The sequence below is a fragment of the Pan troglodytes genome, chromosome 3 (genome assembly GCF_028858775.2).
Source record: "Pan troglodytes isolate AG18354 chromosome 3, NHGRI_mPanTro3-v2.0_pri, whole genome shotgun sequence".
Taxonomy (NCBI): domain Eukaryota; kingdom Metazoa; phylum Chordata; class Mammalia; order Primates; family Hominidae; genus Pan; species Pan troglodytes.
This window is the reverse complement of record NC_072401.2, coordinates 28,367,962-28,512,140: the sequence shown is the minus strand read 5'-3', so window position 1 is coordinate 28,512,140 and position 144,179 is coordinate 28,367,962. Positions and strand designations below refer to the sequence as shown.

Below are 144,179 nucleotides of genomic sequence, written 5' to 3'. Positions count from 1 at the left end.
GTGGGGACATATGATGATAAAATATGAACCAATCAATTATTTTAGATGATATTCTGTGCACAAAACATTATCACAGATTCAGTGGGAATACAAAATTACTATAAAAATGGACCTGCCCTTGGTAAGCATAAAATCTGACTGAGGAGAGAGAGGCTCGCAGGTGAAATATTGTGAAAATAATACCTGACAGAATTTAATTGTTAAGTTGTATGGTTTGTATCTATAAATAGTGAAGGAACTGAATACCATCTTCATGTGAAAAGCTCTGCAACTAAACTTAACTAATTTGCATAAGAAAAATAATAATAATGAATTTTTAGTGCAGTAATGTCAATGCTACTCTTCACATTCATGTCTATATTTTCTATTATAAAAAGACTTTCCTAAGTATAAATATCAGAAGAACATGAAGCAAATTTATATTTGATTTGAGGCATAAAAAAACTATAAGATCAATTTTTACCCTATATAACCAATGTACCAGACATGTTATGGTAGAATTTTAAAAATCTGTAATTTGCTAATTGTTTAATAGACTTTGTGAGTGTGAGTGAATTACTTAATAAATTCTTTTAGCCAAAAAATAGAAATGAAAAATTATTGTCAATGACAATGTTCATAATACTCTAAGCTTTGTTTTATATACAGCAAGCTTGAACTTACAGAAAATTTACATAAATCTGTATTTGGCAGGGTTCTCTAGAGGGACAGAACTAATAGGACAGAACTAATAGGATCATGACTCACATGATCACAAGGTGATGTCCCACAATAGGCCATCTGTAAGCTTAGGAGCAAGAAAGCCAGTCCAAGTCCCAAAACTGAAGAACTTGGAGTCAGATGTTCGAGGGCAGGAAGCATTCACCACGGGAGAAAGATGTAGGCCAGAAGACTAAACCAGTCTAGTCTTTCCATGTTCTTCTGCCTGCTTTTATTCTGGTCATGCTGGAAGCTGATTAGATGATGATACACAGATTGAGAGTGGGTCTGCCTTTCACAGTCCACCGACTCAAATGTTAAGTCATTTGACAACACCCTCACAGACACACCCAGGAACAATACTTTGCACCCTTCAATCCAATCAGGTTGACACTCAGTATTAACCATCACACATTTTATGCACCCATGACTGTTTATTCCAAGCTCTACTAACTCCTTTTGTTTTGTAGAAAATTTATAAGTTTATACATACAAAGATAACCCGCTCCCCAAATTGTGAATACTGATTTGGAAGTTAATAAAGTTATGACGTATATACCTCCATCAGGAGGGCACAAAAAGGAGAGAAGAAGAAGAAATGAGGGAAATATAAATAAATGAAATATAAACATATACAAATATATGTGAAATACAAATAAATGAAGGGACACATAACGCACCTATGAATTTGATTCCAAATATGTGGGTTGAGGTGATTCTGACCAAATTCTATTCCACACTCATGCTTCCAAAATATCAGGATGAAAAAAATCTTCAAATTTTTAAGTGATTCAGACTTTTTTCTATGACCTTTTTGATTTTTATCTGCACCACTGTGATCTATGTGATCTCATCAATCCACACAGATTTTAATACCAACTATATGGTGGGCACTTTCAATGATCTATTTCTTGTAAAAGTTACACATACCTCTACAAATGTTTTCATAGCCCCTCTTTAATAAGTGATGAGAGAGGAGAATAGATCTTATAAATCATCTACTATTCTTTTGATACATTAGTTTGATTTAATAATTCAATTCCATAAATATATGCAAGTTTGTTAATTACAAATAAAAACATTATATATCTATATCTACAGTTCTAACCAATAGCCAAGTCATCTAGACAATAAAACATATAAAATACTCAAAAGATATCTCACTTTGGAGCCCTATCAAGTCTGGGTAAAAGTGATAGTATATCCATAAGATGGATGTTTCTCTCACAATTTCAGGATTCATTCTGCCACCGACAGTTTTCTGTATTGAGTATCTATAATCAAAAAACATTTTTCATCTTACCAGGGTGACTCTAAGATTACTTCTTCCAGAGACATTGTATAAGCGGAAGCCAAAGGAATCCAGTCATCTTTTTAACACATTTTTCTTTCTGGAATATATTTTCCCTTCTTCACTTTGAAGAATTTTAAATCATCTTCAACTACCCTCTTGAAAATGACCAAATGCTTGATCTATTTCTGCCTTGAATTATCTATCAACTCTATCTCCTACCATTTTTTAAACTCTTCGATTGTACTTATGTTATTTTGTGTGCCTCAGTAATGAGTTCAAAATGTCAGATGAGTTTACCTTATCCTCTCATATTTAAACCTAATCCATTTAAATCATCCCGTTGAAACAATCATGCCTTTTCTACTTACAGCTACCCAAATTTTGATCTCATACATGTCTCTAATTCTGTAGATGGTCTTTTCTCTGTATTCAGTGCTGTTTCAAGAGTGATACATAGCTTATTTTGCTTGATCTCCCCACACTCAAAAATAAAATAAAAATATGCACGTAATTTTGAAATAAAACCAATGCATATAGTAGAATTTAAGAATGCTAGCCTGGGCAACATGGTGAAACCTCATCTCTACAAAAAAATATAAAAATTAGCCAGCAGTGGCGGTGCATGCCTGCGGTCCCAGCTACTTTGGGGGCTGGGCTTGAGCCCAGAAGGCAGACATTGCAGTAAGTCAAGATTACCACTGCACTCCAGCCTGGCTTACAGAGTGAGAGACTGTCTCGAAAAAAGAAACAAATGTTTTGCAGAAGTTGGAGGAAGGGCACATTAATATTACAGTAACACACTTTAAAATAAAACATTAAGAAATGTCCTGTTCATAAAAGTCTTTTGACCAAACTGCTAGTGGAAATTTCTTTCCTGATCATGTTCCCCAGGTCTCCAGACTTTAAATTCAAGCCATATTCATAGTTTAATTAATCTACTCCCATTCCCATTCCTCTTTCTCCAGGTTCTCCAACCTCAAATTTATGGTTCTTAGACTATCTTTCTATTTTTTAATTGATTTCCAAATAATATCTTTTGGATCTCAGTATGCCGATTCAAGGGAGGTTGGCAAGATACTTACTTTTTTTTTTTTAAAAGACAGCCTACTACCTAACAAAATTCTGATGCCAGGTAAAAATGTAATATATATTTTTTACCTTATTATAGTTATTTGAACTTCTCTCTTCACACCTTTATTAGAGATAACAAATGATTTTCTAACTGTAGAACTTTCCATTTATCTATATCCATCTATGTGTATATATATATATATATATCTTCTGTGAAATATATATATAATAATCATCTGATAAGTTTCTGATATTTTCATCCTTATAAAAACTGTCAAAATCAATCTGGCTTTTACTTCTTAGTAAAAAATAATTATTAAAACAGTGAACTAGGTTTTTTTGACAACATAAATTATGATTTACAGATTTTATCTGCCCCAATTCCAGGCAAATGCTTCAGCTGCATTGGAATCAACTGTGTTTAAAGTTATATAATAATAGAATAAATAAGCAAGAGAATTTAAAAATTATCAGTCTAAAATTACCATTATTAATAAAATAATCTGAGAAGCGAAAGAAGGCAAGCTGTAGGTTAAACAATGGAGTAGAAATTTAAAATGACTTGGGGTGTTTTGAGTTTTAATAACAGTGATGGTTAAATGCACTTGAAGCTGTATTTTGAGCCACAAACCTGGAGTTTAATACTAGTCCTAATTTATATAACCTTACAAAAATTTATTTCTATTACTTATTTGTGTTTCCGAACCATGACACAGGATTTGTAGCAATTTACAGTGACCTACATGATGAATGAAAAAGATATATTTAAAAAATTAAGACTAGAACCTACAGCAAACAGCAAATATGTTAACAATAAATGGTAATCTTTCATTTGACCCTAAGCTTGCTCGAAGCTAGGACCCAAACAGAAAACTTTCCTGTTATATACTTCCCAATTTTAGACAGCACCTCAAGTTCCTGTTGCTTTCAAAAGACAAATCTAACAAATTCCCTAATACCAGTCTCTAAACTTGTTTTATCACTTACATAGTGTATTTAGTAAATATTCACGAATAACTATCAAGATTCTTAGCAGCTGTTGATGATACCAATTAGGACAATTAAGATGTGGCCTGCTCATGATAATTCTTCTGTCCCACTGAACACACAGTGTTGTATCCTCAGTGGCTATGTGTCCTTTGAAATTTTTGTCCTGGAACATGGATCATGAGTAGGTGAACTGGATCCTCATTATTAGGCATGTGAAATTTGGACTTGGAGATATCAAAAACAGGGAACTGCTGGAACTGAGTTGTATTAATGGCTGCTGCTTGGAGAAGTCAACAGATTTTTCCAAAATTGTCCAGCTCTATTTCTTCAGCTCTCTTTTCACTTCCGTGAGTTACATCATCGCCTTCCTATGAATTCAATCTGCTACGGAACCCTAGCTAAATTCAGTACAATTTAAGATTTGGGCATATATACGCATACATATATGAGCTTTTAGGAGTGGTAGGCCAAGCAACGTTTTCAACATTGTCAACAGATTAGGTGATTTAATTTCCATATAATATTTTAGAGATATTTGTTTTTCTTTTCCTTGAGCCAAACAGGCTGTAAGTATTCTAAATAAATAGTTTCTTGAGAAACTGTAATTACCAGTGTGTACAGAGACAGAGCAGTTCCATGGACATAAGTTTGGTAGCTATAAGAGGAAACCGGCATTAATGAAGTGGGTTTATGAAAATCTTATCAGTTGGAGCATTTAAAACAAAGCAGTTAAGAGGCTTTTATATCATTAACCAACCACAATCACTCATAATATCACTCTGAGGCTTTAATAAAATAGTTTTCTATTTAACCTCAGTTTAAATGAAAGCAACAACTACTCTGAAAGTATTAACAGTTTTAAATTAGTACTTCACTTATGAGAAGCTCTGCTAAGATATTGATCTTAGCTGAGAAAAAAAGATTTATGCTCAATAATATTAATTACAACATTATATATTAATAGAGAAAATGAAATTTCCAAAGTCAAAGTTAGAATTATGTAAAAATGTAATATTTAAGTAAATCGTGGTGAATACATATAAGAAACCAACACAAAAACTTTAAAATTAAAGTGCAATGACATGGGAAAATGCTGACATAATGTTGGGTGAAAAGACAGTTTATACATATGCATATTCTTAATATTGTTTTAAAATTTACATAGCATAGAAAAATTAAAGAGTTTTCTACCTTAATCTCAGCTCCTGGAATGGTCAACAAACTTCTACTGTTGAAACAGTGGCCGTTAAACACTTTCTTCTCTTCTGTGAATGACCTACCCTAGTCTCCTTCAAGAAATTCTCCCAAATCAAAATTTCATTAAAAAATCAAATTATAGGAATAAAAAATCACGACTTAATCCAAATTTGGAAAAAAAAGTAAATATATACATATGCTGTACATGCAAGCAAATAAACAGAACAAAGAGTAGAAAATTTTACAGCAAATTACAACCTATTACCTTTGAAGAAGGAAGAGTATGGATGGGAGCTGAGATCTTCTATATTTTACTTTGTGATAATCTCTACAGCCTGAGTCTTTTGTGATAAAACTAATATAAACATACATGACAACAAAAAGTAAAGAAAACGTAGGAAATTAGCAAAATGGATTATACGTCTACTTAAAAATGTCAAAGTATTACCTTTTTCAAGATAATTTATATTTTTTATTTGTGTGTATGTGTGTGTGTGTGTGTTAAAGACATAATATCCCTTGTTTCCTATAGGAACTATGTTATTTGCAGTCTCAAAAGGCCAAATAGTGTTTGGAAATGCATTTGAATTGTTGAAATGTGCCCAGCATTACTGCAGAATATTAAGCTTAACTTAGTTCTTAATAATATTTGTTTGAGATACCTATGAAACATCAAAATGTCATTGAAAAACTCTTCAATACATTACTGCAGCAAGTGGCCTCCGAATGTTTGTATTGGCTTGCAATTCTCAGGAATTTCATCTGTGGCTTTTGCAAGCTATATATGAGCTGAGATTTGCCATAATCTGCTTTGTTTGTTCCATCCCTGGGAGGTAATCTCAATAGGAATTTTATCAAAAATAACCGTATGGCAATAACAATAATCCTTCTGCATCTAGATTAGTTCTCTGTTTTATTTCACTAATGAATGCCCTGGAGAAATATGGGTAATTTTACAGAACAAATTAACCTTAGAGCACAGCTACTTACAATGTTAATTTTACTGGACACCTACAAAGCAGTATAAATTTAAGTAGTTTAATCCACCCTTCCAGGCCTGGTAGAAATCAAATAGCTAGGACCTAAATATAACGATAATTAACCTAAAATGGTGTTAAGATATTCTTTAGATAAGTACTGATAAATGTCACATTTGGGATCCAAATTCCAAGCAAACAGAGAGAATATAGGAATCGGACTAAGACCCCATCCTATGTATCACTTGTGCAACAGTAGTTCAGAGGTTGCTTTTGCTGGCAAGGAAATCTGATTTTCAATTACTATGTTTCCAGCACATAATGGCCATGACTTGTTTATCACCAGCACCATAATATGAGTTGCATTTTGTTTCCCTCCTTCTTTCATTTCACTGCAGAATTAACAAAATATAAGTCTCTGTCCTACTAATAGGGCAACATGAAAACTAATTGGTATTCTCTGTTTTCAAATATTTGTATCCTCAAGCCTCTCTGCTTAAAAAAAACCTGACAGAGTCTCTTCATTATCTCATTATGCTATAATTATTGCATACTCAATTGCCAGGGCCTGAGAGTAATTCATTTATGTTGTGCATCAATATAAGCTTGTGCCTCTAGAACTAGATTTAACCAACTTTAAAACATTCTAATTTGTTATTTGTCTCCTGGTTATTCCACACATGAATAATCTTTTTCTTTTTATTAAAAGAGGAAAAATTTAAATTAATATACAAGCTATTCTAGCTTTTAAGGCTTTGTTGATATTTCTTTGCTATTTTCTTACATCTGACTCAGACAAGATCAAAAAGTATTTTCTGATACTTTTGTGCACACCTGTTCACATCTGCCATATTCAGGCTGGCATTCTGTTACTCTCATCCAGTAAACTCTTCTGAAATTCATACATCTTTCTTCCTATTGTTGACACGATGACTATCACATTAGTTACTCCTTATTGTGCAATTTTAGTCAATTTACTTCAATTCAATACAACCAAGTCAAATAAGCAAGCATGATTTTGTAATTCCAAGCAGACTGATTTCTAAATTGTACATACTAAATATATATTTATTGAATTGACTTTCTCAGTGAGGTAAAAATCTGTTTCCATTTTTATATGTCAGTATTTTTACATTCCATTTTTCTACTTCTTTAACTTATTTTCCAGTCAATGTATACAATCAATGGAACATAAATCATAAATCTCTTAAGTACACAAATATAACAATTTCCTCCAAAGATCTAGAAACCCGAGGGTCCCATTAGAGATTCAAGTTCTTTCCCTTGTACCACATAAACCATCCGCCTTTTCTGTCTTTATTTTGTTCTCCAACCTTTCAAATCTTCAAATGTATTGTGCCCATCATAGTTCTACCCAGTTTTCTACATATTCTACATCAGATATTTAAGGCAACTACTTCCCAATGCAATAGAGGTACTCAGAAAAATATTACAAACAATAAAAATGACAATAACCAGAAACTCAAACGACAACCACAACATGAAAACACACGTCACAAGGAAATAAGGCCACTCTCAGACTTCTCCTTCATGAAGTTTCTTTCTGTTTCTCTTTGCCACCTTTGTCAAACACTATCATTTCTTAATGGCTTCTCTGCTTCTAATGCACCCCTAATAATTCATTCTCTATAGAAAGATCTTTTAAAAATATACATTATATCATATTACTTTCTTTTTTTGTTAGTTTGTTTTGTTTTTTGGACAGAGTCTCACTGTGTAGCCCAGGCTGGAGTGCAGTGGTGCGATCTCGGCTCACTGCAGCCTCCGTCTCCTGGGTTCAAATGATTCTCCTGCCTCAGCCTCCAGAGTAGCTGGCCAACATGGTGAGAGCCCATCTCTACTAAAAATACAAAAATTAGCTGGGTGTGGTGGCAGACATCTGTAATCCCAGCTACTCTGGGATTACATATATATATATGTAAAAAATATATATATATGTAAAAAATATATATATATGTAAAAAAAAAATATATATATATATATTTTTTTTTGAGACAGAGTCTTGCTCTGTCGCCCAGGCTGGACTGCAGTGGCGCAATCTCGCATTTCAGTTATATATTAAGCCGAGTCTCTCAGACCTCAATATGACTTTGGAGAAGATTTGGATGTAACAACTATGCTGAATTTCTTTATTATTCTGAAAGGCTTCAATAAGTGTAAGGCAGATCACCAGCCATCACAATGCCTCTAATGTAATAACCTATCTGTTTTTTCACAAACTTCCAATGCCATCTTTATCACATACAAAAGTCCTATATAAATATTGATATGTTTCAGAACTTTCTGATCTGCTCTACTTATCTGTCTCTCTGTGTTTAAAGTAGTATTTCAATCATAGCAATTTTATTAATATTTTTTCAAAACTGGAAGAACAAATCACATTTTAATTACCTCCTTATTCAAAATATGTATTGTTCATTTTATCTATTTATTTTATAAAGTAAACATTTGTATTATTAAGCCAATTGCCAAGCCTGAATCTCATTGAAATTTTAACTTTCATTCTATTACTTTTTTGAGCTTTATGCAATTTATATACAGTCGAGTTTTCCCTTCCATGGATTTAGGACACATTATTTTAAGTAAGACTAATTTAGAATTCTTTCTCAACATATTTAGTCTTCTTACAAAATTTCTGTTTAAAAGCTTCGTGTAAAGTCTTATGTAGTTTATTTCCATCTTTTGTCTTCTGTTATTGTGAAAGAACTTTTTCTATCGTGTTGTTATATTTTCTATTTTATCGAATATATATGCCATTTCTATTTATATTCTTGTATGGAGTGACCAGCGCAAGGCTTAGTGCATCTCTCAGCCTGACTAAACTTCAGACAGTCTTCTTTCTGACTATATATCCTAAGCTCCTTTTTCTGAAAAGTTATTGTAAATTCTTTTTTCCTGCCCCACTGAGATGTGTGTGTGTGTGCGTGTGTGTGTGTATATATATATATATATATATTTTTTTTTTTTTTGAGATAGAATCTCACCCTGTCACCCAGGCTGGAGTGCAGTGGGTGATCTCGGCTCACTGCAACCTCTGCCTCCCAGGTTCAAGGGATTCTCTTACCTCAGCCTCCTGAGTAGCTGGGAATACAGGTGCGCACCACCACGCCTGGCTACTTTTTTGTATTTTTAGTAGAGACAAGGTTTCACCATGTTGGCCAGACTGGTCTCGAACTCCTGACCTCAAGTGATCCACAACGCCTCGGCCTCCCACAGTTCTGGGATTACAGGCATGAGCCACAGGAGATGTAAATACTTTTAAAACTTTTTGAGGGTGTTACTTTCCAAAAATATCTTTCTCAAAGACCTAGAAATCATCTCTTTGTAATGCAAGCATCAAAGAAAATAGTATCCCTCTCACCCCTCTCTCCCTGTTCCTGTATCAGGACAGGAGCCTAACTTTATTTTATTTCCCCGCTCTAATTTGTAAAACTACCACTGATGATGAAGATCTGAGAAAGTTTACTTTTCCTTTGGGTAAGGCTGGTTAGCAAACACAGGTAGCAAACACAGGCCTGGCTCTTAACTCCTCAGTCCTTTGTGCTCAGCTGAATTGAGCTGAGACTGCTTCTGGCTTCTCTCCTCTATTACAGTCTTCTTGAATAAAGTTTTCCTTGCCTGGTTAATGTGAAATTTTTGCTTTCAGAAGGGCCAATAATCTGTTTCTACATTCTTTTGTGTTTTTCCAGAATAATCAGATCCTCCAAAAAAAAATTGATATCCTGTATTATCTTATACCTAAAAGCTTATTGTTCCTAAATTGTCAAGAATCACATTCCTATATTATCAAAAACATACAAAAATTGTAACTAATAATGTATGTTATATACTATCGCTTTTTTCTGATTTGTGATTTACTCTACAGGAATATTAAGATATTTTTGTATTAGAATCATGTTGGCTTAATGAACTGGATTTAGAAGCTTTTCTTCTAACATACTTTATTGTAGGTATTCTCAGTTTTACAGACGTTATCCAAAATTATGCCCAGTACTTACTTATTTTTATGTCTAGAATTTTGATTATTGTTAAAATTCACTATATTTGGTTGTTTTAATCTAGTTAACCATCTCTTCTTTTGTCAGTTTTTACTGTTTAAATTTTCAAAAATATATTTATTTATAAAAGTATTCAATTTAATTAGTGTGAATTTATATATATTATTCTCTTACATTTTAAAATTATCTCATAATTGGAATGGTATTTATTTTGCTAATTATATAGTTGCATTTTTCCCTCTTAATTGGCTTTATCATATTTGTGTTCATTTTACTGAATTTATGTTTGGCATCCAATTCATAAATTAAATCGGTATTTTTGATTTCTAGTTATTGAATACAAACCTTGGTCTTTATTAATACTTCACTTCTACATTCCTCGGTTTAATTTCAATAATTTATTATTGGTCTCTTGAATTGGAATTCGTTTTATAATCTTTAAAAATATATCATTAATGACTGTATTTTTTCATAAAATACACTTGTCAATTACCCATTGCAAATTTAGCCACAAAATAAAACTGAATTAATCCCCTGATTTAAAAAAATGTAGACTATAATATCTGTGTTTAAAGTAACAAAAAATAAAGGTGGGATATTAAAAAAACTAAATTATTTGAAAATGAAACAAAATTTATCTCTCCCACCTCTTAATTCCTCTTAAGTCTAAGATAATATAACAATGAAAATAACATATACTGAAATTCTTTGGTGTAAGCAAAGAGTTATTTACAAGTTAATTCATAGCTCTAACGTATTTCATTACTAAACTTAAAAGAATAAAATTTAATTAAGTATACATTTTACATTATGCATTTGTCTACACAAATAAAGGGAAAATGCAATAAGGGCTTAATCAAGTACTAACTACTTAAATGTTACAAAGTCCTAAAGGGCCTTAGAGGTCTATACCTTTGCAAGAGAGAATGAATAAATAATATATCTTCAACACATGTAAACCTCTAATGATACAGAGAGCTACTGTTGTGATTAATAAAATAAAATGTAGCCCAGTGTTTACAAACAATGAACTTTGGTGGCAGAATGATATGGGTAAAATCCCAGTTCTCCCTTTTGCCAGTGTTGACCGTATCAAGTTATGTGACTTCTAAAACATCAGTTTGAGCATCTGCTAGATAGAGGTACTTATTTTTTAGTAGAAATGCCCTGAGGATTAAATGAAATAATGTATATTTTATATTTTGTGCTGGCTACACAGTAAGCGTTTACTATATATATCCTGAGCAATATTATTATAGATATTTTAAGTAGTATTGCATCTTCTAAAAGGCCCAGTAAATCACATATGTAGGAATAAATTAAAGGACAAAGGCTGAATAACATTTATTCTAGGACTGAAAAATTTATTTGATGTGAGATGATGTAAGAAATAATACATAAAACTAGCAGATAAATTGGTGTTAAGAAATTCTATTTAATTAAACACTCATTCCTAATTGAAGTGATTAAACATGATCTTTAATATGATTAAAATTCACTTATTTAAAATTAATAGCAATCATTTTACCTAATGAAAAATATATCGGCATTCTCATACATATGGAAGGAAGATCAAAAGTTCATCTACATAATTATAACATTGTCCTAGAAAAATTAGCCAAAGTAATAATAGCCAAAATAATAATAATAAAAGATAAAAAAGCTATAAAATTTAAAGACAGAGGAGCAAGACATTAAATATGTAGAAAATATAAATATTTTAGAATCGGCAATTCATAAAGAAATATACAAGTCAATTGTCTTCCTATGTTTTCTACCTACAACCAATTAGAAGACATAATGAATATTCCTAATAATAGTGATAAAATGTAAAATACATTCAATAATATTATTCCTATTTTAAAAATCATATATCTAAAAATCTCCTGACTAGCAAAATAATAATATTTTGTTATAATTGCTAACATTTCATGGCTGTCTACAAAATGTTAAATGCATGACCAAGAAATATTTATAATAATTTGTAAAATTAATATTCTTTTTTACTTTTTTTTTTTTAAGAGACATGGTTTTGCTCTCACTATGTTGCCCAGCCAGGTCTCAAATTTTTTAGCTTAAGCAATCCTCCTGACTCAGCCTCCTGTCTTCAAAATCATGAGATATTGGTACTATTATTTGCCTTATTTGATGGATGAAGAAGCTGAGATTAAACAGATGAAAACAGAGCTGACAAATTTCAGAGCTGAGATGTGAATTCATTTTGTGCAGTCACTATCTAGCAGACACTTCCAGTTGCCTACTCAACACCCAGTCTTCCCTTTTCTTTACAAATAGACACAAAATTCTGTTGAAGATGAGAAGGAAAAAAAAAATGCATGCATTGTGGGAAGACTCAGCTAATAGATATGTTTCCCCTTCCCCTTTGTCTTTTGACTCACCTAAAATGTAAATGAGATTTTAAATAAAGCAACTAACTGCTCCGCAGCCATCAGGCATGAAGATCAAAGCCAGCTGCAATGACACTATTCAATACTAGAGGCAAGGATATAGTGAAAGAAGGATTCTCATAGACTTCATTTTGGAGAAGTTAACTGGAAGGCAATTTAGAATTGAAGATACAATATTCAAAATATTTTGCTTTCTACTAGCATATTTCCAAAATTCTCAGTAATAATATTATTAATTGATAGTGGTACATAGTTAAATATTACAACAATATTTTAAAATCATGTTTTATAAATCTAATAAATTATGTGTGGAAACATTTTTGATAACATTATTTGGACGGGTAAAAATGACAAAATTAAGATATCCTAAAGTATCTTTAAAATATGTGTGTGTGTGTGTGTGTGTGTGTGTGTGTGTGTATGTGTGTGTTGCAAGCATCCAAACATAACATTTTCTAATGCTGATGGGAAAAAATACATTTCTGAGTTTTTCAAATAATTTTTAATAATCATATATGACTTTCATAATAAGTAAAATAATTTTAAAAACCTGGCCTCAATATTCATTAGATATTTCAATCAAAATATCTTTTGAAAGTTGTGGGTGAAATTTAGTATTAAAGCAGCCAGTTTGCCACACAAAAGAAAAAAAAAGATGGCATCAAAATTATCAGTTGTGCAGGAGTGTTGGTACTTGGCAAAGTGTTCCGTGTCCTTAATACTTGTTTCCATTTGAGTGTGTGGCCTGAAATTCAGAGGGCGTTATGAGACAGACTTTTTGTATTCTGAAGCTGGGAAAAAGTGTGAACAGAGGTTACTTTTTATCTGGCTGCCTTAGAGAGGGTCATTAATGATATTTTCCTTGAAGTTTCAATTCATGACAATGTGAAGAGATTGTTCTATACATTTTCACTCACACAGATAATTTTATATTAAAAAAGAAGATAATGGTTAGCTCAACAAAATCAGATTAGCTTCAGTGGTTGCTAGCATAGTGTGTATGAAATTCCAGAAAGAAAAGCTTTCAAAGTATGGATCAAGAAATAAAATTAAGGTGATATCAGCAATATGGTACAATAGGAGCTTTCTACAATCACTTACCTTTAGAAGCATCAATTTTGACAATACCATGAATGAGAGTTACTTTGAGAGAGTCTAGAGGTCCAGCAAAGAAGTTACAGCACATCATTGGAACAACAACCAAAAAAGACTGAGACCAGATGTACTGAGAAGGATATGAATAACAACTTCATTTTACCTGGGTCATCCCTTCTCCAAGGTGGTACAGCTCAATTCCAAGGGAGACCCCCTCAACCTGAGATTTCTCCCACAGAGGAGAGTGAAAGTATAGTGAGTGCCCAATTCTTTCAGCCATGTGGGACACTGCCCCCAATACTCATTTCTTTCTATTCTCACCCAGATAAATTAGGTGATCAGTGCAGCTGAGTGGTTGGGAGAGGCTGGGATCAGGGAACAGAAGCCACAGATCTTACCAACTGCTCTGTCAGGAAGCCCACTTATGGAACCCTTGGGAGGTCTCACACAACTAACCCAAACATACCCTAAATGATTTATGTAGCTTATGCATCCCCCTACTCCTTGACCAGCTCCTCAAACACACCCCCTTGTTTGGGGGAGTGCAAGCTTCTTGCAGTCAGTGTTACCTTGTAGTATTGGGAAAAGGGACATAACTGAGAGTATTTCAGGGCACTAACCTAGGGAAAATGAATGTGAGTCTCTCTGCACTGAGCCTGGCTTTGTGGGGTTGGGAGAAAGAGAACAATATTAAGAATCCTTCCTCCTAAGAAGGAGCAAGAAGTGTATGAGTGAACATCATAGAGAACATCTGAGAGCCACAGATTCTCTAGCTGGGCTGATTGGTAAAGACGTTTCTCTGATGTTTCTTTCTGAAAGCCAGTCAGTAAAGCCTAGGAGATGAGACTCCTTCAAATGAGAAGACAGAAAGACAACTCTTCAAAGAACATGAAGTATCAAGGCAACATGACACCAACAAAAGATACAATTATATTTCAGTAACCATTGCCAAAGAAATGTAAATCTTCAAATTGCTTCATAAAAGACAAAATAATTGTCTGAAGCTCAGTGAATTACAACAGAACACAGACAAACAACTCAAGAAGAATCCGGAAAACTACACAAACAGAATTATAAGTTCAATGAAGATATAGAAATAAAAATACAAACAAAAATTGTAGAGCTGAAGAATACAATAGATGGTATAAAAAAGTAAGAGAGCATCAACAACAGACTTGACTGAGCAGAAGACAAAATCTGTGAAGTTAAAGACAAGTTATTTGAAAATACCCAGTTAGAAAAAAAAAAAAAAAAGAGCGAGAGAGAGAGAGAGAATAAAAAGGAATGAAGAAAGCCTAGGATATTTATGGTGCACCACTGGTAGGGGTAAACTGCACATAATAAGAATCCCAGAAGATAAAGAAAGAAGGAGAATGGGGCAAAAAGATTATTTAAAAAATGGCTAAAAACTTCTGAAACCTGGGAAAGATATGTACATCGTGGTACTTGAAGCTCACAATTCTCCAATCATGTTAAACTCCCCCCGCCCAACACACACACACACAAACGCACACACATAAACACAAATCACCAATATACAGTATAATCAAACTGTTGTAACAACAATAACAACAACAGTGAGAATTTTGAAAGCAACATTAGAAAAGAGTTTCCTCACATACAGGGAAACCTCCATAAAGCTACCAATCAGATCATTCAGAATTCTCAGCAAAAACCTTATAGGCCAGCAGAGAGTAAGATAATATAGGCAAAGTTTGAAAACTAAAAAAAATAAAAATAGAAGTAACAACAAACAATACTTAACCTGACAAACTTTTCTGTCCTTCAGAAAAAGAGAGAAAAATACTTTTCCCAGGTAAAAGCTGAGGAAGTTCATAATCACTAGACCTGATTTACAAGAAATGCTAAAGAGAGTTATTCAAGCTAAAATGAAAGGATGCTAATTAATAACATGGAAACAGGGCAAAGTATAAAACTTACTGGAAAAGATAGGTATACAGTTAAATTCAGATTACCCTAATACTATAATAGTGGCTGGCATGTAAATCACTTATAATGCCAGTAAATGTTAACTGCCAAAACTATTAAAATGATTATTACTAAAATAATTTACAATATGAAGAGATATAAACTGTGACATTGAAAACATAAAATTTCAGAGGGAAGGAATAAAAATGTGGTTTTCATATGTGATTGAAGTTAGGTTTTTATCAATTTCAAATAGGATATTTATATTATTATAATAATAGGATATTTTATGGAGTCTCTTGGTAACCATAAGCAAAAGCCTGTACAAGACATACAAAAGATAAACAGAAAAGAATAAAAGTATACCAGCAAAAAAATCATAGATTTACAAAGGAAAGGAGCAAAAAAGGAAGAAAAAATAAAAACCAAAGAATCTAAAAAATAGCCTTAAAACTATAACAAAAGGGCAATAGTAAATTTTTACTCATCAATATTTACTTTCAATGTAAATGTATTAAATTCTATAATAAAAAGACACAGCGTGACTGAATAAATTAAAAAATATAACCAAGCTGTATGCTTCCTAGAGCTTTAGCTTTAAGAACACACATATATTAAAAGTGAAGAAATAAAACATTTATATATTTAATGCAAGTGAAAATCAAAAGAAACCAAGGGTATCTATATTTCTATTAGACAAAATAGATTTTGAGTCAAATATTGTAATAAGACTAAAAGTCATTATATAATGATAAAGCGCTCCATTCATTAAGAAAATATAAAAATTATAAACTTACATGCATTCAACAGTTTAATACCTAATTAGGTAAAGCGGATATTAATAGATATTAAGGGGAAAGTAAATAACAGTAAAATAATTGTAGACTATAATGCCTCACTTTAAACAATGAATACATTTACAAACAGAAAATTAACAATGAAACATTAGACTTGAATTGCACTTTAGATCAAATAGACCTAACTGACATATATAAAACATACCCAGCAGAGTACACATTCTTCTCAAGTGGACATAAGACATTGTCCAGGATAGATCATATGATGGGCCACAAAACAGGTTTTACATTTAAGAAGATTGAAATTATATCAAGTATCTTTGCTGACCAAAATTGTATGACAGTAGAAATCAATAACAGAAAGTAAACTTGAAAATTTACAAATACGTGGAAATTAAACAACATACTTCAATACAACTAATGCATCAAAGAAGAACTCAGAAGGAGGTGGAAGTGGAGCAAGATGGCAGAAGAGAAGGCTCCACCAGTTGTCTGTCCCACAAGGACACCAAGTAAACAACTAACTACATAGAAAAAACACCTTCATAAGAACCAAAAATCAGGTGAGCCCTCATTTGAATAGTATCTGGTTTTCATGATATATTGCTAAAAGAGACACTGAAGATATAGAAAAAAACATTCTTGAATCCCTGACGCAACTCCTTCCCCCTCTTTCCACAGCAGCAGCATGGTGCAGAGAGCATCTCTGGGTGCTGGGGGGAGGGAGAACATAGCAATTGTGAGGCAGTGAACTCAGTACTATCCTGTTAGAAATGGAAAGAAAAAGTGGACAAAACTCAGCTGATGCCCGCCCACAGAAAGATCATTTAAACCAGCCCTAGCCAGTAGGGAATTGCTGACCCCAGCAGTCTGAGCTTGAGAGCCGCAAACTTAGTCATCGAGGCCTACAGTGCTCTGTATCTCCAAGTAAACTTGAAAAGCAGTCTAGGCCATAAGGGCTGCAAATCTTAGGTCAGTCCTAGTGCTGCTAGGCCCAGAGACGGTGGACAAGGGGGCACATGACCTACTGATAAACTAGCAAGGGTGGCTAAGGGAGTGCTGGCATCACCCCTCCCTTAAGCACAGGTTACACAGATCATGACTCCAGAAAAGACCCCTTCCTTCTGCTTGAAGAGGTGAGATGGAAGAGTGGGAAGGACTTTGTTTTGCATCTTGGGTACTAGCTCAACCATAGCAGGATAGGGCACTGCTCAGAGTCATAAGGACCAGTCCAGGCCCTAGCTCTCAGAAGACATTTCTAGACAAACCTTGGACCAGAATGGAATCTGTTACTTGAAGGGAAGTACTCAGTCCTGGCAGCATTCATCACCTACTAACTGAAGAGCCCTGGGGCCCTGAATAACCAACAGCAATACTCAGGTACTACATTGAGAGCCTTGAGTGAGCCTCTGAGACTTGCTGGCTTCAAGTGAAACTCAGCATTACCAGCTGTGGTGGCTATGGGGTAAAACTCATTCTACTTCAGAAAAGCAGAGGGAAAATATTTCTTGAACCAAATGGTAATGGAAAAACAATATACCAAAACAGCACAGGTAATACTAAAAGGGAAGTTTATAGCTGTAAGTGCCTAGATCAAAAAAGAAGAAAAATGCAAATAAACTATGTAATGATGCGTATTAAAGAATTAGAAAAGCAAGAGCAAACCAAACACAAAATTAGTAAAAGAAAAATAATAAAGATCACTGCTGAAATAAATTCACTTGAAATGAAGAAAACAAAAGATCAATGAAACAAAAAGTTGTTTTTTTGAAAAAGTTAAACAAAATTGACAACCCTTTAGCCAGGCTAAGAAAAAAAGAGAGAAGATTCAAATAAAGTCAGAGATTTTTAAAAAGACATTACCACTGATACTGCAAAAATTCAAAGGTTCATTAGTAGCTACAAAGAGCAAGTATATACAAACAAATTGGAAAATCTGGAAAAAATGGACAAATTTTTAGATGCATACAACTTACCAATATTAAACCAGGAAGAAATCCAAAACTTGGACAGACAAGTAGCAAGTAATGAGATTGAAGCCATAATAAAATGTCTCTCAGTAAAGCCTGGATAGCTTAATTATTATTAATTAATTATACCAAACTTTTTAAGAAGAAATAATATGAATCCCACTAAAACTATTCCAAAAAATAGAAGAAGGAATACTTTCAGATTCATTCTACAAGGTGAGTATTACCCTGATACCAAATCAAACAAAAACATATCCAAAAGAAAAAATCTCTCAGGTATATTGATGTCAAAATCCGCACCAAAATACTAGCAAACTGAATTCAACAATACATTAAACAGATCATTCATTATGACCAAGTGTGATTTATCCCTTGGATGCAAGGATGTTTCAACATATGCAAATCAATTAACGTAATACATCACATCAATAGAATGAAGGATATAAAACATATAATCCTTTCAATTGATGCTGAAAAATCACTTGATAAAATTCAACATCCATTCATGAATATAACCTCAAAATATTCGATGTAGAAGGAACATTATTCAACACAATAAAAAGTGTATACAACAGACCCACATCTAGTATCAGACTACATGGGAAAGAAAATGAAAGTCTTGGATGGGGGCAGTGGCTCATGGGTGTAATCCCAGCACTTTGGGAGGCCCAGGCGGGAGGATCACAAGGTCAAGAGATCAAGACCCTCCTGACCAACATGGTGAAACCCCATCTCTATTAAAAATACCAAAAAAAAAAAAATAGTTGGGCATAGTGGCATGCGCCTATAGTCCCAACTACTTGGGAGACTGAGGCAGGAGAATCGCTTGAACCCAGGAGGCGGAGGTTGCAGTGAGCTGAGATCGCGCCACTGCACTCCAGCCTGGGCGACAGAGTGAGACTCCATCTGAAAAAAAAAAAAGAAAGAAAGAAAAATGAAAGTCTCCTCTAAGATCTAGAACATGACAAGGATGGCTGCTTTCACTACTGTTATTCAACTATTCAACATAGTACTGAGAGTCCTCGCTAGAGCAATTGGAAAAGAGAAAGAAATAAAGCACATGCAAATTTAAACGGAATAATCCAAATTATCATTGTTTGTGGATGATCTAATCCTGTACTTGATAAAACCTAAAGACTCTAAAAAAAGTGAGAACTGATAAACAAATTCAGTAAAGTCACAGGATACAAATCAACATCCAAAAATCAGTAGCAAACAGTGAACAATATGAAAAAGAGATCAAATAAGTAATTTCATTTACAATAGTGAGAAATAAAATTAAATACCTAGGAATTAACCAAAAAAGTGAAAGATCTCTATTATGAAAACTATAAAACACTGATGAAATAAATTGAAGAGGACATCGAAAAGTGGAAAGATATTCCATGTTCATGAATTGAGATAATTGATGTTAAAATGTCCATACTACCCAAAGCAATCTATAAATTCAATACAATCCCTATCAAAATACCAATTACATTCTTCACAGAAATAGACATAACAATCCTAAAATGTATATGGAACCACAAAAGACCCAGAATAGTCAAAGATATCCTATGCACAAGGACAAAACTGGAGAAATAACATTACCTGCCTTCAAATTATACTACAGAGCTATAGTAACCAAAACAGCATAGTACAGGCATAAAAACATACACCTAGACCAACAGAACAGAATAGAGAACCCAGAAACAAGTCCACACACATAGAGTGAACTCATTTTTGACAACGTTGCCAAGAACATACCTTGAGGAAAAGATAGTCTTTTCAATAAACGGTACTGGGAAAACTGAATATCCATATGCAGAAGAGTGAAACTAGGTCCCTATCTCTTACTTTTTATGAAAATAAAATCAAAATGGATTAAAGCTTTAAATCTAAGACCTCAAACTATGGAAGTACTACAAGAAAACATTGAGGAAAATCTCCAGGACATTTATCTGGACAGAAATTTCTTGAGCAGTATCCTACAAGCACAGGCAACCATAGCAAAAATAGACAAATGGGATTATATATCAAGTTTAAAAGCTTCTGCACAGCAAAGGAAACTATCAACAAAGTAAAGAGACAACCCACACAATGGGAGAAAATATTTGCAAATGACCTGTCTGACAAGGAACTAATAACAAGAATATATGCAAACAACTCTATGGGGAAAATTTTAATAATTTAATCAAAAGATTGGCAAATTATTTGAACAGATATTTCTCAAAGGAAGATATACGAATGACAAACAGGCATATGAAAAGATACTCGACATCATTGATAATCAGAGAAAATCAAATCAAAGCTACAGTGAGATATCACCTCACCCCAGTTAAAATGACTTATATCCAAAAGACAGGTACTAACACATGCTGGCAAGGATATGGAGAAAAGGGAACCCTCACATACTTTTGGTGGAAATGTAAATTAGTAGCAACAGTATGGAGAAGAGTTTGGAGTTTCTTCAAAATATTAAATGTAGAGCTAACATAAGACCAGCTCTCCCAATGCTGGGTATACACCTCACAAAAGAGGAAATCAATATATTGAAGATATATCTGCACTTCCATGTTTGCTGTAGCATCATTCACGATTGCTAAGATTTGGAAGCAACGTGTGGCCACCAACAGATGAATGGATAAAGAAAATGTGGTACATATATACAATGGAGTACTACTCAGCCATAAAGAAGAATGAGATCCTGTCATTTGCAGCTGCATAAATGGAACTGGAGATCATTAGGTTAAGTGAAATAAGCCATCACAGAAACACAAAGAGCACATGTTCTCACTTATCTGTGGGATCTAAAAATCAAAACAACTAGATTCATGGAGATAGAAAGTAGAATGACGGTTACCAGAGGCTGGGAAGGGTAGTGGAGGGCTGCAGGGGATGTGGGGATATTAATAGGTACAAAATAAATAGAAAGAATGGATAAGACTACTACTTGATAGCACAACAGGGTGACTATAGTTAATAATAACTTAATTGTACATTTAAAGATAACTAAAAAAGTGTAATTGGATTGTTTGTAACACACAGGATACATGCTTGCAGTGATAAATGTCCCATTCTCCATAATGTATTTATTTCATATTGAATGCCTGTATTGAAACATTTAGTGTACCCCATAATTATATATACCCATTGACCCCCCAAAATTAAAAAGATAAAAAGTTATAAAATAACTCAAAACAAAAATAGAAAATACCTTGAAACAAACAAAATTTAAAACAAAACATACCAAATATTATGGGATGCAGCAAAAGCAGTTCTATGAGGGAAGTTTATAGTGATAAGCAGCTACAATAAGAAAAAATAAAGATCTAAAATGAACAACCTAATTTTGCACATCAAGGAACTAGAACAAGAGGAAAAAACTTAATTCAAAGTTAGCAGAAGGAAAAATATAACAAAGCTTAAAGCAGAAATAAGCAAATTATTGACTTTAAAATATCAATAGCAAAAGCAAAGAAACTAAGAGTAGGATTTTTGTAAAGATAAACAAAATTTAAAAACCTTTAGCTAGACTAAGTATAAAAAGAGTAAAGACTCAATAAATAAAATTAAATATGGAAGAGAATACGTTAGAACTGACACCATAAAAATGCAAAGGATCAGGAGAGACAACTATGACCTATTATAAATCAACAAACTGGAAAGTCTAGGAGAAACAGATAAATTCCTAGAAGCAAACATCCTACTGAGATTAAATCAAGAAGTAATTAAAACTCTAAACAGACCAATAATGGGTATGGAGGTTGAATCAGTAATGGAAAAAATCTTCCAACAAAGAGAATCTAGATTTGATAATTTTGCTGGTGAATTTTACCAAACATTTAAATAATTAATATCCATCCTTTTAGAACTTTTCTGAAAAATAAAGAGTGGGAAATGCTTCCAAACTCATTTTAAATGGCTGGCATAACCCTGATACAAAAGCCAGACAAGAACACTACAAATGAACGAAAATTACAGACCTATATATACATGAAAAAATCCTCAGCAAAATATTACAAGTCCTCACGTAATACCATTAATAGGTTCCTGAAAATTGTGACTTTAATTGAAGTGTAACAAAACCGATTTTACTATAGGTTAATTGATCTACCCAAGAGTTACTTCCTACGGCACATTTCTATTCACAAATACATTGTCGAAGTTCTAAATAAAGACCCTAAACACTTCTGATACTAAACATTGAAATAACTGTAAGGTATACATATATTTAAGATAGATTAATAAAAACAAAATAATTATGTCTCCAATTTTGGTGAATCAGTGAGAGATGGTAGTCATAGTGGTGGTAGGTTGAATTAAGAAATAAATGTTTGTAAAGTGTAAATTTAAGGAGCACCTCTAACCACCACACAGTTAAAAAACAATAGCAAAGATGGTGGGCGAGATGAGCAATTGTACCACTTCATTTATTACTATACATTTGTATGACTATCATATGCTTCACCACTTTTTATTTTACAATAATTTGTGTTCATTGATTGAATCATTTTTCAAGACATTCACTGCTGTTCAAGGTTGTAGGTGGCCAGATACTATCCCAGCAGCTCAAGGTGCAAAGTAGAGCCAACCATGGACAGAATACTATTTTATCACAGGACACATTCATACATACACGCACACTCTTATTTGGACAATTTAGGCACATCATTCAACCTAACATGCATATGTTTTGGAGTTGGAAGGAAGCCATAATATCCAAGGACATGGTGAGATCTTGCAAACTCTACACAGACAGTAGCCCTGGCCAGAGATCTCTATCTCAAAGACGCATCTGCACTCCCATGTTTATTGCAGCATGATTCATAAGCAACAAGATATGAAAACAATCTGTGTCCATGAATGGATAAATAAAGAAAATGTGTGTATATACATATATATATATATATATATATTTTTTTTTTTCTGTCCTAAAAAGAAGAAAACCCTGCCATAAAGAATCTGTCTTTATGGTTGTGAGGTATAGTGGAAATCTCTCTAGATTAGGATGGACCACAGTTGGCTCTGGGTCCCAGCTCTGTCACTATCTAATTTTTGATAAGTGTCATATGTTTCCTGAGCTTTATTTCCTCTCTGCAAAAAGGAGAACAAAGACATCTCCCTCATCTATGTATTTTATCATTTTACTGTGTATACCTAATGAGACAATGAAAGCATTACATGATAAGTAACTTATTTCAAATATAGTCTTAACGTTGTATATAGCACAGTGTGAAAGATAACTCTTTTCAAGCTCCCCAGAGCCCCACAACTCACTCCAATGATTTGCCATTTCACAGAAAAGGCTAAACTTCTAACAATAACCTACGAATCCCTATTCTACGTCTCCCATCACCTTTCTGCTATCTCACTCCTCTCTGCTCATCTCCATCATTAAATAAACCAGGGACATCCTGCCTGAGAATTCTGATTTACCATTTCTTCTAACTGAAACACTCTTACCTCAGAAATCCAAATGGCTTTGTTTTTGAACTTTTCCAAGTTTCTATCCAGATGCTATTTTATGAAGGTCAATGATCCTCACCGTCTTTGAAATGACATCCTACCTCTTGGCTATCTAGATTCCACTTTAAAGCTCAATTTATCCTCCATAGCAATTATTGTTAACCACCATTTTAACTGTTTGACTTGTTTAAAAGCCTGTCTCTCAAAGTTTAAATGATTTTTTTCCCCTTTAGAGCATTTATTTTAGGTTCAGGGGAACATGTGCAGGTTTGTTACATGAGTAAATTGTGTGTCACGGGGGATTGGTGTAGAAATGATTTCATCACCCAGGTAGTGAGCATAGTACTCAATAGGTAGGGTTTCTTTGTACCCCCATCCTCCTCCCACATCCCCAAATAGCTCCCATGTCTAATGTTCCCATCTTTGTGTCCATGCGTAATCAATGTTTAGCTCCCTCATAAGTGAGAACATGCAGCACTTGGATTTCTGCTCCTATACTAGTTTGCTTAGGATAGTGGTCTCAAGGTGCATTTATGTTTGCTGCAAAGGACAGGATTTTGTTTCTTTTTATGGCTGCATAATATTCCATGGCGTACAGATACCACATTTTCTTCATTTAGTACACCGTTGATGGGCAGTTAGGTTGACTCCATGTCTTTGCTATTGTGAATAGTGCTGTGATGAACATACAACTGTATGTGTCTTTTTGGTAAAATGATATACATTCCTTAGGTTATGTACCCATTAATGACATTGCTGGGTCAAATAGTCATTCTGTTTTAATTTCCTTGAGAGAGGTCTAAACTGCTTTCCACAGCAACTAAACTAATTTACATTCCCACCAACAGTGTATAAGCATTCCCTTTTTGCCACAGCGTCACCAATAGGTTGTTTTTTTGTTTGTTTTTTTTTTTTTTTTTGAGACTGAGTCTCGCTCGGTCGCGCAGGCTGGAGTGCAGTGGCGTGATCTCAGCTCACTGCGAGCTCCGCCTCCTGGGTTCACGTCACTCTCCCGCCTCAGCCTCCCGAGTAGCCGGGACTACAGGGGCCCACCACCACGCCCGGCTATTTTTTTGTTTTGTTTTTTTTTTCGGTGGAGACGGGGTTTCACCTTCTTAGCCAGGATGGTCTTGATCTCCTGACCTAGCGATGCCCCCGCCTCGACTTCTCAAAGTTCTGGGATTACAGGCGTGAGCCACCGTACCCGGCCCTATTTTTTGACTTTTTAATAATAGCCATTCTGACTGGTATGATATGGTATCTTATTGAGGGTTTGACTGCATTTTTCTAATGATTAGTAATATTGAATATGTTTTCATTCACTTGTTGGCCATGTGTATGTCTTCTTTTGAAAAATATCTACTTATGCCCTTTTCCCATTTTTTAAAGGAATTGTTTGTTTTTTGTTTGTTGATTTATTTAAGTTACATACAAATTCGTGTCATTAGATCTTTGTTGGATGCATACTTTGCAAATATTTCCTCTCATTCTGTAGGTTGTCTGTTTACTCTGTTGACAGTTTCTTTGGTTTTGCAGAAGCTTTTTAGTTTAATTAGTTCCCACTTGTCCATTTTTATTTTTGTTGAAATTGCTTTTGGAGACTGTCATAAAATCTTTTCCAAGGCTTATATCCAGAAGAGTATTTCCTGCTTTTCTTCTAGAGTTTTTATAGTTTTAGGTCTTACATTTAAGTCTTTAATTATCTTGAGTTGATTTTTATATATGATGATAGGAAGGGATCCAGTTTCAATCTTCCGCATATGGGTAGCCAGTTTTCCCAGCACCATTTATTGAATAGGGAGTCTTTTCCCCATTGCTGGTTTTTGTTAGGTTTATTGAAGATCAGATAGTTGTAAGTGTGTGGCCTTATTTCTGGGTTTTCTATTTTATTCTATTGGTCTGTGTGTTTGTTTTTGTAGCAGAATCATGCTGTTTTGGTTAATGTAGTTGTGTAGTATAGTTTGAAGTCAGGTAGTGTGATGCCTCTGGCTTTGTTCTGTTCTTTTACCTAGGATTGTTTAGCTATTCTGGCTTTTTTTGTTTCAATACAAATTTTAGCATAGTTTTTTTTTCTAATTCTGTGAAAAATGACATTGACTGTTTGATAGGAATAGCATTTAATCTGTAAATTGCTTTGGCCATTTTAACAATATTGATTCTTCCTATCCATGAGCATGGAATGCTTTTTTTTTTTTTTTTTACACAGTCTTGTTCGGTCACCCAGGCTGGACTGTAGTGGTGCCATCTTGGCTCACTGCAACCTCCGCCTTCCGGGTTCAAGTGATTCTCTTGCCTCAGCCTCCCAAGTAGCTGTGATTATGGGTGCCACCACATCCAGCTGATTTTTGCATTTTTCATAGAGATGGGGTTTCACCATGTTGGCCTGGTTGGTGTTGAATCCCTGACCTCAAGAGGTCCTCCTGCCTCAGCCTCCCAAAGTTCTGGGATTATAGGCATGAGTCATTGTGCCTGGAATGCTTTTTAAATTTTATTTGTGTTGTCTCTGATTTCCTTCAGCAGTGTTGTTTAATTCTGATTGTAGAAATTTTTAACTTCCCTGAGTAGCTCTATTCCCAGGTATGTGTTTTATAACTATTGTGAATAGGATTGTGTGCTTGATTTAGTTCTCAGCTTGGATGTTATTTTTGAATTGAAATGCTACTGATTTTTGCACATTTATTTTGTTCCCTGAAATGCTGAAATTGTTTATCAGTTCTAGCAGCCTTTGGTGCAGAGACTTGTGGTGTTCTAGGTATAAAATCATATTGCCAACGGGTGCGGTGACTCATGCCTGTGACTCATGCCTGTAATCACAGCTCTTTGGATAGCTGAGGTGGGTGGATCCCTGAGGTCAGGAGTTCGAGACCAGCCTGGCCAAAATGGTGAAACCCTGTCTGTACTAAAAATACAAAAATTAGTCGGGCACGGTGGTGGGTGCCTATAATCCCAGCTACTCAGGAGTCTAAGGCAGGAGAATCACTTGAAACTTGGGGGCGGAGGCTGCAGTGAGCTGAATCACACCACTACACTCCAGCCAGTGTGACAGAGTGAAACTCCGTTTAAAAAAAAGAAAATCGTATTGCCCGTGAAGAGAGATAGTTTGATTTCTGCCCTTTCTATTTGCACGATTTTTATTTCTTTCTCTTGCCTGATGACTTTGGCTAGGACTTTTATACGATTTGGATCTGTGTCCCTGTCCAAATCTCATGTCAAATTGCAATCTGCAACGTTGGAGGTGGGGCCTGGTGGGAGTGGCTCCTTCCTGAACTGTTTAGCCCCATCCCCTTGGTGCTGTTCTTGTGATAAAGAGTGAGTGAGTTACTGTGAGATCTGGTTGTTTAAAAGTGCATAGCACCTCCCCACTATCTCTCTCCCTTCCACTCTGGCCATGTGAAGTGTCTTGATCTCCTTTGCTTTCCATCACGACCGTAAGTTCCCTGAGGCCTCCCCCAAAGCTGATGCCACCATGCTTCCTATACATCCTGCAGAACCATGAGCCACTTAAACCTCTCCTTTACAAACTACCCAGTTTCAGGTATTTCTTTATAGCAGTGTGAGAACAACCTAATATAGAAAATTGGTACTGAGGAGTGGGGCATTGCTTTAAAGATACCTGAAACCGTGGAAGCAGCTTTGGAACTGGTTAATGGGCAGAGATTAGAACAATTTGATGAACATTTGGAACTTCCTAGAGACTTGTTGGATGATTGTGACCAAAATGCTGATAGTGATATGGAGGGTGAAATCCAGGCTGAGGAGGTCCCAGATGGAAATGAGAAACTTATTAAAAATTGGAGTGAAGGTCACTTATGTTATGCTCTAGCAAAGAGCTTGGCTGCATTGTGCCCGTGCTCTAGGGATCTGTGGAGCTTTGAACTTGAGAGATTATTTAGGATATCTAGTAGAAGAAAATTCTAAACAGCAGTGTTCAAGACTGACCTTGCAGCTTCTAACAACCTACACTCATTTACATGATCAAAGAAATTACTTAAAACTGGAACTTATATTTAAAAGAAAGAGAAGCAGAGCTTAAGAGTTTGGAAAATTTGCAGGATGGCCATATGGTAGAAAAGAAAATCCCATTTTCATGGGAGGAATTCGAATGGGCTGCAGAAATTTGCATAACTAAATGGAAGGCAAGTACTAATAGCTAAGACAATAGGGAAAAGATCTCAAAGGCATTTCAGAGACCTTCATGGTAGCACCTCCCATCACAGGTCTGGAGGCCTAGGAGAGAAGAACAGTATCCTGGACCAGGCCTAGAGCGCTGATGCCCTGAGCAGCCTCAAGACACTGCTCCCTGCAAACCAGCCACTCTAGCTTCAGCTGTGGCTGAAAGGAGCCCAGGTACAGCTCAGGCTGCTGCTCCAGAGGGTGCAAGCCATAAACCTTGATGGCTTCCTTGTGGTGTTCAGCCTGTGGGTACACAGAGTACAAGAGTAGAGGCTTGGAAGCCTCCACCTAAATTTCAGAGGATGTACTGAAAAGCCTGGATGTCCAGAAAGAAGCTTGCTGTAGGGGCAGAGCCCTCATGGAGAACCTCTAGTAGAAGAGTGTGGAGGGAAAATGTGGAGTTGGACCTCCCACACAGAGTCCCCACTGGGACACTGCCTACTGGAATTGTGAGAAGAGGGCCACTGTCCTTCAGCCCCCAGAATGGTAAATCCACCAGCAACTTACACACTTTGCCTGGAAAAGCCACAGGCACTCAACATTCACCCCTAAGAGAAGCTGTGGGAGCCAAACCATGCAAAGCCACAAGGGTGAAGCTGTCCAAGTCCTTTGGAGCCCACACCTTCCATCAGGGTGTCCTGGATGTGGCACAAGCAGTCAAAGGAGACTATTTTGGAACTTCAATATTTAATGACAGCCCTGATGGGTTTTAGACTTGTACAAGGCCTGTAGCCCTTTTGGTTTGGCCAATTTATCCCTTTTGAAATAAGAATGTTTACCCAATGCTTGTACCTTCATTCTGTCTTAAAAGTAACTAATTTGTTTTTTATTTTATAGGCTCATAGTTGGAAGGAAGTATCCTGTCTTAGATGAGACTTTGGACTTTGGACTTTTGAGTTAATGCTGAAATGAGTTAAAATTTTGCTGGGCGTGGTGGCTCATGCCTGTAATCCCAGCACTTTGGGAGGCTGAGTTGGTCAGATCACCTGAGGTCAGGAGTTCAAGACCAGCCTGACCAACATGGAGAAATCCCATCTCTACTAAAAAAAAAATTATATATATATATATATATATATATATATATATATATATACATATATATGTATATACAAAATTAGCCAGGCATGGTGGTGCATACCTATAATCCTAGCTACTCAGGAGGCTGAGGAAGGAGAATCACTTGAACCTGGGAGGCGGAGATTGTGGTGAGCTGAGATCATGCCATTGCACTCCAGCCTGGGCAACAAGAGTAAAACTCCATCTCGAATTTGAAAAAAAATGATTTTGGGGGACTGTTGAGAAGGCATGATTGTCTTTTGCAATGTGAGAAGGAGAGGAGATTTGAGAGGGGCCACAGGGTGGAATAATAGTTTGGATCTGTGTCCCTGCTCAAATCTCATGTTAAATTGTAATCCCCACTGTTGGAGATGGGGCCTTGTGTGAGGTGATTGAATCACAGGCATGGATCCTTCATGAGTGGTTTAGCACCGTCCCATTGGTTTTGTTCTTGTTATAGTGACTGAGTGAGTTATTGTGACATCTGTTTGTTTAAAAGTATATTGTACCTCCATCCTCTCTCTTCCTATTGTTCAAGCCATGTGAAGTGCCTCATTTCCATTTTCCTTCCACCATGATTGTAATTTCCCTGAGGCCTCCCTAGGGGCTGATGCTGCCTTGCTTCCTGTATAGCCTGCTGAACCATGAGCTAACTAAATCTCTTTTCTTTACAAATTACTCAGTCTCGGATATTTCTTTATAGTAGTTTGAGAATGGACTAATATAGACTTCCAATTCTATGTTGAATAGGGGTAGTGGGAGTAAGCATCCCTGTTTGTTTCAGTTCTCAAGAGAAATGCTTTCAGCTTTTGCCTGTTAAGTATGATGTTGGCTTGTCATAGAAGGCTTTAATTATTTTGAAGTATGTTAATTTCGTTCCAAGTTTGTTGAGGGTTTTTAACATGAAGAGATGTTGAATTTCAGCAGAAGTCTTTTCTGTGTCTATTGAGATAATCATGTGTTTTTTCCTTTTACTTCTGCTTATGTGATTTATTGATTTGCATATTCTGAACCAACCTTGCATCTCAAGAATAAAGTGTATTTCATCACGGTGTATTAGCTTTTTCAAAAAAAATTTGGTGGGTACATATAAGTGCATGTATTTAGAGGGTACATGATATTTTGGTACAGGTATGCAAAATGTAATAACCACAGCATGGAAAATTGGGTATCCATTCCCACAAGCATTTATCATTCCTGTTACAAACAATCCAATTATACTACTTTAGTTATATCAAAATGTACAATTAAATTATTATTGACTATTGCCTCCCTGTTGTGCTATCAAATAATATGTCTTATTCATTCTACTTTTTTGCACCCATTAACCATCCCTACCTACTCCCCACCCACCTACTACCCCTCCCAGGCTCCAGTAATCATCCTTATATTCTCTATTTCTATGAGTTCCATTATTTTGATTATTGGATCTCACAAACAAATGAGAATATGTGATGTTTGCTTTTCTGTGTCTGGCTCATTTCATTTAATATAATGACCTCCCATTTCATCTATGTTGTTGCAAATTACAGAAACTCATTTTATTTTTTATGGCTGAATAGCTCCATTTTGTTTAAGTGTCACATTTTCTGTATCCATTTGTCTGTTGATGGACACTTAGGTTGCTTACAAATCTTGGCTATTGTAAACAGTGCTTTGATATATTAATTTTCTTTCTTTTGAATATGTACTCAGTAGTGGGATTCCTGGATCATATTACAGCTCTATTTTTAGTTTTTTGAGGAACATACAAATTGTTTTCTATAGTGGTTCTACTAATTTACATTCCCACCAACAGTACACAAGGGTATCCCTTTGCTCCACATTCTTGCTAGCATTTGTTGTTGCTTCACTTGGATAAAAGCCATGTTAACTGAGTTGAAATGATAACTTATTGTAGTTTTGATTTGCATTTCTCTGATGATCAATGATGTTGACCACTTTTTCACATGCCTGTTTGCCATTTGTATGCCTTCTTTTGAGAAATGTCTATTCACCCTTTTCCCTGTTTTCTGATCAGATTATTAGATTTTTGCCCTACAGAGATATTGGTACTTCTTATATATTCTTTTTACTAATCTCTTGTCAGATGAGTCATTTGCAAATATTTTCTTGCATTCTGTAGTTTGTCTCTTCACTTTGTTGATTGTTTCCTTTGCTGTGTGAAAGCGTTTTAATTTGATGTATTCAAATTTGTCCATTTATGCTTTGGCTGTCTGTGCTTGTGGTGTATTGCCCCCAAAAATTTTTGCTCAGAGCTATATCCTGGAGAGGTTTCCTATTTTCTTGTAGTAGTTTCATAGTTTGACATCTTATATTTAAGTCTTTAATACATTTTGATTTGATTTTTGTATAAAATAAGGGATAAAGATCAAATTTTATTCTTCTTTACTAGAATATTGAGTTTTCCCAGCACCATTTACTGTGTTCTTGGCACCTTTGTCAAAAATGAGTTCAGTGTACGTGTTTGGCTTTGTTTCTGGGTTTTCTATTATGTTCCATTGACCTATGTGTCTATTTCTATGCCAGTACATGCCATTTTGATTACTATAGCCATGTAGTATAATTTGAGGTCAGGTAATGTCTCCTCACATGTACTGATTTGTAGATGTTGAACCATCCTTGCATTTCTGGGATAAATACCAGATGGTTATGACCAATGATCTTTTTAATGTATTGTTGAATTCAGTTTTTTAATGGTTTACTGAGGCTTTTCACATCAATATTCATCAGATAAATTTGACTATAGTTTTCTTATTGTATGTGTTTTTGATTTTGATGTCAGGGTAATACTGGCCTCATAGAATGAGTTTGGAAGTATTCCCTCTTTATTTTTCAAAATAGTTTGAGTAGAAATGCTATTAATTCTTTAAATGTTTGGTAGAATTCAGCAGTGAAGCCATTTGGTGCTGGACTTTTCTTTACAAGGTGACTTTTTATTATTACTTCAATCTTGTTACTTGTTATTGGTGTATTTAGGTTTTGGATTTTTTCAATGGTTCAATCTTGGTAGGTTGTATGTGTCTAACAATTTTTTTCATTTCTTCTAGATTTTCCAATTTATTGGCATATAGTTGCTCATAGCGGCCAGTAATTTTCCTTTAAATTGGTGAACCATCAGTTGTGATGTTTTATTTTTCATCTCTGATTTTATTTGGGTCTTTTCTCTTTTTTTCTTAGTTAGTCTTGCTAAAGGTTTGTCAATGTTGTTAAACTTTAAAAAAAATCAACGTTCTGTTTCATAGATCTTGTATCGTGTTCTTTATTTCAAATTCCTTTATTTCTGCATGATTATTATTATTATTTCCTTTTGCCTACTAATTTTGGGTTTAATTTGCTCTTGCTTATCTAATTATTTAAGATGCATCATTAGGTTATTTATTTGCAGCTTTTTTTAGGTAGGCACTTACAGCTATAAATTTTCCTCTTTCTATGGCTTTCCCTGTATCCCATAGACTTTGGGATTATAGATTAGCTTTCTGGTATGCTATTGGGTTCGGCTTGCTAGTATTTTTGTTGAGGATTTTTGTGTCTATGTGCATCAGGAGTATTGGCTGAAAGTTTTCTCTTTTCTGCCTTTGCCAGGTTTTGGTATTAAAAAAAGAAAAGTTCTCAGAGACCTATGAAGAGACTTAAATTACCAACAATAATAGCAGGAGACTTCAACATTCCATGGAGAGTAGTAGATCATTGAGGCACATAACTAACAGTTTTTTGGTACATAAACTCAACTCTTGTCCAAATGGACCTAACAGACATCTGCAGAACACTGTACCCAACAACAATAGAATATACATTCTTAGTATCTGCAAACAGCACATATTCTAAGATCAGCCACACACTTGGCCATAAGACAATTATCAGAAAAAATACAAAAAATGAAATCATACCAACTACATTCTTGGACAGGAGCACAAAAATAATATAAATCAATGCTAAGAAAATTGCTCAAAACCATACAATTACATGGAAATTAAACAACCTGCTCCTAAATGGCTTCTGGGTAAATAAAGACATTAAGGCAGAAATCAAGAAAATTATTTGAAACTAATGATAATAAAGACACAACATGCCAGAATATCTGGCACACAGCTTACAGAGTGTTAAGAGAAAGGTTTACAGCAGTATATGCCTATATCAAAAAGTTTGAAAGATCTCAAATTAAAACCTAACATCACAGCAAGAGGAACTTGAAAAACAAGAGCAAAACAACCAGAAAGCAAGCAGAAGAAAAGAAGTAACTGAAATCAGAGTTGAATGAAATTGAGATGCAAAAATCCATCCAAAAGATGAATGAAAACATAAGTTGGTTCTTTGAGAGAATAAACAAGATCGATAGACCTTTAGCTAAAGGAATAAAGAGAAAAAGGAGAAGATCAAGATAAACACAATCAGAAATGGCAAAGATGACATTACTACTAACCACAAAGAAATACAAAAAAACCTCAGAGACTATTAAAATTACCTCTATGAACACAAACTAGAAAACATAGAAGAAATGAATAAATTCCTGGAAATACACAAGCTCCCAAGATTGAAACAGGAAGAAATTGAAATCCCGGCCAGACAAATAATGAATTTCAAAACTGAATCAATAATAAAAAGCCTCCCAACTAAAAAGCCCTGGAAGAGACAGATTCACAGTTGTATTCTAGCAGACATACAAAGAAGAGCTGGTACCAATCCTACTGAAATTAATCCCCCCCCCAAAAAAATGAGGGACTTCTCTCTAACACATTTTACTAGGCCAGCAGCATTCTGATACTAAAATGTAAGTTCTAAAATGAGAATTTTTGTATTTTCTGGTATAATATACTGTACTATCTATGCCTAGAAAGCTTCCAGAAACACCATACACACTTAATAAACATGTGAAAATGAATGAATAAAAATGATGGTTCACCACCTTCTCCCTTGCCTTCCTCTTTCAGAAGAACTAAAAAATGAATATTCATTTTTCCTAGCTACACTTCAGTGTGGTATGAGCTTATTGTGTCTCTTGTCAGTGAGATATATATGGATGTTTTGTAGGAAGAGATTCCTTCCCAAATAAAAGGTAAATTTCTTACAGAAAAGGATATGGAATTTATGACTTTTTTCTTGCCTAGAATGAGAATGTGAAATATGGAGACTAAGCAATTATCTTTTGATTTTAAAGAGATAAAAAGACATGAAGGATAAGGGAAAAGCAAGAGAAAAAAGTCAAAATTGTTGATGGTATCTTTCAGCTGCTGTCATAGCCTTTGACTCTCTACCCCTGAACTTCCCACAGGTAAAATATAAAACCCCATGTGGGGTTTAAACTGTACTTAAATTACGGCTGACTGCTTTCATTATGCTTTGAACACATTTCTAATAGAAACAGAAAGTAAAGCCATAATAAGAGTCAAGACAAGATAGATCATATTATTAAATAAACCTTTCTTTCTTTCATGGGTTCCCACTGCCCATTCAAAGCTAGTACTTTTGTTGTGCTTCTTTCTAGGCATATGACATTTTATCCAGAGAAACCCAAATGTCTACATTTTATTCTGTACTCCTTAGCAGAAATACATATTGACTGCTATTTTTTCTAACTCCTCATCTACATAGCTATTTTTTTAAAATCTAATAATTGCATTCATGATAGTGAATTATGATCAATAATAACCCCTTCATAACCTCATGGGCATTTGTATCTTAGTGGGGAAATAGTCAATTGTCAGGAATGCATAGATAGTTATATCACCGAACATTTATGGGAAAAGTCACAAAGGAAGATATTTTGGGGAAGAGTGTCACTAAAATGAAACTAAGGACTTTGACCCATTCTCTTTATACTCAAAACTATGATTATTATTTTCATGCCCATGGAAAGAGGAGATACCCACTTTTTTAAGTTAAGAAAAGTACACACCTATATCAGTATATTTCAAGCTATACTATTAAGAAAATTCAGGATTTTGCAATAGTTAATCAGGTAGGAGGTCAGGGCTGTGAGTTGAGAGAGATAGTGACGATATTGCCTGTCAATACTGAAGGAGAAAAGCTTATTTTTAATTTCTGTATACGTATAACATATCAAATGAAATGCAGTACATATACAATAGTCCTCCCTTATCAGTGGGTGCCAGAAACCACAAATAGTACCAAACCCTGTATACGTTGTTTTTTTTTGATCTAATAACTGAGAGTGCTACTAAGTAATTAATGGGTTGATAGTGCATATAGTATGGATATGTTGGAAAAAGAAATGATTCATGCTCTGAGCCGGACAGAGTGCAATAACAGAAATTTTTATCAGCTACTCAGAATGGCACACAATTTAAAGCTTATGAATTGTTTATTTCTGTAATTTCCATTTAATATTTTTAACCACAGTTGACCTCAGGCAACTGAAACCATGGAAAGCAAAACTGCAGATTAGGGGTACTATTATATGTAAGAATTTCTTTAAAAAAAAATCTAAGGATAAAAATAGCTTTGTGCTCACCAAAGACAAACCTGTTATTACTCAGGTAGTGTAGTTTTAAGTATTCTTTTGAAGTAATATTTAAAAATTACAATGAACAATAATGATGATGAAACAAAATGCATATAGGCAATGCAACTCTTGTTATTATATAAGGAAAGTCATATATTAAAGTTAAAACATAACTGACAGGTGACACTGTCCCTTCTCAGGTAGTCCTAACCAAAAAAGCTGATAATATAAAAAAAATTCCCTTTAAATGATATAGTGAAAAGAGCTTGGGCTTTGGAATCAAATAGGCATGACTCAAATCCCTGATTATTTTCTTAGTAATTGTGGTTTCAGACATGTTACTCTGTATGCCTCCAGTTCATCACCTATCAATTGGGCATCATTGTACCCACCTTGTAGAGCTGTGTGATTATTAAATGATACAATAATCATAAATGCTTTATAACATTTTTGTTCTTTCTGAACCAGCAGGATGGGAGTAGGGAATCAGCCCATTACCAGTATCATTGTTCTCTATTGACTACTTCTATTGACAGGAATGGCCTAAAGCTCAGAGTGTGGTCCCAGGACACTTTGAAGGTCCTTAAAAGCCTTTATGTAGGTCCAAAAGGTTCTGCATTTTTCCATTGCATTATCTGAGTGAGGCCAGATTTTCTTTATACACTTCAACCAAAACAGTATATTGCAACAGAATGGAGAACTGCATGTCAAAATTCATGTTTGTTACTATCAAATTAGATAATAAAGATATTTGCAAAAATGTAAAACAATACCACTGTTATCCTCAATTTATTGTTTCTGTTTTGTGAAATATTATTTTAACATGAAATATTTTTAAAACACTAATATGTACATTTATTATCATTTTAAAATAAATATTTAACTGTTTTTCCATTTTAACTTCTAACACAAAAATATTAATATATTTAACCTACATAAGCAAAAACATTTTAGAGCATTCAATAATTTTTAAAAATATAAAGGAAACAAAAATGTTTGAGAACTGCACACATAAAGTGCTATGTTTTTACCATTCTCTACAACCATGAAAGTTTAGGCTGTGATCTCTACTTTAAGAAAAAAATCGAGGATGAATATATATATATATATATATATATATATATATCTGTAAAATATGGATATTTATTATCTGTCAATATTTTATTATGTCTATCTATAATATATGTGATGTGATAACAAATCTTGAGTTTATTTTGCAAGCCAATATTCAATTTATTTGAATTCTATGTTTTATTATCTGAAATGGCTTTGTTACAAAATCCCAAAGACAAATTATATGAACTTGATTATCTTACAGTACATTGGAATTAGGCAAGATCACCATGAAAATACATAGGTACTTACTATCTATGTCTTAGAACGTTCTGGAGTTAAACATTGATAGTCCTGAGCACCAATCAATTATGAATAGGTTTGCATATAAAATACAAAATGTATCCTGAAAAATTAAGGGTAATATTGTACACAATCGCAATATAAATGTTTGTAACAAATACTACTGTATTAATACCAAAAGCACAGAGAAGTAAACATGTATCAGCACAAGGGAAAAACAATATTCTAAAATAGTGTTCTCCTTGGGTAATATGGCAAGTATGTCTAAAATCTTAACCTGACCAGAAAAAAATTGAGTTTCATTAGCAAGTAGTTTCAGCTTACCAGGAGATAACATTATTCCTGTGTTATTTTTACTCAAAAACGATGTGTCATAAAAATTAATTAACTTAGATAGATGACAGATGTATACATTTTCTTTCTATTCATTTTGACTGATTGTACAAATCTAATTGTAAGCAAAACAAAATAACCAAACTCATTTAGACTAAGATGATGGTACCTTAAAATTACCAAATTTTCTCTAAGGCCACTGGGCTAACTAATCTCCATTTTCCCTCAGATGCTTCACTTACGCTTTCTTCACTACCTTGCTCTGGGCCACGGGAGATTGAATTATGGGTTTCATTACCCCGCACGTCCTAACTCCTCCATCCCCAGTTTGAACTTGGAGGCAGCAGTAGAAAATTGATGAGCTGCAAAGAAAGCGAGAATTTTTTCTTTCCTCTCTTTTTTGCCAAGGTGCAGTTTGGACAGGGATTGCTTTCCTCCATGTAGAGGAAACTTCTACCTCTGCTGCTCACTCCAGCTGCCAGATTTCATGTTTCTATGCTGCATTGCTCCTTTAGGTGAACAAGTAGTAAAAGGGGTGAAGTTATCCAGCAATTGCCAACATCACACTGCTTCTATTTAGGTCCTTAAGTCCAACCTTCATATCTAAGAACAGATCTTGTGTTATAAACCTTCATTAGACTCCTCTGAATGAACATTTTGGGTATATCCTGCCGAGTGGTACAACTGTTGTTTCCAAATGTTCCACACTCCAGTGTGATTTTTGGATACCAACAAGTTTTCCATCTATAGGGTTGCTGTTTGGAAAACTGAACTGTTCATGAAAGCTCATTACGTGCCTAATTTATTCCCACTGTAAAGAAGGAGGTAATATTTATTGAACTAACCAATCAACTCAATAAGAGTATTTGATATTTATTATCATTTCAATTTTATCTATAATACAGAGCAAAACTTCTGTTGAGTTTTAAGTTTACCTATGGTTCAAAAAATTAGATACAAGCAGTGTTGAAACCACCTTGAGCAAATTAGTTATTAAAAAGTGAATGCTAACTCATTTAATAGGTGTTTCTACTAAATAGAGAGGTAAAATGACAAGATAGTTGTCCTTTGATGATTCCAGTGGCATCTCTAAAAATTGAACAAGGCATAGCACCAAATACTGTTCAAGTTTTTTCAAAAAACCAACAATAATAATATTCTAAGTGATTTACATATATTGACTCATTTTAGCTTCTTAAAATCTCTGTGAGCTTAGTTCTAATTTTTCTCTAACTTTTAGGCAAGGATTTCATCACAGAGAGATTAAATAACATGCCCCAAATCACACAGTTTTCTTTCTATTCATTTGGATAGATTATACATATTTCCATAACACAGAGAAATTAAATAACATGTCCCAAATCACACAGCATATGGCTGAACTAAAAAGACAACAAGAGTTAAAAGTAGTTAAATTGGTCTTTGCAGATGTCATTTTCTTTATATCTTTTAATGAAATTAATAAATTTCCAGAGAGATTAAGAAATTGACCTTGAGAATAAAAACTAAAACTCTACGACTTACATAAGTAAATTTTATTTTTACTCAATTACATTTCAGTTGTAATTTTACTAGGATGTATTTTGAATGGCTTTTTAATTATTTTGTTTTGTTTTATGAGAACAAGAAAATAATTACCAGTGCAGCTATATCACAATTAAAGGAAAACAAAGTAACAAAAAGAATTACATAACACCTAAGAAATAGGTACATCACTGGCATTTCTAGCTCATCCTTTCTCCATTGCTGTCTTTGTTTATTCAGAAAATATTCATTAAATGATTGAGGTGTATCTGGTACTGTGCCTATGCTGGCATGATACACTGAACAACATAAATACTCATCCCAGCTCTCATGGACATTTCACCAGAGAGAAAGTCAACAAAATAATTACCTCCGTGATGATTATCCTGCAGGAGAGACTTCAGATAATATGAAGGTAAATTTTCTAAATCAAGACAAGGAAGAAGCATTTTTTCTGAGATGAACCTAGATCTGAAGGAAGAGAAGGTCTTTTCTGGATAAGGGTGGGGTGGGTACAGAGAAAGAATAGCCTAAACACAAGGTAGACCTGAGCAAGGGAAGGCCTGGAGAGGAGGAGCTCAGATCTTTCTGAGAAGTAAAAATATCACCATTGTTTCTGAAATGCAGAAACTCCTAAATACGGAGGCCTAGATATTATGGTTGTAGAAGGAAAGTAGCTTATATTGTCTCCATTTAGTTTAGAAGGCAGAAACTTTGAAATACCCCCTTCAAGTGTAGTGTCTAATGTCAAGGCCATAGACCCAGTCATTCATTTATCATAATCTCCCATTCTAGAGGGAGAATGAAAAAGGGAACAGAGTGAAGGTGAAAATCACATGACAAATTCATCTTGAAAATGTCTCTGAAGGAATTGTGTTAAAAAATTTTTCCTAAAGAATTTTATCGATGGAAAAAATGAGTAACAAATGGAGACTGGGGTACATTTGGCATAAAATTCTAGTAGAGAGTTATGAAAGCTTCAGTTTAATGAGTATCTATTAGGCATTTCACATACATGATATTTAATCCTTGTAAGAACCTTACAGTACTGGCACCATTATCTATCTCTGATAGATGAGGAAACTAAGAAGTCAAATAACTTGCCCAAGCCTCACACCTATAAGTAGCAATCAATGCAGGTATTAGAAACAGAGTCATCCTGGCTCCAAAGTTCTTACTTTTTCCACTTTATTTCTTTTCAATGAGAATTGTTTCTTTTAACACAAATGTAACATGTGGATGACCCAAAAAGGATGGGAGTTGTGTACTAAAGATCTAAAGATATATAGAAATGTAACAAATATAAATTACCTTAGACTCTTCCTTCACTGGATTTTAAAACATTCACCTAAGATGTATTGTTTAAGGGGATGTTTCTCATACAAATTTGATAAATTTACTTGTCTATAATGGTTTTATAGGGCAGGATTCTGTCAGACGTAGACAAAGGGGAGAACAGGGAGAACAAAAACATATATCCACCAACTTTTAGTCACAGAGAATGATTGCTTCTTAAAAGCTCAATGTACATAGCCTTGACCACCTGCTTTATGAGAATATTCTCGGATTGCTAAAGTTGAATTCAATATTTTAGCTTGCACTATATGTCAAGTTATTTATTAAGTGTTATACAAGCTATTTAAATTTGATGCCTATACTGTTGCAGACCTAGAAACAGGCACTATAATCCCCATTTTACAAGGGTAAATCTGAGACTTACCAAGATTATACAACTTTCTTACTATTTTGTTTTAAGTAACAACTGGAAGAGCCAAGATCTCAAAAATATATATTTTTACTTTGCTAAGTATATTTAGAATTTACTTAGAATATTTGTATATGATTGCTACCTGCCAGGGTATATGCTAAAGCCTTCACATCAAATGTCTCAATAAATCACACAGTATTAGACAGGAATGATAATGAAAATAGTGATGATGATGATGATAATGATGATGATGACAATGATGATGAGGATGATGATACAGAGGATGATGACTGTGATAATATTCTTTCTATAGGTGAGGAACTGGAGTAAACATCTCCATCTACCACATCCTGCATGTTGAACTTAACAAGCTAAAGGTTTGAGGGATCACTTTGAGATGCTGGAAGTCCCAGAATATTCCTTCCAGAAACTGTAAATTTAACACTCTTCAGCCTGGTCATATTTTTAAAATGTTATATTCATATTTGTGGTTTAAAAGGTAGCTCCAAGTAACAGGGCTACAGGACCTTATAATCATTCATCCGTGGCAATTAGATTAATGGCCTCCATTCTAAGAACTATTGCTTTGGCATCTCCTTTATTCCATTACTCAAGCTTATTTTTCCAGCTGTGATCATATGCTGACTGGGATATGCATAAATGAAAATCAAAGAGCTCCAAATACCATAATATATGTATTGGTTTGAAATGTAACACCTTGGAGACCTCATGGGAAATTACTTCTTGTTTAGAAATATTGTAATGACCTTGGCCCTGAAAGGCTCTTAGATGGCCAATTCAGGCAAGAGTTGATGACACTAAATGACAAAGTAATTACCTGGTTTTCAGCAGTGATAACGAGAAAATATAAATTTAAAAATGTAATTTAAAGTTTTTAGGGTATTATCACAACAGGTATTATAGGATGGCTCTGAAAACTCCTGTGTCAGTTCAACTTTTATGTTGTTTCGTTTGATTGAATCAGAGTGTATTTATCTCCTCCTCTTTTCCATTGTCTAGGAAGGATGCTTATAGCATAAGCTCACTCTTCCATACCTCTGTCTGTATCAGAAAGCACTATGGATAACACATTTGCTCCTCTTCAGTTAGCTCACTGCTTTCACTTTGCTGCTTATGATTTTTAAAAAGACATACTGCACCTGTAATCCCAGCACTTTGGGAGGCCAGGGCAGGCAGGTCACCAGGTTAAGGTCATCCTGGTCAACATGGTGAAACCCCGTCTCTATCAAAAATCCAAAAATTAGCTGGGCATGCTGACATATGCCTGTAGACCCAGCTACTCAGGAGGCTGAGGCAGGAGAATCACTTGAATCCAGGAGGCAGAGGTTGCAGTGAGCGGAGATCGCGTGTCACTGCACTCCAGCCTGAATGACAAAGTGAGTCTCCGTCTCAAAAAAAAAAAAAAAAAAAAAGACATACTGTGAAAAAAAGTGATACAATTAAATTGCTATGTGCATATAAAGTGATTAAATTTATATATAGAGAGAATGATACGGGTATGTATACAGTATATGTTAAATATAAATAGGTGCAGAAGAATTATCACCAGGAAAATATTTAAGCAAAAAAAACCCAGAAGAGTTGAGTTTTTCTTTGTTTGCCACTTCTAAAGATTCAAAAAGATATATTCGAATTTTGCAAATGATCTGAAGGAAACAAATCAGTTACTGTGTATACAGAAATCTAGCTCTACTCAGATGTGTAAGAATAATAACTTATAATTTATATAAAGCACATTTAATCCTAAATTTGAGGATGAATAAATTGGGACAATGTTAATTTTCCTTACTCAGTTAACATATTAGAACATTTATTCTTAATAAGAAATGTGTACCCTCAAGGGTTCATCAAAGAATGATGTCCCATAAAGAATTCAAATATGCTCTGCCCTAGCTTTCTCCCGCTATTGGAAACCCCTGCTCTTGCTGTTGAAATCATGCCACATTACTAGTCATGTTCAGAGGGCCATCGTTGGAGGATCAAGGGGATTAAGTTTGAAAACTAAATCACATTTTAAAGAAAGAAACACTATCAGCATCTTCCATAGGCCTTTTGGGATTTTGTTGAAAAAAGCATTTTGAAATGAAAATGTAATGATATTTATAAGGAGTAATAAAGATTCCTGCACTATTTCACTTCCCTAGAGGACCAGATGAACTTATCCAATTACCATCCTCAAGGATAGGTGTCTGTTTTGGAGTGAACAAAGATATCATGAAACTTAGTGGGGACAAGAAAAATTGATTTTTATATAGACTTATGTTTATTATTTATGGGGATTCTGTTGTTATAGTTGTTATCTGTCAATTTTTAAATTATTTAAATTAGAATGTAACAAATGCTGGTTGCAAAACATTCAAGAATAAGAGATTACCCTAAAACTTTCCTTTTTCAGTACTATATCCTACTTTTCATGATAATGTTTTATACATGTATATTAATAAATACAGGAGTGGACAAAGTATATGAGTATAAACATATATACATACACATACATTTTAAAATATGATATACTATAGAACTTGTTCTTCAATTTGGTTTTGATTTTTTCTTAAACTTAATACATGACAGGGCTGTCCCTTTATGTCTGCACATATAAAGTTATACTTGTTAATCTCAAAATAAATGCTATTCCACAATATTAACATACAATTGGAGGGAGAAAGTATAGTTCTTAAGAGTACTAACTTGAATGCTTAGTCAACTGTTGATTCTCAAACTAACACTAAAATTCTTTTTTTTTAAAAAGTCGAAATGGCTTTATTTTTTAATTATTATTATTATACTTTAAGTTTCAGGATACATGTGCACAATGTGCATGTTAGTTACATGTGTATACATGTGTCATGCTGGTGTGCTGCACTCATTAACTCGTCATTTAGCATTAGGAATATCTCCTAATGCTATCGCTCCCTGCTCCCCCCACCCCACAACAGTCCCCAGAGTGTGATGTTCCCCTTCCTGTGTCCATGTGTTCTCATTGTTCAATTCCCACCTATGAGTGAGAATATGCAGTGTTTGGTTTTTTGTCCTTGCGATAGTTTACTGAGAATGATGATTTCCAATTTCATCCATGTCCCTACAAAGGACATCCACTCATCCTTTTTTATGGCTGCATAGTATTCCATGGGGTATATGTGCCACATTTTCTTAATCCAGTCTATCCTTGTTGGACATTTGGATTGGTTCCAAGTCTTTGCTATTGTGAATAGTGCTGCAGTAAACATACGTGTGCGTGTGTCTTTATAGCAGCATGATTTATAGTCCTTTGGGTATATACCCAGTAATGGGATGGCTGGTTCAAATAGTATTTCTAGTTCTAGATCCCTGAGGAATCGCCACACTGACTTCCACAATGGTTGAACTAGTTTACAGTCCCACCAACAGTGTAAAAGTGTTCCTATTTCTCCATATCCTCTCCAGCACCTGTTGTTTCCTGACTTTTGAATGATTGCCATTCTAACTGGTGTGAGATGGTATCTCATTGTGGTTTTTATTTGCATTTCTCTGATGGCCAGTGATGGTGAGCATTTTTTCATGTGTTTTTTGGCTGCATAAATGTCTTCTTTTGAGAAGTGTCTGTTCATGTCCTTCGCCCACTTTTTGATGGGGTTGTTTGTTTTTTTCTTGTAAATTTGTTTGAGTTCATTGTAGATTCTGGATATTAGCCCTTTGTCAGATGAGTAGGTTGTGAAAATTTTCTCCCATTTTGTAGGTTGCCTGTTCACTCTGATGGTAGTTTCTTTTGCTGTGCAGAAGCTCTTTCGTTTAATTAGATCCCATTTGTCAATTTTGGCCTTTGTTGCCATTGTTTTTGGTGTTTTAGACATGAAGTCCTTGCCCATGCCTATGTCCTGAATGGTAATGCCTAAGTTTTTTTCTGGGGTTTTTATGGTTTTAGGTCTAACGTTTAAGTCTTTAATCCATCTTGAATTAATTTTTGTATAAGGTGTAAGGAAGGGATCCAGTTTCAGCTTTCTCCATATGGCTAGCCAGTTTTCCCAGCACCATTTATTCAATAGGGAATCCTTTCTCCATTTCTTGTTTTTCTCAGGTTTGTCAAAGATCAGATAGTTGTAGATATGCGGCGTTATTTCTGAGGGCTCTGTTCTGTTCCATTGATCTATATCTCTGTTTTGGTACCAATACCAACTAGCACTAAAATTCTTTTTACATTAAAATCCAATCACTTGCTAGCTATATTAATTCAGGCATTTTAAAGCTCTTTATCACTAGATTTTTTTATCTGTAAGATGGCAATAGCTGTTTATATATATATGTAGCTATATATATATATGATTGTTTTGAGATCAAATGGTTAATTTGTTCATCACTGTATTTAACAAATATTTACTAAGCTCCTACTATGGGCCATACAGATCCAGGTACTTTTGAACCTTCACTTAATAATGTTTTCCTCTCATAGAGCTTATATTCTAGCAAGGGGATATATAAATTATTTTTATACAGAAAATACAAATAAATATGTAAGTTATAGAGAACATTACTATACAAGTATAATGTACAATAGCAAAAAAAAAAAACCAGACTAGACTAGGAGGCATTAGGACTCTCTGTGGTGAATTTTATATCTGCACATATAGTTTAAATGGGTGCTTAGGATAGGCATGCTAGGGAAGGTAATATGCATAAGGACTTGAAGGTAGGGAGTTTTGAAGATCTTGGGGAGAAATGTTTACCAGATGGATGGTACAGTCAATGAAAAGTCTTAAGACAGTACAATTGTGCATAAACCCAAGGAAGAACAAGGAGGGCTGCTGGACAGAACCCAGTGAATGAGAGCGAAAGTAGTAGAAGTTAAGTTATACAAATGAGGATGGGAGGACCAATAATGTAAGTTTTTGTAGGACACTGAAATAACTTGAGAACTATTTTAGGACTCAGATTAGAGGAGGGACATCATTATATACATTCAAAAGACTTCTTTGGCTGCTCTCTGGACTATAGCATGTAGGTAGGGAATAAGTACAGAAAGGCAAAATGAAGAAAGAAACTACTGCAGCCGTCTAGATGAAAATTAATGGTGGCTTAGGCCAGGACATTAGCAGTGGAAGTGGGTTGGAAGTCAATGGATTTGGATATAATTTGAAGGTCAGGAAAACAGAATTTGTGGATGAATTGGAAATAGGGTGTAAGAGAAAGAAAGGATTTCAAAGTGACTGTAAATATTTTGGTGTTAGTACCTATAAGAATGGAGTTGTCACTAGCGGAAAACGGGGAAACTCCATGAGAAGCAGGTTTAACAGAGAAAACCGGGAGTTACTTTAGGTTCTGCTAAGTTTGCAAAGGCCACCTGACTTTCTGACTTTCAAGTAGAGGTGTAGAGAAGCCAACAGTAAAATAACATAGTTAAAATAACATAATTCACCCTTAAAAATGGCTCTATGAGACTTTGTCATGTAAACTAATTTTGTTAGATTACAGAACAAGTTCCTAAAGGAGATGATGATGATGTCTCATGTATATTGAATACTAGGTCAGTTGATATAAAATTTATTATCACATTTCCAACTTCCAATCTGTGTGTGCATGGCTTAAACAATGATGGACAGGTTACTGAGTGCCAGCAGATGTAATGAGTACTCACGCAAAACTGCTTTATTAAGTTTAATTCAAAGAAATCCATTATATACCTATTATGTCAAAGTGCTAACTAAGCCTAGTTCACCAGAAGAACAGAAAAAAAAAGTAATCATGCTTGCCAGTCACTAAGACTCCGGGAGAGCTTTTTGTACTCTAATGGAATCCACATGGTTCAAGAAAAAGAATCAGTATGAGCCTGTAACAGCAAAGACCTCTCTCAGTGGCCTTGATGTGACAAATTTTTCACACTGAAGTGTCTGTGAAAAGGTACTCAAGAAAAGAAAAGCAATTATTGCATTGTCCCCCACTCTGATGAGACTTTTATCAACACTAATTCATTTAAGGTGACCAGAGACTTTTATGCTAAACCAAACGGTCACACCTCATTCTTCACTTTTCTTGATGTAACAGCATCAGTTGGTACACTTGGTACTTTTCTGCTTGAAATATTTTCCACATTTGGTATTGAGAGGCTCATTCTCTCTTGGTTAGTGTTTCATCTCAGTGTCTTTTGCTGATTCCCTATTCTTACCTCCACGGTTGCCAAAATTGTTTGTCCTGCATTTTCCCCAAAGGCAGTTACATCCTTCTAAATTTCACCTCCCAAAGCCCCTGAGACTTATTTCTTCCTTCTATCATGTATTCAATTCATAACTATTTTTACCTCAGACTTCTAAATACATTTAGAATTAAGCCTCTTCCAATTATACAAGGTAAATAAATCCTAGGAGTCTACCATACGAGATAGTGCCTATAGTTAAAAATATATTGTATACTTAAAATTCTGCTAAGAGAATAGATCTTATGTGATCTTATCACAATAACATTACATTAAGAGAGTGAAAAAAACTTTTGGAGGTGATGGATATGTTTATGGTATAGACTGTGATGATAGTTTCAGCAGTATACACTTATCTCCAAACTCATCAAGTTGTGTAAATTGTACAGCTATTTGTATGCTGATCATACCTCAATACCTCAATAAGGTGTTTTTTAAAAAGAATCTAGCCATTTCCAATACTTCCACTGCTACTGTGATTTAAGAAAGTACCAGCATTTGGTTAGGCTTATGTGGCGGACTTCTAAAGGCGTTCCCTGCCAGTGTACTTACGTTCTTCCCCATAGTCTATTCCTCACACAGCACCAAAGCACTTCTTTAAAACTGCAAGTTAGATAAATTCATTCCTTTGCACAAAATCCTTCAGCGGTTTCTCATTTAATTCATGAAAGAGCCTACATAAATTTGTCTCTAGCTACCCATCCGCCATTATCTCCTATTGCTCCCAACCTTGTTCATTTATTTTCACCCACACTGGTTCCTCATTTCTGAAACACCCTAAACTATCTCCACATCTGAAGTGCCTCAGAGCATTGGTACTTGCTGTTGTATCTAACTGAAATGATCTTTTCAGACAATGCTATGTGGCTCATTTCCTTCTTCCATCAATTAACTGCTCATATGTTTTCTTCTCAGTGATTCCTTAGGACCCAACATAAGGTAACAACTATCTGCCTCCTAGACCAGCAGCACCTATTTTCTTAACACTGTTTTTCTCAGTATCTCTTATCTCTGTAAGTAATATCATGTATCTATAGATTTAGTAGCTTCTCATTGTCCTCCCACCAGAATGTAAGTTTCATGAATGCAAGAATCTTGTTCCCAGTAGATAATTGTTAAATGGATAAATTCTTCTTTGAAGTAGTACCTGTGTTTATTTTAATTACTCAACAGGGTATATATCTCTCCTAATTTTCTGCTTACAGAAAAGTTTCTAAGCCTAATATTAGATTAAATACCCAGGTGGCCAGGTAAGCTATGTTATTTTTGCCCCCTCTGCCTATCCCCATGAAACCCAATGCAGTATTATATCTAGTTGAGACTCTTTGAAATTTTCATATTATCCTGATTAGTGAAGATTTGAGAATTACATGTTAATGTAAAAAGTCTGGTAGTGTTTTTGAGTATTAAAAACCAGCAGAGACATAAGCATTTCAAGGTTTTGTTACATATGTAATTTTATCATCCACATCTTTTTCATCATCATCATTTTCGTGGTCATAGTTAAACTTTACTCAGAATTTACTGCAAACTACACACTCTGCTCTGTCCCGATAACTACATATGGTGTCATCTACCTATTTTATTAATTTTCATAATTTACAGATAATGAAACTGAGATGATTTGGCTCAGCCTTTTTGTAACATAAACATTCATCCTGGACGTGATTGGTGTTTAACAGGAATTCAAATAATAAACACTAGCCTACACCATAAACATACAGTTATTAAAAGGGAGCCTGCTGTGGAGGATAGTGAATGGCCAACTCCTAGCTTGGCACTTTCTCAGCAGCCTGGGCTAATCCAGTCCTAGCCAAAAGTCCCAAGTGTTAATAATATGATTGTAAATGTTGGCTTACCAAATATCCATTTAGCCATACCCATTGTGAAATAATCTCATCATTTCAGTCTTCTAAACACAGAACAGTCCCACCTGATCACCCACTTTATCATTCATTAGATATTGGCCTATAAATCAGAAGATTTGGGAACCAAGTGTCACCATCTAAAATATGCCTCCATTGCATTTGCCTTTCACCTGCTGCTTTTCACTTCCCAAAATACATAGGTGCTAGGTCAATAAGCCCTACCAGAATGCTTAACAGTCAGCAATTTCAAGAAAATAGCAAGAAACATCTGAGCTGTGATTGCAAGAGGTGTTCTCCATGAAAGATGAAATGAATCATCAGCATTCCACAGATCAACTAGGGCTGAGCCTTCTCCTGATGAAAGCAGCCCGTGTAATATACAAGGTTAAGTCTCTCTTGCAAAGGAAATAATAACTCGCCTTGCCCAATTTGTGGAAGAACAGAAGTGAGAGTCATCTATCTGATGATAAGGTCAGTGGCTGGCATCATTCTTATACAGCCTCTTTCAAGAAATTTGTAATTGCCAAAAGGGCAAAATCAAATGGACACAGGGAGAAAACCAACAGAAAAAAAAATTGTGTTCAAGATATTAGCAGAAACTATCCATAGAAGGCTGGCATTTTTATAACTGAATACATCATCTTTCTGATTTAAAAAAAACATGGGGTTTACACAGTGTAATGGTCAAAAGTAACTTTTAATTTTATTTGGCTTGAAGTCTGATACATTTTGGGGTCTGTGGCACTAAGCAATGATTGCGTAAAATATTTTAAATTTTTAAAAACTTTTTCTCCACTTGCAAATTTGAGCTTCTTCAAAAGGACAAACAAATGCCAAACATTTCAATTCCATTGACTCTTTCATGAAATTTACTCACTTTCTTATTTGTAGTTTTGGCTTCATAGAGACATATCTATGTGATGTGATGATTTTTGCATCTTGATGCATTGCATGCTATTAAAACTAGAAATGGCTTTTAAACCCATTACAATGCAAAGCTACATTTTGGTCACAATCAGCAAATAACTGCCTCTAAAGGAACGGTTTTTATAGCTTATTAATGCCACATTGATCACTGTGACATGTGGCCTCATATCACAGGTCAGGGCAAGAAGCCTGATGAGTGATATTGTATTTGCCTAATTCTCACCAAACTGGGCTTGTACCCTCAGCCCTGAATTTTAGGAACCTGGTTTTGTTATCTTTCAGCAATATGGCATCTTCACAAAACTAATAAGACTGAAAAACTAGACATTCCAATTTATGAAGTTAAAGAAGGAAATATTAATAAAATGTCGAACCAACTGGACATTTGCATCAGCCTGTTTGACATATTTTCTCTTTGCAAGAAAATTATGTTGGAATTCAAATTATCAAAAAGCTTACTGATAGACTTAATCCTGACCAGAGGAGTTACTCTTATGTTTCAAATGTCAGAGTTCTAGGCTCTAGTAGCCTGGTGCAGCCTTGAAGACAAATAGACCTGGTTCATGGGCAGGTGGAAAGTCATGCAGGCCAACAGTACAGTCAGTCAGCATAGCACCGTTGCCTTCAACATTTGGAGTTGCCCTTTCCTATTTTACCTGGACTGACTGTAAGGAAAATGGATGTGCTTCAGTCAAGAGTAGGCTGAGGTAAACTTCAGTCAAGAGTAGGCTGAGCAGTATGACACAGCAGGATTGGAGTGCAGGTGCACAAGCCCATGCATTATATAATCACAGTTATGTAACCACATTATGGGTGGGCTCATCACCTGGCTTTGAGCCACTATTTTCTGTGAGTAATATAACTGCACTGCTGACTCTGCAAGAGAGCTGCCAGCTGCCTTGCAGGCAGACAAGGGTGGGAAGCCAGAAAGCGGCAAGTGCCAGGGAGCCACCTGTCCACCAGCTCCCCTCAGACCCCAGCTTGGGCTGGAACCCGATACTTGGCATAGTCGGTAGGATTCTGAGGTGAGTGAGCCCTCAGCCTGATGATCCCGGGTAAGCTATGTGGCCATGCTGCTTCGATGGCCTCCAATGGAAACATGGGTGGCAGTGGACAGGTCCCCCATAAGTATGGAAAAGGTGCTGAAGTACCTGGAAGCACAGAACACTGGACAGAAGTGGGCCTTTCCCAGCAGAGTAGGATGGGCATTTCTAACTACACTATGGGACAGGCACACTTAGTCCTTGTTGGATGCAGCACAGGTAAGGGACCTCCACTCAGTCTGATACACAGGAGGAAGAACCTCCTTTTCAGGCTCGTCCAGTGTTCAACCAGAAAGTAGGGCATGAACAGCTCCGGGGGGGGAGCCCAGGGATCCTTACCATGGCAGAGCACACTTCATATAGTGCCTATATCCCAACTGAGTTGTGGGAATTAGGTAAACAATGTCAGCAGCCTCCTGGGGAGCTCCCACCTCCCCTGGATGCTTGGCCTCTGGAACTAAGGAGCTGACAGTATTTCCTGTTCTGCCCCACTGTGGAGGCAATTATCCTCGGAGCAGCAATTCTGAAAAATGTCCATAAGTGGGTAGGGTTAGCTGCTAGACCCAGTCCCACCTGGATGCTCCAGCTCACGGATTACTTGCAAATGAGCAGAGGAATAGAGCCTTTTGTGTTTAATTAGGGAACTTGCTGAAGTAATTGTAGCCTCGTCTGTGGGAACCTGGATAAGTTTCTGGGCAAAGCTGCATACATAGATGGCTATGGAGGCCAGTCAGTGAAAGTGAAACCTGTATCTCTGCACCTAGGCATCAGCCGTTTGGCTCCATAGTTATACACTGCATATGTCTGTCCCATACCAGAGTGCATTCTGGGGATGGATATTTCACATGGCTTGGCAGCTCTGCCACACCTATCATGGATTTCATGGACTTCTTGACGATGGAATTGGGACAGTACCATTATGCAGTGGACTTGGCTAATGCATTATTTTCCATTGACATCGCTCCAGAGAGTCAGAAACAGTTTGCCTTCACATGGAAGAGGCCACAGTGGACTTTCACAGTGTTGCCACAGGGCTGTGTGCATAGCCCCACTATATGTCATGGTCTTGCTGTCATAGATTGAGCTCCCTGGAAATGTCCAAAGGGAATCCACCTATTCCATTATATTGATGATATTATGTTAACCTCTGATTCTCTTGCAGATTTAAAAGCATCAGTAGCCTTCTTGCGACAACATTTGGCAGCATGTGGTTAGGCTATCAATGAATCCAAAGAATGAGGGCCTGGATTGACTGCCGAATTCTTGAGAGTTATCTTGTCGTGTAAGATGAAAAGCCATACCAGAGGCCATCACAGACAAAATTCAGGCATATCCCCAGACCACCATGGTGAGGCAGTTGCAAACCTTTGTGGGCCTCCTGGGGTATTGGCAGGCATGTGTGCCCCTTTTGGCTCAAATAATAAAACACTTGTATCTGTTGACAAAAAGGGGGGCTATCTGGGATTGGGATGATAAGGCTAAGACAGCCTTTCTGGCAGCCAAGTAGGCTATTCAGCAAGCACAGGCCCTACAAATGATTGATCAAGGGTGCCCATTTGAACTTGATGTGCACGTGACCACAGATGGGTTTGGCTGGGGCCTATGGCAGCACATGGAGAGCTTTAGAACACCAGTAGTCTTTTAGTCCCAACTTTGGAAGGGAGCTGAACTCCAGTATGCATCAATAAAGAAGCCCTTAGCAGCTGCATATGCCACCCATCAGACTCGTGAGAGCATGACAGGATGGGCTACAGTCAACATGCAGGTGACTTACCCATTAGTGGGGTGGATACATTTATGGGTAACAACCCCCTGGACTGGGATGGCACAAACATCCACTTTAGCAAAGTGGGTTGCCTACTTTGAACAGTGGAATACCCTGAGTACAAGCCCCTTAGCAGCAGAATTACAAGAAATCTTGGGATCTGTAATCCTAATGCAAGATAAGGCCATGGGTCAGCTGAGGCACCCTTAGACCCTCATCACTGTTTAAAGAGTGGCACCCCCAAGTCAGCCCCAATGGGGCATGGTATACAGATGGGTTCAGCCAGGGTGCTGGACTAACGTGGTCCAGGCTAATACTGACATCATATGGTTTAATATTGGGTGTGGACAACATAGTCAATGGGCTGAGCTCAGAGTGGTATGAATGGTGATCACCAAGGAGGAGACACCTATGGTAAATCTGCACCGACAGTTGGGCAGTGTATCAAGGTTTAACCTTGTGGTTAACTACCTAGAAGTTACAGAATTGGCTAGTTGGTCATCAGCCCATGTGCTGCCAGGCCAAAGTCAAGACCTATGGGAGGAAGGATGACCTCCTCTGACCAGTAATGGTGATAAACATTGTGATGGTTAATACTGAGTGTCAATTGGATTGGATTGAAGGATACAAAGTATTGATCCTGTGTGTGTCTGTGAGGGTGTTGCCAAAGGAGATTAACATTTGAGTCAGTGGGCTGGGAAAGGCAGACCTACCCTTAACGTGGGTAGGCACAGTCTAATCAGCTGCCAGCATGGCTAGAATATAAGCAGGCAGAAAAATGTGAAAAGAGAGACTAGTCTAGCCTCCCAGCCTACATCTTTCTCCCATGATGGATGCTTCCTGCCCTCGAACATTGGACTCCCAAGTTCTTCAGTTTTGGAACTCAGACTGGCTCTCCAGCATATTGTGGGACCTTGTAATCATGTGAGTTAATACTTAATAAACTCACCTTTATTCCATGATTTCTGTCCCTCTAGACAACCCTGACTAATATAAATGGTAACCTATTGTTGCCTGCCTCAACACCAACAAAGGCAGGGAAACAAAATACCTGGCTTTGGCCATGGACCCTCCAAGGCCCCACTGCAGGTCGTTGGCCATCATAGCCCCCTGGGGGGAAGGCCTACAGTATAGTTTACACGTCACTCCTTGGGTATTTAATATATGGCCTCCGTAATTGACCGTTTGTAAGGGAAGAGCCAGGGAAAGAACCCTCCTCCGGGGGACATATATGTTGTCTAGCCTATTATAAGCTCCCCAGTAACAAACACAGATACAGAACCCAAAGGAAACATTGGGGAGCTGAAAAGGTGTGGTATCATTGTTCAGCACAGAGGCCCCTGGCTGACCCATAGCATCTATAATGAATAGGGCTAGTTAGTAGCGAGTTGTTGCTCCCTGTATTAGTGCTGTAGCTTATGGGTCCAAGGTTCTGCCCTGTGGGCACATCTCCCCACTAGAACGACTCCCTCATCCTAGGGAGTGGAGTGTAAGGAAAATGGATGTGCTTCAGTCAAGAGTAGGCCCAGGTAAACATTCCAATGCAGCATGACACAGTGTGATTGGAGCACACGTGCACAGTCGTGTGCATTATATAATCACAGTTCTGTAACCATGTTATGGGTGGGCCCATCACCTGGCTTTGAGCCACTGTTGTCTGTGAGTAATATAACTTCACTGCTGACTCTGTAAGAGAACCACCAGCTGCCTTGCAGGCAGACAAGCAACGGGGAGTCAGAAAGCTGCAAGCATGCAAGGGAGAGCAGCTGCAGGCATGGGAGCAGCAGAAGAGGTGGAGCTGGTGCAGAGTGGGACTGCGGCCAGAGCGGGCAGCTGAGACAAAGGCTGATGAAGAGAGAGAAAATAAAACCATATCACAACTGCCTACGGTCTCTTGAGTGTACTTTCAGCTACCCGCCACCCGTCCACCAGCACCCTTTGGACCCCAGCTCAGGTTGGAGCCTGACACTGACTGTTGCCTTCTGTTTGCATTCTTTCTCCTACCATGATGAATATAACTGCGGATCAAATTAGCATGCTGATCAAATTTCAACAATTAGATTATTCCTGAGTCATCTTTGTTGGAGTTCTGGAATTCTGTATCTCTTTCATTCTGCAGCTATTTGGTTGTACAATTACTGGCCATTTTTTTCAGCATCCTTTTACTCAAGAATTGCTGAGTATTTATTATGTGAAAATAAATGTGTTAGTCCCTATGGATATAATGTTACCTCTAGGCAAGATAGAAGGAGTGCTTACCTTCATAAACTGCAAATTCTGAAAATAAAAATGGAAATTAAGTACATCATTTAAATAAATCGTACTGAATATATGATTAAAAAATACCCGGCACTATTGAAATTTTAGGAAATTTCATATTAAATAATGTGTTGCATTTATATTGATGGATGAGAATAAATTATTGTTTTTCTATTAATTACTGATGGTATTCTTACAATTTATGGACTGTTTTGGTTTAGTTCTCTAAAATACAAAAAATTCTGATTTCTCATATCTGTAAATAAATTTACAGCACCTTATGGTTGCCCAGGGTTGAACAAAATTAATAGTCCATGTTATAAAAATAGAAGATCATATATATAAAGGAGCGATACAGCCTCTAGTATAAATAGCCTCTCAAAAAGCCATTATTAATGATGTTCAATTGTTTGAAAATGGGAATTATTACACAAGAAAATATCTTGCGTTTTTGTACATTAGAATATTTTCTCAGCCCTTTCTCTCCATTCAAGCCCTCATCATTTCATTCCCTGAATGATATTTACTAGGGCTTCCCAATAAAGAGCGTCACTATCTAAACTACATTTCTACTTTCAAAGAGGGGAGGTTTGGAGAACTCCCAAAAGCTTCATCATGCAGATGCTATAAATTTAAGCCCGAGTCTTTAATATTTTAAAAATCAGAAGTTTTCCTTGAACTTTATTAACATTAAAGGCTTTCAAGTCATGAAAATTCAAAATGGTGATAATACTAGTTGTATTTCACCAAGCAGTCTTGAGAGGAAATAGGGTGTATCTAGGATCAGTTTATGATCTTGCTCAATTTCAGCAGCTGCCTCATGATCCAGGATTGCATTAGGAGTTCTTCTCCTTCCTAGCCATGCACACTGGGATTTTCTGACTACTGTGCAAGGTGAATGCACTTCCAGGAAACCTAAGGTCCACAGACAGAGGTTATTTTCTAATTTGACATTCATCACACTTGTCCGTTAATATTAAAATATGCATATGGTTGTCCCAATGAGAATGGGAGAGCAAGAATATGAGCTAACATTAAAAACCTTCCCAATACAATTCAATACCATTACTCATATAGTTTTTTGTTATATCAATCTAACCTACAAACTTTTAAACTATTACAGAATTCCAAATTCCTCCCACAATCTTCCTGGCTTTTAATACCCTTCATTGTCTGGCCACACTCTTCTTATTTCTCAGTCTTAGCGTGTCATAGCTTCTTGGTACATTTATATGACATATATTTATATTTATGAAGATATATTTGGAGGTCTTTTTATATTTACTTGAGCTCCAAATTTTCTTTCAAATCTTATTTCTGTCTAGTGGTATATAAACTGATCATATTACACCTTAAGCCTTTCCAAATTTCACTAACATTTTCTAATTTGATGAGAAAATTTTGACCCAGCTGAGGCTTTTCTGAAAACAATTAATCACTGTTTTTTAAATGTCATAGAGTATACATGAAGGTCTTGTTTCCTTCTACTATCTTAGCCCCCATGAAAATTGACTCTCTTCTGATTTTTTTTAATCTAAAATTTGGCTTTAAAAACATTACTCTTTTAGGCCTCTTCTTTTAATTTTTACTTCTATTAATTTTGTTTTTGTTGTTACTTGTGGGTGTATTTATTTGGTTGGTTTGGAACATCTTTCACAAACATACTAGTTTTTCCTTTTCTTTATTTTTAAAGAATGTTTATTTTGTGAGAATTGTGAGCAAAATACTTACACTAGATGGAGCAGGTAAATGTAGGGTAATAATGATGGGACCCTAAACATCGTGCACGAAAGATGGAAATAAGTTTGTGTCTCATGCCATAGAATATTGAAGTCATTCCCTGTATATAAATGTATATTATATACATATTGTTATATGTATATGTATATTGTGTGCATATATAGGAATGACTTTAATATTCATGTCTGTGTATAAATGCATACTGTACACTATATGTATCATAAGTTTCTAATTAAGTTATAAGCACCCTTACTGCAGAGTTTTGCTTCATGATATCATTTAATCCCAGTCAAAGCAAGAGTTTCTTCATTACTCCAGACAGTATCTTTCTCTCTGTGAGCTCTCACAGTCCCTCCTATGTCATATTCAGATTTGTCCAGGCATGTGTCTTACTTCTTTAATTTGCTAATATACTCCTTAAGGTCAGGAGCCTACTAATTTAGTTCTAAATTCCCTCATGGTATGCAGTATATTATAAGCACTTGATAAAAATATTGCTAGTTAGTACATTTTACCCCATAGATACAATAAGTAGATTTAACAAATGAAAAAAGAACAAATATGTAACAAAAAATAAAATTAGACACATTTCTTAATTATTTATATTAAGAACAAAAAGGATGTGTTTTTTTCTTAAAGGTTGAAACAGCTTTGCCATAATGGATTAGTGTTTTATTTACATTTTAATATTCTGTCTCCTACATTCCTGTAGATTCTGACCTGAGCTCAGCAAAATAAATGGAACGTAAACAAATGAATAAAACATTTGTTAAACTGGCTAAAGTGATATTAGCATTTCCTGCTGTCAGCCAGCAAAAGCTATAAGGAAGCTGTGGTAATCCAATAATGAGTTGCCACTAAGGCACAGCAGACAGAGGTCACGTGGGACTGGAAGATCTTCGCCAAAGAAAAAATGTTTGGGCAATCACAGAGCAATGGTGAAACTAGTAGAGGACAGTATCTGCTTTTAGTTTTTCTTGGCTCTACCATCACATCAAAGAAAGAAAGCCATTGTGTACGAGCTTGTTGGAAACTCAACTGGTGATTGAAACTCTTGTTGTTCACATGGCACAAATCTTTGTTAAAATTAGTAAGTTACAAAAATAGAACATGAGTACATGTTTTGGAAAAATGTTTAAAATACAATATCTAAGGTCTTATTTGTTGACAATTCTAAATACCATCGCCGTCTCCCCGTCTTCTCCAAAGTAACCATTTTCTTAATTGCTTTGTATCTTTTCCAAAACTTTATATTTTATATATGTCCTATATAAGTACATGTAAATATATATGTAGTATATATAAAACAGATATAAAGATGTAATATTTAATGCCATATACATATATATAGCATGTATGTACAGTATTATATTTATATATATTCTTACTCACATATACATATATATATATCATGTATATATGTATACCTATATAGGGAGATATATAAATATATATGAAATATGAAATATTAGCTTACATATTAGTATTCATTGGTTTTTTGATCATTTGACCCTTGTTCATTTTAATAACCTCCTTTTCTTTCTACCTGGTACATTCATTGGTGAGGACTGTGCAAATAATAAGTTCAATGAAAGTTTGGTTTAAAAATGTTGGCTTGTTTGAGGATCCTGCAGGCAGTTAAGCCAACTTCTCTTCTGTTCCTAAAAATCCTTTTAATATCCTCCACTCCAGATTTCACATACTGGATATGATCACAGTCTCTTGCCTCTCCTGAAGTTTCAGAGATGCACAAAGGAAGAGAGGAGGCAGCAGAAGCTATACCTCACCACACTCTCTGTGCTAGGGCTGGGTTCAAACTATTAGTAAGTTCAGAACTTTATTTTCAGAAGTTAAAACGTTTTATAATAAGGAGGAGATCTTTTTTTACTTTTACTGACCAATTTAAATTGAAACGTGATCTTAAAATTTCCTTGGTGAGTCCCTGCTCGTAGTATCTGACAAACTGTATTTTTCCATTTAAATTTAAAATGTCACAATAAGAAACTAATATATTAATGCAATAATTTGCATCTTATTAAATAAGAATATTTAAAAAGTAATTTTACAAAGATTTAATGATATATATTATTACATGTGGTATCTATAATATAGATAATATAAAATATAGTAATACAGAAAAATTATCTAATAATATAGTAATATAAAAAAATCTATATTCCAGCAATAATAGAAAAATCCTCAAACTTCTGTACCCCATTACCATCCTTTTTATCTGCTAATAACATGAGGTTTTAAATAATTAAAATGAAACAGCAACGTACAGTTGACCTTTGAACAACCAGGATTTGAACTGTACTGGTCCACTTTTTTTTTTTTTTTTTTTTTGAGACGGAGTCTCACTCTGTCGCCCAGGCTGGAGTGTGGTGGCACTATCTCCACTCACCGAAAGCTCTGCTTCTTGGGTTCACACCATTCTCCTGCCTCAGCCACCCAATTAGCTGGAACTACAGGTGCCTGCCACCACGCCCAGCTAATTTTTTATACTTTTTAGTAGAGACAGGGTTTCACCATGTTTTGCCAGGGTGCTCTCGATCTCCTGACCTCGTGATCGGCCCACCTTGGCCTCCCGAAGTGCTGGCATTACAGGCATGAGCCACCGCGCCCGGCCGCTGGTCCACTTTCATGTGAATTTTCTTCTGCCTCTGCCCACCCTGAGCCGGCAAGACCAACCCCTCCTCAGCCTATTCATATGGAGACAATGAGGATGAAGACATTTATAATGATCCACTTCCACTTAATAAATAGTAAATATATTCTTTCTTTCTTATGATTTTCTTAGTAACACTTTCTTCTCTCTAGCTTAATGTACTGTCAGAATACAGCATATAACACATGTAACATACAAAATATGTGTTAATTGATTGTTTATGTTATCGGTAAGGCTTCTGGTCAACAGTAGGCTGTTAGTGGTTACGTTTTTTGGAACTCAAAAGTTATATGCAGATTTTCAACTTCACAGAAGTTCAGCAGGCCTAAACCACACATTGTTCGAGGGTCAGCTCTATTAACTAAACTGTTTTATATTAAAAGATACAGAAAATAAAGCTTACCAAATGAAGCCTCAATGATTTCATTTTATCTTGTCAATCTTACTCTAACAGTACTGAGCAGACATTTTTGACATTTTTTCTCACTGTTTACTAACAATATTATGCACAGAATGAAGCATAATATTAAGTTTTATCTGGCTTCAAAGGGTTCCCCAATTTGACCCAACCACTTCACAACCCTCACTTATTTTTTTTCATTTATTTGACTTCACTGCAACCACTCTCTCTTAGTCATAGATAAGGCTCTATGCAGGTGGCCCCGATCTCTCCACTCCATGACAATGTTGTGTACTTAAAACATAATATTATAAATTCTATTTGTCAGGATATTTCTGTCAGCATTTGCAAACTTTGTAAAACAAAATCAAAGTTATTCAATTCAAACATTACATAATTCCATCAATCCCCTCCCCAAAATAAAACAACAATTAATTTTGTAGCTATTACAATTTGCTATTCTTTTCAAAATATGTTCCAGAACAAAATTTTTAAAAATAATGAAAATCACATACTTTAGTAAAGTGTAATCTATTAAGGACTTATTTTAAAATAAAACCTGCATTTTAGATGAATGTGTGGGGTCTGCATTTTAACCTTTTCAAGTATGATTAGTTTTCACTATCATCAGTGTAACATTTCAGCACTGGTGAAAAAAGAAGGGACTCATTATTCTAAAGACAGCATGCTATTTATTAATAAGTTCATTAGGCATTTGGAAATAGGTTAAGGCAATAAGTAGGATGTTCATTATTGCTTAATCATCCTAGTTATTTGAATATTTTTTGGTACAGCTCTATCAATACACTTATTAAAACCTTCATTTACGTCTCTCATCATTCCATTTCTGTATGCTCATGTAAAAGTTCTTATTAAAACCAATTTGTTTTGTGCACTGACAATCATGTTGAAAAGTCAGCAGGAAATATAAATCATCCAATTATTCCTATTGAGGAAACAGCATGAAAGTGTTGATAGATTTAGACTGATGATTTGTGCAGCTTTGCATCACTGTGCAGTCTAAGGGCCTTTGATGACTTGATTCAGATTTGAATCTGCTGTTCTTCCCTTTGTTCTGTAGGAGATTATTTATTCCTACACGCTCCAGAATGTACAGGATGATGGGTAAAAATTACAGCAGGAAAAATGAAGATAAATTATGGTGTGGAACTTCTAGTGGAAAGCATCTGTTGTTGAAACAGATGAGGTTTATCAATCTAGAGTAATTATCAATGTCTTTTAAAAATCAGTGTCAACTCAGCCACTTCTTGTGTCAGAATTTTCCCTAATCAGATTTATTAGTGATGTTAGAGTACACAAAATAACGATTATCTCCTAAATTGAAACAGCCAGAAATGAAAAACCATACCTCTCCACCCTCTGACACAGACATCAGGGGAGAAACTGCTCATTAAAAATCTGGTGAAGTGGATAAAAATTGGTGTTGTTCTCTGAAAGTTAAAAACTCAATGTGGTACACAACTCAGAGACTTTTAATAAAGCACTGTTGAAACCAGCACAGCTGTTGCTTTGAAATGCAACATTATTTTCTGTGTTGTCTTAATGTTAGTCTTTGATAATAAATAAAGAAAAGAGCCAATTTAAAACTCAGGGATGTCCTTCGAGAACAGAAAAAGTTGAGTGGCACACTGAGAGCAAATTAGAGGAAAGTAAATGCCATTGTAACACTCCAGATGGTTTAGAGAACTTTCTCAATAGATCTGTGTAATTCCCACTGGGAACAGGGGCTGAGCTGGCCCAAAATTTTGCCAAAGGAACTGGGCACACATTTACTTCTTAAAACCATTATATTCTATGTTCTAGTTGTATTCAAAACTTTTGAATGTAGAAGAAGAAAGATTTTATTCACTAACTAAATTCTGTATATAGGATAACAGAGTCAAACTGTGGTATAGATCTTACTTGTATATTGGCACATAGGCTGCCCATAGACTCAGACAAAATAACCCCACTGTGGCCCTATTTTAGCCATGCTCCTACTTACCACACAGTTAGCAGGCCATGGAACCAAGGGTCCTTGCTCAATCAGAGCCTTTATGCACCCCATCCCTAAACCTTTCTTGTTCTAAATGCCCAGGATCTTGCACGTCTGGTTTAAATAGCCTTAAGCCTCCTTCCAGTAATTCAGTGGGCATTATCTCAAGCTCCCTTCCCCCAAAGGCACACCATGAACGTGGTAACCTCATGGATAGCAAGAGTGGCCAGGGGATGGTTGTTTCTCTGAGGTTGTGACAGAAACTTGGAATGTGGGTCAAAGTGTGTAACTGCAGAAACTGGGAGTAGGAAGAGAAGATAGGTGGAATCAAGCCAGGAGGTGCAAACCAGCGGTCCTTGCATCACCATTTCTGAGTGGCGATCTGTCTACACTTGTGCTCAGTTTCAAGACTTCTACTGACATATTTGTCAGGGTAAAAAGATAAAACATATTTTTAATAACTAATCTTGGTTTATAATGTTAAAAAATTCTGACTTATGTTATATGGGCCCCAGGTATTCTCTGGACCTCACAGAGGTTAATACACTTCCATTTTAAAGACAATTTTCTTCATGATTAATAGGGTCGTTTAAGTTGAATCTTTATTTTTAAACATGGAGATTTTTATTTTTTTCTACTAAGTAACATTAACGTTTCTGGAGGTGAATTGTGTCAGGAAACTTTACCATGGAATCCATCAGTTTGTCCCCTCTCAGTGCTTAAAGTTTTTCTCTCTCTGATGTATCACTGTCTCATGCAGGTTCTTTATCAACTAAGGAATTAGTACGTCTTGATAACTTGTCTAGTTCTGGTCTTCATTATTTTAGTTCTCTCTCTAAAATAAAAGAAGAAGAAGGAAGAAAAGGAGTGGGAAAACAGAAGGAAAAGAAAAGGAGGAAAGGCAAGAGGAGAAAAAGTGAAAGAAGCAGTTATCTCTGTAATGACATGAACAACTACTTCTGTCTACTTCTAGCTCAAACTGCTAATATATTACATTAATAATAACCATATATTAAACCTTAACTAGATGTCTCGGCTTGGATGTATCAATGTTATTGTAACACATATATTTATTTGTTGAGTACTTAATACATTCAGGACTCTGGGCTACATCCTACAGAGATGAGTTAAAAATAATATGTATGGGGTGAGTGAGAAGACGGCAGATAGAAGGCAGGACTAGCTTGCAGCTCCGGCTCAGATGGACAGAGCAGCAAGTGGAGACTCACATCATGAACTTTTGCTCCAAGTACTACCTTAGGAACATACAAGGAAAGCCAAAAGAATCCACAGACCCTTTGAAGGAACTAGGCTCCCTGAGACACCAAAAAACTGTGAGTTGGTTTGCTTTCTCAATGGGGAGGTTTATAGTCTGGGGCAAGTACTCAGGCCTGGTCACTGGCTGACTGGAAATAGATTCAGTGCTGTTGAAATGAGGGGCACGGTGGGAGTGAGACCAGCCTGTAGGATGGTGGGCTGAGTGGGAGCAGGGTAAGTCCTGTGACTGTGGCTTTCTCCCACTTCTCTGGTGACCTGTGTGACTCAGCAGAGACAGCCATACTGCCCCTGGCAATGTAACTGCATTGGACTGGGAACCACACCCCGGTCTCCCACAGGAGCTGCAGAAAGCCCCACTCAAAAAGAGGCTGAGCTCAGGCATGCCCATCCCAGCACCCATTCGGTGGTCTTTCTCTACCCACCCTGGTAGCTGAAGACAAAGGTCGTAATCTCTTGAGGGTTCTATGGCCCTGTCCACCGCCTGAGAAACCTGAATACTTAACCAGGTTTCCCTAGGGCAAATTTGCATCTTCCCTGTAGGACCATAGCTGATGAGGTCTTAAAAGCGCCACCTCCTGGCTGAGGCCAACCAACACAAAACCAGCACATTAAACAAAAACACAATCAAGGACCCTCATGGAGTCCACTTCATTCCTCTGCTATCTCCATGGGAGCTGGTGCTGGTGGAAGACCTGAAGATGGATCATATCATAGGACTCTTTGCAGACACTCCCCAGTACCAGCTTGGAGCCTGGTAGCTCCACTGGGTGGCTAGACCCAGAAAGATGAAAACAATCACTACAGTTTGGCTTCCAGGGAGCCCCATTCCTAAAGAAAGGGGGAGAATATCACATCAAGGGAGCACAGCATGGGACAAAAGAATCTGAGCAGGAGCCCTTGAATCCCGTATCTTCCCTCTGACGTAGTCTACCCAAATAAGAAAGAATCAGAAAAACAATTCTGGTAATGTGACAAAACAAGGTTATTATACAAGCCTACCAGCAATGGATCCAAACAAAGAAGGAATCCCTGAGTTGTCAGAAAAAGAGCTCAGAAGGTCAATACTTAAGCTAATCAAGGAGGCACCTGAGAAAGGTGAAGTCCAACTTAAAGGAATCAAAAACTGACTTGAAAGAGAAATTCTTCAGTGAAATAGATAGCATAAACAAAAAACAATCACAACTCTGGAAATCAAGGACACACTAAGAGAATTGCAAAATGCACTGCAAGTCTCAGCAATAGAATCAAACAAACAGAGGAAAAAATTTCAGAGCTCAAAGACAAAGCTTTCACATTAACCCAATCAAGAAAAGACAAAAAATAAAAACAATGTGAACAAAGACTCCAAGAAGTTTGGGATTATGTTAAATGAACAAACCAAAGAAAAACTGGAGTTCCTGAGGAATAAGATTAATCTAAAAGTTTGGAAAACATATTTGAGGGAATAATTGAGGAAAACTTCCTTGGCCTTGTTAGAGATCTAGGCATTCAAATACAAGAAGCTCAAAGAACACCTGAGAAATTCATCACAAAAAGATCATTGCCTAGGCACATAATCATCAGGTTACCTAAATTCAAGATGAAGGAAAGAATCTTAAGAGCTGTGAGACAAAAGCATTAGGTAATCTATAAAGGAAAACCTGTCAGATTAACAGCAGATGTCTCAGCAGAAACCCTCCAAACCAGAAAAGATTGGGGTCCTATTTTTAGCCTCCTTAAACAAAACAATTATCAGCCAATAATTTTGTATCTAGCAGAACTAAGCTTCATAAATGAAGGAAAGATACAGTCTTTTCCAGACAAACAAATGTTAAGAGAATCTGCCACTACCAAGCCAGCACTGTGAGAGCTATTAAAAAGAGTTCTAATTCTTGAAACAAATTCTAAAGATACACCAAAATAGAACTTCCTTAAAGCATAAATCTCAATGGACCTATATAGCAAGAACACAATTATTTTTTTTAAAAAACAAGGTATTTAGGTAACAAATAGCATGATGAATAGATTAATACCTCACATCTCAATACTAACGTTGAATGTAAATGGCCTAAATATTTCACCTAAAAGATACAGAATGGCAAAATGGATAAGAATTCACCAACCAAGTTTCTGCTGTCTTCAGGAGATTCACCTAACACATAAGGACTCACATATACTTAAGGTAAATTGGTGGAAAAAGGTATTCCATGCAAATAGACACCAAAAGTGAGCAGGAGTAGCTATTCGTCTATAAGACATAACAAACTTTAAAGCAGCAGCTGTTAAAAAAGACAAAGAGGAATATTATATAATGATAAAATGACTAACAGTAAAATTCGACAATTCTAAATATATATGCACCTAATGCTGGAGCTCCAAAATTTATAAAACAATTATTACTGGACCTAGGAAATGAGATAGATGGCAACACAATAATAGTTGGGGACTTTAATACTGCAGTGACTGCACTAGACAGGCCATCGAGACAGAAAGTCAACAAAGAAACAATGGACTTAAACTATGCCGCTCAACAAGTAGACTTAGCCGATATTTACAGAACATTCTCCCCAACAACTGCAGAATATACATTCTATTCATCAGCACATAGGACATCCTCCAAGATAGACTTTTTGATAGGCTGCAAAACAAGTCTCAGTAAATTCAAGAAAATCGAAATTATGTCAAGTATTCTCTCAGACCACAGTGGAATAAAATTGGAAATCAGCTCCAAAAGGAACCCTGAAAACCAAGCAAATACATGGAAATTAAATAACCTGCTCTTGAATGATCAATGGATCAACAATGAAATCAAGACGAAAATTTAAAAATTCTTTGAACTGAATGACAATAGTGACACAACCTATCAAAACCTCTGGGATTCAGCAACAATGGAGCTAAGAGGAAAGTTCATAGCATAAAATGCCTACATCAAAAAGTCTGAAAGACCACAGACAGACAATCTAAGGTCACACCTCACGGAACTGCAGAAACAAGAACAGTCCAAATCCAAACTCTGTAGAAGAAAAGAAATAACAAAGACCTAGACACAACTAAATGGAATTGAAATAAACAAATAAAAAAGATAATTGAAGCAAAAAGTTGGTTCTTTGAAAAGATAAATAAAATCGATAGAACGATAGCAAGATTAACAAAGGGAAAAAGAAGAGAAGATCCAAATAAGCTCATTTACAAATGAAATGGGTGATATTACAGCTAAAACAACAGAAATACAAAAGAGTATTCAAGGCTACTATAAACAACCTTACATGTATAAACCAGAAGGCCTAGAGGAGATGGATAAATTCCTGGAAATATAAAACCCTCCTAGATTAAGCCAGGAAGATATAGAATATCTGAACAGATCAATAACAAACCTTGAGATTGAAATGGTAATAAAAAAATTGCCAATGAAATAATGTCCAGGACTAGAAAGATTCACAGCTGAATTCTATCCAGCATTCAAAGAAGAATTGTCACCAATCCTATTGATACTATGTCAAAAGATAGCAAAAGAGGGAATCCTTCTTAAATCATTCTGTGAAGCCAGTATCACCCTAGTACCAAAACCAGGGAAGGACATAACAAAAAAAGAAAGCTACAAACCAATATCCCTAATGAAGATCGATGTAAAAATCCTCAACAAAATGCTAGTGAAACCAATCCAATAGCATATCAATGATTGTCCACCATGATCAAGTGGGTTTCATACTAGAGATGAATGGATGTTAACATACACAAGTCAATAAATGTGATACACCATATAAACAGAATTAAAAATAAAAATCATATGATCATCTCAATAAATACAGAAAAAGCATTTGACAAAAGCCAGCATCCCTTTATGATTAAAATCCTCAGCAAAATCAGCATAGAAGAAACATACCTTAAGGTAATAAAAGCCATCTATGACAAACTCACTGCCAACAATATACTGAATGGGGAAAAATTGAAAGCATTCCCCCTGAGAACTGGAACAAGTCAAGGATGCCTTCTTTCACCACTTCTATTCAACATAGTACTAGAAGTCCTAGCCAGAGAAATCAGATAAGAGAAAGAAAGAGCATTCAAATCATTAAAGAGGAAGTCAAACTGTCGCTGTTTTCTGATTATATAATTATAAACATAGAAAACCCAAAAGACTCATCGAAAAAGGTACTAGAACTGATAAATGAATTCAGCAAAGTTGCAGGATACAAAACTTATGTACATAAATCAGTAGCTCTGCTGTACATCAACAGCGACCAAGCTGAGAATCAAATCAAGAAATCAACCTCTTTCACAATAGCTGCAGAAAAAACAAAACAAACAAACAAAAAATCTTTAGGAATATACCTAAGGATGTAAAAGACCTCTACAAGGAAAACTACAAAACAGTGCTGAAAGAAATCACAGACAACACAAACAAATGGAAACACATCCCATGCTCATGGATGGACAAAATCAATATTGCGAAAATGATCATACTGCCAAAGGAATCCACAAATTCAGTGCAATTCCAATTGAAATACCACCATCATTCTTCACAGAACTAGGAAAAAAACCTAAAATTCATATGGAACCAAAAAAAGAGCCCAGATAGCCATAGCAAGACTAAGCAAAAGGAACAAATTTGGAGACATCACATTGCCCAACTTCAAACTATACTATAAATCCATAGTCACCCAAACAGCACAATACTGGCATAAAAATTGGCACATAAACCAATGAAATTGAATAGAGAACCCCAAAATAATGCCACTTACTTACAGCTAGCTGATCTTCGACAAGGCAAACAAAAACACAAAGTGGGGGAAGGACACCCTATTCAAAAAATGATGATGGGATAATTGGCTAGCCACACATAGGAGAATGAAACTGGATCTCCATCTCTCACCTTATACAAAAATCAACTCAAGGTGGATCAAAGACTTAAATCTAAGACCTGAAACCATGAAGATTCTAGAAGATAACATTGGAAAAACTCTTCTAGACATTGGCTTAGGCAAAGACTTCATGATCAAGAACCCAAAGCAAATGCAACAAAAACAAAGATAAATAGATGGGAGCTAATTAAACTAAAAAGCTTTTGCACAGTAAAAGAAATAATCAGCAGAGTTAACAGACAGCCCACAGAGTGGGAGAAAATCTTCACAATCTATACATTTGACAAAGGACTAATATCCAGAATCTACAAGGAACTCAAATCAGCAAGAAAAAGCAATCGATCCCATCAAAAAGTGGCCTAAATACATGAATAGACAATTCTCAAAAGAAGATATACAAATGGCCAATAAGAACATGGAAATATGTTCAAGATCACTAATTATCAGGGAAATGCAAGTCAAAACCACAATGCAATACCACCTCACCCCTGCAAGAATTGCCATAATCAAAAAGTTAAAAAAAAAATAGATGTGTTGATGTGGCGAAAAGGGAACACTTTTACACTGTTGGTGAAAATGTAAACTAGTATAAACACTATGGAAAACAGGGTGTGGAGATTCCTATAAGAATTTTAAAAAGATCTACCTTTTCATCCAGCAATCTTACTACTAGGTATCTACCCAGAGGGAAATAAGTCATTATACAAAAAAGATACTTGCCATGCATGTTTATAGCAGCACAAATTGCAGTTGCAAAAATATGGAACCAGCCCAAATGCCCATCAATCAACAAATGGATAAAGATATATACACCATGGAATACTGCTCAGCCATAAAAAGGAATGTAATAATGGCATTCACAGAAACCAAGATGGAATTGGAGACTATTGTTCTAAGTGAAGTAACTTAGGAATGGAAAACCAAACATCATGTGTTCTCCCTTATAAGTAGGAGCTAAGTTATGAGGATGCAAAGGCATAAAAACGATACATTGGAATTTGGGAACTAAGGGGAAAATGTGGGGGGTGGTGAGGGGTAAAAGACTACACATTGGGTACAGTGTACACTGCTTGGGTGATGGGTCTACCATAATTTCAGAAATCACCACTAAAGTACTTGTTCATGTAAGTAAACACCACCTGCTTCCCAAAAACCTATTGAAATTAAATATATATATATATGCTTTAATAACAAGTGATTTCATCCACTTCTCTATTTCATGACAACTCTCATCATTAACTTTCCTATTTTTGTTTTATAACCCCAACATACGATGCTTCTTCTTCCCTTACATCTATTCCAAACAAATGCTAAAGTCTATTTCATTTTGCACTTATTTTAAACATTAGTGGATTTTTCTTCCTCTTTATCCAAAATGCTACCTTAACAACATGGTGATTAAAATTGCATCTTATTTCTTCCCATATATGCAATCAATATGCTGATTAACATTTTATACTTTTGGGTTGTACATTTAAGTCTTTAATCCGTCCTGAGTTAATTTTTGTATGTGATGAAAGGAAGGGTCATTTCAATCTTCTGCACATTGCTAGCCAGTTTATCTCAGCATCATTTAGTGAATAGGGAGTCCTTTTCCTATTGCTTGTTTTTGTCAAGTTTGTTGAAAATCAGATAGTGATCTACATGGTTACTGCAGCCATGTAGTACAGTTTGAAGTTGATTAGCATGATGCCTCCAGTTTTGTTCTTTTTGCTTAGTATTGCCTTGGCTATTTGAGCTCTTTTTTGGTTCCATATTAATTTTAAAATGGTTTTTTTCTAGTTCTGTGAGGAATGTCAGTGGTAGTTTAAAAATAATAGCATTGAATCTATAATTTTCTTTGGGCAGTATGGCCATTATAACAATATGGATTCTTCCTATCCATAAGCCATTCAGGATATAGGCATGGAAAAAGATTTCATGACAAAAATGCCAAAAGCAATTGCAACAAAAGCATCCCCATTAAAAAGTGTGCAATGAATATGCACAGACATTTCTTAAGAGAAGACCTAAATACAGCCAACAATCATACAAAAAAAGCTCAACATCACTGATCATTAGGGAAATGCAAATCAAAACCATCATGAGATAATATCTCTCAGAAGTCAGAAAGGCTATTAAAAAGTCAAAAAATACAAATGCTGGAGGGGTTGTGGAGATAAAGGAACAATTATACACTATTGGTAGGAGTGTAAATTAGTTCAGCCATTTGAAAGTGTGATGATTCCTCAAAGACCTAAAGACAGAAGTACGATTCAATCCAGCAATCCCATTACTGGGTACATACCTGAAGGAATATAAATTGTTGTATTATAAAGGCACATGCACACGTATGTTCATTGCAGCACTATTCACAATAGCAAAGACATAGAATCAATATAAGTGTCCACCAATGATAGGCTGGATAAAGAAAATGTGGTACATATATATGATGGAATACTATGTAGCCATAAAAAAGAACAAGATTATGTCATTTGCAGGGACATGGATGGAGCTGGAGGCCATTATCCTTTGCAAGCTAATGCAGGGACAGAAAACCAAATACCATATGTTCTCACTTACAAGTGGGAGCTAAATGATGAGAACACGTGGACACATAGAGGGGAACAATACACACTAGGATATTTTGGAGAATGGGACGAGGAGAGGATTAGGAAAAATAACTCATGAATACTAGGTCTAATACCTCAGTGATGAAATAATCTGTACAACAAACCCCCATGACAAAAGTTTACTTATGTAACAAACCTGCACATGTACCTCTGAACTTAAAAGTTAAAAAAAGTATCGATCAGCAGCTATTTTGCTAGTATTGAATAAAATCTGTGTTTGCTAGCATTGAATGTTATAATTCCTAAACCTTTGACTTAGAATGGTATTTTCTTCTACAATGGCTTGCATTGTGTAAATTGGCACTGGTAAATTATGAAGTTAAATAAATAAAGGTATTCATAACACATTATACATTATAACACATTATATATCAATTTAGTGGTCTAATCTGAAATAGCTCTCATCACTAACACTAAGGTTACATTATATTTGTCATTTCTACATTCATTAAAATAATAAGATTATTGATCAGAAAATTCTGATATATTACTAAAACATGAAAAGACATATTTTGTATTACTTCTTGTGTTGCGTGTTGTGTATTCTAGCTAAAGTCTAATGTCCAGTTACCAAGAGGCATGGAAGAAAAGTGATCTCTAAATAGATTGTGTTATGAGTTGAATTGTGTCTCACCTAATTATATGTTGAAGCCCAAACCCTCAATATTCCAGAATGTGACTGTATTTGGAGATAGGATTTTTAAAGGGGTGATTAAATTCAAGTCAAGTTGAAAGGGTGGGCCCCTAATTCAATCTGATTTGTGTACTTAAAAAAGGGAAAATTTAGGCACACAAAGAGATACTGGGGTATGTATGCACAGAGAGAAGGACGATGTCAGGCCATAAGAAAGCATCCATCTGCAAGTCAAAGAGAGAGGCCTCAGAAGAAACCATATGTTCCAGACCTTGATATTGGACTTTTAGCCTCCAGTACTATGAGAAAATAAATTTGTGCTGTTTAAGAAAAAAAAAAAACCTAACATTTTATAAAATGTCATTTTCAAACAGACTGAAAAAAATATTTATTATTCCTTAGTACCCATTCCTGCCTGACCTTAACTGTCCTCATCCAAAGACAGGCATGCTCACCATAGGCAGACTCATCAGTGGCTTACTTATATTTGTATTTGTAGCTTATTTTTTTGCCAGACAGTTCATAGTTAACTATACTTTCTGTCTAAATGCTCTTTTTTAGGTAAATTTGATTTTTTAAAAATTTTTTGTCTATTCTTATCCTACCAACGTTACTATCATCAGAGGATGGGTGAAACATATTGGAGTCGTACTACCTGGGAGATTGTAGAGATCATGTTAAGGCTTTAGAACCTGGTTTGATTCCTGAGCCCTCATGTACTCATCATGCTTACCTGGCCCTGCTCTTGCCCTTTTCTGAAAAACCAGAATTCTGGATTGCTGAATTTTCTGATGTACTGGCTGTTTTGCACACCTGGTTTCACTGCATACAATGCAAATCACTTAGCTGCACTAAAGACATTCTTTGTCACAGTTTGGGCCCTCTGAAAACAGAAGTTGTTAGGGGAGCAAGATGTTTATTAGAGATCAACATCTATAAAAGGTAGAAAAAGAAAACAAAATCTGTAAGATCAAGAAATCAAAATTATTTGCAGCATCAACAAATCATTAATCAACCCAATGGGAAGTTCTAGTATTGCCCATCAGAGCTGTCTCACAGTACAATGAAATGATTAAACTTCTGTTACATCTGCTTCACTCTGTTGCCTGATGTGGATTGCTCTGAGAGGTACTACCTATATTAAGACAAACGGTGTGACACTTAAATCATCTTGAAAGATGAGAAAGAAATTGTCAGATTGGAAAAGATTTGTAGAATATAAAAACAATTTATATATATATTGAAAAGTATGACATAATTGTATATTAGAACATGGCTTAATGTTGGCGATATAAAATGTATAAAAATGAAATGTGGTAAAGAAGGTCAAATAGTGAACAGAAGCTAAACCTGGAGACATACATTTTACTAATCTCTACGTGTTAGACACCGTTTTATGTGCTTCATATGTATTACTTCAGAGAAGTACTGATAGAAGGATAATGAGATAACATAGGCCAATTATTTATTTCTGGACAGGAATATCCCTAAATCACAATACTTAATATATATAAAATGTTTGGAGAATCAGGTGAGAAGAGTAAGGAAAAGAGCAGACCTATGAATACATAGGTCTATCTTTCTCTTCATGAGTTTTGTAACACATACTTGATGATTAAAAAAAAACACCATCTCATACTCAAGAAAATGTACTTTAAAAGGTGGGAAGGTAAAGTTACCCAAATAAAAGTGATGTTTCCAAAATTCACTCAAAGTAGTGAAATGCTGATACCAGTAGAACGTTATAAGTCACAAACATATACTATAATACCCAGAGCAACAAGTATAGAAAATTTCAAAGACATGCACTCAGAAACATTATAAATAAATCAAGATGGAATATTTAAAGTATTCAAGTTAAACCGCAGGAAGGCAAGAAATAAGAAACAGTGAAATATGAACCAGAGGACTGAAATAGAAAGCAAAAATGATCAAATGGCATACTCGAGTACTAACATATTAGTTACCTTAAATGTAAATGATCTAAATATTCCAGTTAAAAGTCAGAGATTATGAAAATTAATAACAAAAAAGGGGAGGGGACAATTATGTGTTGCTAAAAAGAAATACATTTCAAATTTAATAATATAAGCAGGTTGAAAGCAAGGATGGGAAAAACATACCACGAAAACATGAATTCAGAAATAGTAGGAGTGGTGATATTTAATATCTGATGAAGTCGAGTACACAGTAAAGAAAGGACTAGCAACAAAGAGAGACATTACATAAAGATAAAATAAGCACACCAGGAAGACCTAATGATCCTACATATTTAAACAACTAACCACAGAGCCTCAAAATACGACAATTAAACTAGTCAAAATGATGAAAGAAAAGCAGACAAACCAAGTTATGGCTGGGGACTTCAACACCCCTCTCTTAGCAACCAAAGGGGGGAAAAAAAGAAAATCAGCAAGATATGGAAGAACTGAACTACACAACCAACAAGTTGAATCCAACAGACATATGTAGATTCATCCACCTGAAACAGCATAATACACCTTTTTTTTCCAAGTACATGTGGACCATTTCCTAAAATAAATCGTATCTGAACCATAAAACAAACTTCAACAAATTTAAAAGAATTGACATTATACATATACAGCATGTTCCCTGGTCATAATAAAAGTCAGTAACTTGAAGAAAACAGGAAAATTTCTAAACATGTGGAAATTAAACACACTAAATATTCTGTAGGTAAGAAAATCTCAAAGGAAATAAAAAATACAGAGAAATAAAATGAAATTGAAAACACAACTTATAAAGGCATATGAAATGCAGCCAAATCTGTCCTGAGGAAAAAAAATTATAGAACAAATAATCAACTAGAAATTAGAAAAAGAGTCAAATCAATAATCTAGCTTAACATCCAAAGTAGAAAAAGAAGAGTAAAAAGAAACCAAATTAAACAGATTAAAGGAATAAACAAGGATAGGGCAGATCAATGTAATTAAAACTGGAAAAGTAATAGAGAAAAACAATAAAACAAAAAGTTATTTCTTCAAAAAATCAATAAAATTGGTAACATTCGAGCAACACTGACTAAACATTGAGAAATAGATAAGACATAAGCATGCAAATTACCAAAATTTGAAATTATACAGGGGATTCACTACAGATACTGCAGTCACTAAAAGAATGATAAGGGGCTACTGTGAATCATTATATATTCCTATAACTATTACAATCATTGTATTTATAATTTTACGAAATACAAATCTTTAACCAAGTGGGTTTCATTGGCAAACTCAATCTAACAATTAATGAAGAGTGGAATAGGAGGGAAGAAATATTTCTCAATTCAGCATATGAAGCTAGGATTACACTGATACCCAAACCAAAGGAGTACAAAAAAATAAAATAAAGCTATAGAAAAATATTTATCAAGAACTGAGACACAACCATTGTTAGCAAAATATTAGTAAATATAATTCAGCAATATATAAATAGAGTTTTAATTTTTGTCTAACTATAAGAGATACAAGTGCAATTTTGTTACATGGATAACATAACCATGCCAGAAATACAAGAATGCTTCAGTATTTAAAAATCAATCTATTTCACATCAATGTCAAAAAGCTAAAGAACAAACATCAGTTAATTCAATAAACACATTTAACAAAATTCAATACCTATTATGATTACTATTCTCAGTAAGTTATGATTATAGAGAAATTTCCTCAAATTGATAAAGGCTACCTACAAATATCTGCCAAGTAACACTTTACCTAGTGGTTAAAAAAACGAACATTTTCCCCTAAGATCAAGAACAAGGCAAGTGTGTCTGCTCTTACCACTCTTGTTCACATAATACTGAAACTTCTAACTTCTGCAATAAGGCAAGTCGAGAAAATAGCATACTGATTAGAAAGGAGAAAACAGTCTCTATTTGCAGATGACATTATTATCTATGCAAAAATCCAAAAGCATGTAAAACAAATACACAAAAGAAATTTTTAAAATAATAAATGAGCTCAGAAAATTTGCAGAATATAAGGTCAGCACACTAAAATTGATTACATTTCTACTTACTGACAAGGAGCACTTGGAAAATGAAACTAAAACACAAAACCATAAAAATCTACTCTAAGGAAAATGAAATACACAGGTAATGTATTTGCCAAAACATGTATAGGATTTTTGTGCTAAAAATTAGAAAATGCTGGTGAATAAAATCAAAGAAAACCTAAGTAAATGGAGAGGCGTAGTGTATTTATGGATGAAAACAAAAAAGACATCAATATTCTTAAAAATGATCTATAGTTTAATATCCCAGGTAGATTAATTTGTAGACCTCCACAAGCTTATTCTAAAATTTACATGCAAAAGCACAGGCCTTAAAGTATTTAAAACTACCTTTACAAAGAAGAATAAAATGAGAGGAATTATTTTATCTTATCTTACAACTTACTAGAGACCTACAGTAATCAAACCATTATAGTATTACCAGAGAAATAAGCACATAGGTCAGTGAGACAGAATACAGATCCTAGAAATAGACCCACAGGAATGTGCCCAATTGATTTTCGACACAAGTGCAAAAGAAATTCAAATAAGGAAGAATAGATTTTTCATCATATGATGCCAAGGTAACTGGACATCCATAAACAAAAAACCTTGACATTAACCTTTACTTACACATCAAACTTTATATGAAAATCAACTCGAAATTGATCATAATATTGAATTTAAAATGCGTAAGTATAAAGTGTTAGAAAAATCATAGGAGACAATCTTTAGAACCTAGCGTTAGGCAAAGGGTTGTGAGAATTGACACCAAAGACACAGTCCATAAAAAATTCATAAATTGAATCTCATCAAAAATAAAATTTGCTATGTAAAAGCCCATACAAAGAGGATGAAAAGACAACTACACACAGGGAGAAAATATTTGGAAAATACTTATTTATCACAGGATATATCTAGAATATACAAAGAACTTTTAAAACTCAAGAGTAAATATATCAATTAACCAAAATAACAAATGAGGGGGCAAAGAACATGAACAGACATTTACTATATACTAAAGACAATATACAGATGTCAAAAATAAGCACATGAAAAGATGTTGGAAATCATTAGCCATTAGGAAAGTGCAAATTAAAGACACAATGAGATATCCCTACCTACCAGCAGAATAACAACAACAACAAAAGTGTGGCAGTAATACATTATGGCAGGGATCTGCACAAACTAAGTCATTCATGCAATGCTGATGGGAATGGAAAACGTTATAGCCATTCTGAGAGAAAACAAAATCTGTCAGCAGTTTATTAATAAAAAAGAAAGAAACGAGGCAAGGGAGGAAGAAAGGGGAAAAAAGGAAATGGAAGGGAAGGGGAAGGGAGGGGAGGGGAGGGGAGGGAAGGGGAGGGGAAAGGAGGGGAGGGGTGGGGAGAGGAGGGGAAGGGAAAAGAAAAGAAAGGAAAGAAAAGGAGAGGAGAGGGGAGCAGAGGGGAGGAGAAGGTAAGGGGAGGGAAAGGAAGGTGAGGGAAGATAAAGGAAGCGGGGGAAGGAAAAAGAAAAGGAAAAGTGATTATCATTAGCATTTATGCTAGAGAAATCAAAATATTTTAACACATATATCTGTACACTATTCAAAGAAGTTGCATTTATAATGGCCCAAATCTGGCATCAGTCTAGATATTCTTCAAATGATGAGTGATAAAAATTCTGAAGTAGGTGCATATCTTGCACCAACTCACAATAAAAATGATCAAATATTTCATACACACAATTTGGAAGGGCTGGATAGAGGTGGATGTGATTATGAAAGGACAAAAGGAAGGGTCTCATGGCAATGGAACTATTCGATATCTTGACCATAGTAGCAAATGCTTGAACCTACACATTTAATAAAGTTGTAGAGAACTAAATGCATACATATGAGTACAAGAAAGTAAGGAAATATGAATACATGGAAGGATTTTGTGGATGAAAATACCCTAGTTGTGGAATGACGTCATAGTTTTACAAAATGTATATAGGTAAAATACATGTAGGATTTCTCTGTGTTATTTCTTATTAGATTATCTCAATACAACTTTCAATTAAAAATGCTCATAAGTTATTGTTATTATTATTTGAGATGGAGTCTCACTCTGCTGTCTAGGCTGGAGTACAGTGGCACAATCTTGGCTCACTGCAACCTCCTCCTCCTGGGTTCAAGCGATTCTCCTACGTCAGCCTCCTGAGTAGCTGGGATTACAGGCACACACTACCATACACGGCTATTTTTTATTAGTAGTAGTAGTGGTAGTAGATAGAGACAGGGTTTCACTATGTTGGCCAGGCTGGTCTATAACTCCTGACCTCAAGTTATCCACCCGCCTCAGCCTCCCAAAGTGCTAGGATTAAATTCGTGAGCCACCATACCCGGCCTGATTATAAGTTTTTAAGACGACTTCTATGAACACTTTTATTACCATGTATCTGACTATGAATGGGTAGGAAGTATATAGAGGAATATAAAATTGGGAGAAAAGTACATTATTTCTCAACCTGTGGAAAACTAAACGAAGTAAATTTAAAATGAGGAGAGTGGCTATAAAATCAAGAGATGAACAAACTCCCACAACACAAGTTTACCTATGTAACAAACCTGCACATGTATCCCTCAACTTAAAATAAAAGTTAAAATAAATAAACAAATGAATTCATGAGATGGGCTTCCAGATGATCATGTAAGACCACTACTTGCGAGGTTTTCCAGGAGAGTCTAGAGAACTCCATCTCCTAAATAGTTAAACTGGTTTTTCTTAACAGGTATGACATTTAATACTAAAAATACAGATATTAATAGATGTTAAGAGAAAAATATTTTCATTGCAAAATTGGAATGCTGAATTAATTAAAAAATTAAACACTTCTTTAGGAATTTACAGGGACTAAATGTTAATTTTCATTTTTAAGTCTCTATGAAGGGGAGATAAAATATAAATCCTAAACAACTTCAGTGTGTATGTGCGCATTTAAAGCACCTTTTAGTCCTAACATTCTTTGGAGTATATTTTTGCAAGGACTGGTTCAAACCAGAGTTGATCTATGCAGTTTCTAAGGTAATGTTTACTATTATACTTCAATTGTCCAAGAAACTCTCTATACCTCTTAGCAGATACATGAAGTATTTGTGGTTGTTTTTTTGTTTGTTTGTTTTATAAAGGTCTAGAGAAAAAATACTTTTTTCTCAATTATAAAAGGCTTATACAGGAAATATATTAAGTATATTTTAATTTATTTTTCCCTCAGTAAATAGATATTGCCATCAGTTGGCTTTTTTAATATGGTAATATGTAGGTCACCAATTAAATTCAAATATAATCTTATTTTTGTATAATCAAAATAAGGAAATTCATAGTGTTTCATATATGAGATATTATTTTTCTACTTCTCTTATATTTTGACTTAAATTTCATAATTTATGATATGAAAATGTCTTTGTGATCTGGAGCAATTCACTAAAACCATGATTCCCTAAAGTCATCTTGTTCCAAACACATTGTTATTTATTCTCATTTCACTGCAGTGATTTGACTTAGCATAATGCTGATCTGACTCTATTTTTGACTCTGAATTTTATTGTGGGCATGTGTCAGCTTATTCCTGAAGTGGTTATACATAAGCCCCTCTCAAATATTCACTGTCCTATTTTGTGGTTTCTTTTTAGACAAGGCTTCCATTGAGAGCAATGGCCCTGACTTAGCGCTTTAGTGTCTCACCAATCAGGATGCAAGTTACATTTCTGGTGGAATTAACTGTTCAAGCAAACATATTCCCATGAAGAAAGCAAAGCTGAAGGTTCATTAATATTCAGGCCCACTGCAGATGAGAGGCTTCTCTTAAGTAAGCACATTAATCTTATCTTTTCTTATGAGCATGCTTTACCAGTGACCCATGCCAAGTGACTTCATGTGGCTGTCTCCATTTTAGCACTCAAAAATTGCAATGTGGAGATAAAGTTGTTTTTTTCCTCCTAAAATCAAGTTCTCTGGATTTCTTCTTTATCCTGACCATTTAATTATTATTCCTACAGAAGTTAACACTATTGCTATGACACAGAACTTAGGGACAAGTGTGTAACTTGTGTACAATGTTGAAGTTTATCTTTCTTCCCAAATAACTATTAAATATCATTAGGCTTCATGAAAAATTGTCACAGGATTTCTTATTCTGGAAGTTGCCATCTACAATGGTTTATAAAAAATGCCAAGGAAAGATTCTATTATTAAGCTACACTATTTTATTTCTTCCCTTCTATTAATCCCTTATTCTCCTCCCCTCAATATCTACTAGGTTTTTTTCTCCTCTAAAAATCATAATCAATATTAACAAATCAGATATTATTTGAATGTTTATTTCTCTATCAGGTAAAAATGGCCAGGTGAACTCTCACCTAATTCTCATGGTATGCTTGGAGAAATCTAAGTTAAATAGATTCTTACAGTATGTGCAAAATTCACTTCAAGATTTCCTGGACAACACCTCTAAGTGTAGGTCGTTGTCATCTGGACGGAAACTGCGCTAAAATGTGAAGCTATGTGGCTTTGTAAATTGAAGTGGGCCACACATCAAAGTTACCACAAAGAAAGTACAACCTTAAATATGAAAGTCAAACTGAAAGTCACAACAGCAGATATGCTAAATTCCAGGCATTGATTTGACAATCAGTTGGTTTTTTTTTTCCAGGTGAGTAACTCCGTGTTAATTGTTTGAGTACCAATTCTACAGAAGCTTTTGTGCACCTGTCACTTCTATTGGGTTCCTAGTGTTTACAACATAGTTCTACACTTTGATTTTACTTCACTTTCATAATTCTCCTTGAGCAGTATGTGTACTATTTCCCTTATGTTAAAATTGAAGATATTTAAATTTTAAATTAAATTTTAATTTAAGTGTTTTGTCACATACCTCGTCAAATCAGAGAGGTAACCTAGCAACCATGCCTCACCCATAGTTTGTGTTCAATATTTTTTTTTTTTGCTTCTCATTCCTGATTTCTGATAAGTATAAATGTCATGATGTTTTCCTCTGTAAATCTGCTTTCCCTGTCTCATCATTTCAACTGGGGGAGTTCAGTTGTATTTTAGAATTTGAGATAGACTGCAGTTCCAAGATAGAAAATACTGGAATACCTTTATGTTTAGAAACACCTGATGAAATAGAAGGGTGGCCTATGAAACACTGATTTGATGAGAAAGACCAAGGACTTCAATGTAAAGTGGAAAATTAGAAGGATATCACAATTGTAAGCAAACTGGAAACGTCTAGGAAGAATACAGAAGCATTTAATGCAAGAGATAAGCTAACAGACCAGCTAAGAAAATGAAATTATGATTTAAATATGCTGGTCATTTCCCTGTCGTTTTACAGCTTCAAATTCATCCTTTAATTACATTTGCCATCACTCTGTGATGCTATGGCTGACACTATACAAACCATAGGGTTTTGTTTGTTTGTTTCGTTTTAACTAGCGGTAACCTCATTAGATTTAGGCAATAGAAGGCAGAGAGGAGACTGAAAAGAAGGCAAAGGCAAGAAGGGATGTTCTCTTGTTTTGTGCTCTGATTCTGGCGAGGTTCTCTATGAGAAGCAACATTTCAGCCCAGCAGCAGCCATTTGCTAAAGCATTGTCATTTGATTTCAGCCTCTAGCATCTTCCAGAACCAAGTACATATCATCCTCTCGGAGGTACTAACAGCAGCCAGGTGACACTGTTTTCTCTGAGTTTTGAGCCCCAGCTATGTGGGGACCCTCATCTGAGCTTCTAATGTTCACTTAATCCTAATTTCATTCCTTTCTTCTCCAGCCCTAGAGATGAGAGCTAGTTCCTGCAATTATTATCTCTGAGTTACTCAAGGTTCCCTTTATGTATTCAGGTCTCTAATACCTATGTAACAAGTTCCCTGTATTAAATGATCTCTGTTGAAATAAGTAGGATAGTTTTTATTTACCAACTTGGTCCTGGCAAAAATAAGGCGATTCCAAGAAAAAGCAATGCAAATATAAAAATTAAATTCTTAAATGTAAATACAATTTTTTTTTAGCTGGTATATCACTATTCCTAGCATTGGTGAGTCATGATTTTCCTTATCTCATATTGAGAATTTTTCTTCAGTTTTAAGCAGCTCAGTGAGAGAATTGAAATTTTAAAATTAGGCCAAAACCACGTATTTTGTTATTGATCTTAATATTCCATTTGAATGTACAGACACAGACAAATATTACCAGGAAATAGACTTTGAACATTTGGAAATGGGGCTTATTTAGGGCTAATAGTGAGTTGACATGTGTGTGCCTGTGTTGGTGTCTCTGTAACTAATTTTTTGTTGTTGTCGTTGTTAAATTATATTTAATCTGAGTAGTATATGTGCATCATAAAAAATACATTTAAAAATGTGGAAATTAATGGAAACCATATAGAACATTTTGTCAAAGTTTTTAATCATAATTTGTTGCCATCATTAAAATCATTGCTATATTGATGCTAAAAGTGCAGTACACATTTCCAAAAATTGAGTCAAATGCTCTTAGGTAATTAATTTTAGTCATATTCCAAAACATCAAGATTTCAACAATTTAAAAACCATTTGTTGGCATGGAAACATCAGTTTAATTAAAACTGGATTAAACTAATTAACCTAAAACATATTGTACTACTGAGTGTTTGATTTAGAGCAATTTGGAAGAAAAAGCACATTTTTCATAATCATTTTAGGTCTTTTATCTAATGGAAGTGTTTAGGTTTCATAATGAACCTACACATGCACTAATGTCTCGAATGACTGCTTTCACTGGAGGAGGATGGTCATGACGAAGGTTTCCATTAAATGAAATGCCAGTTTCCTTGAGGGAATTCAGAGGGCAGAGCATTTTATGAAAATTGCTTATTGTCTTTGCTTATCCATAGTATCCAGGAGATTTGAGAAGAATAACCTCAGTGTGATCCTTTATTTCATGCCTTATATTTCATCCCAAGAAGCTAAGTTTTGTATTATATGAGGAAAATCACATGATGAACCACAAAAATAAAACATGGATTACAGTAGGATCACTGAAAAGTTTACAGTAATGATACAGTCATATCTGCATGGCAATGACCCGTATTTCTTACAGCTAAGAAGCCCATAAGTTTGTAGATGATATTCTTTTTCAAATACATTTTAGATTGTCTAAAAGTTTCTAAATCAATGGTTTCATTCTGTTTCTTTTCGTTATTTTTTTTACAAATATCGAGTGCTTACCATGTTATAGGCCCAAACTTGAACAATTTAAAAGATCAGTGGAGATGTCCTTGCTTTCTCACATTCGTATTCACATTACCTATTCTCTCTGGGTCTCATTCTCTATCCTCCAACGATGGAGCTGATTTGCATCCTAGCTCTAAGGCAGTATGGAGGCTTTGCAATGTGTCAGCTTGACTACGGTAAACTACATTTCCCAGAATTATCTTTCCTGAATATTTCCAATTGTGGTGGCTGCATGCATGATTCTTGAGAGATTCGGAAGGCAAAAATGAAGCAGCAGCCATTTGTAACTAGTACACGTTATTGTTGATTTGCTGATTCACTTCGTGAATAGCATTGGACTTACAACTGCTCAACTTTTTGCTGAATTCTCCTTCAGTTTTTCTAACACTGGCACTCGTGTGTGTGTGTGTGTGTGTGTGTGTGTGTGTGTGTGTGTGTGTGTGTCAGTGTTTATCTCAGTGAGAAAGACCCCTGGCTTCTACAGTATACCCATATCCCAAACACCAGAGGCAAGAAGGACTGACAAGAGTTTCAGTCTCTCCTCCTGGGCTCCCGGTTCGTGTGTGTGTTTCTGCCTTCTCTGTACATTCATCTTACCTTCTTCACTACTTGCCCTGTGGATTTCAAGCCCCAGCATCAGATAGAAAGACAACAGCTTTACAAAGATTGCTTCATTCACTCTAAGAATTCTGCAAAGCCAAATCCCTAACCCCTGATAAATTATATCCTAGTAGTTATGAAGTTATGCTTCTCTGGATAAACCCTGGTGATACAGAAGATATGTAACTCAGGCATAGAAAATAAACAGACCCATTTTGCTAGCCACCAAGGCATGTTGTTTTAGAGATTGGTGCTTAACTCAATTTGGTCATTGCCATTTCAATAACTCATGCATTAACTAACACTCTTTTAACCTATATACTGAGATTTTCTATCAGTGCAACTAAACAAGTTCTCAATGGCATAAAACTCACTTCATATTTCCCACAATTGGTTGAGGGTGTTATTCTTATTCCCATTTTACTCATAAGGCACATGGTCATTGAGGCCTGGAAAAACCAGTTTATCCAAGGTTATACAACCAGTTCCTATAGGAGACTGATTACAACATAGGTCCATTTTCTTTCAAAGCCAGTTCTATTTTGCATGATTAATTAAATGGAATAGGCAGGTAATTATCATAAAGATTCATTGCTTCTAGAAAGCTCCTTTGTAAGTAAAATGACAGCTGTAATTTATGATTTGGGGAAAGTGTTGAGCACCTTTAAAAAAGCAATTGTATTCTACAGCATATTACCTCCTTCTATGACAGGGTACTGGATTACATTAAGCAATTATTTGCTTGAAGACATGGATTCTGGTCAGATTCTCTAAATCGAGGCTGGTCATTTTTTTTTCTCTGTATCACAGGATATTTATACTTTCAAGGAAGAAACAGTTTATCTGAATTTTCAACAGATTCAGTGAATTGACCAATTGCTTTTTGGCATAAAACAGAAATACTCTCAGATTCCCATGAGTCTTATTAATAGAATTTGATTAATGCTTTTATTTCTTTAATGTTATGTGAATATTTCATTTCATATTAAAATATCACTTACACATAATTTCTTTACACCAGAGAGTCTGTATACATTTGCATCAAATTGTAAAATCTATGTACCAGTGAAGTAAAGCCCATCCCTCAGAAACTATGGGGAAAAAAAATTAAAATGAAGTATCATTCACTCGAGTCCGTGTGAAGAGACCATCAGACAGGCTTTGTGTGAGCAACAACGGTGTTTATTTCACCTGGGTGCGGGCAGGCTGAGTCCGAAAAAGAGAGTCAGTGAAGGGAGGTAGGGTTGGGGCTGTTTTATGAGATTTGGGTAGGCAAAGGAAAAATTACAGTCAAAGGGGGTCATTCTCTGGCTGGCAGGGGTAGGGGTCACAAGGTGCTCAGTGAGGGAGCTTTTGAGCCAAGATGAGCCAGGAGAAGGAATTTCACAAGGTAATGTCATCAGTTAAGGCAGGAACAGGCCATGTTCACTTCTTTTGTGGTGGAATGTCATCGTTAAGGCAGGAACAGGCCATCTGGATGTATACGTGCAGGTCACAGGGGATATGATGGCTTAGCTTGGGCTCAGAGGCCTGACAGTATCCATGCCATTCACAATGGATTTATGATGGATGATACAACATTTTTAAAAAAGATAGTCATATGTATTTGTGTAATATGTGTTTCATAATTTTAAACACTATCCCTTCTTTCTTCCAGTGAAAGCCTATTCACAATTGGCATTTAGGAAGGTATTGCAGATGCAAAGAAAATTAAGGCTTTCCACTTGCTGTTGGGTAGCTCCCAGATTAGGAGAGGCAGACAAAACAAACATGAATACAAAAGTTGGTGGTCTATTCAAAGTGTTAAATCACAGAGGGGGGAACGTTGCTTAACTGGGGAGGAGTGGTAGGAAAATGCTGGGGAGGGAGTGGTAGGTAAATGCCACTTGTGTTGAGTCTTGAAGGCTAAGTAGGAACTAACCACGCAAAAGGAATTTCAAGTAGAAGAAATAACATATGCAAAAGTTCAAGGTAGTAAGAATGATAGGTAGGGAATGGAGGGAGCAGATAATGGGATTAGGGAAAGGGAGGACCAGATCATAGGTTTGTGTGTCCCCTGTGCCAAGAAGTCTATGAAAGAGGGTTATTGAGGCACTTTAAGGATGGGATTGGCACAATCAGAGAGGTTATCTAAGGACAAAGGTAGAGGACGGGTTAGAAAGAACATAAGAGATGGGGAGGCCATTTGGGAGACTGTGCCAAGCAATAGTCCAGAACATAAGAGACAGAACTCAGGCTGTGGAGGATGTATGCTTACATTTCAACATTTTGGCATAGATTCAAAAGTACATATAAAAATAAAGAAAATCTATTGACATGTATTGGAAATGATGTACAAAATCAAAGCCCCAAATCACAATTTTTAGATCAATAATACTGGTAAATGTTTATACAGTGTTTACTTACAAGAGCCAATAACAATTTTAAGTGCATCTCTATCTAACGTGATTATCAGAATAACTCTCTAAAATATGAATCATTGTAATAATTCATATTCAATGTTTATAGATGACTCACAAAGGTTAAGAAAATTGTCCAATGTCACCAGCTAGTGTGATGGCTGGCACTTGAATCTAGATTGTCTGTTCAGATTCTACAATTTCCAACCCATACACTCACTCACAACTAAGGTATCCTTGAGTACCTGCTGTGTCTAAACACTGTGATGAACATTTGAATTCTTACAATAATTTTCTACATTATTTGCTTTTGTTTCTCTCATTTTGCATATGAATAAGCTGAAAATTGGTGTCTCAGCAAGATAACTAACACTACTAATAAAAAAACTAATGAAATACCTAATAAAATTAGCATTTGGGAAAAATAGCACAAATATGGAGTGAGGTAACCAGGACTCAATGATACATCTGTCTGATTTCACATCAGTATTTTATTTTTATTTCTTACCTGAGAACCATGTCAATATTTTTAATGCCATGGATTTCAACCCCAAAAATTGCTATATGCTGTGAACTATGCCATATGTTTGATATGCAACAAGGAAAAAAATACAGTGTTTGGCTTCAACCAGCTTATCATCTAGTAAGACAGCCAAAAGCATAAACATTTATTGCACTGTGGTTGATATGGTTTGGCTGTGAGCCTGCCTAAAATCCTGTCTTGAATTTTAATCCCCATAATCCCCAGGTGTCAAGGGCACGACCAGCTGGAGTTATTTGGATCATGGAGGTCTTTTCCCCCATGTTGTTCTCATGATAGTGAGTGAGTCTCAGGAGGTCTGATGGTTTTATAAGCATCTGGCATTTCCCCTGCTTGCACTCACTCCATCCTGCCACCTTGTGAAGAAGGTGTCTCTTTCTCCTTTGCCTTCCACCTTCATTGTAAGTTTCCTGAGGCCTCCCCAGCCATGCAGAACCATGAGTCATTTAAACCTCTTTCCTTTATAAATTACCTAGTCTTGGGTATTTCATCAGAGTAGTGTAAGAATGAACTAATACAGTGGTATATGCTATAATATTAGGGAAAAAAAGAACCTCATTAGAAAGGAAAATAATAAGAAAAGGAGATACATTAAAAGCATTAACATAGTCCTGCTTATATTTTGTTTGGTATTAAAGATTAATTTGTAATGCATTTGTAAACATTTATTTTCTTTCTGAATCACCTGATACATAAGTTAAAAATGTCCATCTAAGCTATAAAAAAATTATTTAAAAATTACTCTGGAAATATTCTTCAAGTCTTGAGGTAAATTTATCATCTCCTTAGTTCAACAGATACCTGTGGGCACCCAATTTGATACTGAAGTTTCAAAATATAGATTCTTAAGAACTTGAAGTCCTAAGTCACTGTTTCTTACAGCTGCATTGTAATCAGCCTTAAAAATATTATAATTTTTTTGGATTATTAAAGAAGGAGGGAGGACAGTTTTATTGAGAAGATTAGGAAACATTGAGAATATAGTTTTTGCTATAGTCACATATTATCAGAGATTATTTCAGAAGTAATAGAAAGGGATTTTTTATTTTTCATTTGTGTGTGTGTGTGTGTGTGTGGACAGGATAGTATAGACAAAGATACTGAGATGACACAAAGAAATTATCCTCAGGAAGCAAGAAGCATTTAATTTTGTTGTTGCACTAGGAAAATAAAGGGGAATTATAAGAGATATGGAATGTAATTGAAGATGAGCTGAAAAGAGCATTGGCTATGAATCTGAGTAATTTTTATTTTCTTTGACAGAAAAAAAAACTAGAATTTTAAGCAGGGGGTAGGTTTGACTTGTTGGCACAGGATTTGCATTTATTATCAAGCTCATTACAATTTTAATGTAAACTTGTTGAGGCCCTACTATGTGCAAAGTGGTACAAACAGGTCTTTCCCTCTAAATAATACATAATCTAATTGTTGAGTCAAAATAGAAATCTTTAATGTGATATGATTTGCAGTTGCTCCACACAATAGATTCTTAGTGAATGATGTCAATGCTGCTCTGAAATGATTAATTTAAGTCTGAAATATTGACTATTACATCATTATGTTATTACATAAACAACTATATTTGCTTTCCCCTCCTTTACTATGACTGTGTGATTCATTAGAATTGCTTATGGCATTTTACTTTACTTCTTTTCAGCTGCATCAGAAACCCAGATTTAGGTAATTAACTACATAGGCCATTTTGTGATGGAGATTAGTGGCAAAAATGACCAAAATTATTGAAGTGACTATATAAACATTTTCCCCTATCAAATATGTATCCTCAGATTTTTTTTTTGATTTCCCACCAGCTGGTTTTGCTAGAATTAGGAGAAAATATGTATAATTGCAGTTTGTTTAAAATTTTATTTTAGTATTTTATAGCCTTGAAGGTGCTAATATTTAGATTATATATATTCATGTACATTCATTTATGTACATTTATACAATGCAATGGGAATACGACAATGAACAAGGAAAACAAAAATTCATGCATCAGTGGAACTTACATTTTAGTGGGTGAGATAAAAAATTAATAAATACACTGTACATATATATACATGTACATTCATATATTCATGTCTATCAATCACATATGTCTGTCTATCTAGTTATCTATGTTAGTTTTCCAGAGACACATAAGCAATGGGATGTATATATGTATATGTATGTATGTACATATATAAAGAGATTTATGTGTACATATGTGTATATATAAAGTAGATTTATATGTATGTACATATATAAATATATAGATATAAATTTATGATAAGGAATTGGCTCTTGTGATTATGAATGGGATATAAATTTATGATAAGGAATTGGCTCTTGTGATTATGAATGCCAACAAATCCCAAGAAGTTCAGGGTGAATTGGCAATCCGCAGACCCAGGAAAGCTGATGGTATAGTTCTAGTCCTAAAGCTCACAGGCTCAAAACTGAGAAACAGCTTATATTTCAGTTCAGGTCTAAAGGCAGGAAAAAGTCAATATCCCCATTTGAAGGCTGTGGTGCAAAATAAATTATCTCTTATTTGGGCATGAGTCAGCCATTTTGTTCTCTTCAGACCTTCAACTAATTAGATGAGGCCCACCCACATTTGGGAAGCTAGTCTCCTTTACTAGGTCTACCTATGTAAATGTTAGTTAAACCTAAAAACATCCTCACAGAAACACCTAAAATAATGTTTAATCAAATATCTGGACATCCCATGAGACAGTCAGTTTGACACATAAAATTAGACATCACGTTATTGATTTATTTATCCATCCATGTTAGAAAACGTGAAGTGATGTGAAAATAATCAAGCAAAAAAAGGGGATTGGAAACACTGGACCTGGGATCTGTTGCAGTTGGCTTCACATTTAAAAATGGTTGATATGGAGTGCCTCACAGAGAAGTTGATGTTTGAGTAAAGACCTGAAGAAATTGGGAGCTGAGGGAGAGCAAGACAAACAAATCTTAGAAACTTTAAACATAGAGCAAAGATTCTGAAGCAGGAGTCACTCTGGAGTGTTCCAGGAGCACCATGGAAGCTAGTGTGGGTGCAGTACAGTCTGTGACTGGGACAGTGACATGAGGTGAGCTCCGAGAGATCGTGGAATTCAGATCATATAGGATTTTCTAATCCATTGTACAGTTTTTGTCATTTACACTGACAAATGTGAAGTGAAATGGGTCATCACTGGAGTGTTTTGTGCATGCAACTGACATAATCTGATGTACGATTTTACCAGTTCATTCTAGCTACTCTATTAAGGATAGATTAAAGGGTGGCAAGAGTGCAGGTGAAGAGCCCAGTTAGGAGGTTATTGCAATAATATGGGTGAGAGGTGATGGTGACTTCAAGCAGAGGTATCAGGGCAAGCTGAAAAATTAAATGAGGTTAAAATATTTCTTCAGAAGCCACACATATAATATGGCATAAAAATTACTGATGAATTTTAAAACATACATAAATTTAATGCTATTAATCTATTTATCTTAAAATCTTGAATGTAAAATTAAATTTTGTTCATTTTTAATGATATATTTTATTTGCCAAGGTAATACCGTACTTATCTCAGAAGAGATGACCACATATTTACCAAGACACGTGAGCTAAAAATGTGCAGCAATGTGAGAAAAAGAGGTGATCTCTTCTTTTTGATAATTTAATGTCAAATTTGCTCTTTTATTCCTAATGTGGCATGTAATAAATGCAGCTGTGCCAAGCAGGGGGCTGAGGCTTCTCTGTCGGCTATGTTGTTATGCTCTGCAGGAATATTTAAAACCATTCATACAACTCAAAATCTCTAAGCATTTTCATATTACTTTGTGAATTCATTTGGAATGTAAATACCAATGACCTTTTCAGAATCAAATGAAGAAAACTTCTCAGTGAAATTGCCCCTTTCTTGCAACTAAGACACTAGCAGTAGTCCATGGTGTTGGAAGCCTATCCTTATTGATTTTCTTGAGCATTCTTTTATCCAGTACATTGTTTTAATTAGATGTAGTAAACTCTAATGGGGGACGTCGGGAGTACCTATTTAGCTCACAATGATCTTTCTGTCCAGGGCCATAAGTTTTCAACCTCTACCACTTTCAGAAATGATTCATCATTACCCTAGAAAAGTGAAGAGGCCTGAAAGCAACCCACTTTCTGACCACCTCACCCCACCATCACAGCCATTGTAAATAGCTGATGGGTAGGAATATGCCCAATGTAAATCTATTTGTGTCCTTTCTTCTCATTTCATTGTGCAGGCACTGAAGTTTGCCTTAATAATTCTATAATCCCTTCTCATTCTGGTTGTGGGGCTCTGATCACTGTCTTGTAAAGAAGTCTTGCTGAAGTAGTCATTTTAACCATGGCTAGAATAAAGTCATGATTAAAGAGAAAAAGAGAGGTAGCCAAGGAAGCTGAGAGACACAGAAAGAGAGAGAATGGTGTTTGAGCCCCTGACTCCATTTGCTGAGGTTTCTTATCTAGGCTTTGTTTTGGTCTCATCTGTCAACTCTAGAGATTTTCTGATAATATCTTCAGTTAAACTCTCTTTTTCTGACCTAATGATATTTTGTCTTTAGGATGCATATGGCACAAATGCTAGGAAACATTTATTTATTTTTATTGCACTTCTTACATACAACACATGAAATAGCCAAGCTCTATACCCATGTACTTTATAAGTGTGAATAAAAAATCTAGGCCGGGCGCGGTGGCTCACACCTGTAAATCCAGCACTTTTGGAGGCCGAGGCGGGTGAATCATGAGGTCAGGAGATCGAGGCCATCCTGGCTAACACAGTGAAACCCCATCTCTACTAAAAATACAAAAAAATTAGCCGGGCGTGGTGGCAGGCGCCTGTAGTCCCAACTACTCGGGAGACTGAGGCAGGAGAATGGTGTGAACCCAGGAGGCAGAGTTTGCAGTGAGCCGAGATCATGCCACTGCACTCCAGCCTGGGCGACAGAGCAAGACTCTGTATCAAAAAAACAAAACAAAACAAAACAAAACAAAACCAAAAACTAATACTTTCTACCACTGATTAATTCATATTTTACAAATTGATATAGGAAATAAGAGAGAATTCTAGTCTCAGTTCACGGTTAATTTGGTTGAATCACTTTATTTCTCTTGTCTAAATTATCTTTAATGTCTACTGCAGCCATATTGATAGCTATTTCTTTTTATCCATATAATGCAACATACAAGGGGCTTAATCATCACCATGCTTTTGAAATAACCCTAGAACACTAGGTATTCATAGAGTGCTACAAATTCAACTGTATTAATATCCCAAAAGGGGTCTTAGAAAGATATCTTAAGACTGCATAAGTGCTGTAAAAATTTCAATCACCTCATTTATAATCTTAGTTTTCCATGAACATACAGATAGATGCGATGAGATGATAGATGGATGGATAGATGGGTGGATGGATGGATGGATGGATGGATGCATGGATAGACAAGATAGATGATTAGATAGACAGACAGACAGATAGATAGATAGACGTACAGTGCATAGAGAAAAGCAAGTTGTAACTAGTCATCCTATAGGTGAAGATTGGAGAATGTTTAGAGGCAAGTCTCTTCTTCTTTTTTTCCCCAGCTTCCCTTTGTGGCTACAGTGAAGTATACTGGTATAAAGTGCTCTAAAAATATAGAAACTGAGAGAAGAAGAAATATGAAAAAGAAATGGAGAAATGCGAGAGAGAAAACCATTTACTGTGCGACATTAGACTTCCTCGTGATGAAGGAGGAGGAGAACATTGGATCTGATAGGTGATTCAAGTCTAAAAATTGACTGAACTAAAATTTAAAAGCCAAAAAAGGTGAAAGGTGATGGAATCTGTCTCAAGTATGAAGAGTTCCTGTGACTTCATAAGGATGAAAGATTTAACAGAGTACACTTAAGAGCAACAAGACAACTGTAATCTTTTCACATTTATATCCTAGTGGACTGAGATTCAACAATCTGGTAATGTTGTTCTCCTCCTACTCTTTTCCTTCTCCACCTGTGTCTGCTTTTTCTTCTCCTTATTATTATTATGTTGTTATTCATTAGTTACCAAAACCTGAAATATTTCTCAGGGTTCTTCAAGTGTAATGCAAATCTGGCTATAAATTGAGATTTTCTACTCATCCTTTCAATTCTTGAAAACACTAACTTATAAACTTCCAAAACATACAGGAGATCCCTAAATAGTAAACATGGAGAAATAACATAGGTGTAATGATTTTATTAAATTATAATAACTAGAAACAAACCTCTGTAGTTTCTGATTTCTTTGTTAGATGCTTGAAATTGCAAAGCCACACCCCATAAACTTGCGAGGATCCATAGCTGTGGTCACCCCTCCTTCCTGCCAGAATGAATAACCAGCTGTGCTACTCGAATTTCTATTCATTAGGAGAATTTACCATCAGCATTGCCTTTCAGGGTCATCCTGGATTGGTGCAATCGTACTCAAACTGTCCATCTTTGCATGGTGCCTACATATTGTGCAGAACCATCTGGAAACCAAGCTTGAGTTTTTCTTCCTCAACCAACTGTTCAACGTAAATGTGTGGATTGAGAAAGAGAAGCCAGTGCAGCAGGAGTATAGAAAGTGTGGATTTGTGTTACTTCCTCATTCACTTGTGCCTTCAGGGCATGATTAAAGCTGATCTCATATATGCTACTTTCAATTTATGGAGCACTGCTGTGAACGCCCAACTTTATGGGTTGAGGAGTCAGACAATACCCAGTTTCTGATGGGCAGTTCAGGTCACATATTGACTTGATAACCCATGATAAAGCATTTGGTCTCTACGGAGTCCTGATAACAAGACAAAGGCTATTTTTCAAAAGAAGAGTGGTTAGGCATAGAGTAGAAGATAATATTGCTTAGCTCCCAAATTCTAAGCCTTTGCCCTGTGATCCATCTATAACTCCCTGTCAAAGCCTCCATAAAGCATCCTATTTGCAACTTACATCTCAAACAACAACAGGTCTGTTAACTCACATGGCCCAAATTGTAGAGCAGCTTGCATGGCAGCCTGAATCTATTGACAAGCCTTCTTTGGTTCTTGGGCTCGTACACTAGAAAATCAATCAAGGTCTCTGCAGCCTAGGACATGACATAGGCTGGAGAGTTGACATAATGCTAAAGTAGAGCAAGGGAGCCAAATGCTAGTCCTTTTAACAGAAACGAAACTGCTTTCGATGATCTTTATTAATAGGTATGGAGAAAAATGCCGTGTCCAGCTTAATTGTCACAGCTATTGAAGATCTGACTCCAATATATATATATATTTGGGGGTTACATAATTCCATTCATAATACCACCAGAGGCATTGAACTTGAATGGACCAGAGAGGACAGGCAAACTTCATGAACAAGTAGTGCAGTTCTCCATAATACTGAGAATGCTGCATAATTCTGAATTCCTGATACTGAATTATAGTTTAAGGAGACCAACCAGGCCTTTGGTGGAAAGTAGATTACATCACATCATTTCCGTCTTAGAAAGGCCAACAGTTCATTCTCATAGCTGTAGGCATGTTTAATATATGAACTTACATTTTCTACCCAAACAACCTCAGCTAGCCAATTATCTGGAGGTTTACGCTATACCTGATACATTGGTATAAACTCCCATATGACAAGACATGGCTAGTAACCAGGAAGAATTTTCACGTGAAGGAGGCACAGCAGTGGTCCCATAACCATGGGTTCCACTGGCTATGTCACATACTGTATCATGCTAATGCACCTAGTCTCATACACTTTTGGAATTGCCTACAAAAGGTACAGCTGAAGTAGTAGCATTGAGATAACATTTTGTAAAGAAGAAATTCCACCCTTCAGGATGCAGTACATGCATCGAATCAGAAGAGATCTCTCTATGGCATTGTGTCCATAATGAAAAGAATAGATAGGTCCAGGAATGTAAGATTACAAACAGGAGTGGCCCTTCTTTCACTGATACCCAATAACCCCTAGGAATTTTGTGCTTTTGGTCCCTCCATGTTTGGGATCTTCAGAACTGAAGCTGTTTATCCCCCAAATAAGTACATTCTTGATGTGGACATCATAATAGTTCCATTTAACTATAAACTGCTGCTTTTGTCAGAGCATTTTATTCTGCAGCCATCAGACAAGAAGTCACCATCCTGACTGGGGTAATTGACCCTACTCAGCCAGAGGACTTTGGGCTGTTTTACACAGTGAGGACATGAAGAAATACTTGTGGACGCTAGCTGATTTACTTGAGCCCTTTTCCATACTTTCTGGACATATAAAGCAACTTGACCTCGGAAGAATGGTTGCCAAAGGGCCTTACTACCTGGAATATAGGTTTCATTCACACTACCACATAAGACACCAAAAACTGTGGAGATGATAGCTGAAGGTGAGGATTTAGATATACAGAGAATGTAGAGTGTCCAATAAGAGATAAAGTACATGAGTAACAGGTGTGTTCCCAAGAGCAACTGCAAAGACGATGGCTACAATTCAACTCACTAACTTTCCTTTGCTAAGTTCCCTCTTAGAGAACCATGAAGTAGCTGCTTCCAAGTATAGATGAAGAAGTGGACCTAAGTATAACAAGAGGTGAACTGTGATGGCCATGTAGGTGTGCTGCTGTAATTTCCATCAAGAGAACGACTAGAAGAACATAGTGGACTGACAGCTTCTATCAGCTCCTGTCCGTTTGGATCTGCTATCATGTTTATGCTAATACTTGCTCTTCTCACTGTCCATCAATGACTGAGAACAGTAGATGGTTCATGCCTGTAATCCCAGCACTTTGGGAGGCTAAAGCAGGAGGATCACTCAAGCCCAGGTGTTCCAGACCAGCCTGGGCAACACAGTGAGACCGTATCTCTACAAAAAGTATGAAAATTACTCTGGTGTGGTGGTACACACCTGTAGTACCAGCTACTCAGGAGTCTGAGGCAGGAGAATAAATGGAGCCCAGGAGGTTGAGGCTACAGTGAGCCATGGTCCTGCCATTGCACTCCTGCCTGGGTGACAGAGCCAGATGCTGAAGAAGAAAAGAAAAGAAAAGAAAAGAGAAGGGAAGGGAAGGGAAGGGGAAGGGGAAGGGGAGGAAAGGGAAAGAAAGGAAAGGAAAGGAAAGACAAGACAAGACAAGACAAGACAGGACAGGACAGGACAGGACAGGACAGGACAGGACAGGACAGACAAGACAGGGAAGGGAAGGGAAGGGAAGGCTGGGCAGGGCAAGGCCTTGTTTGCATATTTGTTTTTAATAGAGCAAATATATGAAAGTGTTAAAACATAAGACTGGTAAATGTGTTCTCTATTCAGATTTTAGCATTAGGATGGTACAACTGGACACAAGAAAGAGGAAATATCTTTTCAGAATTAAAACTAAAGAATGCATAATGTTTAGCAAAATTAAACTATAAAAATTAAGTTTTAGGTATCTCTCTACTATGTTTAGCACAAATGACTCTTATTTTCAGCAAGTACTTTCTTAGAATAAAATAATGATTTTTTTTGAATGTTCACTGAAGTTGAATAGTCCAGTGTCTTATGACGTACCCCCGCATACATCTCTCATTCCATCCAATGTGCACACACACACACACACACACACAAACATCTGTGTTAGAAGATAATACTTAAACACAATTTTTAAAAACTCATCTATCAAAATGTTGAGATATTAAACAGATTATCACTTCTGTTATTATAAACTAATTATACATGCCTAAGTCATGATTCTTGGCCATCAAGTTCAAGTTGAATATGCTGATCAATTTGCAAGCACATTGGGAAGTGAAGAGCATTCTATCTTCTTTTTAATGTTGTCCTTGGATTATAAGTTTAGTTACCTAGTACGGGTGTTTTAAAAAGTAGAAGTGATTAAGAAACATCACTTCCAACCAAGATATATGGGGACCTAATATCTTCCACTGAAATTCTGTAGTCTGGGGGTATTGTCAGATATATACAAAATGAAGATTGAAAATTTATCTATGAACCCTGCCAAGTTTTTCAATAAATACATAAAGTAATTTAAAGTTGCAGAAGTAGTTATTTGTGTGCTAGCCTTATTGTGTGGTAGAACTCCAAAAATCTCGAAAATATTTCATTGAATTAAACTTTAGATTGGATTTAGAAGTGTATCTCTGAATTAGACATTTCCAAAGCCACAAAAATAATCTATTTATCTTAGAGTAGATAATATACTTTCCTGATCTCTGCCTTAGAGAAAAAAAAGAAAAGAAAATAAATGTGTTTCAGATAGGTAGGCCGTAGAATTAGGAGTTAGGAAATGTTAACATATAATATGCCTATATTATGAAATTTTTAAAGACAAAAATGGCAATTTGGTATATATCTAATTTTTTCTAATAATGACACTCTTTATTTATATTTCTTCATTTGAAATATTTCTTTCAAATGCCTTTTCTCTTTTAGACATTAGGTAAGGCATTGGTAATAAATAGCTTTAGTATGATGAGTATTCCCAAAAGTAAGCAATGGTAATTTATTAAAATGAACAGCACAAAGAAAATGCATATGGGATGTATGGGAGTCCACAGGAAAGGCAAATTGATTTGCCTGGAAGGTGGAGGGAAGCTTTGGATGAAATAACATAAAATAATTCATAAAAAGTATACTACTCTGTAAAAGAAAAGCAGGTGACCCATGGAAAGAAAAAAAAACATTAAAATGTCACTGGAATTGAAAAACTGAAGTAACAAATACAGTCATGTGTAACTATACAGATTATGCTTGTATGGAGGGATGCAGTGTTTGAGCAGGTGAAATAAAAAAGAAGACAAAACAGATGTACAGAGGCTCCATTTCTTCATATGCTATGATTTTTAATTTAAAAAAATTATTTTAAATTTATATTTACTAATATTTATCTTTTTGGGTGTACAGTTCTATGAAATTTGACAAATGCACAGTCTTATAACCCCTACAACAAGCAAGATATAGAACAGTTTGATCACCTTCCAAAATTTTCTCATGCTGTTTTTTGGGAGTCAGTCCTGCCCCCCACCTTCAAACTCTTGCAAACTGGTAATCATTATAATTTTGCTTTTTCCAGAATGTCATTTAATTGGTAATAAAGATAATTCTGCCTTTTGGATCTGGCTTCTGTCATTCAGCATAATGCAACTGAGATTCATTTACATTTGCTTTCGTATGAGCAGTTAATTACATTTTACTGTTGAGTAGTATTTCATTGTATGGTTATAGTACAATGTGTTCATCCATTTACCAATTAAAGTGCATCTAGATTATTTCCATTGTGGAGCAATTATGAAGAAAGTTGCTATAAACATTCCTGTATGGGTTTTTGTATGACTACTTTATTTCTTTTGGGTAAATACATAGGAGTGAGATTGCTGGGTAATAATAGTAAATGTATGTTTATAAGAAACTGCCCAGCTGTTTTTTTTAAGTTGAGCTATTTGCATGCCTGCACACAATGAATGAGAACTCCAGGTACTCTGTACCCTTACTATTACCTGTTATTGTCAGGTTTTTTTTTTTTTATGTTAGCCATTCTAATGGATGTATATTGATATCTACTTAGGATTTCAATTTGCATTTCCTTAATGACTAAGGACATTGAATGCATTTTCAGGTGCTATTTGCCATCTTTATATCTTCTTTGAAAAAATGTTCATATTCTTTGTCCTTTTTATAGGATAGGCTGTTTGTTTTTATATTGTTTTCAGACTTCTTTATGTTTTCTGAATACAAATCTTTTATCAGACATATGATTTACAAGTATCTTAATCTGTGGCTTTCTATTTTATTCTTATAACTGTCTTTTAGAGAACAGAAGTTTTAGTTAATTGTTTTCTTTTTAATTTTGGTAAAATACACGTAATGACATATAATTTTAAACACATTTTAAGTGTACAGTACACTACCATTAACTAAATGTACGTTGTTATACAATGTTCTAGATCTCTAGAAGTTTTTGTCTTGTATAATTGAAACTGTATACCCATTGAATAGCCGCTATTCCATTTCTCCTTCCATTTAGCCCCTGGCACGTCTACTTTCTGGGTCTATGAATTTGACTACTTCAGTCACTTCATACAAGTAGAATCATACAGCATATGTCCTTCTGTGACTGGCTTATTTTACTTAGCATAGTGAAATAAGTATTTGTCCTCAAGATTTGTCCATGTATTATTGACATGATTTACTTATTTTTTAAGGCTGAATATTTTATTGTATGTGTGTGTTGTGTAAAAATATGTACTATGTATATATGCTATGTACATATACGTATACTTGCTCTGTACATATATACACACATATATGGTTAAAATGCCGTATATACACACATATACACACACATATTCACATATATACACACATGAAAATACACTACATTTTTAAAAACATCTTTATTTTTTAAATTTATTTTTAATTTGACAAAAATTTTATATTTATTGTGCATTTTAAAATACATCTTCATTTTAAAATACATCTTTATTTTTTAAATTTATTTTTAATTGACAAAGATTGTATATTTATTGTGTAGATGATATTTGATATATATACCCATTGTGAAATGAGCAAATCAAACTAATTAATGTATTCATGCCTCACATGGTTTTTGTTGTGGTGAAAACATTTAAAATCCGCTCTCTTAGTAATTTAAAAACATGCAATCCTTTATTATTAACTATAGCCACCATGCTGTACAATAGGTCTTCAGAACTTACCCTGCCTAACTGAAACTTTGTACTCTTTAACCAACATCTCCCCTTTCCCGTCAGCTCCCCATCAGGCCCTGGTTACCACCATTCTTTTCTCTGCTCTGGTAAGTTCAACTGTTAAAAATTCTGCATGTAAGTGAGATCATGCAGTATTTGTCTATATATCTGACCTATTTTACTTATCATAATGCTCTACAGGTTAATCCATATTGTCACAGAATGACTGGATTACCTTCATTTTTAAGGCAGAATAGTATTCCATTGTGTATATATACCACATTTTCTGTATGGATTTATTCATGGATGGGCACTTAGGTTGATTTCATATGTTGGCTATTTTTAATAATGCATCAATAAACATGGGAGTGAAAATATTTTATAACATACTGATTTTCTTTCTTTTGGATATATAACCAGAAGTACAATTGCTGGGTCATGTGGTAGATCTATTTTTAGTTTTCTGAGGAAACTTCACACTGTTTTCCATAGTGGCTATACTAATTTACATTTCTACAAATGATGTACAGGTTTCCTTTTCTCATATCCTTGCCAACATATGTTGTATTTTGTCTTTTTTATAATAGCCATTCTAACAGGTGTGAGATAAAATCGCATTGTGTTTTAATTTGCATTTCCCTGACCATTACTTATGTTGAGCATTTTTCTCTCTATTTCCTTCTAGGAGTTTTATAGTTTCCAGTCTCTGTTTAAGTCATTAATCCATTTTAAGTTAATTTCTGTGTGTGGCGTAAGATAATGGTTTGATTTCATTATTTTGCATGTGAATAATCATTTTTCCCAATAACATTTGTTGAAGAGCCGATCCTTTCTCTATTGTGTAGTCCACCTATGCATAGATTTTATTCTGGGATATCTATTCTGTTCCATTGATCTACCATACTGTCTTGATTACTTTAGCTTTATAATATATTTTGAAGTCAGAAAGTGTGAGACATTCAGCATTTTTCTTTTTCTTCAACATTGTTTTGGTAACGTGGAGTCTTTTGTGGTTCCATTTTAATTTTAGATTTGGGTTTTTTATTCTGCAAAATTGGGATTTAAATAGGGCTTGCATTGAATATGCAGATTGCTTTGGGTAGGGTAGACATTTTAAAATATGAAATATTCAATCTGTGAACATAAGACGTCTTTGCATATATTTGTGTCTATAATTTCCTTCAGAAATGTTTTATAGCTTTTAGTGTACATCCTTTGCCTCCTTGGATAAGCTTATTCCTAAGCATTTTAAGCTTTTTTTTATTTTAATTGGGATTGTTTTCTTAATTTCCTTTTTTGATTATGCATTGTTAGTATATAGAAATGTTACTTACTTTGTATGTTGATTTTGTATTCTGCAACTTTTAAAATTCATTTTATCAGTTTCAACCTTTTCTGTGGAATCCTTAAGGTTGTATACATTTGAGACCATGTCATCTGGGAATAGACTATTTTATTTCTTCCTTTTTGATTTGAAGGTCTTCTATTTCTTTTTCTAATCTAACTGTTATAACTAATATTTCTAGTATCATAGAAGTTTTAAGACTGGACATATGTCTGTTTCTTCTCTTAGAGGAAAAGCTTTCCGTCTTTTACTGTCTAGTAGTCTGTTAGCTGTGGGCTTTCCATATATGGGCTTTATTGTGTTGAGATCATTTCCTTTTATCTGTAGTTTACTCAGTGTTTTTATTATAAAAGTACTTGTATGTTGTCGAATGCTTTTGTCTCATATATTGATATCATGATTTGATTTTTTATCCTTTGTTCTGTTATAGTGTGGCATATTTATTGATTTGCATATGTTGAATCATTTTTGCAACCCACAGAGAAATCACACTTGATGATGACATATGATCCTATTCAGTTTGCTAGTATTTCGTTGAGAATTTTTGTGTCAGTATTAAACAGGGACATTGGCCAGTAATTTCCTTTTCTAGTAGTATCTTTGCTTGGCTTTTATATCAGGGTAATCAGAGCAATGCTGGCCTCATAAATGTGTTCTGAAGTGTTTCTTCTTTAATATTTTGAAAGAGTTTGAGAAGGATTGGTGTTAATTTGTTTTTTTAAATGTTGGTGGAATTCTTCAGTGAAGCCATCTGGTTCTGGGCTTTTCTTTGTTGGGAGATTTTTGATACAAATTAAATCTCTGTAATCCCTTCACAGGTCTGTGAAAATTTTCTATTTCTTCCTGATTCAGTAAGTTGTATGTTTCTAGGAATTTATCTGTTTCTTCGAGGTCATCCAATTTTTTTGGTGTATAGTTTTTCATAGTAGTCTCTTATAATCCTTTTGATTTCTGTGGCATCAGCTGTAGTTGGTATCATCTTTCATTTCTGAAACTTACTGTTGTCCCCCTTCTTCATTACATGTTATTAAAATAGAGAGCTGTTGAAAGAATTCAGGACAAGGATTCAAATGCTTGATGTTTATATGTGTGCTGGCTGGCAAATGTATATATAATTAAATTATTAGATGGTCGTCACACTAGGCCTCAGATTTGTAAATATCTCATAATACATAAAAATATTAATTTCATTAAGTTTACAAAGCCTACTATTTAAATTTTTTGAACAGAGAATATAATAACGTGGTTCAAAATTTAAATGTACAAAAAAATTCCATTGAAAAGTTGCCTCAATCTTCCTTCCACTCCTGGAGACAAACAATATTATCAGGGTTTTTTTGTTTGTTTCCTTATTGAATATTGTTAACATATACATACAAATATTTCAAATTCATATTTTATAAAAACTATAGCATATGTACGAATTGCTTTGCATGTTATAAAATTTTATAAAGTTGCTGGAAGATGATGAAGGAAAATCTCCAGGCAGCTCTGATCTGTAGGCCAAAAAAACCAACCAGTCCAAATTACAGCATGGGAACATTTTGTTGTTGTTGTTGTTGTTGTTGGGAGATCTAGAAAATTAATGTGAAAAGGATAAGATACTTGATATGCTTGATATAGTAAGGAGTGATTTGTAGTTCTGAATTTAATAGGGGTTCAATTAGTAAAAGTATGTAAAAAATTGACAAGATAAACACAAGGTAATTATTCACTCAATAGAAAACAAAGCAAGCAAGATTCAAGAAAGAGGATGAAATATAGTATATTTCAAGACTGTAATATGAATGATAAATCATATTAAGTCAATAAATAGGAAAGTACAGAGTATTTCACCATTACTGAGAGATGAAAGCAGGAGAAATTTGTGTGTTTCTGTGTGTGTGTGTGTGTGTTCACACCTGTACTAGGACATGCCTACCTGAATGAGGCACTTAAAAGAGAAAAATTCTCACCTTTAATAGTGGGAATTCTGTAAATAATAGGTACATATAAAAACTAAAGAAATGGTAACATGATTATATCATTAAGATATATGAGTAAAAAAAACAGAAGGAACAGCTTAGGGTTTAAAGTAGTTTTTTTTTTAGAACAGGCTATGAAGTGTTAGTAACAGGAAAAGGAAGCACAATTAGACATTGGAAGTTTTGTAAATTATACTAAAGCCTGGACATTTTACTACTTTAATAAAAAGTATTAAATAAAGATAAATTCCGTTCATTAGTATTTAAAAAATAAAGATGTCTACATCATAGTTTTATATATTTTGAGTGAAAAAAGAAAGCAGTGTTATGAAAGTAGGTAAATGACGAACTTGGTACGTAATATTATCAATGAGGAAATGAATCAAAAGATGTGCATAGACCATAAATATCTAAAAAGTTATCTTTCAAATCTAATTTTAGTAGAATGATTATTTAAGAAATAAATCTACAAAAAAAAGGCTACATATAAACTACCAGTCATAAAAGACATAAAAATGTACTTGTATAAATGGAAAGACAGTTGATTATTTTAGTTTCAACAAGGTAACTTTGGCTATTGAAGTGAAGCTAAAGGGGGAAGGTAGGTGGTAGGATTCAGGGTGAATATTTGGGAAGCTACCATGATGATCCAGTGGAAAAGTTATGGTGGTATCAGATGGATTAAGAAGTAGTGAGACATTGATTCCAGATTTGAGAATCAGAGGACAGGATTTGCCATCATATGTGCAGTGTGAGAGAGAAGAACCAAGCTCCCTAAGCGAACCAACAACAACTTACTTTGTGTCTTCTCTGGGTCCTCTCAATTTGTCTTTTTTTTTTTTTTTTTTTTTAAAGAGACATGCAGATAGGTGAATGCCAGGTCTCATTTGTTGGAAAAGAAGAATGGAGTGGTCATCTGTCCCACAGTAAAAAGTTTGTTTAGTTTCCCATTGCAGCTATAACAAATTATGGAAAACTTGAAGACTTTGAAAACACAAATATATTACCTTAAAATTGTGGAAATCAGAATTCTAAAATGGGTATCACTGGGCTAAAATCAAGGCACCAGAACGATTGTATTTCCTTGGAGACTGTAGAGAAGAATCTGCCTCCTCGCCTTCTCTACCTTTCAGAGGCTGTCTACATTTCTTAGCTTGTGGTCCTCTTCCATCTTCAAAGACAGCAATAGCCAGGTGACTGTTTCTTACACCAAATTACTCTGAACTCTGCTTCAGTCTTGACATCTTCATCCCCGACTTTCTTGCCTTCTTGTTTCACTTATTGGGACCCTTGTGATTACATTAGATTCACTTGCATGATCCAGGATAATCATTACACCTTAAGATCCTTGATCACATCTGCAAAGTTCCTATTGAAACGTGGGGTAACAAATTCACGGGTTCTGAGAATTAGGACAAGGACATAATTGGAGGGTCATTATTCTGTCTATCACAAGTAACAGCATACTGGTTAAGGGTTTGGCATAAAACTGGATTTGAATCTTTCCAGCACTTATTGTGAAGCTTAGGCAAATCCATTGTAAAGATTTATCCATTCTAAGGATAATGGCTTCCAGCTCCATCTTAGAACACACAGACGCATGGTGGGGAACAACACACACTGGGGCCTGTCGGAGGATGGGGGTTGGGAGGAGCTAGAGCATCAGGAAGAACAGCTAATGGATGCTGGGCTTAATGCCTGGGTGATGGGATGATCTGTGCAGCAAACCATCACGGCGCATGTTTTCCTGTGTAACAAACCTGTACATCCTGCACATGTACTCCTGAACTTAAAATAGAAGTTGGAAATTAAAAAAAAAATTATCCATTCTAGGCTTCCATTCCCTCATAGTTCCAATAGAAATGCTCACTGAATTTACTTCAGAGAGTTTGTGGGTGTGTTTTTAAAGAAATAATGCCTATAAAGCACTTGACATAGTGCTTAGCACATAAAATATACTCCATACCTATTAGCGGCCATAATTATATCCCTAAGGAACTCCTTAGCAAAAGGTAGGGTTATGTAAGGTTTTCTGACAGTTTCTTTACTGTACTGGCTTTTGTACAATTTACAGCTCTGAATTTTCTTTTCTTTCTTTTTTTTTTTTTTTTTTTTTTTTTTTTGAGACAGAGTCTCGCTCTGTCACCGAGGCTGGAGTGCGGTGGCGCGATCTTGGCTCACTGCAACCTCTGCCTCCCAGGTTCCAGCAATTCTTCTATCTCAACCTCCCAGAGTAGCTGGGACTACAGCCGCCCGCCACCATGCCCAGCTAATTTTTTGTATGTTTAGTAGAGACGAGGTTTCACCGTGTTAGCCAGGATGGTCTCGAGCTCCTGACTTCGTGATCCACCAGCCTCAGCCTACCAAAGTGCTGAAATTACAGGCGTGAGCCACTGCGCTCGGCCCAGTCCTGAATTTTCTTTCCAACTTTAGACCAACTTTGGATTTTATATTTGCTCTTTACATCTTTAATTAATAAAACTTTAGGCTGTTTTACTTCCGTTGACGATGTCTATAAACCCTTATTGTCAATTACCATGGCAAGAAAAACTGCCATATTTGATTTACATATAGTCATAATATTAGTTGTGTTATTATTTAAATCACTTATAGAAATTCTGAAGATGAAAGGACTGAGAACAGAAATTTCAAGAAAGCAATTGTGTAATGTCTTAAGGTTGACATTTCCACATGCTTTTAAGGTTTTGTCCCTCAGTTCCAAATTTAGTCTCATTCTTCAATCCAGTGTGTGTGTGTGTGTGTGTGTGTGTGTGTGTGCACGCGTCTGTGTGCAACTAGGGCCAGGACTCTAAAAGTTACCCTTGTCCTTTGCCAGATAGCATCCTGTTAAGTTTGGCCCATAGAATGAGCTAGAGACTATTGGAATTCAGGAAGATGTGAAATAATTGTTTCTGTTTTCCTGAGTTCTTGGGTCGTCCTAACAATGGGCTTTCATGTTGTCAGTAGCAATTGGGTTCCACTGAAACCAAAAGTTTCATTCAACACCTCAGAACTGGCCTCTTTGCGTCTCCCCAGAGATGCCAGCGTCAGCCATTGTCACTTTCTCCTCAGAGGTTCAGTTTTAGCATTACAACGATACTTTTTCTTGTTTCTAAAATACCAGCACCTGTTTGGCAGCAACACCTTCTCAAAGATTTGCTGCCTAACTCCACAGGGTCCTTTTTCAAACTTCTCGTTTCCAATAACTCTAAACTGTCCACTTGATTTCATTCCTAGGGGCGTTAGCTACTTTCTGATAACAACCTTAGGAATGTAACAACTCTAGGTTCACTTTTTGCATTTTAACTATTCTAATACTCATTCAACCAGTTTCTTACATTAAATTATTTCTCCTGAAATAATTCCTGAGTCCTCACATTTCCCATGGCACCAATTATTTACCTCCCATTCATTTCTCTCCTCTCTTATCTGGATCCCCTTTATCTCATTCTCACTTAACCATCTTAGTGCCTGTTTCTAGTTCCAGTTCCATGAGCTCCCCCTCCACCCTGTAACCCCTTTTCAAGGACCACCTCCAGCATTAATTTCTATTCTCCTGCTTTTCCTCCTAAAATCTTTCCAACATATCAGCTCTCATTTGTGCACCTCTTTCTCCAGAAGAACACATCTCTCAGTCTACAAGGCCATTTTCTCTACTTGATATTCTTAACTCATCACTGGACATTGGACCAAGTTCTAAAGCCACGAAGACTATAGAATAAAGCCTGTGCCTTGGGTTGATGAAGGAGCAGATTGATTTTAAAAGATGCTATCCTTAAAAGGAGAAGCAAAATGAATTCATCTCAGAGTCCTGACTTCCCACTACCTCCTTTAATATCTTTTTTCAGGCCGGGCATGGTGGCTCAAGCCTGTAATCCCAGCACTTTGGGAGGCCGAGGCGGGCAGATCACGAGGTCAGCAGATCGAGACCATCCTGGCTAACACTGTGAAATCCCGTCTCTACTAAAAATACAAAAAATTAGCCAGGTGTGGTGGCGGGAGCCTGTAGTCCCAGCTACTCGGGAGGCTGAGGCAGGAGAATGGCATGAACCTGGGAGCGGGAGCTTGCAGTGAGCTGAGACCGCACCACTGCACTCCAGCCTGGGCGACAGAGCTAGACTCCGTCTCAAAAAAAAAAAAAAAAAAAATCTTTCTTCATAGGTGAACAACTGTCACATCCAAATATTAACTCAAAAACCAACCAAACAAACAAACAACCAAACAAACACACAAACTTAACTTTAGACAGTATTCTTACAGAAAACAATGGTTTCTCTGTGAAATAGTTTGGATGTTTGTCCCCTCCAAATATCGTGTTGAAATGTAATTCCTGGTGTTGGAGGTGAGGCCTGGTGGGAGGTGTTTGGATCATGATTGCAGATCCCTCGTCAATGACCTAGCACCAGGGATGATTCTGGTCATTCACGCAAGTTCTGGTTGCCTCTAGTGTGGCCCCTTCCTCCATCTCTCTCTTGCTCCTGTTCTCACCATATAATACACTGGCTCCCCCTCTGCATTTTGCCATGATTGAAAGGCTTGCTGATGCCCTCACCAGAAGTAGATGCTGGTACCATTCTTTCTCCACAGCCTGCAGAATAGTGACTCAATTAAAACTTTTCTTTTTATAAATAACCCAGTCTCAGGTATTCCTTTATACCAACACACAAATGGACACCGTGCTACTCTCTTAAGTATGTTTTTACCCCATTATCCTTGTAACAGAATATCTGAAATTTCTTCTTTACTTCAATCCTTGTTCCCACTTTTCTGTCTGAGCTGTACTCTCTTCTTTTCAATATGTCTGCCAGATACCTCAGTACTGAGTGCCTGTTACCTGCTGCCTTTATTTACCTGAAGGTTCTTGTACTTGATTCCTTGGGGCCTCTTGGATTCCTTTCTCTAACTGTCTCTGGTATTTTAAAAGTCTACCCTTTGAAATCTGACTGTAGCTCTTTATCTTCAAAGGCATATTTTTTCTTCTCTTTTATCCCCATCTTTTCTACCCCCCTCTTATCAGCAAGTTCCCTTTTGAAATTCTTTATATAATTTAAAAAATGTGAGTTTATTTAAGGAAAAACCTAAGAAAATAAGAATACATGTGATTTGCAAACATAGCAAAAATGATGAGAGCATCATGCACTAATGTTTTCTAAAACATTTCTGAGATCCCAGTTGAACAACTGTATTTTTTTAAAAAAAAGATAAATCTCCTTGTTCTTAGTAAATTTTTGATGGCTCTGAGTAATCATTATTTCCTAATTTACCTGAATCATCACATTAATAGTTCATTTGTTCTCTTTGGAAGAGACGTACATTTTACCAACTGAAATTTTGAAAAAAAGGTTACAGTTCTCTGTATAAAAAATATCTGAAAAATATTTATTAATTGCCAGTCTTTTGGAACATGGTGCATTATTTACCACTTCTGAAAACTTACTGACAGCCACTTAGTGTTCTCATTTACAAATTATCGGAGTTCCCTGGAAGGAAAATCCTAGAGACCAAGAGAAGTGTTTGTGATATTTTTTTGCATTTAGGTACAATTTTGTTTTATATATTTTTACAACTTTATTTTAGAATCAGGGGATATATGACCAGGTATTTTACAAAAATATATTGCATGATGCTGAAGTTTAAGTTATGACTGAACCCATCACCCAGGTAGTAGGCATAGTAGCCAATAGGTAGTTTTTCAGCCCTTTCCCTGCTCTCTCTCTACTGCTCTCATATTTATGACCATGCGTACCCAGTGTTTAGTGCCCAATTATAAGTGAGAACATGCAGTATTTAATTTTCCTTTGCTGTATTAGTTTGCTTAGGATAATGGTCTCCAACTGCATCCATGTTGCTGAAAAGGACATGATTTCATTTTTTATGGCTGCATAGTAGTCCATGTTGTATGTGTGTGTGTGTGTGTGTGTGTGTGTGTGTATTTTTTTTTTCTTTATTCAATCCACCATTGATAGGCACCTGGCTTCATTCCATGTTATTGCTATTGTGAATAGCACTGCAGTGAACATGTGGATGTATGTGTACTTTCAATAGAATGATATATTTTACTTTGTGTATATACCCAGTAACAGAATTGTTGGATTGAATGGTGGTTCAACTCAATTCTTCGAGAACTTTTCAAACTGCTCTCCACAGAGGCTGGGCTAATTTACCTTCCCAGCAACAGTGTATCAGTGTCCTCTTTTCCCTGCATCCTCACCAGTATCTGTTATTTTTTGACTTTTTAACAAAAGCCATTCTGACTGGCGTGAGATGCTATCTCATAGTAGTTTTGATTTGCATTTCTCTGATGATTAAGGATGATGAACATTTTCCCATATGTTTGTTGGCTGTTTGTATGTCTTCTTTTGAGATGTGTCTATTTGTGTCCTTTGCCCACTTTGTAATGAGGCAGTTTGTTTTTGCTTGTTGGTTGGTTGAAGTTCCTTACACATTCTGGATATTAGACCTTTGTCAGATGCATACTTTGTGAATATTTTCTCCCATTCTGTAGGTTGTCTGTTTACTTCCTTGACTGTTTCTCTTGCTGTGCAGAAGCCCTTTCATTTAATTACGTCCTGCTTATTAATTTTCGTTTTGTTGCAATTGCTTTGGAGGACTTAGCCATAAATTCTTTTCCAACATTGATATTGAGAATAGTATTTTATGGGTTTTCTTCTAGGATTTGTATATTTTGAGGTCTTATATTTAAGTCTGTAATACATCTTGAGTTAATTTTTGTGTACAGTGATAGGTAAGAGTCCATTTTCTTTCTTCTGCATATGGATGGCCTGTTATCCCAGCACCATTTATTTAATATGGAGTTTATTATTCTTTGCTTGTCTACATCAAATTTGTTAAAAATCAAATGGTTGTAGGCATGCAGCTTTATTCCTGGGCTCTCTATTCTGTTCCATTAATCTATGTGTGAGTCCAAGAGATTTAAACTGATGTTAAGCAACTAGAGTTGTCCTATATTCTAAATAATCGTGGATTTTAATTCTTTATAAAATAATATGTGTTCTATTCTTGCTCATTTAAAGATATTCGTTTGAAAGAGAAGAAAGAAGTAAAATGAGTTTGGGTAGCTATGTTTTTAAAGAAGGTCTGGCTTTAGCAGACTGATTTGCTTATCAGAGTTTTTTTAAGTATCTGTAATTATAATATGCAATTACACTTAAAATAATTTAGGATATGTAATATCTATGCCATCACTTTAATGACTACACTAAAGTAATACATTTGCCTGCAATAGCCACTATTTAATCCACAAATACTACCACACTTTTAATTATGTATTTGAAGAGTTTGTGTCTGGGAGTATAATTCAAAGTTAGGTTTCCCATGAGATTTTATTGCTGTTCTCAGTGTGTTTCTATTTAACACTAATATCTACTGTCTATTTAAAGCAGTGTTTGTATTTGGGCTGAAATCCAAATTGAAAGTTCCTTTCCCATCCATCCTGGGAAAATTCTGCTCAATTCAGAAAGATCTAATTATATCAAGCAAAACATAAATATAAATAATATCAATATATTGAATTTTTCTTCTCACAATTAATGTGTACCTAAACAAAATTTTGAAAACATTTTAACTCATTGGAAAGAATAGGGTTAAGGCAGTAGAGGGGCACAGTCCACCCTCTGCATCTGTGGATACTGCATCCATGACTTCAACCAATCATGAATAGAAAATATTCAAAAAAATAAAATAATACACACCAATACAACAATAAAAATAATACAGATTCATCATAGCTACTCTTTACATAGCATGTACATTGTGTTAGTGTGATGGTTAATGCTAATTGTCAACTTGATTGGATTGAAGGATGCAAAGTATTAATCCTGGGTGTGTCTGTGAGGGTGTTGCCAAAAAAGATTAACATTTGAATCAGTGGGCTTGGAAAGGCAAACCCACCCTTAGCCTCTTAGCCTACATCTTTCTCCCATGCTGAATATTTCCTGCCCTCGAACACTGGACCCCACATTTTTCAGCTTTGGGACTTGAACTGGCTTCCTTGTTACTCAGCTTGCAGACAACCTATTATGGGACCTTGTGATCGTGTAAGTTAATACTGCTTACTAAACTCCCCTTTTTATATACATCTATCCTACTAGTTCTGTCCTCTAGAGAACTCTGACTAATACAGATTTTGGTATCAGGAGTAGTTCTAGAGGAATAGAATATTAAGGATGAAGTTATTTTCTTGGTTTTTGGGTTTCTGGAGTTGGATGGTTAATATTATTGGCCCCAGAATGCTAAGGACTCTATTTTTAATAGCATGGAGAACACTGACAGTCCTTTGCGGGAACTGTTTAGAGAGTTATGCAAAACAAATACATTTGACACTCCTGATTCACCACTCATGAGAGGCAAGGATTTTTGTGACTCTATATATAATACCTTAACATATGTAGAGACACAAGGAACATAACACTGTGTTAGGTGGTATGGTTTGGGAAATCAAGCAAAAGATTGACTTTGAACATTCATTTTCCTTCTCAATTTGTTGCCTTCTGAGGTAGCCCTGTCTACTAGGAACGTTACAAAGCAGTAGAAGCAATGCTGGAAGTAATGGGAACCACCAGGTATAGAATTAAAGATACAGACATTTTTAAAAAAGTATCTATTTAAGGATTTGGTAAAGCACTTCTCAAAAGACTTCTAGCTCCTGCTGGTTTTTTTTTCTGCGTGGGAAACACAACTCACAGATATTACTGTGTAACCTTCTGGGAGCATGTAGCAGTCTCTCAAACTATTGCAGAGAACTTCAAATATGAAAGCAACATTGTATCAAAGCACAATCCCCAAGGGTCATCGCTGGAGAACTTGTCAGTTTTAGTTTTGTTCTGTATCCTGGTTGAACAGGATGGTTAATACAGCTATTTCTCAACCATAGTCATGTGCTAGAGCGATTAAGGACATCTTACTGTATAGGTTGCTCATTCTTTTCAATCAATCCTTGTCACTGCAGATTTCTGAGGACGATTAACATATAGCTGGGATCATTAGTTATGACTCTCCAACTCTGCTACTGGCAGACAGATCCTCTGGGGTCCTATGGTCTCCCCACTACCCCAAAGTCCCTAAAGGCTTCTAAATATTTGGTTTTAACAAGATTTGAAAGTTAACTCTCTGACAAGCAGAATATTTGACCAATGACAACTAATACTTCTTTTAGTAGATTACATAGGCTTAACTTTCTTTGAGATTATCATGACTTCTGTATTCTATGTAGATTTTCTAGATAGACTTAGGACATTTTCTTACATAAAAAAGATGAAAAATGTCTTGGGATAGAAACTAACACACAGGATTGCATCTAACATGTTTATCTGCTTATGAGAAGTTCTCTTGGGCTGGTGATGGAAGGTGGTGGTGATAAGGACTGTGATGCAAAATAATTTAGACATGAGAAATATTTGGATAAACTTAAAGCTCTGCTTAAAAGTAGGATGAACAGAAATCTCGCTGAACTACTCATTTTGAATGAAACTTTTCCTGTTGATATTTTCACTGTTATTTTCAACACTTAGGTAAATTAATTCAAATAACCAACTTCAGCAAATTGCCTACTATTATTTGAGATCACTAACAGCATCACCTAAATATTATAAGTAGAACCAGGCCAGTTTTATTCTTAGCATTCCTATATGAACATGAAGGAGTCACTATGAAAATGTATCAATCACAGGATCTCTTAGTCTCTATGGAAAATGATTCTGTAGTCAGCATGAATTGCCCACATTCTGAGATTTTGTACAATAGCTTTGTGCTATCATATCTTAAGAATAAGAAGAGTTATTGTCAAGTTCATTATCTCAGCAGGGAATGTTTGTGATGATGAAACTGCCAAGCTTCATCAGATTGTTCATGCTCTTTCCATTTTATTAACGTGACCCAATTCAGCCTCCCTCTGATGATAACTCGTTTTGATTTTAACTCACTTTAAAAATGAGTCAATTTGATTTTTAAAACCTTGTTGATTTAAACTCATTTTAACATTTCCTGATGTAATATCTTGCATTTTAGCAGGAAAAAAAATAACTCATTTTTCTCTTGACTCAGCTATCTTAGGAAGTAAATGTGAGCAAGTAGAAAATGGACAAATATGACAGTAGCACTAGTTCATTTTTACTTTTTCTTCCAACAATTAACCTTCTTCTGAAATGTATCACCATTCTTAAAAGATACTTACCCATTAATTCTCAAGTCACAATTTTGGCCTAATCCAAACTGATTTTAATCACCTTCTTAATTACATGTTGACATAATGTCATCATGTCCGGTTCCAGTAAAATAGTACAGTATGTAAGCTAAGAGTGAGACAATCCCTGTAGAACAGTCAGCTTTCATGAAACATGAATTACACCATTCTATTTTTATGACATTGCTCACTGCTAACATGTCCACTTGCTACCTTGCTCCATTCTCATTTTGAGTTTTTTAAGATTTATTCCAATATCCTCTGACAAAGACAGAAAGAATGCTAGTGGCAATACCTTAGCAACAATTTTGAATGTAATACTAAAATGTGTAATACTGCTTATAGAGAACCCACCAAAAAAAAAAAAAAAAAAAAAGCAATGCTTTCAGTTTTAAGTTGCTCGTTAGAAATTCTGAATGACATTTGTCATATAAACAGCACAGTTATTGGTAGTTAAGCTCCCAGGCTAGTCCAAACTATACCTAAGCTACCATACAGTTGTAGTAAAAAACAAGAATAATTAGCAGTTTTGAAATACTATTCAAAAGATTGAAAATAAAATTGATTGTTGCTTTTTTGTATATAGCTTTAAGACTCCTGGAAGAAAATTTAGTTCAACCACCCATAGGCGATGTGGCCGTTTAATGTATACATCTATGTAGACATACATGGATGTATGATCATTTTTGAAAGACAACTTCTAGACATTTAGGATTCTAGAGGCATAGCATATTGGAATTGGACACCAACCTTCAGTCTTCTGCGTTTCTTGCCTTTTGTTTTGTTTTGCCACAGCCAGTTTAACAGATCTCTCTATCAATAGTCTTAGTGCAATTAAGTTCTTTGTTCCCCAACCCAAATCAGTGGAATTTTGCATAAAGCACCATGGAGGGCCAGCCATGGCATTAAAACTTGGCAACCAGAAAACTCCCAATTGGCTAATAAGTTCTAAGGGCCTACTGCCTTTAGGATGGTATCAGGAAATCCTATTGTATTTTAAACAACTCATCTCCCCATCCATTGTGTTGTCTTCGTCCATGCTACAAAACTCTGCCAAAAATTCTAACAAGCATTCCTTCCTACTCCAAGGCAAGAGATTTGATTTCAGTATTTGGACATTTGGTGGGAATATGTAGAAACTCTGTTCCTCCTTTAATGGATCCCTTGATGCCAAACACCACAGAGTTGTGAAGATCGCTCAAGGCCTCTCTCATGTTTCATTCTGCCCACTGCTGTATTTCCCAGCCATTTAACCTTGGACATTCAATTGCTCACCATTTCTCTGAAATCATGATTTATTAATGCAAGAGCCTATTAGCACTGCAAATGGAACCTGTTTTTTTTTTCTGACGTTATCTCCAGCTTAATAATTCTACTGCCTGTCCTGCCGAGCAGATTGATTATGTAGTATGTTCTACCTGCTCACCATTATTTTTTAGCTTAAGTAAACCTATCATGCAAAGCTGATTCACTAACTACAACTAAAAATATTTAGCATAGAATTTAAGTATTCTACTCTACGGCATATATCTCTGAAACTATACTGGCAAAAATGGTATCTCTTTTTGGAGACTATTTCAGAGTAATCTCTGTTTTTAATCGTCCTGCTAGTATGCCCATCTTTAAAGTATCCTATCTATGCATATCAGTTCATGCATCAATGTTTAATTCTTAAAGGATTCCCCTAGGTGTGCAGAGTTATCTATGAGATTATGTATAATTAAGTCCTAATTTTAGCACTTGCTGGCCATGAGAATTTGTGTAAATTATTTAATCTTCACAACTACTGATAAGATTAGCATTAATGTTTTATTTAAAAGATAAGAGAACTCAAACTCATGATTCTTTCTAAAACGATTTATATGAAAATCTTTAACAGTCTTTTATGTAAGGAGAATATAATAAGCATGTAGTCCTTAATTAATCGTTGATCTATTTATTCAACTGACCAAGGGTTTTGTTTGAGTGCCTGTGTGTGAGCATCTGCTCTGGTTTATAATTTTTGACCATAGATTCCCTTAAAATTCTCTCTTCAGAAAAATGCATGTATTCAAACACATTAATTGGCAAGATGTTAAATTGATTTTAATAGCCAAGTTTCTAGGGATTTGATTGTAGCTGAGATTTTAGTTCTAGCAAAGCAAAACTTTCAAAACTTAGAAACATGACATAATTATTACCTTATAATGATTAACTTTTAAGCTAGTGTTAACCTTATTTAGCTTAATTTACTTTTGTTTTGTTTTTAGCTATAACTTGACCATTAATGCAAAAAACAAGATGTCCCGAAATCAGATCTCTGCAAATATGGTCAGCAATTAACTATATGCCCCAAATTTCTCAACATCAGGATTGCTTCTGATACATGCAAGCCTAAAGTCTGGAGACACATTTCCTGACAATGATTATTATCTTCTTTTAGAGTCTGTACACTGCTTCTTTGCACAAAGTAAAACAACTTTCAAGCAAGCATACTCAACGTTCTTGCTTTATTTTCAAACCTGAAGCACTTCCACATCTGTTCTACCTGATATAGGCATGAAATTGCATAACTGTTTGACAATGATTCAGAGAGTTTTGGAGACATCACGTAGAAAACATGAGATAGTCTGTTGGAACAAGAATCACATTCCCTGATAGATGGTCAGGAAGCCCCAGATGAACAATCCAGTGGTAAGAGGTTAATACTTTCAGAGGCTTTCTACTTCAATTTTAATTTTATTATATATTTTTTAAAATAGAGGTAAATTTCGTCTAGTCTTACTCTTCCCCTGCAAACAGGCAAAGAATAAATTCATATTCTCTTCTACTTTATAACATTGCATACTTAAATTTGGCTCATGTATTTTCCAAAATAAGGAGCCCATTTTCTTCATTATTTTTGTGTAACATTGCTTATCAATTTCTAATTGTGTTTGTTTTATCTTTGGCTCAAAAATTCAGCCTACAAATTTATACCAAAGTGAGTTGAGCATATTATTCTATGTATTATCTGAATATAGTAACCTCTAAATGAGGAATTCAATTTATTGTTTTTTATTTAGTCTTCATCAAAGTTAAGGAGAATTATTTGCTTTCTTCAGTAACAGTGGTTCACTAAGGCAATTAAATGATTATTAACTAAGAAGACCTGAATTCTTAGATGGTATATTATAATTTCTAGAGAAGAGCAGTTCTTCTGACATGGACCCCAATAATGAGTTGTGTTGCAAATCACAGTGAGAAAGCATTATATTAGAAATTTAGTTTTACTAGTACTGTTTCAATTAACCATATGTTTTAATATCCAGCCTTATATTTGATTGTAATAATTTGGAGTATTTTTTGCATGAAAACCTAGATGACTACACTTTTATTTAAGGACTATTACCTCCTTTAAATAAGTATGCAATGTTATATTTAATCCCACTACATTTCAATGTTATAAACTTTTTCAATTTTCTACCTGACCAAAGAAATTTAAATTCTGGTTTTATATTTCCCTAATTTATATATTTTCCAAATTTAGTTTCTTTTCCTATGTGGTTAACTTGTCATCTTTATAGTTGTAGCCTTTATATTAATTTTATGATGCTCATAGAATAAGATGGAAGTGAATTAACTTTAATATTTACAATGTTAATTATTTATAACCAATATAAACTTCACATGTTCAAATATAAAACCAATGTTAATGATCACAATGTAGGATGAACCGATATGTCACTTTAACTCTCTCATCATTAATATAGAGGAAATGAATATAAGGATGGACATTTTGGTGTAACTGACAGTGTACATGTGCGAAACACAGAACTAAGTTTGAATCATGTCTCTGAAACTTTCCTGGCTATATAGTCTTAGGAGACTTTTTATACTATCCTAATTTTGTTCATGAAAATATTTTTTTCATACCTTCATGCATAACTTTTTAGCAGAACAATAAAATAATTTTAGAATTTTAATCTAGAAATACTTTACCCACTATCCTTCAAGAATCAACTGCTATCATTTTTCTGTTCTCTATATCTTGTCAAAATTCCCATATATTTATCCAATAAAAATCATAGCACATACAATTTTGCAATTGATTTATTTCACTGGACATTAAAAAAATGACATTTTCGGGCTTCTATATTATTTCTGTAATTATTGTAATTGTGTAACAGAACACAGTTTATCTTTCTATGCTTACTTAACCCTTTTCTATTTACATACTGAATATTTTCCATCAAAAAATGGTTTTAATATTTTAGTTTAGTGTTCATCGATCTTGGGCAAGATCATCAAAATTTATATCATTTTATTGTTTACTTTTTAATACTATACCAGAAAAAAAAATTTGTATCACTTTAAATAAAACGATTTTCTGTCTATTCTAGTAATAAAAGTAAGATGATATATTTTATCCACATACAATTGTGTTTAATCTAGGACTTAATTTGCTTAAGAACCATATGATTGAAAATAAGAACATAGGATGGCTTAGAAGAGAACACCAACAAAAGATCTTATGTTTAACTTCTAGTTGAATTACTTCCTAAACTTTCTAAAATATACATTTATTGACATATTTAAGCTGCAATTTGACTCTTTCTACTAACATCTCTCTAAAGATGTTCTACTAACATCTACTAACACTCTCTAGAGTGTGCAAGTTTCTATGACGTGGGCATGCATTTGGTGAGTATCTGTCAATAAGTAGAGGGAGGTAAGAATTATATTATATTCCTCAAAAACATACTTGCTTCTCTTGACCATTCTACAACCTTCAGGAATCTATGCTGAAGTCAGAAGTAGCCTATTCGTTGTTAGCAGTAACTGTGGTGAGGACTCTTAAACTTTGTAAATGCATTCAAAAGCATGAGAGCAATGCTATTTTCCAAAGTCAAAGGCTCAAACCATCCTAATTCTTGTCCTTATCTGTTGGAATCAAGGAGAGTGAGAGTGGAATGGTACCTTGAAGATAATCATACTAAGTCTTCTTATTTGGCTAATAAGCAAATTGAATCTCAAATATTTGAACTGATTTGTTCAACGTCACATAGAAAACTTTCATTTTAATGTGTAATAACAACATTATTCCTTGACTGGTAATTTTTTGTTTGTTTTCTGTTGGTATTATAAAATTTTAGTTATGCATAATAAATACGTTCTAGAGATTTGTTATACAACGTTTAGCCTATGGATAAAGACACTGCATTGTACATTTAAAAATCTGTTAATAGAGCAAATCTCATTTTAAGAGTCCTTATTACAATAACAATTTTTTGAAAAGTTCTTAGATGTTCATGCAGGGCAAACCTAACAGACTCTAAAGTGAACATGCAATCTCCAAGGGTGCTCTGTTAGCAGCTTCTATGAGTACACTTTGTTTTTACAAATGTAAATAAATACACAAGTACTTTTTTGTAGCATATTCTACCAGTAGTTACATGAATTCATTATTTAAATTTACTTTTGCAAGGAAGTGAGTTTCATAGTTACTATTATTCTCATGGAAACATTTTACATTATTTTACAAACATAATTCAAAACCCACTCAATTAGCAAAGAGAAACATGGATAATACATAATTAAATAAAATATGCTAATCAGTTTACATGAAGTTTAACAATGAGTTATGATCCTGAAAAAAAATTCCAAGCTGACCAGAGAAATGAGCTTTATTTATTCTCTGACATTTACATTTTTACAAATACTATAAAGATGTTTGGCTAGCATTTTTTCACTAAAGTAATATAATTTCAAATATGCACCCTGGTAAACAGAAAAAAATCACTGGGGCTATTTTTTATTTATATTTTGAATGTTCTTTTTCTATGGGTATGTATAAGTTTTATAATGGTTAATTAGGGCCATATCTATACTCAACAAGAGAATAAAATGCCTTTCAATGTTTAATAACAGATGTATAACTGTTAATTAAGTTGATTTATGCCCAATGGGTTCCATTGTTTATTGATTTTGTTAGCTGATGGCATTAGTACAAGTGCAGAAAACTATATGTCAAATTAAATAATACATGATAGTTTTTAAAAACTAAAAATGTAGAATAAGGAAAATATATATTTTCATTAAAAATACAAATAGTGGTCTACAAAAAGTTATCTGAAATAATTTTGAGGGATGCATACATTACATGAAATATAAAGTATGCCTGCCACAATCAAATATAATTTTTTTTTTTTTTTTTTTTTTGAGATGGAGTCTCGCTCTGTCGCCCAGGCTGGAGTGCAGTGGCGGGATCTCGGCTCACTGCAAGCTCCGCCTCTCGGGTTTGCGCCATTTTCCTGCCTCAGCCTCCGGAGTACCTGCGACCACAGGCGCCCGCCACCATGCCTGGCTAATTTTTTTTGTATTTTTAGTAGAGATGGGGTTTCGTGTTAGCCAGGAAGGTCTCGATCTCCTGACCTTGTGATCCGCCCGCCTCGGCCTCCCAAAGTGCTGGGATTACAGGCGTGAGCCACCGCGCCTGGCCAATCAAAGATAATTTTTAAAGCTAAATTTCAGTAATCAATAATTTTCTAAATATTGACATTAAAAAATCACTTTACTAGGGTATGAAATGTTCACTTTATTTATAACCACAATGCAAATTAAAACATGATACAATACAATTACTTCCGTCTAGCAAATTAGAAAGATTATACATTATACTACTCAAGTCCTTAGCTGAACAGTGCAAGTTAACCCTCTTTTTTCTTTACAGAGAACCATTTAAAATGATAATAAATTATTAATAATAAAATATTACAACCTATTGAACTAGAAGGGAGCCATTAGAAAATGAGACCTGTCTATACTTTTTTTTTTTCTTTTTTTTTCTGAGACAGAGTCTCACCCTGTCTCCCAGGCTGGAGTACAATCTCCGCTGGAGTGATCTCGGCTCGCTGCAACCTCTGCCTCCTGGGTTCAAAGGATTCTCCTGACTCAGGCCTCCCGAGTAGCTGGGATTACAGGTGCCTGCCACCACGCCCAACTAATTTTTGTGTTTTTAGTAGAGACGGGGTTTCACCATGTTGGCCAGTCTGGTCTCTAACTCCTGACCTCATGATCCATCCACCTCGGCCTCCCAAAGTGCTGGGATTACAGGCGTGAGCCACAGTGCCTGACCCTGTCTATACTTTTTTCACAGCAGAGACCATATGGGTGGGTGGTAAATGAGGAGGTTAGAACAAGGGAATTGCATTCTGGAGCTGCATCTTCAAACCTGAGTGAGCATACCACAGGAAAGTGTCAGGAGCTTGGGCTTTGCAACTTAACAATACTTGGACAACTAGATTTACGGATTCAGTTAAGTAATTTTCAGTATAATTACCATCACAAAATAGACATTTATCTTTAAATGTCCAGAAATGAGGCTATATTAATAATGTAAACAAGTTAAATAAGGCAGCATGTATTTTTTCCCAACTCTTATGTTGAAAACTAAACCACATTATAAGGATTTTTAAAATGATGATTTAAACAGGCTACAGGGAGCTAGATCATCATAATCAGAAACTGACATCATTAAAAGCTTTTGTTTTATGTGGAATTACACTAATAATATACTACAAAATATTTCTACTATAATTTATAAGTAATATACGTATATAAATTATTTAAGCATCCTAATGCTACCTATACTAATATACTAATAATACAATGTAAAATATTTCTACTATAATCTATAAGAGACATCATATATAAATTAAGTATCCTAATGCCTATCTATGAATAACTTATAAATAATATATTATGAACAGAGAAGTATTAACTGATATAAAAATAAATATATTACATATAATATACATGTATTTTATATATACATATGTGTGTGGGTGTGTATATATGTATGTACATATATATAGAGAGAGTGTGTGTGTACCACTAACATATGTTACCAGCGTAGATGCTTATTCATTGAATTTGGGAGTAATAGACTGGAAAATTATTCAAATATCCCCAGAAGAAAGCCAACTACTTCCACAATACCCAAAATATTTGAAAACTCAGACATGCTGAGTATGGTGAAAGATGCAATTACCGTTTGGTACTAAAAACAAATATATATTTATAATAATTCTATGTACATTTGTGAAAAGTCTGGAATCCTGTTTTCTGCCTTCCAGGCAAAGAATCTATTAGTATTTAATTTAAGAAATTGAATCACTTCTCAGCCTTTTAGCTAAGATCAAGTGAAGAAATGGAGACATCTCCAAGGGAAAGATATTTTTATTTTCCATTAGGTGATTTTCCTGCTTGGCAGCTGACTTCTTATCAGACCATCCTGAGTTAAAAGTGGCAGCCTTAGAGTTAGAATGAGATATGTAACAAGTATATATTTTAAGTGTAAATTATTTATAAAATATATATATAAATATTTGTTTTTCCTGGTTTTGCTTCATTTTTTATTGTCTCACTCTTAGATATGGATAGACAACCAAGGACTAAGTATTACTAGACATGTGCTAAACAGGATAAAAAAATGAAATAGAGTAAGTGGTCCTGTTGGAAGCTGAGATATTTCATATTTTTATACCCAAAGAAAATATGCTTCAAAAATCAAGGCAAAATAAAGACATGTTCAGAAAGATGGAAGCTAAGAGAATTTGATGGCACCGTACCTGCCCTTTAAGAATGTAAAAAAAAGGTCTACAGGTTGACAGAAATTTAGGTTTTTACAAAAGAATGAAGAGCGCCATAGGTGGAAAATATGATAAGTAAAATATATAAAGCCTTTTATCTAATGTATAATTTTATTTTAAATATTATTATTTAGAGCCAAAATACATGACAATAATAGCAAAAAGACAGAGGGGAAATATTGTATGATTCTTACATTATATGTGAAGTGATATAACATTTTGAAAATAGACTGATAAATATGAATACTGTAAATTTGAGAGCAATAAATTAAAAAAAGAAGTATGTCTAATAAAAGTATAGTGTAGATAAGATGAAATGCTAGAAAAATGCAATTAATCCAAAAGAAAAATGAAAATATAAAAGGAGAAATAAACACATAAAAAAGAACAGAGAGAAATCAAATATGAGAATGGTAGATTTAAACACAATTGACATATTTAATATATACATTAAATGTAAATGTTCTAAAACTGCAATTCAAAGGCATAATTTCTGAGAATTCTGAAAAAAAAAACCAGAATCATAGGAGCAGAATAAACAGTTCAGACGCAAAACCATGCATTGTAGCCACCTGATTTAACTAAAAGGGGCCATTCTGGAAAGAATGTTCTTTGAAATAAATGACGGCAGATCAAGTGCATATCCATATGGATAAATAAATGAGTCTCATATTCTTCCTCACAAAATACAAAATAATTTATTTGAGATTCATCATAGAACTACTGTAACATATAAAATAATGTTACAGCAAAAAACATACTAAAATGCATTTTGATGTTACAGTTGTCAAAGATTTTCTGAAGGATACAAAAATCACTACGCAGCAAAGTACATATTCATTATTTTGTTCTGATTACAATAAAAATTATGTTTATAGAGGTCAGAGATCAGGAAAGAAGATTTATAAAGCACATAGACTACAAGTAACGTCTACATATAATATAGAGAATATGGTTGATGAATGAGTAAAACGTTTGAAGGAGCATTTCACAAAATAGATATTCAGATGGTCCATAATGATATGGAAAGAGGCTGAAGAGCAGTAATCACGACTGAAATGAAAGTTAAAATGACTACAAGATACCGTGACACATACACATTAGGATGGCTGCAGTTTAAAAGCTCGACAATGTCAAAGGTTGTGAAGGACATAGAACAACTAGATTGCTGGTGGGAATACAAATGAGTGAAATCTCTTGGAAAACAGTTCGCTTAAAACTGGTCAAATGGGATATTCTTGAAAATATTTTACATCTTGATCTTGGTGTTGGTTATGCGGTATATACATATATAAAATTAATTGAGATCTAGAACCGTATATTTGGAAAGAGATATTTTTCTTTGCACAAACACAAATTTAAAACAAATCCCTGTAAAATTTAAAGAGAAAAAAGTTTGATTTTATTATTGTTGATATAAATCTTGCTTCCAATTTAAAAAACAAATTTCAAAATCATATTAAAAATTAATTTTCCCTATAAATAATTTATACTTATTACTGTAAAGAATTAAAATATTAAAATCAGTTTCCTAATTCTAGTCTTTTCTTAAAAATAAAATAAAATTTTATCAAATACCATAAATCAATAAGAGAATACTTTGGATAAAATGTAATCATTCTATTTTGTTCAAATTGCTTAGAAATCTATCACCATTACTCTAACTCATTGTGTTTCAGGCAAACTAAGAAATAAGATGGTTTGTACAACCTGAAAAATTATAAACTATATTGTGGGAGTAAATCATCTTACAATTCAATATAATCTTAAAAAAAAAAGCTCACAAAATAATTTAAGATCAGTAGTTCTCAAACTTTTGCGTTTAAATATCCGTTTATGCTCTAAAAACTTCCTGAGCACCCCAAAATGCTTTGGTTTTAAGTAAGATTTAATTTTTATTTACATTATATGAAATTAAAAATGAAAATATGAAATGTTTTTTATTCCATTTAACATGAGCAAACAAATCGCCTATTAGTTAACATACTGATTCTATTTTTATGAAAATAAGCATATTTTCCAAAATAAAAAATTACAAGAGTGGCATCATTTTCTCTCTTTGTAACTCTCTGTAATGTCTGACAATAAACGACAGCTGTTTTCTCATAAGCTGTTTGTGCATTCAATCTATTGTGATATTACATGCTATTTAGCGTCTGAAAAGTTCTACTTCACCCTTGTGAAAGAATGGGATTGAAGAATGCAAATTTGAAAATATTATTATAAAAATGGTGTTGACCTTGCAGAACCCTTGAAATTGTCTCAGAGACCTCCAGCATTCTCCAGTCTCCAGCTTGAGGTCATCTGATATGGATTATTTTCTCTTAACATTAAAATATTTGAGTTAGGCCCTTCCATCTACATAACAACCCCATTCTAGAACAAGCTTCTTAATTATTTAAGAATGAGGAGGTGCAAACTCGTATCCATCTTCCCTTGACTCCAATTAATGTTTGTCTTCAGCTGGCAATTAGTTCTCAAGAACTGCGTTTGAGAATCTTATGGGTCTTTTATATATGGAAACAAAATAACTTTTCAAAATGTTCATTTTGGACAAGTGTTCCAAATATGTTGGCATCAGTAATTCTCTTCACCAGTTTAAGCCATCAATAAATTAGCATTATTTTTTAAAGTGTTTTTAGCAAATCAATTCTTGCTCCTGTTATCTAACAGCACCTCAGTAATAGATTAAGAAGACAGAGGCCAGGTGCATCGCTCACTCCTGTAATCCCAGCACTTTGGGAGGCCCAAGGAGGCAGATCACAAGGTCAGGAGTTCGAGATCAGCCTGGCCAACACGGTGAAACCCCGTCTCTAGTAAAAACACAAAAATTAGCCGGGTGTGGTGGCGCATGCCTGTAATTCCAGCTACTCCGGAGGCTGAGGCAGGAGAATCGCTTGAACCCGGAAGGCGGAGCTTGTAGTGAGCCGAGATTGAGCCATTGCACTCCAGCCTGGGTGACAGAGCTAGACTCCGTCTAAAAAACAAAATAAAACAAAACAAAACAAAAAAACCCCGAAAATGTAGAAAATCATGCTCTAAGCACTTTGTAGAGGGCAAAGAAAACAGTCAGAAAGATAAAAGCACATGAATGTAGTCTCTGACTATAAACCTGAAAACCAGTTCAGGGTCCCCAGGGTTCACCTCAGAGCAATTAAATATTCTCTTTTTCAACACGGATGGTTAAGAAGGTAAATAGGCAGATAGATGTTTTTAAGAAACGAAAGTATTTGAAAAGACATCCTTGACATAATTCAATTTGAAAATACCAATTCTAATGTATTAGATTACAGCAACAGCATTCTGAATATTGTACACATAATCAAAAGACGGCATGTTTAGTGGGGTTTTTCTTTTAAGGATATAATGTCTAAATTTGATTGCCAAAAATAACATTTTTCCTGATGAAATGAGAAAAACATGGTATGGTCATTCGCAAAGGGAAGGGCAAGTATAATTCTTCTAAAGGCCATTCTATTATGATTTTAAAAATACAATGGAAAATTCCTTTGGAAAGCTTAAAAGTGCATAAGGAAAATAGATCAGAATGTTATGAGAGAGTGGAAAAAAAATAAGGGGATGAGTTTACTCCAGTGTTTTATGGCAAATGGGCGGTAAAGAATATGAAAGGAAAACTGCAATGTCAAAACAACAGTGTTCAGCCTTTTAAAATAACTAAATTCTATTAATGTTGATATGTAAATGATTATGCTAATTTACTTAGCTTTAAAAATAGCTATAACATTCACAAAAACCTAATTTTTTGAAATATTCTTTTTAAATACACTTTTGAAGTCTTCTATCATAAAACAAATATGTACTGTATAACATATCAATCAGATATTTAAAAAAAAACAGAGCAAATCCCCTAATATCCACACACAGCTCGAGAAAAATTATGTTATAAATACTTGCAACATCTTGTGTATCTCAGTAGTCTTAAAGTCTTTCCTTCTGCCTAAGTTAATTATCTGTAATTTTATATTTATAATTTACTTTGTTGTCTTTATTTTCACCTAAAAATATGTACTCATATAAATAAAATCTTTAGTGAGGTATATTGGAATCTGACTGTGTATTCTTTGGTGATCACCATTGTTCTTCAAATGTTTTAGAGATTAACATCAATATGTATTGATAGATACATTTCATTCATTTTCAATTATAGGTAGTATTCAATTGTATTAATATATGATAATTTATTTCCCTGTTTTGCTATCAAAATATTTTTGTTTCCTTTTTTATTACTTTTATTAAGACTGCTACCATGTACCATTTTCATACATGAACACAGCTTTCTCTCTAGCTTATATCCAGGACCCTAACTTATGACTAATACAGTATTCATGTTTTCAATTTCACTGGATAATGCTTATCTATTTCTCAAAGTGCTTGAATTAATTGTTTTCCTCATCAGTGATAGATGGGAGAGAAGACAGTTTCCTTATCTTCTATTTGCCAGCACAAAGTATTTACAAATACAGTATTTTATTCTTGCTAATATTTTGGATGTTTAAAGAGGTAAACAATTGTCATGTAAGGTGCATTTCTGCAACTAGCAATGAGTTTGACATCTTTACATGCATGAATTGGCCATTAGCATACATCCCTTTGTGAAGTAAATATTTAGTTTGTCCAATGTTTTTGTTTGGATGTTCTGGATATTTCCTATTGATCGATATTAGAAACATGTTCTCCAAGATGGTGGCCCTTAAAAAAATAAACATATGAAATCTTTTGTAAGCTGAAATTCTCAATTTTAATGTAGTTGAGTTTATTAATCCCATCCTTCTTTGGTAGCATATTTGGGTTTTCAGAAAACTTCACTCAGCTTGAAGTCACAAAGATACTCTCATACTCCATCTTCTAAAACTTTATTAGGTGTTTTGTCCCCTTGAAATGAATTTGAGTGGGAATCAAATTTCTTTTGTTTCCCTTTCTGGATGCCTAATCATTGTACCAACAATTATTGAAAAGATTCTGATTTCTGATTTCAGTGATTCATTTTATACGCTAAGCATCTGTATAGATGTGGTTAATTTTCAGGTTCTCTATTGTCTGTTCCTGCACCTATTGGTGCTACTTTGTCAGAATTTATATAGTTTTATAATAAATAATGATATTTCATTGATCAAGTCTTCTATCGATAGTCTTTCCTTAAATGAGTATCTTGGCAATGATTGACCCTTCTCTATTAATTTCACATAAATTTTAGAATTAGCTTTCCCCTAAAATATGTGTGGTATTGATTGGGATTAAATTAAAACTATAAATCAACTTAAAGGGACTTGATGTTTTTATAATATTGAATTTTTCTATCCATATGTTGTATATCAATAGATTAATTCAATTCTGCAATGCATTTCAAGCTGGACAATTATTAACAGTTTCCACTTATCATATATTTACACATATATTTTTTACTTTTTATGATATATAAATTATTTCTTTAAAATTTTGACTAAGGTTTTTGGTTGGTCCAACTTATTTTTCTGTAATTATTTTGTATTCAGCACTCTTGTAAAACTCTTATAAAATTAGTAGTATCTATTGATTGTTTTTAAATTTTCCATACACAATAGTATCATCTAAAATTATAGTAACATTTATTGTTTTTTATTAATCTCTACAAATTTATTTACTTCTGTTGCCTTAATGAGATGTTCAGGGTTTCCAGTTCAAAGAAAAACAGAAATAGGCATATGGAACAAATTTTTCTTAGTAGTGAATTTAAAGAAAAACTTTTCAGTATTCCAAAATCAAGTGTGGTTTTGCTTGTAGTTTTTAAAAATATGTACTTTTCCAAATAAAATTTTCTTCCTAACCCCAATTTGCTAATATTTTCATCATGAATTATTATTGAAGTTTATTTAAAAATTTATTGAAATGGTCATATGATTTTTAAAAATCAAACTGTTAATCAGATGCATTATGTTGATTGATGGTATAGTAATTTTTGAGAAAATATTTCTAATATCTTAAGTAAAACTTAAATCTTAAGGTAAAATCTCATGCATGAGGCCTAAGCACACGTTTCTTTTTCTATCTCTGTTTTCTGTCTCATTTTAAATCTTCCCCAAAATACAGTGCTTTTCACTTGTGTCTTATAATGAACGTGCTTTGTATGTTTCATTAAAATGATTTTTTTTCTCTCTCACAGTCTTTTGAGAATTTAAAGGGCAAATTTCTTCTAATAATTATCAGTTCAGTATGTTAGGTAAAAGCAATATAAATTATATTATGATATTGATGATATTGATTTCAGTGTTATACTGTGCTTACTTTTTAAACTATCTTGGTAGTTTACATATGAGCTTATAATATTTAAATGCATATGTTCAAATCTATGTTATGATTAAAAAATGCTATAATTGCATTTTGAGCCCTAAAGTTTTATTCATATGCTAAAAGTAGGTGATGATTTAATTCATGAAAATGTGGAAATTATATACCCTGTAAGAATCCCACAGCAACAAAATAAACTACAAAATACATAAGGATTCTGCATAAAATGATTATGTCATTTTTTAAAATGCATGGCTAGAATGAAGAGAAAACAAACAAACAAAAAACAAAAACAAAAAATGAGACAGAGTGAGAAATTCTCAGAGCCCAAAAACTGAAGCAGGAATCCAGGTAGGTAAGCTGAAATGAGACTTGGGAGATATGCTGAAAACTGAAGACAGGAAAAAACATTCTCAATGCCCATTAAATGCTTTTATTTATTCATGTCATATGACATAGTAGATGAGCCTCCAAGCACAGTGTTTACATCTACTGTGTTCAGGTACTGTACAGACTGTCCATCAATACAGCACATGCCTAATTGTATAGTCTGGTAGAAGAATGGTTTGATGATGAGCCAAAAAGCATGAGAGGTAAGACTCATAAAATAAGTTCCTGTACGGGCATTATTATCTTTCCTTAAATGATTGTTATTTCCAGGGAAGATTTCCAAATCAATCAAATATACAATGTGATTGTAGTCTCAACCATTTTCCAGAAACTTGCCATGGAGCAAAAATGGTCTTAGAGCATATCCCTGTCTCCATGCAACAATTTCATTTTGTATGGCTCTGAATAAACTGTATATGCTCAGTATTATGAAAAAATACATATTGAGAGCGATTTTCAGTTAATTTTGTTAAAACTTTTAACACAATATTGGCACGGTTCCTTGTAGATGATAAACCAGCCATCAATTGTGATCAGATGCCAGATTTGTTACCTGATGAAGAGTGGGCTTGTCTATTCTTCATCTTTTGTTGGTGCACAGCTTCCAAAGAGACTGCATCCAATTCTTCATCACACAGAAGTACATATAAATTCTCCCACATAGTCACAAGCTTCTGAAAATAATGAGCCTTGTTGTCATGCCGGTAATCCCTTTGTAAACATAAAAAAGTATTAATGAATAGAGTTGCAGCACTGTTTGTCAGACAAGGGATGTTTTGTCTCAGAATTATCTACTGAAGAAGTCAGATATATTCAGTAAGCAGTATGTAAGAGCAGATGTATATGTGAAGTCCTTGTAGGTATAGAAGTGAAATTTTTATGATCCAAAAAGGACTCTATCGAATTCAAAATCCCAAGCGACTGAGTCTCTGAGTCTTAACATTGCTTAATTTGAAGGGCTGTTACGAAATATTGATTGATAATTAGTTTCAGTATGGTTATAAGCTTGTAATTTCAAGTTGCCTATATGTTTAATTTTCTCAATAAACTGAAATATAACTGACTTCTTATTAGATTTTGTCACAATAAAAGCTGTTTTCTCTTCATTTTATGTCAACTGGGAAAGTAGTTAAAAATTTTTGAAAAGTAAGGGCATACATTCAATTAAGCTCAAGAAATAGCTTAAAAAAGTATTTTTAGTAGGTTTTTAATTAGATGACTTTGATTAAATTGGGGCTCTGAAAGGGATTTCACAAACTCCCAAGATTGTGCTAGTTACAAATGAAATCATAAACATTCCATTTAACTGTCTCTGTGAGAGCTCACTAACCAGTTGCGTATTTTTCTGTCAACCACATCTATATGCCTGACATTGCACCATTAGTTCCCTAAATGATCCTGAAGAAGTAAAACAAGGTGGATTATCCTTGTGTAGTAAATCAAAGAGACAGACTTTCTGATCATAAGGCATGATCTCTGACCTTCTGCTCCTGGAATTACCCAACATCAGTGACCTAGTTAGTGCCTTGAGATTATAATCAGGATTTCTAATTTGATAATTTCTGAGGCAGAGAGGAGAAAATGTATCCCTTCTCCACTGGGAATATCAAGAATTTCTTAGTAGATCTTAGTTGCATTTCAGTAAAAAAAAAAAAAAAAAATCTTTGTGTATTTTGGTCTCATATTTACCTAACTCCTTCTTACCATCCTGCCAAATGCCTAAGTATCAATTCTGGTGATACTGAGTTTCTTAATGTTTTCAAAATAATGTTCCTTTCACTTCTATTTCTTAGCAATATTTCTCATTTTCTTGGATGACCTCTCATGTAAGAAACTCTGCCCAGTCTTTAAAACATTGCCTCAGGTCACCTTCTCCATAACTGTTCTCAGAAATCATTCATTTCATCTTACCCCATCCCTGGCAGAGTCAACATCTTGTTTCTATTTGCCAGTTTGTCTGGTGTACTCATATTGTGCTTATCAGTCTAGGTTATAAATGATTGTCTCCCAACATAGAACACGAATTTTTTGGGCAAAGATTTTATTATTCAGATATTTCTTCCATTGCTTACACTAGATGCTCAATAAAGGTTGATGGAACTGAACCAAATTATTAACACGTTGTACTTCATACTTTCCACTAACAGACTTGCCAATGACTAACTCAATGTTTCAGGTGTATAAAGCATGTAAAACACACACGCACATGTGCACACATACACATACGCTTGATATTAAAGTAGAAAAAGCATAGATTCTTGATATTTATGCCTGGTCAATTCTCAGTTCTGCCATCTACTGCAAACAAGGGTAAGAGTAAGATAAATTTTCATAAGCCTCAGTTTCTTTTTCTATAAACATATAACTCATATTTCTATAAGTAATATGAGTTACATTTACTTCAAAGTATTTTCTTAAGAATCAATCAAATGATAAATATGAAAGAATTTCACAGGTTGTTACTCTAGTGATAATCATAAAGCCAAAATTATTTATGTACTGAGTGCCAGTCTCTTCTCAGACATTATCTAGTTTGAGCCTCACTACAAACCAATGTGATCATGCTTTTATCATTCATATTTTACTAAGGAGTGAACTCATGTTTAGAGAGGTCAGGCTTTGCTTAATAGACCAAAATGAGACTAACTCCAGAAACGATGTTTTTAACCACCGTAATACAAAAACAAGGAATACTGACACAGGTAAAATAATTATGAGACTGGAAAACTATAGACCTGTGTGACTAAACTGCTTTACTTATCACTTAGGGCTATGGGGACAAAATGGGTAGCTGTTCCTTTTTTTTATAAGTTTAACATAAGCAATAAACATTTTCTTAGCACACATCCAGGAGAGGAAGGAATTGGTAAAAAGATCTGAGAAACGTAATCAGGATTTGTGTGTAAAGTTAATAAAAATCATCCAATTTCACAATCTTTCCACCAGAGTAACTTGGCATTAATAGCAGAGAGGAGACATTTCTGGCTTATTAAATACAAAGCACATCTGTTTGGCTTTGTATTTTCAGATTTTCAGAGCCCACAGTAGTAATTACTGAGTCAATTCCAAAAATTCTGTCCTTGTAGTCTCAGTGTCTGGGCTCTCTCTATTCTTTCCTTTCCAATGTGCTCCCCTTCCTCATCAACATTCCCAGAACCCCTTTATCTTTGCCACACACCATCTCTCTCATATCTCAAACCATACACACATCTTTCAACTAGACTAATACCTAAGAATTGTTAATAGAAGAGTAAATTCTAACAGTGAGGGCTTTAATTTATTTTTACTTATATGCCAGGAATATGATTAGGCATTTAAAAAAATCTATTTTTCTGTTGATTTCCCCTTGCATTCTAAGAATTGGGTACCATTATGATGCTTTTCAGTGAAGAAAATGAAACTTAATTGTCCACGGCCAAACAGCCAGAAAACACATGGCTGGCATCAGAACTCCGAGCTGTCCCACTCACTCCAGAATGCAATCATTAGAATTTACTTCCTCCCTGAATGAGTCGTAATTATTTTATTGAGTAAACATTTATTGAGCATCACCTTTCTCAGGCTAAATATGGCATTTGATATTAGAAATGGAAAAAAGAAATAAAATAAAACAAAGTGATTTGCAGAAAGACCTCTGGATGCCCAGGTAGTAGAGACAAAGGGGAAGCACTGAAGATATGTTCAACACCACGAATAATAATCCAGAATCTTAGCCACAGAGAATTTGGAATTATTTTCTCAATGATGAGAGTCAAATCTGAAGGCCACTGATAGTTAATTTTCTCCTCGCCTTTGGTAGCTTTGTGCATTCGTCAGGGTTTTCCAGAGGGACAGAACAGGTGGGCTAGATGCAGATATCTTTATTAGGCAGAATTGACTCACAGGATCACAAGGTGAAGTCCCGTAATAGGGGGACTGCAAGCTGGGGAAGAGAGAAGCTGGTAGTGGCTCAGTTCGAGTCTGATAGCCTCAAACCAGGGAAGCCAACAGTCCAGCCATCAGTCTGTGGCCAAAGGCCCAAGAGTTCCCAGGAAACCACTGGTGCAAGTCCCAGAGTCCAAAAGCCTAAGAACCTGGAGTCTAATGTAAAAGGGCAAGAGGAGTGGAGGGAAGCATCCAGCATGGGAGGAAGGAGCCAGCCAGAAGACTCAGCAAGCAAGGTTATCCCACCTTCTTATGCTGATTGGATAGTGCCCACACACATTGAGGGTGGGTCTTCCTCTGCTTGTCCACTGACTCAAATATCAGTCTCCTCTGGCAACACCCTCACACTCTCAGAAACAATACTTTACCAGCCATCTAGGCATCCTTCAATCCAACCCAGTTGACACCAAATATTAACCATCACACTTTGCAAAAACTAGCTCAACTGAATTAACTCAAAAGAAAAAGAGTTTGATACCAGCCACTGGGCTCTGAAGGTTCCTCATTCTAACAAGGCCACTTCCTTCACCAAAGAGCTCCCGGTGATGCACGGTTGCCTAGATTATCCCTGACCTCCCATGAATATGTAGAATTTTATTCACAACTAAAACTCTCTCCATGTTGTATCCAGTGTGGCCTGAGCACCCCTCTTTATGTCAATAATAACTTACGGGATCATATGCATGCTATGACATCACTGCTTGTAAATTCACCCCCACCGCAATAAAATCTATTTTAAATCTGTACCATGGGGGAATAGTCATGTTTCTGTTTCCTTTGTTGAGCTCACTTATTTCAAAAGAACAACAGCAACAACAACAAAGAACCACATTATTTTAAAATGCGTTGTATCTTATACAATTGCTTCTTAATAATATTTATTTTTTTGATAGCTTAAAGGAAATGTATTGCACACACATTATCTTCAATATAAAAACACATTGTTTTCAAGGTAAGTATTATTAATATTCATCTTTTCCAATGAGGACAATAAGATTCAAGGGATAATGCAAATTATTTCAGTACTATACTATTTATCAGGAGTCTATTATTTGTTGGAACCTGGGGATAGACCTGCTGTCTAAATGAGCATGGTGAGTGAGCAGAAGAGAGTGACAAGCAAATATTCATTCAAACAATATAGAATTACATACTGTGATATGTTATGAAGCAAAATAAATTGTACTATGAAAAATCAAAACAGTAATTCAATTTAGGAGATTAAAGAATGAATGAGAAAGTGACAATTGAGAAGAGACTTGTATGTAAATAAAAGTCAAAAAGCTGAACTATATGGAAGAAAAATTACAATTCAAGTGAGGAAACTAGTGTAAAAACCTCAGTGTGGAGACATTTCTGGCAAGGAGAAGGAAATCAAAGAAAGGCAGTGGGTGGGGCTGGAATCTAGCAGGTGATAGAAAATGGCATGACATGTAATAAAATATTGAAAGGGGTCACATTATATGGGCTTTACCTATCAATTAGAGAATTATTGATTTCATTCCAAGGATAATGGAAAGGAAATTAAAAGGTTTTGTAGGCAAAATGGTAAGATTAGATTTGTATGTTAACAATCTCGTTCAAGATGCTCCGTGAAGAAATAATCCCATAAAAAGGATTTGGCACCAGCTCTGTCTTGCTATAAAGCTACTCTTTTGATGAAACTTGACTCCAGGATCCATTATTGTATTTGCTTTTCAACATAACTCACTGGAGTGGAAAGTGCAGGAATTATTATTCACATTTTACACATATTGGACCTGGGATCAAAAAAAAAAAATGTATGCAAGACCAAGGTCTTCTTACCCCTAGTAGCAAAATGATATGGCTAAAGAGCCAGTGAGTAATGCCTAAGAGTTGCCATAGGCCTGCCCAGTTCCAGCTTCTGTTCTCAGCATTTCATGACTATTAACTCCTCTAATAATTACAAAAATATTATTAGGATATATTCCCCATTATCTGACAGGAAAGTTGGGGCATAGAAAACTTAAGTAACTTCCCCAAATTCACCTAACTAGAACAGTTCAAAGCTATTTGATTATACAGCTTAAAACAATGATCACTCCCCCTTTCTGGATTAAGCTTCTATATCAAATCATTTTTTTCTCAGTAATTAAAAATTTGTATCAGTTCTTCTTGTCTATGTAAATGTGACTGGCAAGCTTTATTCTTCTTTGTGTAATAATATGATATGAGATTTATGATTAACGTTTACAGCAACTAACATTAGATGGACTTACTAAATCTTACTAGGAATAGGATGATTAAGTAGTATGAGTGAAATTTTTATTCAAATTTTATGGATTTTTATCACAAATAATAAATGAACATTTGTAGTGATGATAAAGTAGCATAATGTTATGTCTGAGAATAACACAAAATACCCAAAGGGTCCTTGAGCACAAATGGTAGTTTAAGTGTAAATATCCCCACTAAAGTCCCTAGAAGTAAAAGCAAAGGAATCAAGCTTAAGTACGTATTACATTATTTTCAGAATAAGTATGTATTAAGTAGCTACATGTCCCAGTGTTTTTTAGCTTGAATTTGCATATGCTGTGGGTTGCTTGCATGTACATGTGAATATTCTCTTTCTGCTTGATGAACGCTCCCCAATTAAAAATAATGATGTAGATCTATAAATTATTGCTTCAGCTCATACTGTATTATATAATTGAATGCATGAATTGGATTAAAATATAACAGAGCAATAAATGCTATGAAAAGTATGTACTTTTAAGCTTAATTAAAATTAGTTTAAAATGTTATATTTTATTCATGTCAAGAATATTTGATTTGAAACAGGTGTTAGTGCCTCCTACTTTTGAAAGTCATGACCACTCCTGGATCTGGTATAGCCATCCTTTGATCGGGGGACAAGTAATCTAAGAAAGGGAAATCAACATAATGAATATGGTACAGCAGTAATGTGAGAACCCCCAGCTTGATGATGTCTTTGAGCTCTTGAACTATCTTTGAAACTACCTTCCTCTGGACTTTTACTGTGTAAAATTAAAAGTGCTTTTTTTTTTTTTTTTTTACTGTTAATCATGTCTTCTCTTACTTATTGATCTTTGCATTTTAATTGGCAGAGATATTTTATCAAAAAAAAGAAAAATGTAACTATGGAAAGAGACAACTCTCAGTTTTAAATAAACCAAATAGTAGGAAGAACTTCACCTAGTGATTTCTACTCCCAGTTCCTATCTTGTCCCTTGCCTAGTGTGTGTTCAATATGTGGTATTTTGGAAATGTTATTTTAATTAAGATAATTAGACTTTAATGGTCTAATTAAAGGGGGTGAAGGGGATGAGAAAACTCAGAAACTGGTGAGCATTCTTCTTGGACCAATTCTATTCCACGGCTCAGGATTCCCCACATTATGATGTCTCCAGCATGTGTCGGCTCTTTAGTGACTAAATTATAGATCTTGGCACAGGCTATATAAATTGGCATCATTCCTGGCTTGACAAATAATGTACCAACTGGTGCATGATGTATACCTTCATTAACAAAATTGGGGCATGGTATTCAATAAACTTGCCTAACCACTGGTTCATTGTCTGTCAATTTCAATTTAGTCAGAGCTATTTTTAGCTTGGGAATAAATTGTTTTATATTGGCATGGAGCTTGGCAGTGGTCACGCCAAAAGGCTTAATTAAGCATCAAATAGTAGTATTATTTATATGAACTTTTAAAAAATGTAGTTTAGGCTTCAGGCAAGTAACACTCTAAATTTTCTTGAAGATCTTATAATTTGTGACAAAATAAAAACAATCTCCTGACTTAGAGAATAATTTTTCATGGTTTTCTTTTAAAAAAGTTATATTTTATACATTGAGAGATTAGGATATATAGACTAATTCATTAATTCATGAAGTTAATGATTGATTTATTCCTTAAAAGAAATATCCAACAGAGATGAACTTATCACAGAAAACATTTACAGCCAACACTAAAATCAATGTTTTTAATGGCTTACTGAGTAGTTCCCTAAGAGCTTCATTAATGTTTCTCCTCTTTCTTCGTGAAACTCAAGAGATTCTTAACCTAGGGCCAACAAATATTCTCAGAAGTATGTGACTCTCCTGATATTGAATGCAAAATTTTGGATGTAAGAGTCATAGATTTATTTGATTCTCAAAGCTGTTATTTGCAACAATAATAAAAAATTAATTAACTGTTCTAAACCCTCTTCTGGATCAATGTAAGTACCTCTTTAGTGTTAATAAATATGCTTAATACTTACAAATATGTACTAATGGACAGCACTCTAACCTAAATAACAGTTCTATAGACTCAGAAATGGCAGCACTGAGAGCATTGATAATTATCTTAAACTTACTATCTCTACTACACTTTCTACCACATCTTCTACCAAGTTACTAAAATAAAAACAAAAAAAAGTAGATACAACTCCTTTCTCTTCACCTACTCCCTGAATACATGCATTGAGTTCTATGTACAATGAATTTCTACATGCATGTCAAATTAACCCTTTTTTATTTATTGTCACCCTCACTTCTTTAATCTAAATCTTCATATTCTCCTGCTGCAACCAGTGCAGTAGCTTCCAAATTGGTTTCATGACTCTGATATTCTCTGTTAGTCCAATCTCAGTATGGTTATTTGAATAATATTGCCAAAATATAAACCTGATTATGTTATTCCTTTGCTAATTATTCTTTCATGGTTGTGTTCACCTACAGGATAATCTGAAGTAATTTATCATGGCACACACAGTCTTCCATGTCCAGGCCCCTGTCTCATGACTGTTTCAGTCATTATTCTTCACAGTTCCTCCCATGCTGTCTATCCAAGGAACTATCTTTACCTAATTGTCTTTAATTCTAGTTCTGCCTTCTACCATCATCCTAAAGATATCAGAGTCTTCTGTCACTTCAAATAAAATAGTATTTTTCTGAATATGCCACTCTTACTCTATTCCATCTCTTTGCATACTACATTGACTCTTTCTACAATGGTGTTCCATTGCTTCAGTAGCCTAAATCAAGCACCCAACATCAGTTTTTTGATCCTCTTCTCTTGATTACAGCATCTGAGAGCATCATTAGGTACCTTTTTTCTGTGTTCCAATGTGAACTTGTTCAAATTTTCACTATAACACTTCAAGTGTATAAGGTACTCATTCTCTCCTCCAATAAACTAAGACGTTGTTTTCGATGAGGCTGATTTTTACTCATATTTGTTTCAACAGTGTCTGGTCCATAGAAATGACTCAATAAGTGTGTTTCGAATATATAGGAAAATGGAACATACATGTGTAACAGAAACCTGTACTTGAGCCTAGAGGAACCTAAATGTGACCTTTTACATACAATAACTCAATCCATCTTCTCTTATGCACACATCTTCCATTCCTTTCCAGATAAGTCTCTGAAAATAGAAAGAGACACGAAGTGCCAAATTTATATCTTCCTTGCAAGAATGTAAGATACTCATGTGTTTTCCATCTTCTTTCACAGCAAAGACAATATTAGAAGAATCTTAATTTTGCAAGCTAGCTTCCATGCAAGCCCATCTTCAAAAATATTATCTCTTCTCTCTCTCTCTCACACACACACACACACACACACACACACACACACTGACACCCATCTGTATATATGAAGAGAGAGAGGCAGAGATGGGGATAGGAAGAGATCATCATTTTTCTTTTTGCAGTTTTTATTTTAGGGATTTTGCTAATTTTATTCAGTAATAGGGAAGTCCATCAGTTACATTTTGAAAAGTCACCAATTATGGGAAACTAATTTTGAGTAATGCATGTTGGTTATTTGTTAAAAATATCCAGGGAATTTATTTCCCTGTGAAATATGTATAAAATGTAAGCTTATCAGGAGAAACTATTTTCTGACCTCTTTATTTCTTATCAGACATTTGCTGAACTTTTTAAAGGCATTTCATTTTTCTATATACTCAACAGTAATTCTAAGAGTAAACCTGTCTACATTTAAAGCTTGCCTTTCGTTTTCAGTTCTGCTCTTTGGGAGGAACACGTGCTTTTAAATTAGAATGTATGACAGTAGTTAGAAAATTTATTGATACTGACAAAAATAGTAATAAAAGAAAGTTGCTTTTTTCATTTATCATGCTTGAATACAATCCAGGCTCAAATATATATATATATATATATATATATATATATATATATATATATATACACACACACACACACACACACACACATACATACATATTCATCTTTTGGTAAGGGCAACTAACCAGCAGGTTTTACACAAATGCCCTCTGGAAACATAAAATGAAGGTAGGCATTTATAGCATAGTGTAAAAAGTATCTAATTCCTCTAAGACCCAGGGCAAAGCCTCATTTGAGATTTGCATAATCCATCACTGGTTAGGGATCACTCAGCAGCAACAATCCACTATGAAGGCATTTCTCAGTGAATTGTGAACTTTGCATTTATTTTGATTTAATAATAAAATGACAGTAAACCCTTATTACTGTTAGTCCGAACTTTACCATTTTGTAAGCCCCCCACCATTTCTCAGACCTCGGTCAAAATGAAACATTCCATGGGTTTTTGGGCCATCAGAAATATCCTGCCCAACCAGCTGACTTTCTCATCATACTCTGCTGGGCAATGGTCCAACCAAAGGAATGTCCCTATCATATCCTGTTGGGCAAAGATTCAAAGGACATCCTATCACATCCCACCAAAAAAAGGGCCAAACTGCCTGATCATAGGGACATTTTATCAATATCCTGCCGGGCAGCAAGACATACTGCCCAGACCCCTCCTGCTCATACCCATTAAGCACACCAGCCTGTAAGCAGCGGTAGGCACTGGCTTTTAGCTGGTCCCCCACCTCTGTAGGTGTATGCTGGACATAAACGCCTGCAATTGCTGTTGAGCAACTCTCTCTCTCTCTCTCTTTTTCTTTGTGTCTTTCTTTAACCCTTGCCTTCCCTTCAAAACCTAACAATCACCACATCTAGAAATGTCTTGAAATTGAAATTACCATGTCCATGAAATTCTTGTCATACGTACTAATTTCACATATTCGACATGTATTAATTTGGTTTACTTAGTATCTATATCTGAGGATTCTTCTAGTTGACAAGCACTGAGCTATGTCCCAGAATGTCAGAAGTTGATATGAGACAGATTCTGTTCCAGAATCTCATATGCTAATGAAGGAGAATGTCATGTATACAAACAACTTCAGCATGGTGTGCAAGCACAGCAATTAAAGTACATAATCAGCCTTTTCTGAATTCTTACTAAATAAACAGGAGAAAATTTTTAAAGTGCATATCTGATGAAAGTATTGAAGCCTCAGAGGTAGATAAAGCCTTCACTGAGTCACAGTGCTTGAGGGGAAAATGGATAATTCATCCCACTAGACATTACTGGAAAGAACATTCCAAGCAGAGAGAATTTTCTAGTAGGGAGCCATAGACAATGTGATTTTTGTTTTTAGAGAACTGTAAAGATGTTTTTATTTCTGGAGAAAAACATATGAAGTAGAGTGGTGAGAGTAGAGACTGAGTGTGAGGCAGAGGACAGATGAAAGTGTAATTTCACACCATGATAAAATATTTGGCATTAATTTTAACCATATGCGGTGATGGGCAGTCATTTTATCCCATATCCATGTTAAAAATCATTTAACAACAGGAATGCTACTAAAAATGTTAAGCATGAAAATGGCATGTTTATATTTGTATTGGAGAGAAATTATGTAACCACTATATAGAGAATTGTGTGATAAAGTGAGAGAACATAAGCAGAAATATAAACAAGCCTGTTCCAAAAGTTGAGCCTAGATGTACCAGCTTAAAGTGGCACAATACAAATGAAGGTAAAGGTGAAATGTATTAGACTTATTAACTCACTGGATCTACTACCACAAATATATTTGTTACCTAACTAGATTTAGTACCATCAATACATATACTCACATTACTATTTTCTATCATGTTAAGCTCACAGGTATTGACATTTTTGGAAGAGACCCTCCCTTATCCTTCAAGTAATTAAATATTTTTAAAAATAAAAAGAGATAAGGAAATTGTGAATGTTGCTGTAAGAATTATTGAAATAGGCATGTTCATGTCATTGTTTTAACATTAGGTTCTATCTACCGTCAGGAATTTGGCAATGTTTGTGTCATTCACAAGAATATCAATGATCTGTACTCTCAGTTTCAATGGCAATATACAGAAAAAGTTCTTTGAATCATCTGTCCCTTGGGTAGTAAGGAATTGATTAAACATAATATTGGTGAAAACAAAAAAAACCACTCATTATTCTATGCCTATTATTATTTAAAAATCTTCAAAGATGCTACAGATGCATTTCATAATCTGCTTTTATCTGTATTAAGACATTTGGATAAGGTAGTTAAAGCATTATTTGCTCTGCTAAAGTCTTAAGTATTCCCCTATTAATTCCATGGAATGACCCATGATTGACAGAGATAATACCAAGAAGTTAAGAGATAGCATATTTCAATGAAACACTTTGCAATAATTAAAGTAGTTTTGAATAACCTAAACCGCAGTCATATAGTGTCTATTTTAAGATGTCTGAAGCCATTAATGTTGTTAATATATCTACATTAGCATCCTTTGTCATAAGAATAATGTATCATTCATTCATTCAAGACTTACGCTAGCTAATAAGAACACAAAGGTGGAAAAAGAACATAATAGCAACAACAAAACCCACACTGAAAAAAAAAAGAGGTAGTCAGAAATATCTTTCCCCTGCCCTATAGCTGATGATGGCCTTTAAATATAATTCCTTCCTCCTGTTTCTGGAGTATTTTGTAGTAATACAATCATTCAAGGCAGAAAGCCTTGAATCCAGCATTTTCCCTGCTTTTATCAAACAATGTGACTGTGGGCAAATCTTATACTTACCTTGGACTTTGCCTTTCTTTTCAGTAGCGTCAGGAGTTGATGCAATGATTTCTCAAGTTATTTTAAGTGACATTACTGTGATTCTTAATGAATCATAAGAAGAAAGGGCAAAACTAGATGAATTTCACAGAGAAGTTGTATGTCAAGAGGAATAATGATATATTTTCCAGACTTGTAATCAAAAACCTTACTTAAAATAAAGGTTTATATTTTTAAAAAATCAAAGTAAGTAAGTTTCAAAAGAACTGAGTCTTTAAGAATTAGAGCTAAAGAAATAATACAATTGAGAGAAAAGGTATATTTCAGGGACTCAGGAAAGCTTTTACCTAAACTCTGTGACTGAGGTATTTTTGTCCTTCTTACTGGTCTTTCAAATCCCTCTGCATTTTAGTTCTCATAGCTTCATCTCACTGCTAAATGGTGATACCAATGCTTGCCAGGTACTGTTCAGGAAAGTGAATACGATCAACAGGATGATATTTATCAAATGCTTTGAGCTCCTTGGACAGTAGGACTATATAATATCATATACTGCACTCAAGTATATAACAGAGAATTGACACAGACTTCAAATTCCTTAGAGAGTTTCCAATACAATGGAATCTGTCCCAGTAAAATTGAGATTAATGGAAAAATGAGTACTGTAGGAAAGCTTGTAGAATGTCTTGCCAGGGTTCTACCTGAAACAATAAAATATAGCTTTCATATTCCTACGCTTCTTACAAGTAAAGAAGTAAATGGAAATTCCTGTAGGATGTTTGCCTTATGACAAACATGGCAGCAAGTAGGATTCTTATTTTTAACAATATGAACAAAATTAAAAGCCGATACCTTGTGTACAGTTTGGAGTAAAATATCTGGTTAGTAACCAATTCAAGTGGGTTTTCTCCTTTTAAACATATAAACATGAATTATTTTTATCCCTTCTAAAGTCTGGCAAGACCCTAAGTGTTAAAGACATAAATTAATTAAGCTAACATTAATTGAGCACAAGTACCTGCTATGTACAAAATATATACTGCTGAACAACAACAACAAAATAGATGGCCTTTGCCCACATCGAATTCTTCAACTACATAAAACATTTACTCACATGGGCAAGAGAAGTAGTTCATTTTTGTTAAATCCCAAACACCTCAAAGGGTAGACCGATGGTAGGGCTGAGACGGCCAGGATCTTGGAAGAATTAGTATATCCGACTAAACATGAAGACTTTAGCAGCAAGAGAAATGTACAGCAAGAGACATAACAGGCTTTACAATTCAATCAGAACAGATCCTGACCAGGTTAGGTCAAGCTTGCAAAGGACTCTATTAGAGCTAATGCAGTAGATTTTGCCTCAGATTTATCTGGAGGAGCAGTGGACTGACTACAGTCCCAAATTTGTAGCTAACTGGCACAAGTAAGAGTCTGCATAAAATGCAAGTAACAATGGGAGAAGCAAACGATGCAATTTAAGAATAGGTACAGTGTGACCTTCTCATTCCATTTAGATCACAGAACTACATGGTGAATCTCTTGTTTTCTGAATTAATGTAATTCTCTAGGCATTCCTCTGAGAACAGCTACTGTTTTGTTTCCCAGAGTATCAGAAGAAAAAGGGATTAAGGAACTGCAGAATAAAGACAACTTTGTTGTAGGCTAAAAATACCCTCAGAAGAATGATGCACGGTACCCCAGAGGGAGCAAAGAATTGAAGGTTTCTTCCTTTTTAAATAATGGCTAGCTCTGTGGAGAAGGAAAATAGACTGGCAAATCCTTTTCCTGATAGAAAAAAAAATAGTGCATGATTATTTTGGAGATTCATTTAAAATTTATTCATAAAATTATTAAATCATGCATTCATCAAACATGCCTTGAAAATTTACAAGCAAGGCACTGTTGTAAACTCTGGAGGTAAAAGTTGTTAAAACAGCAGACGAGATGCATATTCACATGTGTCTTTCTAGTGGGTTAAAAAGACATTAGATAAGAAAACAAATAAGGCAATTCAGCTGGTGATAAGTTCTATGAAGGGAATAAACCATAATAATTTAAAAGAGTGTAGTAGTTGGAACTGTTTTATCTGGAGTGGGCAGAAAAGCCTCCCAAGCCTCACTTGGGGAAATGGACTAAATGACAAGAATAAGCCAGGCATGTGAGTGTCTGGTGACAGAACTTTTCACACAAAGGAACAGCAAGGGCAAAGGTCTTCTGCCAGATGACACTTGTTTGGATCAGAATGTCACTAAAGGTTAGTGTGACCAGAGCCCAGTGAGCAAAGGGAGAGGGCTGTCTGCAATGGAGATTGAGAGTTGGGCAGGGGCCAAGCAGTAGGGAAATTTGGAACTTGAAAAGTCTTTTGCATTTTTTATTTTTTGAAAGCCTGTAGTAAGCAGTATAACAGCCCAAAAATGTTTACGTCCTAATCTACAACCTGTGAATGTGTTATTTTACATGATCAAGTGGAATTAAGGTTGCCAACCAGCTAAGCTTAAAATAGGAATAAGCTCAGCATAATCACAGGGTTCCTCAATAATGGAAGCAGAAGGCAGAAGAGTGAGTGTCAGATGATGTAGATGGTGAAAGACTTGTTCTTCCACTGTTGACTTTGAAGATGGAAAGGGTTCAAGCAGCCTCTAAAAGCTGGAAAAGGCAAGAACATATTCTCCCTAGAGTCTCCAGAAGCAATGCAGCTTAGCTGACACCTAAATTCTAGCCCAGTGAGATTTATTTTGGAATTCAGATCTCCAGAACTGTTAGATAATGAATTTGTTTTGTTTTAAATCAATGATTTTGTGGTACCTCATTACAGTAGCAATAAGAATCTAATACAAATCTAGTGGAATGTTGTAAGCCAAGGAGTAGCTTAATTTTACTTAAATGTTAATATATTCTGGTTTGTCCTTGAAGAATAAATTATAAGAATACAAAAGTAGAAAGAATAATTAGGAGGCTACTGCACTAGACCAGATGTAAGATAATAAAATTATAATGGAGTAGATTTCCTGGAGAAAGAGTAAATAAACTTCAGATCGATTTTTGAAATAAAAAGTAGCCCACTACTTTTTGAGGAATTAGAGTTTGGTAGGAAAAATAGAGAAAATCAACCCTAGACTTTTGGATGAAACATTTGGGGAAATGGGGGTATTTTTTGCTGAATCAACACTAAAGATAAAGACTTTAGCTGAATAAAGTAGTACTCTTTTAGATGTATTTGCATTGCCATCTGTATTGCAAATATGCATATGTTGAATTAAAGAGAGAGATTAGAGCAATAAAAAGAAGTATGCAAGAAATCTTCATAAAGACACCTTTGTGTCATTGTTCTGAACTAAATCACTCATGGGAGATTTATCAGTTGGATTCTGTTGAGAAGCCAACAAATTTATTCATAATCTCTTCATAATTCTGTTGAGAATCCAACTCATAAATGAGTTGAGATACTTTTGGATTCCTGAGTATACCATACCTTCATTTAGTGGAACCACAGGATAGGATTAATGTATATGACTGGTCTGCATTTTCCAAGCTTGTGAATACAAAGGCTTTTCCACAGTATTTTTTTAAGTTCACCAGTATCTATTAATATATCTCTTCTTCTATTGGCATATGCAAAGATTAAAACTGATAGGTCAAATAGGATATATATTTAAGCTTTTGTTTTTCTTTCCTAAGGGTAATGCCACAACTCTAAGGGTAAAATTAGGATAAAAATCTTGGAGAAGGCATGATCTTAATCCTGGTTCTAAATAAAAAGACTTAATATTCTCATTGCAGATCTAGAAGTCTAGGATGAAAGTGAATATAGAGAAATTTGGAAGGGATGCATTATATGAAACCAGAGATCATGTACTAGAAGACTGAGGAATTCATGCAATGCATTGACTCAAAGAACTTAAGCAGATTAAAACTTAAGAAATAGGCAATGAAATGGACATAGAGAATTAAAGATCTGCGTATAAATATAACGAATATGTCCCAGAGATATTTCCCAAAACATTGTACTATGACTTCCAAGCTCTTTGATGTTAAGAACATCTGCTGCATGGTAAAATAGAAAGGACAAAATGATAAAAAATAGAAGATAACAATCTTAAGATTTTTCCATTTTTTAATTTTACTTTAAGTTCTGGGATACATGTGCGGAATGTGTAGGCTTGTTACTTAGGTATACATGTCCCATGGTGCTTTGCTGCACCAATCAACCTGTCATCTAGGTTTTAAGCCCCACATGCATTACCTATTTGTCCTAATGCTCTCCCTCCCCTTGCCCCCAACCTCCCACAGGCCCCAGTGTGTGATGTTCCCCTACCTGTGTCCACGTGTTCTCATTGTTCAACTACCACTTATGAATGAGAACATTTG

At 35.0% G+C, this 144,179-nt stretch overlaps 1 long non-coding RNA gene across 1 annotated transcript; it reads right to left on the bottom strand.

Annotated features, from left to right (window-relative positions):
* Positions 1-61,893: 61,893 nt before the first annotated feature.
* LOC107974222 (uncharacterized) lies at positions 61,894-141,189 on the bottom strand. The gene is made up of 3 exons (XR_001716821.2): positions 140,926-141,189; positions 127,553-127,710; positions 61,894-62,192 (listed from the first exon to the last, which is right to left on the bottom strand). It is a non-coding gene; the product is annotated as an uncharacterized LOC107974222 (long non-coding RNA).
* Positions 141,190-144,179: the final 2,990 nt, after the last annotated feature.